At 45.0% G+C, this 144179-nt stretch overlaps 2 protein-coding genes and 1 long non-coding RNA gene across 5 annotated transcripts; 2 read left to right on the top strand and 1 right to left on the bottom strand.

Annotated features, from left to right (window-relative positions):
* Positions 1-37189: 37189 nt before the first annotated feature.
* EMP2 (epithelial membrane protein 2) lies at positions 37190-79064 on the top strand. The gene is made up of 5 exons (XM_061599249.1): positions 37190-37620; positions 67939-68053; positions 69026-69116; positions 71221-71367; positions 75356-79064. The coding sequence occupies exons 2-5, from the start codon at positions 67976-67978 to the stop codon at positions 75541-75543; spliced, it is 504 nt and encodes a 167-aa protein (XP_061455233.1). The 5' UTR covers positions 37190-37620; positions 67939-67975; the 3' UTR covers positions 75544-79064.
* On the bottom strand, positions 78679-108800 carry ATF7IP2 (activating transcription factor 7 interacting protein 2). Of its 3 annotated transcripts, none has more exons than XM_061599247.1 (11): positions 108452-108800; positions 104517-105190; positions 99358-99488; positions 95224-95355; positions 93052-93123; positions 88877-89016; positions 87738-87805; positions 86041-86105; positions 83742-83790; positions 83187-83290; positions 78679-80803 (listed from the first exon to the last, which is right to left on the bottom strand). In XM_061599247.1, the coding sequence occupies exons 2-11, from the start codon at positions 105178-105180 to the stop codon at positions 80402-80404; spliced, it is 1827 nt and encodes a 608-aa protein (XP_061455231.1). In that variant the 5' UTR covers positions 105181-105190; positions 108452-108800; the 3' UTR covers positions 78679-80401. The 3 variants fall into 3 exon arrangements, with proteins under 3 accessions (XP_061455231.1, XP_061455230.1, XP_061455232.1); XM_061599246.1 differs by lacking the exon at positions 108452-108800 and adding an exon at positions 108351-108445; XM_061599248.1 differs by lacking the exon at positions 108452-108800 and adding an exon at positions 108355-108445.
* A 26790-nt stretch (positions 108801-135590) lies between these two features.
* LOC133371862 (uncharacterized) lies at positions 135591-141334 on the top strand. Its single transcript, XR_009759411.1, has 3 exons — positions 135591-135967; positions 137842-137884; positions 140549-141334. It is a non-coding gene; the product is annotated as an uncharacterized LOC133371862 (long non-coding RNA).
* The last annotated feature ends 2845 nt before the right edge of the window (positions 141335-144179 follow it).

The following is a 144179-nucleotide window of genomic DNA, read 5'->3' as shown; positions in this document are numbered from 1 at the left end:
GCCCCAGCAGGAGTGTTGGATTGGCTCCAGCTGATGCATTTGCACTGCCCTGACCTTCCCGCCACCTTGCTCCCCCCCCTTCCTGGTAAGCAACAACAGTCCACCTGCTGGGAAGTTGGAGAAGCAGCTCTGCACCACCTGACAAGCTGTTTCTGCAACCCAGACGGTGTTGGCTGGAGCCTATTGAGAGTGGCAGGGCGGAAGGTAGGGAGCCCAACAGTAGGTGCAGCCAAAGCCAATGATAGGTGGAGACAGAGCCAATCACAGGCAGAGCCAACTGATTCTATTTTTGTCCCCCTCCCCCGCCTCCCTGCTGAATTCTACCAGGGCAAACCTGAGGCTAAGGAGGACCAAGCCAAAAAAAATGCCCTGGAGGGTTGGACCAGCCAATCAGCTGCTATGACCTCTGATCACTCAGAGTGGAACCTCCATGTTCGGAGGTAGTCTGCCTCTGGTGCACCAGTTTCAAGAGGACAAGCAACGGGAGGGCTATTGTCCTCCAGCTCTGCTCGTGAGCTTCCTGATTGGCCACTGCTGGAAGCGGCATCCATCGCTGGACTAGCTGGGTCTTTGATCTGATCCAGCAAGGCTCTCTCTGGGTTCTTAAGCTGAACAGCAAAGCTGACTTATAGCTATAGCCTATTCGGCAGCCTGTTCCGGGCTTCTTGTGTTATCTTGCTGATCAGAAACAAACTCTACCCACTCAAAGCAAACACAGTCAAGTGGAAGGCTAACTTGAGGCCAGCAAGAGAAAAATGTAACTAAGGCAAAACCAGGAAACATGGCTAGGGCCAGAGTTTTACTCCCTCTCCCCCCCCCCCAGCTGTTCTTCCAGTTTGGTGATGCACCATTTGGACTATACTAAAACCACCACAAACAATTTTATTTATTTATTTATTTATTTATTTATTTATTTATTTATTAAATTTCTATACCGCCCCATAGCCGAAGCTCTCTGGGCGGTGCACAACAGTCAAACATAAAAATACAATAGGTCACATATAAACAAATTAAAAACTTTTAAAAAACTTTAAAATTATAAAATACCCAGAAGAATCAAGACAGTTTTCAACACATACTAAAATGCTAAAATGCCTGGGAAAAGAGGAAAGTTTTAACCTGGCGCCGAAACGATAGTAATGTTGGCGCCAGGCGTACCTCATCAAGGAGATTGTTCCATAATTCGGGGGCCACTACTGAGAAGGCCCTTTTTCTTGTTGTCACCCTCCGAGCTTCCCTATGGGTAGGTACCCGGAGGAGGGTCTTCGATGTAGAGCGTAGTGTACGGGTGGGTTCATATCGGGGGAGGCGTTCCGCCAGGTATTGTGGTCCCGCGCCATATAAGGCTTTATAGGTTAAAACCAGCACTTTGAACCTGGCCCGGAAACATATAGGCAGCCAATGCAAGCGAGCCAGGATCGGTGTTATATGATCAGAACGCCTATTTTATTTTATTTAGGGAGAGCGTAGAACTAGCAGCTGTTTCAGTGGCCGTGTGTGATGTGCTTTTCATAACAGTCGGCAGAGCTGCCAACTGACCAGAAAACGCCCCTAATCTGGTATGCTCTTGTGCCTTTAACAGCGGCTTGAGGGGCATAATTGCATATTTATGTATTTCTTAAATGTATATCCCGCCCTTCCTCCCAAAAGAGCCCAGGATGGCAAACACACAACGGATAAAACAATCAAAATATCTGAAAAACATTCCCAGAACAGATGCTGACAGGGAAAGGGCTCCACTTAAAAGGCTAAAAAGACAGTGCCTGTCTAATATGTAAGGGGAGGGAATTCCAAAGGATAAGTGTCATAACACTAAAGGCCCAGTTCTTATATTGTGTGGAACGGACTTCCTAATAAGATTGTATCTGCAGGAGGCCCTCACCTGCATAGTGCAGTGATCAATTGGGTGTATAAGGGGTGAGATGAACTTTCAGATATCCTGATCCCAAATGGTATAGGGCAGCCTTTCCCAACTAGTGGGCCACCAGATGTTGTTGGACCACAACTCCCATCAGCCTCAGCCAGCATTGCCAATGGTCAGGAAAGATGGGAATTGTGGTCCAACAACATCTGGTGGCCCACTAGTTGGGAAAGGCTGGTATAGGGCTTCATACACCAGAACTAGCACCTTGAACTTAGCCAAGTAGCTAAAGTGAAAGATCCGGGACTTGTGCTGTTTAATTTTTTCATAAATGATAAAGAGTCAGGGATAGCAGTAAGGCTGGTAACTTTGAAGATGACCCCAAATTATTCAAGGTGGTGCAAACCCAAGTGAACTGGAGAGAGTTCCAAAACTCTGGATGAATGGGTATTGGATGATACACATTGGGGCAAAAAAAATTCCTAACTTCGCCTCTGCACTAAGGGACGGGGGATCTGTGGCCTTCTAGATGTTGCTGGCTTGCAACTCCCATCATCCCTGACCATCGACCATGCTTGCTGGGGCTGATGGGAAATGAAGTTCAACATCTGGAGGATCAACGGTTCGCTGTCCCAGCACTTATGAGATCTGAAGTTGCAGAGACTGACCAGGAAAGAAGTTATGGAGTTGTGGCAGACAGCTCAATTAAAATGTCAACCCAATGTGTGGCTGTTATTAAAAAAAAAAAAAGCTGGATCAGCCCAATGGCCTGCCTAATCCAGCGTTCTGCTCTCCCAGTGGCCAACCAGATCCCTACGGGAAGTCTGAAAGCAGGACCTGAGTGCAAGACCACTCTCCCCACTTACACTCCCCAGGAACTGGTATTCAGGGTCAGCGGAGGGAGAAGATAGTATAGGAATACCCCACATTAACGTACGCAATGGGTCCAGAGCGAGTACGTAAACAGAAAATGTACTTAAAGTGAAGCGCTACCTTTTTTCACTTGTCGATGCATGTACTGCACTGCAATCGTCATATACAGGCATAACTGCTGTAAATAACGCATTTATAACTGAAATAAACACAGTAGGCCTTATTCTAAGAAAAAGTTTGTCGTTAGAAACTGATCGAGTGGTGGCGTCATGCTGTTAAGTGTCCGTTCTTGCGAAGCGAGCGTACGTAAACAGGGGAATGGTGCTACTGTAAATACATCCGTACTTGCGAGTGTCTGTAAAGTGAAGGTCCGTATAGCGGGGTATTCCTGTAATCAGGATGCAGCTTCCTGCCCCCTGCTCCTGGCTAGGGGTGAGGTGAAAGAACAATAGCTACTCTGACCTTGCAGGTGGAGCTGGGAATACACAGAGGCCTAATTTTGCTCTCTTTGTTAATTCAGTGTTATTACGTTGGCGAGCCGAGCCCCCTTTAGAAATCTAAAGTTGCACGTGCTGATTTCTGTGTAAAATCCTTACTGCAGGGAGGGGCAGAAGGTAGATTGGGATCTACTGATAGGTAGGGTTACCATCATTTTGTCATTTCAAAAATAGTACATTTGGCTTCGATAAGTGAAAAGTAAGAGTATGCTGTTGCACCATCTCAAAAGGAGTACATGTACTCTTAAAAGAGTACGGTTGATAACCCTACTGATAGGTCCGGATGATTTTGGGTGGCTCCAGACTGTCGTTGTTTTGCAGAAGAGATTCAAGGGCTACCAGGAAACTTAGGTTTGCACAATTGCATAGCAAAAGGACATTGCCTAGTCTATTAATATGTGGAATCCAGCAATTGTTCCTTTAACCCCCTCCTCTACAGCCTATTTCGGGGTCTGAAACTGCTTTTTGATATACTTGTATGCTTTTATATTCTATGGCAGAAAGTAGCATCTTAAAGCTGTATTCTGTGTAAGAATGAGAGGCAGAACAGACTGTGAGATGCAGGCTCAGTGCTCTGCTTGGACAAGAGATGGATCATGCAGAAAATGTGAGTTGACTTTGAAGTAGACAAAAGGAAACAACCCCTGGTGCCTTATCAATGTATTATGACTACAGCAGTAAAGCTGTGGGAACAAGATAGTAAACAACTAGAGAATATTCTCTGAGATAACAGTGACACTTATTGGCCATTAAATGGCCTATGATAGTAATTTCTCTGCCAATAAAGGAAACACACAGGCACACAGAGATAGACAGGACAGGGAGACAGCAGACATCGAACATCAATGGTACAGACTTTGTGGAGGCCTAGAGAGGGAAGCTTAACTGATCCATAGGAGGCCCTCTTTCCTATAATATAGGGAAGGAGGTCTCTCTCATAGCTGAGACTGGCAAAGTATAATCTGCAATGAAGAACTTATTTCTAATACTGGTTATCTGTTAGCTCAGTAAAACTACATTAAGTAGTACAATTGGTGTCAAACTTTATTGCTTATCTGACCTCATTAAAAAATCCCCCCCTAAATACAAAGGGGGGGGGAAACAACAACTAAAGTGGATTAAAGCACTGTCTTGGCCACTGGCCATGCTTGCTGAGGCTGATGGGAGTTGTAATCCAGCAACATCTAGAGGGCCAAGGCCCCCACTAACACCCTAGTGCAACAAATCCACTTTTCAAAAAACATTAAAAGGCATAAACAAATGATTAACAGGAAGGTATATAAAAACACCACAGAAGCAAATCAGGATGAATGCTCATTGTCCGCCCTGCAAATATATCAGAACAAATGTTCAGTAAAGATGGGGCATCATCTAACCTCCCCACACGCACTGAGCAAAGAAATCGGAACAAATGCTGAACCAAAGACCAGACATCATCTAACCTTCACATAAGCATTGAGCAAGCAAATTGGAACAAATGCTCAATAAAGGCTGGACATTGTCTAAGCCCTGCATAAGCACTGAGCGAGAGATCAGGACAAACACTCAATAAATGGGTCAGCTGGAGGAGCCCTCCTACTATCCTCCCAATCCTGTTACAATATCATTTCCTGCTAATGCTTCCAGGTCACGCTACTGTTAAAGGCATCAACAACCAGCCGGGTCAGGGTTGCTCTTGTTTCTGAGCATTTGGCAATCCTGTCCACTCAGCTTGCCGTTTTTTAATTTTCCTAGCCTTGGTTCTGTGCCTTTGGTAGCAGTGCAACCTTACACCAAGCAGCTTCTTCCTGCAGGCTGCAAAGTGGTAAAAAAGAAGCAAAGCGTAGGATGAGTGGCATCCATTGCTATGTTTATTCACAGCAGCAGAAGCAGCACAGACAAAATCCAAAGTCTTAAATTGTTCTGACGGTTGTTAATCTGAGCGTGTTAAGATTTACCATTTATACAGTATTTATAAATAGGGTTGCCAACACGTTTCTTCCCCTCCCGCTCCACTTCCTGGCCAGATTCCCAGGCCTCTTAACAGCTGTGTGGGAAGTAAAAAAATTCAGCCCGCGAAAGTTTTCCTGGACATTCACCAGAGGAGCGGGGAGCACAACTTCTCCTGTTGAATTTCTATTTGTCACAGAGCTGTTAAAGGCCCACGCATAGAGGTTGCACTTTGCGTCGGCAATCTGATTTGGATACCCATTTGGACATATGGACTGCCTACATTAAGCTATACGTTTAAGTCAGTGGAACACTTTTATTGCGAATGTCAGCTGATGATGTCCCTCTTTTGTGAGGTACATTCGCAACAAAAAATTATAAAAATAAGGGTTGTAGTCAATGCTAATCTTACTCAGAAAAGACCCTCTAATGGGCCTTAGTTAGCCATGTCCATTAGTTTAAATGGGTCTACTCTGAGTATTTATTTTATTTCTAACATTTGTACCCCACCTTTCTTTCATCACAGAACCCAAGGCGGCATACATGTAGTCCGCAAGTGGTCTCTCATCCAGGCACCGACCAGATCTAGACCTCCTTAGCTTCAGCAAGTTGGTGGTCTCATGTGCCTTCAGACCACAATCTGCCAGCAACTCAGTTTATTTAACATGGCTGTACCACTTTTTGTGTGTGGCTTTCCTATACCAATAGCTGCCTATGGTACAATAAATGTAACATAGAAAGCTGCCTTCTAGTGGTCAGACCCTTGTCTATCTCAGCCTTTCCCAACCAGTGTGCCTCCAGATGTTGTTGGACCACAACTCCCATCAGCCTCAGCCAGCATTGCCAATGGTCAGGAAAGATGGGAGTTGTGGTCCAACAACATCTGGAGGCACACTGGTTGGGAAAGGCTGGTCTATCTAGTTATATCTAGGGCAGCCTTTCCCAACTAGTGGGCCACCAGATGTTGTTGGACCACAATTCCCATCTTTCCTGGCCATTGGCAATGCTGGCTGAGGCAGATGGGAGTTGTGGTCCAACAACATCTGGTGGCCCGCTAGTTGGGAAAGGCTGATCTAGGGAGAGAGGTTTGGTGAGCATGTCCTACTTGCTGATTACCCATTGGGGCATCTGGTTGACCACTGTGAGAACAGGATGCTGGACTAGGTGGGCCTTTAGCCTGACTCACAGGGTGATGATGATGTTGTTGTTGGTGATGATGATGTTATGATTTAGTAGAATACAACGCAAAAGTTAATAATGAGGGAGACTGATGCACCTCACTAGAATTCCACAAACGGTGAGCCACCACCAAGAAGGCCCTGTCATGGGTCACCTCCCCAACTGGGCAACCCTCAGTGGTAGCAACACCAACAGGACCTCCCTTGCTCATTGTGGGGCCTGAGATGGTTGATATTGGGAAAGGCACTTGGGTCCCAAACCGTTGGGACAGGCTTTAATGGCAGAAATTAAGTAGGTGAAGCTTGTGCCATCACCAGTCTATCTTCATGCAAGGAAAGGCTTCCCTCGCTAACATTTTGCCTGTCAAGCAGGGTGTTAAAGGCACATGAGCAAGGCCAGTAAAAAAAAATGGTGGCAAACTGAATTCTAGTGGTCATGTGGCTATAGTGAGGCCACTATATGCCAACCTTAGAGAGTGCAATAGGATCAGCGTGGATCCAACAAGAACCTGTCTTTTAATTTCTTGTTCTAGACCAGAACATTGTACCCTCCAGATATTGCTCCCATCAGCCTTAGCTAGCCTGACCAACAATATCTGGAGGCTACTGGATTGGCTACCGCTGTTCTAGACTCTTTAGCCCACAGTCACTCATAAAAAGAGGTTGCTCCTGGCCCATACTATTGTACTCAAAACCATGTGTGTCGTTTTCTTTACCATCCAAAACTGGCATTTTGGTATCTATTAAAGATGGGTAAAGGAGGTGAACGTCTACATTCAATGGAGGATTGGACATGCAGTTTCCACCAGGTGGCGCAATAGGATGCAAATGCTTTCTTCACTAAAGGAGAGAAACTTTTAACCAACTCTGTGGTGTTTAAGGGTTGATGCCTGCCCCTGCATGCACCGAACAAGGGGTTGCATCATCACTTGTTGAAAGACTCGAAAACATCTGTGAATTAGAGAAGGACAATAGCTCAGTGGTAGAGCATCTGTTTTGGATGCAGAAGGTCCCAGGTTCAATTTCCGGCACCTCCAGGTAGGGCTGGGAAAAACTCCCTGGGGAAAACCCTGGAGAGCCACTGCCAGTCAGTGTGGACAACACTGAGCTAGGTGGACCATCGGTCTGACTCATTACAAGGCACCTTTCTATGTTTCCTGATTTTACAGCAAGGAGTCACAATGGCTTATCAGATTTGTCATGGAGAGAAAAGTCAAGAAAGGGATTTAAGAAAAAAGACCTGTTGAGTCAGACCAAAGGCCAATGTAATCATAAGAATATAAGAGCCTGCTGGGTCAGGCCAAGGACCCATCTAGTCCAGCATCCTGTTCTGCCAGTGGCCAACCAGATGCCCATGGGAAGCCCACAAGCAGGATCTGAAGGCAACAGCACTCTCTCCCCCTGCAGTTTCCAGCAACTGGTACTCAGAAGCATACTGTCTCCAACAGTGGATGTAGAGCATAGCCATCATGGCTAGTACCCATTATCATCCACAAATTTGTCTAATTGTCTCTTAAAGCCCTCCAACTTGGCAGGTGTCATCTCATCTCATCTCATGCCAGCAAATTCTATAATTTAATTTTTCACTCCGTTGGTGAAGAAGGATGTCACTTTGCCTGACCTGAATCTACTACCCAGCCATGCTGTGGTTTTCTAAGTGGCATGAAGATAGTGATGGAAGTGCTGTTTGGCAGAGAGAAAGTGCGTCATATCAAGACCGAGTGTAAGTGGGGTTTGAAGGAGAAGTGGTAATGTGTACCTCCCCAAGTGTACCTCCCCAAGAACTTCTTGCTAGTCAGGAAAGAGCACCCTTCCCCAATCTGGTATCTCCAGATGTTGCTGGACTCCAGCTCCCAGCCAGCATGGCCAATGGTCATGTAGTCCAACAACATCTGGAGGGCCATAGCTTAGCTACTCCTGTTTGGGGGTTTGTACTTTTGTTTTTAGGAAAAACACAGCAAAGACAGGGAATCTCAACATGCGGAGAGGGCAGAGGTGCAATGTTCTTATGCACATCATGTCCCCCTTAAGTCTCTGACCATGTCCATATTGAGTGAGGAAGGTCAGCAGGGGACCTCTTCTCGTATTCAGCTCACACGATCAGGGAGCCTGTTTTATCTGGATCCCTGATTGCATGGAGGGTTCTACTCATCTTCAAAAGAACTTATGTAGAAGCCCCCTTCCTCATTCAACATGTGGATGTTTGGGGATTGAGTGCACAGGGTGATACCTCCCCCCCCCAACTAGGGATGGGTGAGAATTTTGATTCAGTTCGCATTTATTTATTTATTATTTGATATATATTTGAAGCCAAATTGATCAAATGTGCACTTTCTGAAACAATATGAGAACCGAAAGGCAGCCATCCTTCAAAATTCGCATTTATTAGAATTTTGGGTTGCAGTTCGCCAGCTAACCAATATTTACAAAAATGCATATATTAGGGGAAAGTGTGCACAAAAAAGAATATATGAATGAAAATAACATGCAAAAAGGCATTATGTGATGAGAAATGGCTTGCAAAAATGTGTACCTTTGTAAAAATGGCCTACAAAAAGGTGTTTACTTGGAGAAATCTGCACTAAAGTGGTGGAGAATTTTCATGAGGATTTTTTTTTTAAATCACAGTTTGCTGCAGAAATGTAGAGAGCTGAATTTAACATTAGAAAAGTGAGAAACTGACAGGACCGAAACTGACGGATCTTTCCATCCCTACCCGATGCAGGCAACTGCCTGAACATGCCTACAAGGTCTTAAAGAATTAAATTGGGTTAGCAGGTACCTTTTCATTGGCTGAAAACCTGTCACCAGGTCTTGAGATCTAAAATGGAAGATCTAAGTTTTAAAAAGAAGTAGCAACAGAAGGTTTCATTTTGGCTGCAGTCCTCAACACACTTAGTAGAGCATAAGGGGATTTATATCAGCGTCAACAATGCTGGTCATCTTTCATCTATACTTTGGATGGACCAATTTTACCAAGGCTTGTGCCCACAGTCCTGATCCAATGTTGCCTGCTCATGTACAAATAGGGATGGACAAATCTATCCATTTCAGTTTCTCATTCTTCCAGTCTTAAGTTCAGTTCTTCACAATTCAGCATTAGTTTGCAAATTCTTGATATAAAAGTTCTCATGAAAAATTCATCAGCGTTTTAGTGTGCATATCTCTGCATACACATATTTTTGCAAGCAAATTTCCCTAATATAACATGCACTTTTGCATGTTGTTTTCATTAATATATGCATTTTTATGCATGCTTATAAACAAGGCCGGCGGCAGGGGTTGGCCAGGTCGGGATCTGGCTGAGGGGCCCTGAGGGGCACCTCCTTAGGGTAGGAGGGTAGTGCTCCCATTCTGTAATCTATGGCAGGGCTGGCTCCTGACCCTACCATGGATCACGGAAAGGAAGCTCCCAGGCACCTTCCCCAATGCAGTCAGTGCAGGCTTCAATAAGCCTGCACGCATGCCCCACCTGCCTCTCCCATCCCTCTGAATGACGTGCGCTCTGTGCGTGCATGCCTGCCATGCCTGCATGCCTCAATCAAGATGGCAGTGGAGGCTTTCCTAAGGGGCTGATGCCTCCGCTGCCATCCTGGTTGATGGTAGGCATGTGTGTGCAGCTGATGGTAGGCAAGTTACTGCATTATTGCTGTCCAGAGGCACTCTTGTGCTATAGCACAACCCCACCCGGAACATCTGTGATATGAAAAGTCACAGGATTTCATCAGGAAGTTCTGAGACATGCACTGATTAGAAATGAAGCAATATGTCTGCCACGACGGTAGTGAAAAGTGGGATTGCGTATAACTGTCCTGATACCATCATGAACAGCACATATCTTGAATGCACAATAAAAAGGATATCTGGAGCTCTAATTTTTTGTTTAAAAAAGTACAATCGTTGATGCTTGTTGGGCTGTTGCAAAAAATTTACAGCGGGGACACCTTTTTTTTTAAAAAAAAGGTAGCAACCTTAAAAAATAAACATACAACAAATGGAAAGCTAATTATATACAACACAAACACAGCAAGCTGTGTTACTTTCTAAAAGCAGACTCCAAAACATTCCACTGAGCTTGGCCAATGGTTAACAAAGGGGACAGCTGCCTTGAAAAGATGAACAATCAAGAACTTGGGAGTTGCATTTGGGAGGAGGAAGATGACCTTGATTTATTTTTAAACCGCTTATTGGTAATTCAGACTTCCGCTGTTTTCAGGTGGGATCCAGTCACATCCCGGCAAATTCAAGTTGCACGATTAAAGGTGATTTGGAGCTCTTGCAAAACAATCCTGCTTCCCCCCTCCCAAAACAGGACTTTTTGTCAGGGGTGTAGTCGTCCTGTGTCTCAGGGGACCTTAGACCCCTTTCTTTCTTGGGAGCAGGGTCCCAGGAGGGTCCCTAGGTCTCCAGCATCCTACAAGCCAATTAGCATAAAAGGGGCGTGAGAAGAGTCTTCTAACATGCTTCCTTGTCCTTTCCTGCTGATTGGAGCCAATCAGAGTGAAAGGAGGTGAGTCAGCCACTGAGAAGACTCTTCTCAGTGGCTAACACTCTCCTCTTTCATGTTTATTGGCTCCTAGGGGCGTCTGTTGTTGTGGGAGCAGGCATTAACAATGATCTCATTCTCAACCCAGCAATAAGAAAAGGGGCGTGGTGTGGCTATCATGAAGGGACCCTGCACTTCTGAATTTGCCACTACATTCCTGCTCTTTGCGATAAAGACAGTGAAAGGCCTCAGAACGTGTGAAATACCATACAACACTGTATACCCTCCCTGCAATCAAATCAGAATGAAGGCTCAATAACCAGCTGCTGTTGTCTAAGGTTGCCTAAGGTTTGAAAATTGTAAAGTTGACTGAAAACCGCTCTATTACCTAATGCAACACATCCACTTAAAAAATGCCTTTTTGCGGTTAGGAAAATGGGGGGGGGGGATGAAATGCACTGAAAAATGTGGAATGAACAAACCGTTGATGGGTAGAAACTGCACAACTAAACCGGGATGAACACTCGTTGTATAGCCTCCCTGCAGACAGGGAGAACGAATGCTCAGTAAAGACCAGACCTGGTCTAACCTCTGCTTCAACTTTCTGCAACTGAATCAGGACTAATGTTCAATAAACAGATCATCTGGAAGTGCCGAGAATTAGACAACAGTAACCCAAGGCTGTCAGCAGCAGTGTGATCAGACGGGGTTCGGCTGCAATCCAATGCATGTCTACTCAGAATTAACCTCCGTTGGGTTCAATGGGACTTACTCCCAGGTGAGTGTGTGTATTGGATTGCAGTTAGCGACTAACCATCAAGTTGTCTGCTTGGAAAGGCAGGTTTAAATGGAATGAGGCATTTATTATTGAAGAAAATTTCAAGGATTCCTTGGCATTCTGACCAAAAGGATGGGTGGGGAGAGTCAGGTGGAGAGTGAGAAAAATCCTCTCCACCTGCATTTTGTTTTTTAAAAACAAACAAATTCAGTGGAATCATCGTTGGTGAACAGACAGGAGAGGCATGTCACGGCCAAGTTTTACGCTCGTCTTCACCTGGTTGGGCTGAAGAGTTTTGTTAATGCTTCTTGAAAAAAATTAAAAATGGAAACGACACCACCTTTCCCCCTCTATGCTAGGTAGGGCTCTCCCCACTTAGGATTCCCAACAACCAGCATTCAGAAACATACCGCTTCCAACAATGGAGGAACAACACAACCATTGCAGGTATGGTTGGCCACTGTGAGAAGAGAACCCCGGACTAGATGGACTTTTGGTGTGAACCAGCGGGACTCTTATGTTCAGTATTATCTACTCTGATTGGCAGAGCCTCTGCTGGGTCTCAGAGCTGGGTAGAAAATCTTTCCTACCACCTGTAGCACCGCTGCTACCAGATCTTTTAAACTGCAAATACCAGAGATTTAGGCTGTAAACACACTAGTTGCCAGATCAAAGGGTTTCCATGAGCCGCACCCGGAGGGGGAACAGGTTGATCTACCGATCAGTTGCAAAATCTCTTTGATGCTGATTTTTTTTTTTAAGCAAGCTGCTCCCACCAGGTTTTGCAGTAAAAAGGGGCAGGGTTTGACTTAGGGTTGCCAGGTTCAGGGCCTGAGACTGATCCTGTATCTTTAGGAGAAGAGAAAGTCAGCCAAGTGCAGGTGTTCTTGCAACCCTGTAATGGGAAAAACCACAAGGTGGAATTCCCCCTTCCCCCTGCACAACTTTTAAAGTTACAGAAGACCTCTTGGACGCTGGGCCTGGCAACCAATAGGTCTTCTGTATTTATTTATTTATTACATTTCTACCCCGCCGTTCTTTTCATCATAGAAACCCAAGGCGGCTTACATATGGTTCCCAGGCAGTCTCCCATCCAGGCACTGACCACAGCTGACCCTGCTTAGCTTCAGCAGGGAGCTGGCCTTAGGTGCCTTCAGACCATAGCCTGTATCTTTAAAAGTTGTGCAGGGGGAAGGGAGAATTCCACCTTGTGGTTTTTCCCATTATAGTGTTGCAAGAACACCTGCATTTGCCTGACTTTCTCTTCTCCTAACGATACAGGATCAGTCTCAGGCCCTGAGGCTGGCAACCCTAGTTTGACTAGTGTCGTGTGGCCCCATTTTCAGAAGAGAGAAGTGGAGACGCACTGGAACCGGCAGAACAGTGAGCTTTTTTCTACCCTTAATGCAGGACCTTCTTCATGTGCTGAACCACTGAGCTATGGTCTCTTCCCCAAATCAATTGTCTACCTACCATCCTTTTGCTTTTCTTTCAAAAATGTCCATTTTTTTGAGGGGTGAGGTGGGGATAAATAAATTAATGATCTACCGCTTCGAGAAATTAGGTGCAGATCACATTTAAAGGCCCGCTTATTCAATCTGCACTTTCCGAGACAATATGTGAACAGAAACACAGCCATCCTTTGAAACGTGCACACCTCTGCATTTTGCAATGTAGTTCTTCACGCGAAAGAATGTGTACACTAGGGGAAAGTGTGCGCAGAAATGCAAATATTAGTAACATACAAAAATGCATTCGATTGGGGGAAATACTTTTGAAAAAAGACAAATACATCAGGCAAAACTGTAAGCAAAAGGGTTTATATTAGGAGAAATTTGCGCTAAAAGCTGATGAATGTTCCTGAGGACTTAAAAAAACCGACGCAGAAATGTGGAGAACTGAAGCTGAGACTGGAAAAATGAGAGACCGGAAAAAGCCGAAATGGACCGGTTTGCTCATCGCTGGCTGCACTCGTCATAATGTATCTGACTTTGCTCTCTTCATTGTGGCTGCCATTGCAAAATTGTGGTTTTTCTGGTTATAGAAAACGTGGTGGGCGGAGGCAGTGCTTCTGAACATGAGGCTGTGTTTTGCAAGTCGGTGTGAGAAAGGACTGAGCAGCTCTGGAAAGATAGATACCTGTTGGGCAAGGCCTAGGGTGTGCGTGGGGGCTCCCCTCTGCTTTGAGCCTGCATACTTTCTGGAGAAAGCATCCTGCACCCCTGACCCATAGCCTGCCATGCCCACCTTTGAGCCAGGGGTGGGGGAGTGGGAAGTTGCCATCCTCCTGTATGGCCGGCCACACATTCTTTGCAAGTGGAGGGGCTGCAAGTGCCCTGAAAATAACCTGTTCTGACACTTGCTGAGCAGGTTTGGGCCTCGGGAAGAGATGGGGGGGTGTAATATAGCTTTATGGCTCTTTTGTACAACGCAGTGAGTCAGGCCAGGTAATCACAGGCTGACAAGTGCATTTCCAAGCCAGCTAAGGTAGTCTCTCTCTGTCTGTCTCTCTCTGAGCCATTGGAGATTAACTTTGCTTAAATTAACACTCGGCCGCATCCTGGAAGGTGTGGTTGCTATGTCCTGCGGTCAAATGGCTGTCTCAGGTTACAGACTGGTGATGATCTGTGAGGCTGACGATCAACAGTCCATGCAATCATCTGTCACAGCGTTCGGTGTCTTCCACGTGAAAATAAAAATGGCCACTGTCGTGCAAAAGCGGGAAATATTGGCATTTGTTTGCAACTACCTTTGTTCTTTCCCTCTGTGGACAGTCGGGTTGGGCCCAGTTCTGGGCAGGGTGTCACAGCCCAGTAGCAGAGCATATGCTTTGCGTGCACAAAGTGCCCAGTTCAATCCCTATCATTTCCAAGTGAGGCCGTAGGACCACCTCTGTCTGAGGCCCTGGACAGATGCCTCCCATCAGCGTGATCAGCTTTCTAGACATTGTGGGGCCACAACTTCCACCCGCCCCTGCCAACATGGCCAATGGTTAAGAATGATGGGAGTTGAGTCAAAAACTTCTAGAGGGCACCTTGTTGAAGTAGACAGTACTGGCTCAGACATGTCAATGGTGCTGCACAGTATAAGGCTCCCTTTTAAATTTCTATTTAAAAACCGGCCCTTTATGTAGAACCATGTGGACTGGAATCTTACTTTATTTTTAGGGGAACATAAGAGCTCTGCTGGATCAGACCAAAGCATCCTCCCACAGTTGTTCCTCAGCTTCTGGTATTCAGAGGCATGTTGCCTCTGATCCTGGAGGTAATATATAGCCATCATGATGGGTAGCTGCTCAGGGTTGTGGGTGGCTCAAAGGTAAAGCATTGTTATTAATTTGATTAATAACCCTAAGGTCCTGGGGCGGGTCACAAGAACCTAAAATAGAACATTACAGACAGTTTGAAACAAACTACAATCACAAAAATAGGGAAGGTCCTAAAATTATACATCTCAAGCGCCAAGGGCCAGGCCAAGAGTTTTCAGCATATGCGTGCGATGTGCGCCTCCCAGGTTTGATGACTCTATCCAGTGCCTTGAAAGCCTATAGAGTCGTGCAGCAAATGCAAATCCACAAAGGGGCCATAGCGCATTGGGAGAGGGTCTCCTTTGCATGCAGACGGTCCCAGGTTCAATCCCTTGCATCTCCAGGTTGGGAGAGAGACCCCTGCCTGAAAACCTGGAGAGCTGCTGCCGGTCAGTGTAGACAATGCTGAGCTAGATAGACCAGGGGTAAGATTTAGTATAAGGACGCTGCCTGTAGTTCCCCCTGCTCAGTGGTACAGCTCACGCATTGCAATCTTGTCTTAGTGTTCATGACGTGCTGGGGACGAGATGCTATGGGCTAGATGAAAAAACCCCTCCGCACCCAGATATTTGCTTTCTAGGAAGCTAAACCCTGAGACAGCCTTTCCCAACCTTTGGGTCCCCAGATGTGGTTGGACTACAACTCCCAACAGCCCCAGCCAGCATGGCCAACAGTCAGGAATAGGAATGGGATCCATTGGCTGGTGCGAGATCGAAAGCATTCCATCAGCCTAATAGGCTGGCAACAATTCGAGTTCGTTCTGTATCCGCTAGCCGCTGCTTTTACCGCTCGGTGGGTTGGTTTGCTCAGACAAAATATAAATATTAAGTTCTAGTTTTTGAAAGGAAATAGATATTTTGAAAGAATGTTGGACTCCAACTCCCACCATCCCTGACCACTGGCCATGCTTGTTAATGCTGATGGAAGTTGGAGTCCAATCATGGGAACGGAAGGATCTGTCAATTTCAGTTCCCTTGGTTTCTCATTTCCCCCCAATCTTCAATTCAATCCTCTACAGTTCGGCAACTTGATTAAAAAAAAATCCTGATGAAAATTCATCAACATTTTAGTGCTAATTTCTCCTAATATGTGCATTTTTGTATGCAGTTTCCCCCCAATATAATTTTTGGAGAACAATTTCCCCTAATGTAATGTACTTGTGTATGCCATTTTCACTAATGTATGTAATTCTTAGGCACACTTTACGTCAGTGTACGCATTTTTGTACACTGGAGAACAGCATTGCAAAATTCAGAGAAGTGCAAATTTCAAAGGATGGCTGTGTTTCAGTTCTGATATTGTTTTGGAAAGTGCAAATTTGATAGATTCGCCTTTGCATGCAAACTGAATCAAATTTCTCCTGCATACCCACCTGGATGACAATGTGTTGGCTGCCCTTGCCCTAATGAATGAAGGAATGCCTTGCCACTTGTACCAATTGCCACACTTTCTGTACCACCAAAAGACTTTCCCCCCTGCCATGAAGACAAAGAGCACATTGCACTCTCTTCCTTTCCTGCACCACTTGTTTCAGCCACACCAAAAACCTTTCTTTCCCCTTCTTTTCTTCTCAGATTAATCCTCCAGCCCCAGTCGAAACTTGTCTCTGCTGATCTTCTAGCTTAACCGTCTATTGATCATGTTTATTCGGTACTCATTTCCGCTAAGCAAGTGGAATGGATCCCAGGGCATGCAAAGGCCATTCATAAAACTTTGCTTGACAAAGCGGGCTGTCCGTAGTTAGGAATAGAGAAGAAATTGGATTCATTTGGCATTTAAACTTACCTAATTTAAACCTTCTGAAAAGTGTGAGCCAACACACAACCATCCTTTGAAGTTCACACTTGTCCAATTTTGCAAATTCCAGCCAAGGAATTGGGTACAAAAAAGCATGTAACAAGATAAAATGTGCATAAAAATTATTAGTGACAATAACATACAAAAGGGCATTATGTCAGGGGAAACTGTTTTGCAGAAAGGTGTATATGAGAAAAAGCTTGCATGAAAACGCTGTTGCAAACTGATGTGATAATGTGGCAAACCAAAATTAAGATTAAAAAAAATAAGAAACTGAAATTGGCAGATCCGCCTTTCCCTAAATGTAGTGACTGCAACAGCTGCATCCCATTTGGAAAATCAAGGACTGCATCCTTGTTCATGCCCTTGGACACCACAGGTCAACTGCTACAAGGCAGCCCACATAGGGCAGCCCTTGAAGGCCATTTGGAAGCTTTGGATGGTATAGAATTCCTCCTGACAGATGCTTATCTGGATGCTGGAACATCTGCTGGATGTTCGGACAGATCATTAGCCTCTCTAGCTAGGGATGGGGTTCGCTATCTGATTACATTTCCTTTTTCAGTTTGTCAAATGGGCTGCCAGTTACAATTCACCATAAATTGTGTTTTGCTAGCTGTCGTGATCCCCGGTTCTCCCTTAAAAATATATATTTTTTAAATTATGTAATTTTTTCTGTTATTGTTTATGCTGCTGTATAATCTATATAATGTATACAGCAGCAGCTAATTACAAAAATAATTACATAAATAATTATGTAATTCTCAGTGTGGATTTTTTTTTTAAATTCAGCATCGCTGACAGCTGCGAACACATGCAAAGAGTGGGAGCCTATTTGACGACGAGAAATGTGTAGATTATGCCAGAATTCGATACCAAATCTGATTTTGCAAATATTTTACACCATCCCTAGCCCTAGCCCAGTACTGCCTGCTCTAACTGGCAGCAGCTCTCTAGGGCAGGGGTAGCCAACATGGCGCCATCCAAGGTGACTACAACTCCTTGAGTATTGGCCATGATGGGAGTTGAGGTCTAACAACATATACGGAGAGCACCATGTTGCCTACCGTTGCCCTAGGGTCCCAGACAGAGAAAATCCTTTCTGAGCCCTGTAAGTTGACATCCTTTTAGCTGGAGATGCTGGGGACTGAACACGGGTCCTTCATCACTAAGCCATGAGCGCTATCATCCAAGGATGCCTTTTATCGGGGTAGCTAACACAGCGCCTTCCAGATATTGTTGGACTACAGCTCCCATTATGCCTCACCCTTGTTGGGGCTAATGGAGTCGCAGTCCAGCACTATCTGGAGGGCATCACTTTGGCTACTCCTGTCTTATATCAAGTCAGGCCATTGGTCCATCTGGTGCTGGCTCTGACTGGGAGCAGGGGTATTGCCAGGTACTTAAAAGCTCTGGGGCTCAGGTTTATTGTGCAAATTTGCATATGCTAACCTATACGTATAGGCACCTCTGGAAAAGTAAGATGGGGAGCAGCTGGAATCTCCCAGGCACTGTGCACTCAACCACCCGTTCGGCAACATAGCTTTTTTTTTTAAAGGGTGGAAATGGGCTGTGATGGCTAGGACCAGCACCCTCAAACTCTACCCTTGACAGCCTTAAGAAGAATCTTTTCAAGTCTTGCCGCCAAAGACACTTCCAGGGGCTACATGCCAGTGGTGGTCGGGGCCAGGGGCAGAAGTGGGCAGAGCAATGAATACAAATTTTACTACTTTTATATATATATATATGTATATATACATACATATATACAGTAGATACATTTCTAGACACACAGACCCATCTCTGTTCTCCAGCCAGGAAAGCAAGAGGCATGATCAGAGTTTAAGGACACGTTCCAGCCAGATCAAACCAACCAACCAAATGCACTCAAGGGGTGTGTGAAGCAGGGCCGGTAGGGGCGTGTGGCTTGGGGAAGAGTCCTGAGGGCCAGATAGGGAGGCTTGGAAGGCCACATTCGGCCCCTTGGTGGGAGGTTGCGACCTTCAGGCTTACAAGAAAGCTCTCGGTGCCTTGGGATGCCCCTGCCAAAAAGAGACCATTATCCAGCTGGTCCGGAGGACTCAGCAACTGGATGCTCCCCATCAAGCTGATGGAGTGCGTTTCAGGCACCTGGCTCTGCAGTGCGCTATCAAGCTCTCCCCAAGACATGCTTCAGCAGTGTTCCCTCTCCGCCCACCCTGAAGCTGGCAGAGGCCAGGAGCTCCCTTCCTGCTTGCTGTTTTGAGCAAACACCTACGTCGCCCGTGCAGCCTTTGGAAACGGCCGTTTGCATCTCAGAGCAGATCTGCCTAATTTACACTACTGGGACAGAGCCAAAGGTCCAGCTGAGCAGAGCATTGTGCTCCCCACAGTGGCCAACCAGATGCCTCCGGGAAGCCCATAGGCAGGTCAGGAAGGTCACAGCCCTCCCCTGCTATTGCCCTCCAGCCATCCAATGGAGTGAAATGTTGGAAGAGTCACTAGAGGAAGTACTGGTCCACAAAGTGCATAGTGAAACAACGGAATTTGCTCCCAGAAGAGGCAGTGATGGCCACCAATTTGGAGGGCTTCCAAAGAGGATTAGAAAAATTCATGGGGGGGGGAGAGATAAGGCTATCAGTGGCTACTAGCCACTATACCTATGTTCTACCTCCACTGTCAGAGACGGTATGGGCCATTTCCATTGTTAGCCCTCTTCAGAGTAGGCCCATTAGATTACTGCAATGCACTCTACATGGGGCTGCCTTTGAAGACGGTTCGGAAACTGCAGCTTGTGCAAAATGCAGCGGCCAGATTGGTAACAGGGACCAGACGGTCCGAACATATAAAACCGATTCTGGGCCGCTTGCATTGGCTGCCTGTATGTTTCCGAGCTTGATTCAAGGTGCTGGATTTAACCTATAAAGCCTTACACAGCTTGGGACCACAATACCACACCTCTCCAGATACGAACCTACCTGTACACTACACTCAACATCCAAGGCCCTCCTTCGGGTGCCTACTCGCAGGGAAGCTGGGAGGATGTCAACAAGGGAGAGGGCCTTCTCAGTAGTGGCCCCCAAATTATGATTATGGAATGATCTTCCTGACAAAGTGTGCCTGGCGCCAACACTGTTATTTGTTTGGTGCCAGGTCAAGACTTTCCTCTTCTCCCAGGCATTTTAGCATGTGTTTTAAATTGTTTACATTTTTAAATTGTGTTTTAAATTGTTTTTAAAAGATGTGTTTTTAAATTTGTATATTTGTTTTAATGTTTTTAGTTACTGTAAACCGCCCAGAGAGCTTCGGCTATAGGGCGGTATAGAAATACAATAAATAAATAAATTAAAGCGAATGGGTCTAAGGTAGTCATGTCCATTCATTTCAGCGTGTCTGCTCTCAGTAGGCCTAACATGGATACACCCTGTGCCTCTGGCAATCACAGGTTGAGGGAACGCTATTGCACACAGGGCCTGCTTGTGGGCTTCCCTTTGGATCAGCAGGTTAGTAAGGACAAAATGCGGGAATAGGCCTGATCCAGCAGGGCTCTTCTTAGACTCTTATGGCATTCAGAGATAGACTGCCTCTGAACATGGAGGATCAATCTGGACACCCTAACTAACAGCCCTCGATAGATGCTAGGTTTGAGTACCCTCCAGGAGTCCTTCCATCACCACCCCTGACTCCCCTCCCAAGCTTGTCAGGAGATGAAGGGGATGGGTGATGGCTGCGGGCAGGAGGAGGAACAGGCCGTGACAAAGAAAGCAGGACATCCCCAGCTGCCCAGTCCTTCCCTCAGCCCAGAGGCATTGATGGTGATGGAAGTGGTTAGGGATGCAGGAGAAATTCAGTTCAGTTCACGTCTCCGTGCAGATCTACCTAATGTACACTTCCTAAAACCATACATGAAGCGGAATCCAGCCATCCTTCACAATTTTGCACTTCTTTGAGTTTTGCAATGCGGTTCTCTAACCAAAAAGTTATATATGGGTAAAGTGTGCATGGATTAGTTAGAACAGGCAAAAATTGGTGATTGTTGCAACCATAAGAACCATTTTTTAAAAACAAAATGCAATAAAGTGGAGAAGGACAACTCCTTCGTTTAGAACAGGGGTAGCCAGCGTGGAAGCCTCCAGATGCGGTTGGACTACAACTCCCATCAGCCCCAACCAGCATAACCAATGGCAGGGTCAGGGACGATGGAAGTTGTAGTGCAGCAACATCTGGAGGGCACCACCTTTATTTATTTATCTATCTGCTTTCTTTCTTGATTGCTACATTGATATCCCACCTTTTCCTCCAAGGAGCTCAGGTTCTCCTCCCTCTCCATTTTATCCTCACAACAACCCTGTGAAGTAGGTTAGGCTGAGAGATTGTGACTAGCCCAAGGTCACTCAGTGAGCTTCATAGCCAAGTGGCGATTTGAACACTGGTCTCCCAGGTCCTAGTTCAGCACTCTAACCACTACATCACACTGGCTCTCACATTGACTATTATTGCTTGGAATAAGCTGTTACTGCTTTTTCTCCCCTCCCCTGAGGGCAAGATGGTCCTTCAGATACCCCTATAGTGGCAATTGGGGGAGGGAGGGGCCACAATGGAAGATAGATGAAATGAAGTACTAACTTTAGCTGCACCATATCTGAAAAATATAACTTGCATTCTAAAGAAAAGATAAAGAAATGCTCTTAATTGTTATTGTACATTGCTTAGAGGTTTTTATATTCAAGTGATATATTAATTTTGTTAAGTCAATCATAAGATATTGCTGGTTGGTTGCTTTTTTTTTTGCACAAACCATTACGGCTAAAATTTGAAATAATTCCAACTTTAAAAATGAATGGCACAGCTGCAGAGGAGATTCTGATCTGTTGAACTTACCGAAGCTGTTAGCAGAGTGCTTTGAACCACCATTGAAAAAGAAACTGGGAAAAGTGAGGCAGGCCCCCATTGTGCCACATAAACATATAAACCCAAGAGAAAAACAAAAGGAACCCCCACCCCACCCCAGAACATACACACCTGGAGAGCAAACTGGCTGAGGCCTTTGATTTCCAGCCAGGCAGACATTTGAATGCTTTCCACAGCAGCTGATCATGTTCCGGAGGCTGTTCTGCCTTGACTATGAACCTTTGCAAACAAAACCCATCGAGTTTTGATTGTCTGGATTTTTATTTGTTTGTAAGATGGGTCACATCCACACCCTACACCCTTATACCATTTTAAGAGCCAGTGTGGTGTAGTGGTTAGAGTATTGGACTATGACCTGGGAGACCAGGGTTCAAATCCCACACAGCCATGAAGCTCACTGGGTGACCTTGGGCCAGTCGCTGCCTCTCAGCCTCAGAGGACGGCAATGGGAAACCCCCTCGGAATACCGCTTACCATGAAAACCCTATTCACAGGGTCGCCATAAGTCAGAATCGACTTGAAGGCAGTCCATTTACATTTTTATACCACTGTAACAGCCTAAGCCTTTACCCAAAGAATCCTGGGAACTGTAGTTTGTTAAATGTGCTTGGGATTGTACCTCTGTGGCAAACAAACTGCAATTGCAGTGACAATTATGTTAACTAGCAGGCAGTGAGGTGAACAACATAGGAAGCTGACTTATACCGAATCAGGCCGTTGGTCCATCTAGCTCAGTATTACCTACACTAACTGGCAGCAGCTCTCCAGGGTTTCAGGCAGGGAGTCTTTCCCAGCTCTACCTGCAGATGGAAATGAGCCAGTGTGGTATAGTGGTTAAGGTGCTGGACTACGACCTGGGAGACCAGGGTTCGAATCCTCACATTTTTATTTATTTATTGGATTTATTAGTCACCCATCTGGCTAGTTATCCAGCCACTCTGGGCAACGTACAGCATAAAAACATACAAATGCATTAAAACATTAAAATCTCAAACAGTAGTAATGAAACCTACACTGGACTATGACTTGAGAGACCAGGGTTCGAATCCCCACATAGCCATGAAGCTCTCTGGGTGACCTTGGGCCAGTCACTGCCTCTCAGTCTCATGAAAACCCTATTCATAGGGTTGCCGTAAGTCAGAATCGACTTGAAGGCAGTACATACCTGGAGATGCTGGGGATTGAACCCAGGACCTTCTGTATGCAAAGCAGACGCTCTAGCACTGAGCTGTGGCACTCCCATCTTCCATCGGGCCTAACCACACCACTGCTGGGATCTAGAGAATCGCTGCCAGTCAGAGTGGACAGGACTGAGCCAGATGGTTGAGCGGCATGATTCAAGATAAGACAGCTACATGTGGGCAGTGAAAGTGAGAGCATATGCCTTGCATGCAGAAGGCTGCAGGTCCAGTCTCCAGCTCAAAGATCCTCAGATAATTGCAGAGTTAGCAAGGCTTTTCCTCTGCCTGTCAGGACCTGAGAAAGCGACTGACCACCAGCATAGCCATCTCCAAGCTAGGTGGGCCAGTTGAAGATAACTTCCTATATCATCGTGCAGAGGTCACCAACCTTTTTGGGTACAAGAAACTGTTATGGGCAATCCCCACCACAACTAAGTACACACTGCAACCTTATCTTTCAGCTGCAGTAGAATGCCTCTTTCAATCCCAATTTTTTGGGGGAGGAATGGAACCTAGGGGCTCCAAGAAAAGGCTCTGTGGGTACTAGGGTTGCCAGGTTCATGGCCTGAGACTGATCCTGTATCTTTAGGAGAAGAGAAAGTCAGCCAAGTGCAGGTGTTCTTGCAACCCTGTAATGGGAAAAAACACAAGGTGGAATTCTCCCTTCCCCCTACACAACTTGTAAAGATACAGAAGATCTCTTGGTTGCCAGGCCCAGCCTCCAAGAGGTCTTCTGTATCTTTAAAAGATGTGGAGAGGGAAGGGAGAATTCCACCTTGTGGTTTTTCCCATTACAGGGTTGCCAGAACACCTGTACTTGGCTGACTTTCTCTTCTCCTAAAGATACAGGATCAGTCTCAGGCCATGAACTTGGCAACCCTAGTGGGTACATGTGGGCCCACAGGCACCACATTGATAACCCCTACATAGCAAGAGTGGGGTTCACAGTTGTGTAGTTTATACCCCAACGTGCCTTGCGATGCAGACCACAGCCACCCTTCCCGATCCAAGGAGGAAATCCTCACACAAAAGGAACATCCATGTGCAAATCTCCCTCTCATTCAGGCTCTTCAAGAGTGGCCAAGTCCTAACCCACTCCTGTCCACAGTTTTGCAATTCTCATAAACTTCTGAGATGCCCCTCGGTAAAACCCAGCAAATAAATTGCCAGGGTTTAGACACGTTTACAGTTTGATGATGGCATCCAGTATGCAAAACCTTCTGGCAAACGTCTCTCAGAAACATCAAACTCACTGTCCTCTCCCTCTTCAAAGCCAGGTCTGAAAAAACAGATAGATGGCCTGGCTTCATAAAAGCCAGGAACACCAGAGCGAAACAACTTCAACTCTCTCCTTATTCATTTCGTCTGCTTTCCTGCCTAAATGGGAACGGGGAGAACTTGGCAGAGCTAAGTAGAGACAGAAATCGAGGCTCAATGTCATATTTCCTGCTTTTGGGACCAGCGCCTTTGCAGTGATGTGTGTGCATTGGGGGAAAGGAATACTGTGTATACAAAAGCTTCCCCTCCCCACCTCTTCCATTTGGCCAAGTGGGTGCAGGGACTCTTCTCTCCTGCGGACCACACCAAGCGCAGCTACATTTTCAAATGCTCTAGCAGGTAAGAGTTCGGGTGGGGGAGAAATTCAAGCCAGTCTGCATTTACAGGTGAAGCTACCTAATTTGAATTGCATACATCAGGGGAAAGTGTGCATAAAAAATGAGTATTAGTGAAAATAAACAAAAATGCATTATATCAGGAGAATTTGCTTGCAAAAATGTGTGTATTAGGAGAAATTCACACTAAAAGCGCTGCAGAATTTTCAAGGGGATTTAGAAAAAAATCACGGATTGCTGCAGAAATGTGGAGAACTAAATTTAAGATTGGAAAAATGAGAAGCTGAAATGGACAAATCTTTCCATCCCTACTGTAAAGGGGCAGAAACAGTATCCAGGGGTGTAAACCTCCGTGGCACAGAGTGGTAAGTGGCAATAATGCAGCCGAAGCTCTGCTCACAGCCGGAGTTCGATTCCAACGGAAGGAGGAAGTCGAATCTCCGGTAAAAGGGATCAAGGTCCACTCAGCCTTCCATCCATCCGTGGTTGGTAAAATGAGTACCCCGCTGGGGGGGTAAAGAGAGGCTGGGGAAGGAACTGGCAATCCCACCCCATAGATACGGTCTGCCTAGTAAACGTTGCAAGACGTCATCCTAAGAGTTGGAAACAGCTCGCACTACAAGTGCGGGGACACCTTTACCTTTAAACCGCTTGGGGAGAGACTTACCACCTTATATTGTGTAGAGCAGGCGCAGGGACCCTTTGGCCCTCCAGATGTTGCTGAGCCACTGGCCATGCTTGCTGGGGTTGATGGGAGTTGTAGTTCAGCAACATCTGGAGGGCCAAACATCCCCACACCTTGTGTAAGGTGTCACGCATGACATTGGTGCATGATGCAGGCTCCACAAGAAATGAAAAATGACAATGACATTTAAAACAATGACCAAGGATTTATTTCATTTCTTTTTTTTTTCTATTTAAAAGAGCCAGCAGAGAGTCGGACAGCAGTTACGTGCTTCTTGCTCCTGAAGAGTTCCAGAAGCAGCACGACCGGATTTGGTTTCCTTTGGAAAAGGAAGAACTGAAGGCTTTGGCTGTCTTATATCACCACTCCAATTTCCGATGTAAGGGCTGTGAGTGCCCTTCCTTATCTAGAAGAAAGAGCACCAGCCACACCCGAGTGGTGGTGGGGGAGCAGCCTTGAGGAAACCCCAGGGTTTGCAGAAATCGAGGGGGGGGAGAGATGGGGATGAGAAACCCCTAAAACTGCTCAATGAGATTGAGCATGGTCAGTGGGCACGGAACACTGACTGACTGTTGGGGGAGGGAACAGAAAACCAGGTGGGAAGAGGAATGGAATGGAGAATCCTGGAGGAGGGCATGGCTGGCTGAACCAACTGGAACAGCAAACAGGAGCACTCAGCATTGCAACATGTTTCGCCACAAGTCCCATTTGTTTGCTGTACTGACAAATATAGAAACAGCGTTAAGTGGAGGCAAACAGCAGAAGGTTCCTACAAGGCAGAAGATTGCTCGAAAAATGGGCTGTTTCAGCTAACTCCAGCTACAAACTAACAGCTCTTTCTCCCCACCAATTCTAGATCTTTTCAACATTCTGCATTTGGGGCGGCACTTCCTAACGATGCTCATTGTTTGGGGGAGGAGCTGGCCTCCACGATATAGCTCTCTCTGTCCATATGCCTTCAGGGAGCCCTAGATCACTACCTGAAAAGGGCTTGTGTCTCTATCCATCAGAACTCCCAGAACTGCTGTCTCTCTGTCCCCCTTCCTCAGCTAGAGGGGTGTCGCCTTCTCCAAGCCCAGGTGGGCATCTCATTCAAAACCTAGAGAGAGACATCCTGCTATCAGGGCACCATCACCTACCATTAGCTCTCATTGACAAAACTACATCGGCCAACCATCCTGAATCATTAAGCAGCAGCCCACCTACCAATATTATTTATATAATCGTAATCTGCCCTGAAACCTTATAGTGAAGGGCAAGTCAGAATCTAATAAATAATGACAGTAATATCAAAGGAATGGCATATCAGCAGCTGCAACACAACTTAAAAAAAACATGGCAACAGAGTTGCATTTTTTTAGTAGGCTTGGTGAAACCAGTGGCATGTGCACCAGCTGTCATTCACCACATCTTGCATCCCAAATAACAAAACCACCTAACCATGCCCAGCTACATTTGCTCAGATCTAGTCCCTCATCACTCTGGCCGCTCCCATTCTCCTTCTACTCTAGTTACTCGCCATTGTCAAACTTTAGATCAGGGCTGGCCCTGCTGTGAGGCACACCGAGCTTCTTGTCTCAGGCAGCCAGTTGGGAGGGGCAGCAAAATGAGAAGCTTCCTGCCCCTCTGCATTGCTGCTTCTGTGAAACCTGCTGGCCAGGCTCTCGGCCTGCCACGTTATTTGAGCCTTGCCATCAGCCTGGCACTCTGAGATCCAACCAGTATCCTTCTGGATCGCTGGAACCCCTGCAGCTGGCTGGGAGCTCCACTGTTACTTATTGAGCATTCCTTCCTATTTGTTTGCAGGGAAATTGGATGGCCACTGCGTAGCGATGGGATCCGCTTGTTGGCGCTGGATCAATTGCGTTCTGTTGAACTGGCAGTCTGTTCCATTCCGCATTTGTTTGTTTTCCACTATCTTCTGCTTTTACTATTTTGGGCAAGTCAATTTCATATTAGCAAAGCAAAGACACATACTGGTCAGTTTCATGTTAGTAAAAACCCAGTGTCAGGAAAGCTATGGAATGTCACAGCCTTCAGGATCAGTGTGCAAAGATAGTGAATATGTGAAATATCTCACCCATGTCTACCACTGCATACACACCACACATTTAAAGTGCATTAACTGTAGTTTCAGGGCACTAAGAATTGTAGTTCTGTGAGGGGTAAGGCACAGTTCCCAGGGTTCTTTTAAGGGTGTGTGTGCTTTAAATATATGGCATGTAAGCAGCCATTATTGCATCAATTTTTTAATTTTTTTATCAAAGCATGTGTTACCCCATACTTTCCAGTGCATGTTCCACTTCTTGCCTTATCACAAAAAGTTTTGGGGGGAGGCTGGTTTGTTGTGAAAGGCCTCCAGCCCACTTTAATTGAGCAACCTGGATTCCTTGGTATGGAACTGGATCCTGCCTGAAAAGCAACCACAGTCTGGAAGTGCCCCAGGACCCGCTTAGCTCGGTCATAGTCTCATGCGCCTTCAGACTATATCCTGGACTTCATCTCTCGTCGGCTTCAGACCGCACAGCCAGTGCTCAGGAGGATGCGAGGTGTGGTTCACCAACACCATCTAGAGGGCCTCAAGTTCACCACCCCTGGGAGAAAGGCACAGAGGAGACTCCAGCTGGGATGGCGACAGACATGCTCTAATCCCACCCCCTCCCTATACTGCAATTTATCGCAAAAGGGGCAAACGCTGGTACAATAACGGTAGCAAACGTCTAGTGAAGGAGCTGTGATCCAGTGCAGCTACTTGCGGGAACCTCTGAAAAATCAGAGACACACGTCTACAGAATGAGATCACGGGTCTGGCAATTGGCTTTGTCTGGTCCAGTAATAACATTTCCAGAGGTAGCTCTCTAGTTCGTCTTGGCAGTTTCCTGCTGTAGTCTTTGCTGGGGCTTAAAAGTCACTTGCAGCACCAGTACCGAAGGAGTATTTTAGGAACATAGGAATCTGCCTTATACAATCAGACCCTTGGTCCATCTAGCTCAGCGCTGCCTGCACTGACTGGCAGCAACTCTAAGGTTTCAGACTGGGGGGTCCCTCCAAGTCCGACCTGAAGATGCCGGCGATTGAAGCTGGGAGCTTCTCTGTGCAAAAGAAATGTTCTAACCACTAAGCTACAGTAACATCCCTTCTGTGGCATCTAAGAACATCGGAAGACCCCCGTTGGATTAGGAGCAGCTCACAGATCACCCTGTTTCCCATCATGGCAAAAAACACATCCCTTTTGGGAAGAAGAGCGTGAAGGCGGCGGCCGTCCCCTGCTGGTGGCCGTCCCCTGCTGGTGGCCGTCCCCTGCTGGTGGCCGTCCCCTGCTGGTGGCCGTCCCCTGCTGGTGGCCGTCCCCTGCTGGTATTACCAGGCACACTGCCTCTGAACATGGAGGTTCTAGTCAGCTGCCATGCCCTATAGCTGCTGCCACACCACCCTCCTTCATAAATGGGCATCTCATCCCACTTTAATGCCACCTAACCTTGCGGCTACCACCACAGCTTGTGGCAGCGGGTTTCCCCCCCCCCCGTGTCCTGTTTTGTTTTCCATTTCTTTGCATAACATCGACAAGAAAGTTTTAGGAAGCTACCTTCTACGAGATCAGACCATCTAGCTCAGTACTGTCAACCCTGACTGGCAGCAGCTCTCAAGGATTTCTGATGGGGTCTCACAGCCCTGCCTGGAGGAATATAAGACGCTGCCTTATAAGGGATCAGTCCACCAAGCTCAATTGCACACCGGGGTGTCTAATCTGCGGCTCTCTCAGTGTTGGTGGCTCCATCTCCCATCAGCCCCAGCCAACGTTGCCAGCGGTCAGGGATTATGAGCATTGTGGTATCTGGAGGACCACAGCTTCGACATACCTGGTCTATACTGTCGGACAACAGCAGAGTTTCAGGCATGGACATTCCTAGCCCTAACGGAAGATCCCGGGGATTAAACCTGGGACCTTCCACATGAAAAGCAGGCGCTTTGCCATTGATCTGCACTCCTTCGCCAACAACATAGGGAGCTGCTTTATGCCATGTGAAACACTTGGTCCACCTAGCTCAGTGTTGTTTACACTGACTGGCAGCAGCTCTCCAGAGTTTCATGCAGTGTTTCTCCCAGCCCTACCCGGAAAGCCTTCTTGCATGCAAAACTCATGCTCTACCAATGAGCGACAACCCTTTCCTTCTCTCCCTTTTAGAGAAAGGGCGAGAGTTCACCCTGGAGTCTTTTTGTCCTAGAGCCTTAAAGAACTTCTTTTTTGTATTTTTGAAGGGGGGATGAGACACATACAGTAGTTGCTCCAAACTCACGTCTTCTACACAGCTGTCTAGTAAAACAACAAAAACAGGACAACCAAGTGAGAGGAGATCATCCCGTCTGGTATTTTCCCTGACCACTGCAAATGGCAGCAGCCAATCAATTGGAGCACGGGTGGGGAAATGCCAAACTCTGTGCTGTCATATCCTGTCAACATGTCAAGGGTGAGAAGATGGACACCCTGTTAACACTGCTGTTCTCATACCAAAGCTCACTGCCCAAGCCTGCACCCTCCACTGTTACGCATCGCTAAAAGCTCTTGGCTTGACAGTCACGAACGTGGCATTCATTTATCTTTGGAATAGTTCACCCTTCACTGATTGGAAAGCTAAGGTGGCATTTCTCCTTTTACATACAGGTTATCAGAGAGAGGGCACAGGGAGAGAGAATGAAAGGACCTAGGAACTATTTATTGAGCATTCATCCCAAATTTGTTTGCACCAAGGTTACACAGAGGTTAGATTATTGCCCCCTCCAGAATGGTGGGTTGTTGTTGTTTTTTTGGCAGATGTCCATGGTATTCCCGATCTCTATGTATGGATGTGAAAGTTGGACAGTGAAAAAAGCAGGTAAGAGAAAAATCCACTCATTTGAAATGTGGTGTTGGAGGAGAGCTTTGCGCATACCATGGACCGTGAAAAAGACAAATATTTGGGTGTTAGAACAAATTAAACTAGAACTATCACTAGAAGCTAAAATGATGAAACTGAGGTTATCACACTTTGGACACATCATGAGAACACATGATTCACTAGAAAAGACAATAATGCTGGAAAAAACAGCAGGGAGTAGAAAAAGAGGAAGGCCAAACAAGAGATGGATTGGTTCCATAAAGGAAGCCACAGACCTGAACTTGCAAGATGTGAACAGGGTGGTCCATGACAGATGCTCTTGGAGGTCACTGATTCATAGGGTCGCCATAAGTCGTAATCAACTTGAAGGCACATAGCAACAACAAATCTGCAACAAGTCATTGACACAGTAATAGTGCATTAGTGGTGGATTTATACTGGACCATCCACACATCCTTCTGCTTTATCGGTTGTTCTGTGATGCCTCCCCAATATTAATTGCATTATTGCTGTCTGTAGGGGCACTTTTGCATTGCAGCACAACAAAAGCAGGGCAAACTTCCTGCATCCTGGAACATGTGTGGTATGAAAAAGTTACAGGATTTCCACAGGAAGCTAGGGGAGATGCAAAGACTGGACATAAAGCAGGGCATACACCCCGAGATGTTCGCAAGGACAAAAGTATTGAACGCATGTGGACAACCACCCCAATACCACCATGAGCACAAATCGTTGTGTGGCCCTACATCTAGTCTTTATGGGCCATTCATCCTGATTCACTTGCTGGGTGGTTTTAAGTCTCCTCATTCATCATTCATTCATCCCACATTTTTCAATGCATTTCCCCCAGTCATTTTCTAAACTGTGAAAAAAAAATCCAGTTATTAAAGATGGATTTATTGTGCCAGGGAGACAGAGCACCTTACTCTACTTTAATCGGGGAAACCTGACATTCCTGGTATTAGATCGACTCTCTTACACAAAATAGTGACAATCTGGAGGCACCCAAAATCGCCCAGATCTAGCAGTACATCCTAATCTACTTTATACTGAACACAGATCAAAATGCACCTCAGCATCTGTGCATGTTGTGTGGTGACTTTGTGTTCATGCGCACACGTGAGACAACAGAAGGCACGGGACTTGGAGAACCCAGGGGAGAATGACAACTGAAGCAAAATGTACCAGCAGAATTTCACCTGGGCATTCGCCAAACGCAAAAATGAGAACCAGTGATTTATCACAGACCTGCACAAAAAAGGGGAAAGGGTCTGTCAATAGTAAACAGGGACAGATGGAATTCTTATTGTTGCATTTATGAATGGCTTCCAATGAAGCATCACGAAGCAACGTCACATCACAATAAACACACATATAAACAATTGCATATATAAAAACAGCTTCAGCTCAAATACAAATCCACACTGGGATAAAAATCTCTACTTAGAAGGTTAGTTGAAAGAGGAAAGTCTTCAACAGATGTGGAACGTTAGCACAATTCTCCCAGCACAGATGGAATGCATGTATGAATCCTCCAGCACATGCTTCTTTTGACATCGCTAGGGTGACACTCCTTTATTTCACTGAAGGAAAACCTATTGCCCTCCAGATGTTGTTGGACTCCAAAGCCCATCCACCCCCATCAGCATTGCCAATAGTGAGGGATGATGGGAGTTACAGTCTAGTAACCTCTGAGGCCTAGGGATGTGCTAGAATTCTACCCAATTTGGATTTGATACTGAATTTTATATTAATTTGCTTATTCTGTATCATGGCAAACCAGATTTTTGTGTAGCGATTTCCGCAACTATTTTTGAAACTTAAAAACCAAACTTTATCCCAGTCTGCATCTGTGCTGGAATTGGTTTTTAAGATGCTTTTAAGTTGTTTTCTAGACTGCCAGTGTGGTGTATTGGTTAAGGTGTTGGACTAAGACCTGGGAGACCAGGGTTCGAATCCTCACACAGCCATGAAGCTCACTGGGGGACCTTGGGCCAGTCACTGCCTCTCGGCCTCAGAGGAAGCAGACAGACAGGTTTTTCCCCATCATGATGAGAGGCACTGCATCTTTACTGAAATGACAGCCAATATTTCTGAATGCGCTTCTATGCATATGAATTAGCATGTACAAACATTAAGGAAATCTGACATCTTGTTCAGGTGATGCATGTGTTCTCCTTGGGCAGTGCACACGTGAGGCCACCTAACGCTCTACATGGGTGTCACACTCCAGTGGGTGCCCTCAGGGACTAGAATCCCAGTTCCGGGAGGTATTCGCCTCTTAACTAAAGACTTACCACAGAGAGCAGAGTTGAAGGTGTAAAGCAGTCTAAACAAACCAAGGTCAAGCACAGGGAAGCAGCTCCACTCTGAGCCATGCTCTAGAGGCAAAGTCAGGCACCAGGCCAAGAGCAATACTACAGGCTGTCCAGGCAAGGCATATCTTAGCAAGCAGACTTGGGGACAAAGAAGCAAAGACCTCTGTTGTTACCAGCAAGGGAGACCTTATATAGTCTGCCCTCCTAGACCAAACCTGAACCGCAGCTGCTGGTAGCAAAGGAGTGCCCAAGATCACTTGCTCATGAGTAAACCCCCTTACTCACGAGGTGAACAATGACTTTGGGTCTGTAGATGCATGCCATGTCATCGCTCTTCTATCTGGGCGTTTTGGTGCCAGAATGCTCAAGAGCTGCTGTTGGGTCTACCTCACAGAGGGCCCATGGCATCCTTCCGCACACCAGCAAACTCAGGTTGAAATGGTTTGGGGGCTCTTGTTTGCTGGATACATTTCTATGTGGCTTAATCATTTGCATTTCTAAGCAGTGTCTATAAAAATAAGCCATGGGGGGGGGGAAATGGACTGCCTTCAAGTCGATCCTGACGGCGACCCTATGAATAGGGTGCTCATGGTAAGCGGTATTCAGACGGGGTTTACCATTGCCTTCCTCTGAGGCTGAGAGGCAGTGACTAACCCAAGGTCACCCAATGAGCTTCATGGCTGTGTGGAGATTCAAACCTTGGTCTCCCAGGTCGGAGTCCAACACCTTAACCACTACACCATACTGGCTCTCTAAAATAAGCCATACTGAAAATAAAATAAAAAGATCATAAATCCAAACTCTACTGTAAAATGTCTGCTGGAACAGGAAAGTCTTAGTCCTGTGCCTGAAGTTCAGCAAGGAGGGTACCTGCCTAATTTCAGTTGGGAGTTCCACAGGATTGAGCCCACCACACTGAATACATGGCTTCTAGTTGTTACCGAGAGCCAGTGTGGTGTAGTGGTTAGAGCAGCCTTTCCCAACCAGTGTGCCTCCAGATGTTGTTGGACCACAACTCCCATCAGCCTCAGCCAGCATTGCCATTGGTCAGGAAAGGCTGGGTTAGAGTGTTGGGCTACAACCTGGGAGACCAGGGTTTGAATCCCCACACAGCCATGAAGCTCACTGGGTGACCTTGGGCCAGTCACTGCCTCTCAGCCTCATGAAAACCCTATTCATAGGGTCGCCATAAGTCAGAATCGACTTGACGGCAGTACATTTACATTTTTATAGATGTTACCAGCCATACATCTGAGCCATGGGGGACCACCAACAGAGACTCAGTGAGATCGGGATGGAATATAAGGAATCAGGAGGTCCTGAAGATATCCTGGACCCAAATTGTGAAAGGTCTTGTAAATACAAGAGCCTTGAGCCTGGCGCGCTAACATATGGGCAGGCAGTGCAAGGTTTGAAACGCCAGAATTAAGAAAGTAAGCACATAAGAAGAGTCCTACTGGATCAGGCCAATGGCCTATTTAGTCCGGCATCCTGTTCTCACAGCGGCCAACCAGACACCTATAGGAAGCGCACAAGCAGGACCTGAGCGCAAGAGCACTCTCCCCTTCTGTGGTTTCCTGTGGTTTCCAACAGTCTAGCCACAGCACTGTGCACCCACTAGAGCTTCCAAGCCAGACCCAGGGGTAGCCTCACACAGAGCGCATTGCAGTACTTGAGTCTTGAGGTTACCAATGCATGAGTCACTGCAGCCGGGCTATCCCTGTCCAAGATATCCTTGTGCAACAAACCCAGTCACCCCCCTAACCCCCCCAACTCAGGCATTGATGAAGGTGATGAGGACATACATGAGAAAGTAAGAATGGGGGAGAAATTCGATTCAGTTTTCATTTAAAGCTGAATTTATCAAATCCGCACTTTCCAAAGCAATATGAGAACCAAAACACAGCCCTCCTTCGAAATTCACACTTCTCCGAATGTTGTGATGCAGTTCTCCAGCTAAGCAAAAGTGTTTGCAAAAATGCACATATTAGGGAGAAATGTGCATAAATATGAATATATTCGTGAAAACATGCCAAAACGCATTAGATGAGGAGAAATTGCTTGGAAAAAATGTGTACATTAGCCTAAACTGCACACAAAAATGTGTTTAGTAGGAGAAATTCTCATTTAAATGCCAGAGAACTTTCGTAAGGGTTTTTTTTAAAAAAAGCAAACGCCCAAATTGTTGCAGAAATGTGATGAATTGAATTTGAGATTGGAAAATGAAAACCTCAAAGAACGGAAACTCAGATCTATTCGAAAGGGTGGGATAACAATTGCTTGACGCAACTGTCGTGTAACCTCCCTCAAAGAAATCAGAATGAATGCTCAGCAAACAGGCAAAATCATATAATCTCCCTGCAAACTTTGGGCAAACAAATCAGGATAAATATCCAACACACAGCTTGTTTGGAAACACCTTTGGACCAGTCATCTTCTCTCAGCTTAGCCTATCTTACAGGGCTGTTGTGAGGGTAAACAAGAGAAGGTGGACGGGACATCTAAACAGCACTTGGATTCCTTACTGATTACGATGATGGCAGTGTGTTGTAGGGTTGCCAGGTTCCTGGCCTGAGACTGATCCTGTATCTTTAGGAGAAGAGAAAGTCAGCCAAGTGCAGGTGTTCTTGCAACACTGTAATGAGAAAAACCACAAGGTGGAATGCTCCCTTCCCCCTGCACAACTTTTAAAGATACAGAAGACCTCTTGGTTGCCAGGCCCAGCCTCCCAGAGGTCTTTTGTATCTTTAAAAGTTGTGCAGGCAGAAGGGAGAATTCCACCTTGTGGTTTTTCTCATTACACTGTTGCAAGAACACCTGCACTTGGCTGACTTTCTCTTCTCCTAAAGATACAGGATCAGTCTCAGGCCAAGAACCTGGCAACTGTAGTGTGTTGGGTTTTTACACTTCCAGAATAGCTCCCTTTGCAGGCTACCAGCTGATTGGTTTTCTGTCTCTCCCTCTGGTGTAGTGCATAGTTGAGAGCCAGAGAACATACCCCTTGAGACACAAACCTACCAGTGTTCTTCAGCAAACATGCCTCTGACAGAACACGGATGTCTCTCAAGATGCTATAATTCACTTAACTTCAGATCTGTCTATCCAACAAGTCAGCTGTTTGCAGCTAAGTTGGCTCGCTAAGTTGGCAAAATCAATTGTGGGTTCTTAACATTTGCTGCAAATCCCTTTTCTGCTGCTCTGTGCAGTAGTACTATTAGCTGGGATTCTTTGCACCCTCCAGATGTTGCTGAACTCCAACTCCCATCATCCTTGGCCATTGCCCATGCTTGCTGATGGGAGTTGTAGTTCAGCAGCGTCTGGAGGGCCAAAGGTCTCCGACACCTGTGTTACACCTACAACTTGCATTTGAGAGATTCTTGGCTGTAGTTTTTTAAAATTATTTCACAGACTGAATCCATGTCTAAGCAATCTCAGCTATGTTTTCAGCTTTTTGGGGGATGGGGTGGAGCAGCTGTGGGGGTGTGGGGGTGTGGGGGTGTGGGGTGTGTGAAGGAAGAAATCACATTTGCCCACAGAAATTCACATACTTTGATTTTAAAAATGTAGTTTGACACAAAAACCTTAAAAAATTCAGAAAATATATTTATGCAGTTGATGACAATTCCAAAAAAAAAAACACAAAGGGGGTTGAACTCAATGGTCTTATAGTCTCCTTCCAACTCTACTATTCTATGATTCTATGGCCACACTTTTCATTCACCTCTGCAAAAGGCAAAATAAGGGTTTTATCCAATGCTAGTACTGCTCAGAGTAGACCCACTGAAATTAACAGACCATATCCATTAATTTCAGTGGGTGTACTCAGAGCAGAACTAACTGGAGCAGCAATGTAGTGGCAAATTCAGAAGTGCAGGATCCCTTCCTGATAGTCACAGCTACACACCCCTACCCCTTTTTTCCCTTGTTTCTGCATTGAGAATGAGATCCTTGTTAATGCCTTCTCCCACAACAAAAGACGTCCCTAGGAGCCCATCTTCATGAAAGGGGAGAGAGTTAGCTACTGGAAAGAGTCTTCTCAGTGGCTGACTCACCTCCTGTCACTCTGATTGGCTCCAATCAGCAAGAAATGTCAAGGAAGCAAGTTAGAAGACACTTCCCAGCGGCTAACACACTCCCCTTTCATGCTGATTGGCTTGTAGGATGCAGGAGACAGAGGGACCCAGTTGGGACCCTGCTCCCAAAAAGTAAGGGGTCTAAGACCCAGGACAACTATACCCCTGAACTGGAGAAAAGAAATTTGTTTGTGGGGAGGAAGAGAAGGATCTGAATCTGCAATGGCCTCTGAGTGTGTGTGCGCCGGGGGGGGGGCAGGCAGGAACATCACAAGGGAACTGTCACCTCTTGTAAATTCTGACCACAACTTTATTGCCCTTTAGCCATCTGGCTTTATGAAAAAATTGCTCTCCTAGCTGCAATCCAGTACAGGTCTACTCAGAAGTAAGCCCCATTGCATTCAATGGGACTTACTCCCAGGTAAGTGTGCACTGGATTGCAGCCGTAGAAACCCTAAAAAAAGGAGTTTTAAATCTTCCTCCCCTTCTGGGAATACACCATACATTTAAAGCACCCCCCAAGAAACCTAGTTTACCCCCTCGAAGAGCTACAATTCCAAGCACCCTTAACAAATTACTGTTCCCAGGATTCTTGGTGAGGGGGGGTAGGAAATTGAGCCTTCAGTGTGTTTTAAATACATCTACAGCTGATCAGATTGACAGCAGTGAAATTCCCACTGCACTGAGGCCACGTTCTTAAGGCAAAGGCTTGTCTTCAACTTACTACTCAGAGTAGAGCCCCCCCCCAAATGATCCTCACTTAGTCCTGTCTATTAACTTCCACAGGCCTACCCGGCTTGGATTGAGTAGGCCCACAAGAAAAAAACCTGCCGGGGTGTTGGTGGGAATCTGCCAGCAAATCAGTTTATTTCAAGCGGCTGCAAGACAGTTTATTCCAGTGATGGGGCAACGCATGAGATAAAATAATCCCCCCGCCTCCGTTTCCCAGTTATGGGATCGTGACATAAAAATTTGCGAGTGTTTTTTTTCGGGGGGGGGGAATGACAGAATCGGATAAGATCTGCAAGTTTAGGGATTGGTTTTGAGTGTTTACATCCCTTCCTCTCGCTTCTCTCCACTTTTGCCTGCCCTGAGTGGAGAGAAAGAGGCACCTTTGAAACACCATCTCTCCCCCCCTTTCCACACCCAGCTTGGCTTCTGACATCACCCTGGCTCCAGGAGGAGGAGACAGACCTTCAAAACAAGCTGCAGTTTCCCCCCCGCCTTGGCTAGCCTCATCAAGCTGACTGCAGCCACCGTGGCCACCAGACCAACCGGTGAGTAGCCACAACTTGGGACTGCGGGGAGGGCTTGGTAGATGGGGGACTTTTTGTTTTTTAAAAAAATTATTAATCCTCCTTTGCTTTAAAAAAAAGGTTTTGAGAACCAGATGTGAGAAGCCTGCAGCAAAATGAAATTGGATCTCGGTGTAAGAGGGAGTTTGCTAACAGAGGGAGGGGAGGAGGAAAGGCAAAAATCAAGGGGGGAGGAAAGACGTTTGCAGTTTTGAACAACTTCAAAATCCTCCATCCCCCCCCAAAGTATTATGGGTTGCCTGCTTGTTACAGTTGCCTGTGGGGCTCCTTAAATCCTGCCCTTTCCTGGCTAATTTTTATATTGTTGTTTCAGATAAAAGGGAGAGCGAGGGAGGGAGGGGCAATCAATCTAAAACGTTCAAGTCTCCCCCCCCCATCTGAGAAAGAAGCAACAGGCTTGGATCTTAGTTCAGAAGTTTCAACACGTTTCTGGTCTTAATTGCTTTACAAATAGACGTTACCACTATCAAGATTTTCTTGCTCCGGGTTGTATCGAAGTAGATCTCTGGGTGCGTTTTAAAAAGTTGATTCTTGGCCTGTTTGCCTGAGATTGGGCTCCCCGCAAGCCGCCCCAGGGTAGGATGGGTGGGTGGCATTTCATTTTCAGCAAATGGATTGATTGCCATCTCCCCTCTAGTGGGGCAACATGGGATTACGGTTAAATTCAGCCAAGGTCTTTCGTCGGTTTTCCCTCTGTATGGGTGGGGGTTGTGAGTGATTTGTCTCCCACATGCATGCAACAGTTCCCTTCGTGGCCTGCCTGTGTTCATACCAATAGAGATCGGACCGATTCACGCCTTTGCAATTCCCATGTGAGGGTCACAGCGGAGAGGTGCAGCACAGGTGTGGCATGCAAAAGCGTCCCAGGTTCCGTGCCTGGCAGCTCCAGTTCAGAAAAGATCAAGGAACAGAAGGAGCTTCTACCGGATCTGACCATAGGTCCACCTAGCTTAGCATTGTCAACACTGACTGGCAGTAGCTGTCCCAGGGTTTCAGGCAGGAGTCTTTTCCCAGCCCTACTTGGAGGTGCTGGAGAACGGACCTGGGACCTCCTGTGTGCCAAGTGGATGCTCTACCACTGGCCACAGCCCTTCCCCCTAATGTAAGAAATTGCCTTTTATTGAGTCTGATGGTTGGTCCATCTGCCTCGGTATTGTCAACGTTGTGTGGCAGCTGCTGTCCAGGCAGGTGTCTCTCCAGAGCCCTACCTGGAAGTGCTGGGAATTGAACCTGTGACCTTCTGCATGCAAAGCAGATTCTCTGCCACTGAGCTACAGTAAAGTCCCTTCTGTGGTGTCTAAGACTATCAGAGGAGCCCTGCTTGATCAGGTGCACTTAACTGATTACCCTGTTCTCTGTAGTAGCAGAAAAACAGATCCCTTCTCCAGTTGTAATTATTATTATTATTATTATTATTAGTGATAGGAAACACCCCTCTCTGTCTGAGACCCTTGGGAGCTGCTGTCAGTGAGAGTAGAGAATGCTCGCCTAGATGGACAAATACCCTGTCCTGGTATCAAGTAGCCTCTCGTGTTCCTTAAATAATTCCCATGGAATGGTAATAGTTGTTGTTATGTGCCTTCAAGTCGATTATGATTTATGATGACCTTAGCGACCTTCAGATCTTCTAAATTCAGGTCTGTGGCTTCCTTTATGGAACCAATCCATCTCTTGTTTGGCCTTCCTCTTTTTCTACTCCCTTCTGTTTTCCCCAGCATTATTGTCTTTTCTAGAGAATCTCATCTTCTCATTATGCGTCCAAAGTATGATAACCTCAGTGTCATCATTTTAGCTTCTAGTGACAGTTCTGGTTTAATTTGTTCTAACGCCCTCATAGGGCTATTGCAAGAGTGAGGGGCCGTGCAATGGAAACTGCTATTTGTAATCATGACTGCATTGCAGAAATAATGGGTTGAGTGAGAGAGATGGCTAGTCACGTGTTTGACCAAAATAAATAAATAAATTGCTTGTTTAGGCGATGAGCTTTATGGGTTGGGCTAGGGGTGGATACATAAACAGTTTTCTTAAATTGGCTTCACGTGTTACAACACATGGCTGGGGGTAGAAAGCAACAGAGGCTCATGCCTTTGACACTTTGGTGTGCCGGTGTTGCTGGTGCAACTGGTTCTCATTGTGGAAGGACTGTAGCCTAGGAGCAGAGCATCTGGTTTCCATGCAGAAGGTCCCGGGTTCAGTCGGACAGCCGCTACCAGTCAGTGTAGACAATGCTGAGCTGCATGGACCAATCGTCTGACTCGGTGCAAGGCAGCTTCCTCTGTTCAGAAATCCTCATCTTCCCCACAAGAGCGTTTGCACCCCAGATACAGGGATGACATGATCCTACTCTTTTTGCTCATGTGAACTCTGTTACCCCCCTGTTCACTGGTAGATGTTGGGTGTTGGATGTTTGCTGTCACTCTTGTCTCTATTCGGTATCCCTTTTCAGTTTCCACGTGACTGCGTTGTCTGCCAGTTTGTTTTCGACTCTAATTTGAAGTGCTAGTTCTCGCTTATGGAGCCTTGCACAGCTTGGGATCCTAGAACCGAAAGGATTGTCTTTCCTCACATGAGCCTACACAGACCCTAAGATTTCCATCTAAGGCCTTCTCTACATGCGCCCTCCAAGAGATTTTAGTGGGGTGGCAACACGAGAACAGGCCTTTTCAGTAGAAGCCCCCGCCCCCCACTGTCTGTGGAACACTGTTGCTAGGGAGACTCACCTGGTACCAACATTAACATCTTTTGGGTGCCAAACAAATACATTGTTTAAAAAAGTTAATTCTAATTTTACATTTATATCTCACTTTTCCACCAAGGAGCTCAAGGTGGCGTACATGGTTCACCCCTCCTTATTTAAGCATCACAACAACCCTGTGAGGTAGGTTAGGCTGAGAGACAATGCCTGGCCTAAGGTCGCCCAGAGAGCGTCATAGCCAAGTGGGGATTTGAACCCCAGTCTCTTAGGTCACAGTCTGACACTCTAACCACTACACCACACTAGTTCTTCTCAGGCATTTGGGCAATTGATACTGTTATGGGTCTTGTGGCTGTTTGAGGTGTTCATCCATTGTGTGTCTGGACTCTGAGGTCGGGGGAGGCTAGGTTTGTTTAGTAACTGATTTCTGCAGACGAACGCTTAGTGTGTAGTATTGCTTTATAGGATATGATTGAAACAAATTCAGTTTTTACATATATTGAGGCTTCGTTGGTTATGGGAAGCAACAAATTTAATAATAATATGCACACAGAGTTATAAAGCAAAAAAAGAAACTCCACAAAGGGGCTATAGTTCGGTGTCAGAGCATCTGCTTTGCAATCAAAAGGTCCCAGGTCCAATCTGTAGTAGGGTTGGGTGAGAATTTCGATTCAGTTTGCATTTCGTGCGGAATTTATCAAATTTGCACTTTCCAAAACAATATGAGAACCGAAACACAGCCATCTTTCAAAATTCACACTTATTAGAATTTTGGGGTGCAGTTTGCCAACTAAACAATATTTATAAAAATGCATATATGAGTGAAAATAACATGCAAAAAGGCATGATGGGATGAGAAATGGCTTGCAAAATTGTATACCTTTGTCCAAACTGCATACAAAAATGTGTCCGTGTGGAGAAATTCACTCTAAAACGGTTGAGAATTTTCATGAGGATTTTTTTAAAAATGCAGATTGCTGCAGAAAACTGAATTTAACATTAGAAGAGTGAGAAACTGGGAGAACCGACATGGCCAGATCTTTCCATCCCTAGATCTCTAGCATCTCGAGGTGGGGCTGGGAAAGACTCCTGCTTAAAACCTTGGAGAAGCGCAGCCGGTCAACTGAGAGCCTGATGGGTTCGTGGCCTGATTCAGTTGAAGGCAGCTTGCTACGTTCCTAGGGGGGGAAGTGATAAAGACGTAAAGCAGGTTCCAGGTTGGTGGCTGGGGCTACAAGGCAAATCTCTGAGCTTCAGCCGGGTGAAGCAAAAGGCTTTGTCTTGTTTGTGTAGTACGGCAGAGCTGAGAAGCATTATTTAGGAAGGGCCGTTAGCCCTGTGCTAGAGGTGCCTGCTTTGCCCGCAGAAAGTGCAGTCCTCCGTGTCTCCAGGTAAGGGTGGGAACGTTCCCTGCCTGAACCCTTGGGAGCCCCTGCCAGTCAGTGTAGGCACTACTGAAGTAGAAGGATGAAGGGCCTGACTGTTGGTCGAAGTCAGCTTCCTATGACACAGGTCCTTGCCCCAAGGGGCTTGCAATCTAAACTCTGGGGAAGGATCCCACGTGCATTTTCAAGCCTTTGATGATTTCTCAGAGCTCTTTCCCTGCTTCAGCTGATGTGTGTTCCTTTCACACCCAAGCAAGCTTTTCCCACTTTGGGTGTCACGGAAAGCCAAAAAACAAATGAGAAACCAGCTTCCTTCAGTGGTGGCTGGTGCCCACTGGGACTGCGAGGGCAGGAGTCAGGGAGGCCAACAGCAGGTGGTGCTAGAGCCAATGAGAGGCAGAGCCAACTAGTTCTGGCTTTGCTCCACCCTTCTCTCTGCTGAGGTCTACAAGGGTGACACTAAGATAGAGAAGGAGGAAGCTAACAGCCAGGGCCACCATTTGGACTGGATGTAAGCAAGAAGGGAGGGAAGTGGAGGGTGTAGTCATCCAGGTTCTCGGGGTCTTAGACCCCTTTTTTGGGAGCAGGGTCCCTGTGTCTCCAGCATCCTACGAGCCAATCAACATGAAAGGGGAGCATGTTAGCCACTGAGAAGTGTCTTCTAACATGCTTCCTTGTCCTTTCCTGCTGATTGGAGCCCATCAGAGTGAAAGGAGGTGAGTCAGCCACGGAGAAGACTCTTTTCAGTAGCTAACACTCTCATGCTGATTGGGCTGCTAGGGACATTGTGGGAGAGGGCATTAACAAGGATCTCATTCTCAACCCAGTGGCAAAAAAAGGGGGGGCATGGCTGTGACTATCACAAAGGGACCCTGTGTTTCTGGATTTGGCACTACAGTACTCCTGGCTAAGGGCTTCCTCTGGCTGCTGAGAACAGAGGAAAGACAGGGAATGGGAGAACCAAGTTCTTACAAGGCACTTTTTTTTTTTCACAAGGCACAAGCGTGAGCAAGTTGCACACTATTCGAGCCAGTTAACACTGGGCGGCTGCCACAGTTTGCAGCAACCCTTTCTTCAGTAGTGTTAAGCAAATGTGACCTTTGAGGAAGGTGTTTATACAGGAGCGGGGAAGCCCTTTTCCGCCCAAGGGCTCCCTTCCCTTGTGTGGGAACCTTCTGGGAAGCCGCATGCCGTTGGTGGGCGGGGCCAGAGGCAAAAAGAGGTATGAGCAGTAGACACGCCTCTCACCTTTGAAAAGTAGGCTACACTGAAGCCATGCAAAACTTTGAGGCTTCTACTAGGGATGGAAGGGAATTTTGGTCCACTTTGCATTTACGGGCAAACTAACCTCATTTGCTCTTCCTGAAGCGATGTGCAAACCGAAACGCATCCATCCTTCCAAATTCACACTTCTGTGAATTTTGCAGTGCAGTTCGTCAACCAAGTAACGTGTAAAATGTGCAGAAAATGCATAGGCTGGTGACAGCAACATACAAAATGCATTCATCGGGATGGGCTAATTATATACTTAATGCCCGTTGCTATGTCCTACATTTGCTGCTATTTTGTCATTGTTGATTATTTGTATTTATTGTATTTACTGTATTATTGTATTTTATTGCATTTAATATGTACGCCGCCTAGAGTGGCTTCGGCCAGAAAGGCGGCCTAAAAATTAAATTATTATTATTATTATTATGCAGTTAGGGAAGATGTGTAGCTTAGGAGAAATTTGCTCTAAGATGCTGATGAATTTTCATAAGGACCTTTTGCCCCCCAATTAAAAAATTGGCCAACCGATGTGGAAATGCGAGGATCTCAAGACTGGAAAAATGAGAAACTCTCCCTCACTTGTGCACACACACATGCAGATTGCCCCATCTGCCATTCAGGCAAGCGAGAGGGATTGTTTTCACCGTTCAAGGACGCATCGCATCGAGGCAACAAAAGCATTCAAGGAGGGCTTGGAGGGTAGGCGTCATGGCCCAGGGAGAGGGCCAGATATGGTGGCATGGGGGGTTGCATTTGGCCCCTGCGCCTCAGGTCCCCTGCTTCAATGAAGACGGAGACAGAAGTGGCACCATAGTGGGTGTTCATCCAGGAAGAAGCTCCGTGAAACACAGGCCAGGACTGCAGGGGGCTCCTGAACTGGCTTGTTTTTCCCCCTATTGCTGCTGCTACAACATTTATATCTCACCTTTCCTCCCAGGTAGTGTACAAACATGGCACTCCCAGATTGTATTCTCGCAACAACCCCATGAGGTAGGTTAGGCTGAGAGATAATAACTGGCCCAAGGATGCCCAGCTAGCTTCAGGGCCAAGTGGGGATTTGAACCCTGGTCTTCTCCCAGGTCCCAGTCTGACACTCTAACCACTACACCGCACTGGTTCTATAACCATTATAACGGCAGCAAATTCATTGTCTGTCTGCCCTTATATAGCCAAAATAGCAGGCGCATTTGATTTGCACGCAAAAGGTCCCAAGTTCAAGCCCCAGTGGCATCTCTAGGGAAGGCTGAGAAAGACTCCTGTCTGAAACCCTAGAGAGCTGCTGCCAGTCAGTGTAGGCAGTACTGAGCTGGATGGACCAATAGTCTGACTCAGTAGAAGGCAGATTCCTATGTTCCTCAGAGGAAGGTTTCTGCAGGCTTGAAGAAAACCAGAGATTTATAGAACTACAAAAACAAAGAGTACTTTTACAAATAGTTGTTGGAACCCCAAAACAACCCAGTGAGGACTCGGTGTGCTCAGCGGGCATCACGGATGCTGACTGTTGAGGGGGCTGGAAAACTGGCAGCCGGGGGGAGGAATGGGATGAAGTATCGCTAACTGGAACCCTTAACTGGTCACATCCACGCCATACATTTAAAGCACACTTATGCTATTTTGTCCACCCCCAACAAGAATCCTGGGAATTGTAGTTTAAGGGTGCTGCAAATTGTAGTTCTGGAAGAGGTACAATTCCCAGGATTCTTTCAGGGCACCATGACTGTTAAACTGGCACAAATGCGCTTTAAGTATATAGTGTGGACGTGACTCCATGCTGCAATGTCTTTTTGCAGATTCCAGTTGTCTAGTATTGGTGTCAACATTGTCTGGTTGTGGGATAAATGTTTAATTCCTAGAGGCAGAGATGGCAAAGCTCGCATCATTCTGGAAACACCACCCTCTGCTATAAGGTATTTATTTATTATTTGATTTATTTCCCGCCCTTCCTCCCAGCAGGAGCCCAGGGCAGCAAACAGAAGCGCTAAAAACACATCAAAACAGCATAAAAACAGACCCTAAAATACACCAAAACAAAACAACGTTAAAAACATTTTTAATGTTATAAGCTGGAAACTCTCTCATGAGCTGGAAACAGTGTGGTATAAGTGCATCAAAAATGATCAGGGCCTAGAGTAACTCCTCTACAAGGAAAAGCTACTGGGTTGGGGGCCTTTTAGTTTGGGAAAAAAGGGCAAGCAAGGGGGAGGGGAGATGTGGTTGAGGTTTATAAAAGATAAAGAGAGACGTTTTTTCCACCATAACTTTAGAACTCGGGGTCTCCCTGATTGTCAGGAGCTTCAGGACAGACAACGGCGAATCCTTTTTCCACACAGCACGGAGTTAAGTTGTGAAAAATATTGCCTCAGGGCGCAGTGACAGGTGGCTTTATGCGAGGATTATCTAAAAGGACACATCACAAAAGGAAAATGGATTGGGAGGGAGGAGGAACAAGTTCTTCTCATGATCCACTGGGATGGAAAGAGTTCAAGGAGAGGGGAGTCAAACGGTGCTGGCATCTGCACTGTCAGACTGGCCCAGCACTGAGGGGAGTGGTTAGCTGATGCTTGACAAGATGGGCCTTCGGTCTGCTCCTGCCCCTGTTTTCTAAGGTGTCCCATGTAGTCTCTGTCATTACTCTTTGGGGAAGTTCCCTCTGCATGTGCTCGGGCTCAGGGTAGAGATGGATTAATCTGTCTATTGTGGTTCTCTCAGTTTCTCATTGCTCTAGCCTTAAATTTCCAAGCTTGCAGTCTGGAATCTTTTTTTTTTTTTTTTTAAACCCCATGATCATCAACATTTTACTGCAAAGTGGTCCTAATATACACATTCTTGCCTAATCAACACATTTACGCAAAGCAATTTCCTTGAACAATATATTTCTAGATCTTACTTTCACCGATATATGCATTTTTGTACACACTGGGAAATGTGGAGATGTGTGAATTTCAAAGGATGGTTGTTGGCTTCAGTTCACGTCTTGTTTTGGAAAGCACAAATTAGACAGGTTTCCCTTGAAAAGCGAACTAAATCAAATTTCTCCCCCATCCCTAGCTCAGGGTCACTTTAACCTGTTTGTTATTGTTGCGTAACATCACGTGCATGCCAGGACCAAGCCCTGGCACTGAAAACAGCTGCGGGGGCTTCACCTTGGCGGGCTCTGGCATGATCCATCTGTGCCCAACCCTGATTTCCTGAACCTGTCGTCTTGCAACTGTGTGAGTGAAGGGGCCAAGGGCTCGTAAGGCATGGGAAAGTTTAGCTAAGGCTGTCATCAGCCATGACTGATGCCACGGCTGGCTGAAAAGTGCACATTAGGTGGGCCCAAGGTTGCACGTTGCACGAAGGAGAGAGAATTCTACACAAGATCTTGACAGACAGCCACTCTCCCCCACTGAGTTATCTAGAGGATGGGCTGTCCTATTAACCTTGTGAAGAGGGAAGATCCTGTGTCAGCCTTCGAAATGGGGCAGAACCTTGAAGTGCCAAAGCGTTAAATGAGGAAAGATCTAGGCTTTGGGGAGTTGTGACAAAAACAGATCACAAAGGCAGGGATTGCGTCCTCAATAGGAATGGAAGGATATGTCCATTCTCTCCGTTTCCCATTATTCCAATCTTAAATTCAGTTCTCCACGTTTCTGCAGGAACTTGAGATTTATTCGTGTTTTTTTTTTAAATCCTAACGAATTCTTCAGTATTTCAGCACAAATTTCTGCTTACAAACACGTTTATGCGTGCAATTTTGACTTAATGCACTCCTCTGTGCAAGCAATTTCTCCTGACGGTAGGCATTTTTGTGTCATTTGTCACAATGCACGCTTTCCCCATTTTTGCAACCATGGTTTAGTTGGAGAACTGCATTGGAAATTTTGGAGGCGTGCAAATTTCCAAGGATGGCTGCTTTTCAGTTCCCAGATTTGTTTTGGAAAGTTAGAATTTGATAGATGTGATCTGAATTGAGTTCCTTTCCACTCCCAGTCCTCGGTACGCTGCTGTCGCTGAGGCCTCTCTGACCCTTTTCCTTTTAATTTTGCTTTGCAATCTGTTTGGCGTTCTCTGTAGGGGATCTTCCCAAAATCTGCCGCTCTCTTAACGTCTTTGTATACAGTTCTGTTCTGCAATGGTCTCTGGACTAAGCTGTAAATGTATTGATGGATAATGGGGAATGGAACAGTGCCACGTTTGTCAACCTGGTTCCATTCCAGCTGTTTGGGACTATATATTTGAGACCCTCATCAGGCCCCACCAGTGAGGGTAGTCCAGTATAGGTCACAGAATAATGAAGTTATAGACAGCTGACATTTAAACACGGAAGGAGAGTGCCACAGGCATTCTGTTTATAAGTCACTGGAAATGTGACAGGCTGTTAGGAACAACTTGGGAACACAGGAAGCCGCCTTATACTGAATCGGACCACTGGTCCATCTAGCGCAATATTTATGCTATCTAGCAGCAGCTCTCCAGGATTTCAGACAGGAGATATTCCCAGCCTTACCCGGAGATGAAGCTGGATCCTTCTGTAGATGTATTATTGATTGATACTCTGCCCTTCCTCCCATCAAGAGCCCAGGGTGGCAAACAAAAGCACTAGCACTTTAAAACATCATAAAAACAGACTTTAAAATATATTAAAACAAAGCATCTTTAAAAACATAAAAAAAAAAAAAGCTTTGGAAATGGACTGCCTTCTAGTCGATCCCAACATATATTGACCCTATGAACAGGGTTTTCATGGTAAGCGGTATTCAGATGGGGTTTCCCATTGCCTCCCTCTGAGGCTGAGAGGCAGTGACTGGCCCAAGGTCACCCAGTGAGCTTCATGGCTGTGTGGGGATTCGAACCCTGGTCTCCCGGGTCATAGTCGAACACCTTACCCACTACATGTTTAAAAAAAGGTTAAAAACATTTTTAAAAAGGTTTAAAAACATCTTTAAAAGCAATTCCAACACAGAAGCAGGCTGGGATAAGGTCTCTGCTTAAAAGGCTTGTTGAAAGAGGAAGGTCTTCAATAGGCGCCGCAAAGATAACCTGTCTAATATTTAAGGGGAGGGAATTCCACAGGGTAGGTGCCACCTACTGTACTACCATGGGCCTTTCCTGAAAAAAAAACCATTCCCACTTATCACTTTGGTGGTTGTGCATTTTGAGGGAAGCCAGCCGCCAGCCTCTTTTGAAAGCTCCTCTGAAGGGATTTTTGTTTTCTGCAAGGCAAGGGTCTTTCTCCCTCTAGCCACGGCTTAGTGCATTCCTTCCTTCACAGCACGGAGTGGAAAGGAAGAGGGAAAGTTGACGTTTGCTTTGGAACAAAGCGTTTGGGTTTCCCTTTCTGCACGCCAAACCGGGAAGCCGAATTGCCTTTGAACAAACAACTCACTGTTCAGGTACACAATAGGCAGGGTCAAAGAGTTTGCCCTGCACCACCCTAAATGGAACAGGGACCACTCATGGCCAGGAGCAGGGGAGGGAGAAGAGGGTGCAGGGCTGAGAGAGCAACAGTGGGTGCGTGTGTATGTCCATCTGCACTATCCATTTAAAGCACTCTTATACCACTTTAAGAGCCAGTGTGGTGTAGTGGTTAAGGTGCTGGACTATGACCTGGAAGACCAGGGTTCGAATCCCCACACTGCCCTGAAGCTCATTGGGTGACCTTGGGCCAGCCTCTGCCTCTGAGCCTCAGAGGAAGGCAATGGGAAACCCCCTCTGAATACCGCTTACCATTCATAGGGTCGGCATAAGTCAGGATCGACTTGAAGGCAGTCCATTTCCATTTCCATTTTTATACCACTTTAAACAGTCATGATTTCCCTGAAAGCATCCTAGGAGCTGTAGCGTGTGAAGGGTGCTGAGAGTTGTTAGGAGACCCCTGTTTCCCCTCACAGGGCTACAAGAGTGGTTTAGCAATCTATCCCTGTTCTCAGGTAACTCTGGGAACTGTAGCTCTGTGAGGGGAAACAGGGCTCTCCTAACAATGCTCAGCACCCTTCACAAACTATAATTCCCAGGATGCTTTGCAGAAAGCCAAGACAGTTCAAAGTGGTGCCATGGTGCTTTAAATGTATGGTGCAGATGAGGGATGTGTGTGTGTGTGTGTGTACTTGACATTCCAAGGTGAGAGATTCAGGGATAGATCACCCCATTGCCAATCCAGAAACAAAACACAGGCCCAGTTCCTCTCATTCAGATATCAACCTTAGACGCTCCAAGAATACGCTGTAGGTGTATTGAATTTGTGAATCATTTCCGGCAACAAAAAAGTCCTGAAGTGATTTCCAGCAATAAAATACAAGCACCATCTGTTATCATTTTGGCGCCTACTGAAGACCTTCCTCTTTCAACAGCGGCCTTGACGATGGGAGGGGAGACGCCTCAACCAGTTCTCTAGTCTCCTGCACTGACTGCAACTCTGAGTCCTCCTGCCCTGGGGGCGGAGCAGGAGACAGCGCTGGGGGCAAAGCAGAGTTGGGGTGTGGAGATGTGGAGGGGGGTTCGCTGTTAGACACTGTTTCATCTATTGCAGCCAGAGCCTCTGGGACAGGGCTGTCACTGGCCAGACTACTGTTGTCTTCTCCGGTTTCCACCCCTTCCCCTTGGTAGACTACTTGGCCCCAGCCCCGGATCCCGGTCCTCCCCCTTCCCACTTTGTGAGGCGTTCTGAACGGGGCTCATGACACCACCATCTTCCAAGGGGGATTAGACCATTTCACAGAGAAGGAATTGGAGTTCCATCTGTGATTTACTACGCTAGCCATGACGACTGTACAGGGGTAGCTTTGAGATGCTACTGGGCTCCCACCCCCATTAACCCCAGTCAGCATGGGTGAGAGGAGCTCTAATTATCATACTCATTTACTACCCACCTTTCAGCTGAGAGCCAGTGTGGTGTAGTGGTTAAGTTGCTGGACTATGACCTGGGAGACCAGGGTTCGAATCCCCACACAGCCCTGAAGCTCACTGAGTGACCTTGGGCCAGTCACTGCCTCTCAGCCTCAAAGGAAGGCAATGGGAAACCCCCTCTGAATACTGCTTACCATGAAAACCCTGTTCATAGGGTCGCCATAAGTCGGGATCAACTTGAAGGCAGTCCATTTCCATTTTCACCCAAAGGTCCCAAGTCAGGTTGCAACCATTTTAAAATCCAACATTAAAAGCAATTTCAAAGCAACCTGAAATCCCCAAATAGTGTGGGTCCTACAAATACATGTCTCAGGCATCAAAGGCCATGGTAAAGAGGTACATCTTCCGCATTCACCTACAACTGTACTCTGCAGTTGCCAGACGCACTTTGGTGGGGAGGGCATTCCACAACTTAGGGGCCACGACAAGGAATGCCCTCTCCCGGGCCACCACGCCCTGAACCTCTGAGGGTGGCGTCACTACCAGAAGGGCCCTTCTGCTGACCTCAACACCCGAGAGGGCCTCTAGGGGAGGAGGCGGTCTCTCAGATATTTGGGACCTAAGTCGTTTAAGGTTTTAAACGCTAGCGTGAGCTAGTCAATTCTTCCTTGAAACAAGCTGGCAACCCATGCAGTTGTTTTCAAACAGGAGTGTTTTTGCTCCCCAGAGTGAGACTCTGGATTGTCATGTTTGCGTGTATTTCATAGTGGCTCAGTACTACTCCGTGTGACAGACTGAACGATATGCAGTATGAGGCTACCTGGGTGAGAGACTGGGAGGGAGAGGTTATATTGCTGTTTGCATGACGCTATATTGCCCTAGATGGAGGTCGGTGAAAGAGCCGGCTGTAAACGATGCTTAACTGCTGCTATGTATTTTTGTAGACCAAACATTTGCTCCTTAATAACTGGTTGGCTGGGATTATTTATCTGTGTGGCTGGCGGGGAACGCGTGAAAGCCAGACTTGGATCTGGAGGATTGCTAAGGATGTATTTCTGTGTCAGAGATGGAGAGAAGTGAGAGTGCAGCTTCTATCTCAGTTATTTTTTTTAGTGACTGATGATGCCGTTTTGGAGAGTTTACTGAAGTTATATATTTGATTTTTACATGCAATGCCTTTATGTTTAATATTTTGTTTTCCTGTTAATTTTCCTGCTGTAAATGTCTATTTTATACTATGTCCTTCATCTGGAATGTTTTGTTTTGATATTTTGCAGTGTTTTATTTGATGCTTTAACTGGGGTTGTAAACCATTTAGAGATGTATATTATAGACCAGAAGGTTTTTTTTTTTTTTAAAAAACCCATCTGAAGGGCACCAGCTGGCCACTACTGATATAGATGCTCCAGGTCCACAGATAGACTCCCTCTATTGGGGATGCTTTAAGGTGGATTCCTGCATTGACCAAGGGGTTGGACTTGATAGCCTCGTAGGCCCCTTCCAACTCTACTATTCTATGAATGCCAGCTGTTGGCAAACAACAGTGGGAGAGGCACCGTTGGGAGATTTCCCAGAGGGATCCCACTGGGCACTGCTGGGAGCAGGATGCTGCACTAGATGGTCTCTGCTTTGGTCTGATCCAGTACAGCAGGTGTTGGGAAACTTTTGGCCCTCCAGATGTTGCTGAACTACAATTCCCATCAGCCCCAGCAAGCGTGGCCAATGGCCAGGGATAATGGGAGTTGGAGCAACATCAGGCGGGCCAAAGATTCCCCACCCCTGCAGGAGAGCTCTTTGTATGTTATTATGGGCTGGGGGAACTGGTTGTCTTCCAGACATTGGTGGACTCCCACTTCTGTCGACCCTGGCCGTTGGCCAGGCTGGCTGGAGTTGATGGGATTTGGTGTCCAATGACATCTGGAGGGCCATAGCCCTGGCCTAAGGTCTCAAAACATCCCAGGAAGACAATGGGCTTGGAAGGACCTCGTGTCAGTTGAAAGCTAGCAATATTTTGCATGCAAAGCGTCAACAAATGACAATGTGTGCAGGGAAGAGGAAGGGACTTTGTAGCATTTACCTTTTCCCCCAAACAGAGCTGCAAACTGACACAGAACCATTGGCAAAAAAAGGTCCCACCTGTCTGAGAAAGACTGATTCGTTGCTAGCCGTTTATGTCCAAGAAAAACCCAGCAACTGAATCAGCTTTGCGTTTGCGCGATACCTCTGATGTCCCCAGGACATGGAAATTACTTGTAGCGTACTCCATTGCTTGAATATTGAATCTTTCCCAAGCCTGAATGGCATCTACCCCACTAATAAATCCTATCCTGTACAATGTTAAGCATTTCTTTAGCAGATCTGGGTTCCTCTGGCCCCATCTAAGATATGGAACTATTTGGAATCAGAGCTGTTTGAACAGTTTTAAAAGAGGCCTGTCAAAACTGTCTTGAAATACTTTCACATCTCTTTCCAGTTCACATTCCTTATCTCATTTTTGTTCCTGTGCTGTTCTGAGCTGTAATTTCTGAGAGGAGGAGGGGGCCTCTGTTGGAATTAGGATACTGGACTGGATAGACCTTTGGTCTGATCCAAGAAGGCAATTGTTAGGTTAAGACTCCGGTGGTTCTCTAACTGCTAGAACTGGAGGGCTCTTGATAGAGCAGGGAATTGATTTTTATATACCAGCCAAAGGGTGGCGAGCCAAAGAGAGATTAGATCATGCTCTTGCAGAGTTTCCATTGCAGGCATCGGGAGAGATCTGGGGTGTCTCCACCCTGTCAGTATTTTCTGGAAGGGAAATACCAGGAAATTTAGGCTTGTGCAATAAAGCACTCTGCCTCCCCAGCGCTACAAATCCACTTTAAAAAAAGCTGACTTTTTGCAGGTAGGAAAGTGATGGGGAAATGTATTGAGGTGTGGGATGACTAAATGATGGAAAGACACATAAACACCTTGCGAGTAAATCAGGATGGATGCTTCATAAAGACAGGCTATAATCTTAATCTTTGCAGAAGCTTTGTCAAATTAAATCAAAATGAATGCTGAACAAGTGGGTCGCCTGGAAGAGCCCCCCGATTCTAATTCTCTCTGTACACTTAGAGAATCCTGGTGCAGACAGTGGTGAGAGGAACTGATGGGAGCTTAGCTCATGCTTGCCAAAGCTTGAAATCAAAATTTCTGCTGCTGTTAAGGGATGTATGAATCTGTCAGTTTCAGGTCAATTTAATGCAAATATCTCCTAATATACACATTTCTGTATGCAGCTCTGAGTAACATACACATTTTTGCAAGCAGCTTTCCCTAATGTAATGAACCTTTGCATGTTAATTTCACTAATGCATGCATTTTTACGGACAGTTCCCCCAAATATAAGCCTTACTGTACACAGCACTTGGGAAACCGCCTTGCAACATTTGGAGATGTACAAATTTCGAAGGATAATTGTGTTTTGGTTCATGCCTGGGTTTGAAAAGTGCAAGTTAGATAGTTTCTCCTTAAGATGTAAACAGAATCCAATTTCTCCCCAACTCACTGATTTATTTATTTATTATTTGATTTAAATCCCGCCCTTCCTCCCAGCAAGAGTTTTCTGGGACAGGGAAGAGGAGGCCCAGATGGAGCCCAGTATTTTTTGACAGCACCTAGCACAAAAGTAGTCTATTCTAAGTAGAGCTGCAACAATTTGGTTGATAACTACGCTTGATTAGTTAATAGATGATAAAACGTTTTCACCCATTTAAAAATGTTTCCCCAATTAATCAGTTTGCAGATTTTAATGTTTGTGAATTATTATTTTTTTAAATCCTCCCTACTGGAAGGAAGGACAGGATATAAATCTAATAAATAAACAAAATAAAAATGCATCTTCTTTTGTAAACTAACAACCCGGAGGTGGCAAGCATCTTAGAAAAAGGCATTCCCTTACCCTCCCTCTCATGCTCACGAGGGAATATTTCTTGCAAAAGGAAGTCTGCTTTGACCTGCATCTGCAGTGTCTGAAAACGAAGAAAGCCTTCCTCATTTTTCTTTGAAACCGTTGCGCTTTACCCCTATGTAATTATGTGCAGACTTAACTGAATCAGTGGATGAATTGAATAAAATTCTTAAGCTTCATTGGCATCCACTACAATCCTAAACAGGCTTACTCTAATTAAACCCCACCGAGCTCTGTGGGTCTTACTGCCCACTAAGTGTACTTAAGATTGCATTTTAGGATTTGTTTGAACAGGCAACAGCCCTCATGCCGAGAGTGCTCATGAGCTCACATCCTGCTTGCAGGCTTCCCATGGGGCAGAGGTGGGAACCTTTTGTCTGTCTGACCCGGAGAACTCTTCCCAGGCCACACCCTGAGTGTGGTTTTGCCTGGCTGGAACGTGCTCTTGAGCTACCATCAGGCCTCTTGCTTGCCTAGGTGGAGTCACATGGGTGTATTAAAACCTCTTGTTTGCAGAAGGGCCATGGCTCAGTGGCAAAGCGTCCGCTTTGCATGCAGAAGGTTCTAGGTTCAATCCCTGGCAGGTAGGGCTGGGAATGTCCCCTGTCTGAAAGCCTGGAGAGCAGCTGCCAGTCAGTGTAGACAATACTGAGCTAGATGGAGCAGTGGCGTGACTCAGTACAAGGCAGCTCCCTCTGTTCCTCTAACTTTTGCGTGGCTGGAATAAAGCCTGCTGCAGAAAGGTAAGAGTCATAGCTGTTGCTCCGCCCACTTTGCCTCTGGCACCACCCACTTTGGCCTCTGGCTCCACCCAGCACTGGCATGAGGTCTCTGGAAGGTTGTCTACAAGGGGGTATGCATCTGGCTGGCTACTGTGGGCAAAAAGACCACTGGACTAGGTAGGCCTTTGGTCTGATCCAGCAGGGCTCTGCCTGTGTTACTAGATATTGGCCCGAAAGAGAAACTCACAAATGCTCTTTTTTCTTTTCTTGAAACTGTGTCGAAGCAGAAAAATAAAAAATAAAATACACTCACTCCCTCGGTAGGCTGTTTTGTCTGATTATCTACACCCCACTCCTCCTGCATGGAGCTAAGGACATTATGCACGATTCCAATCTCATTTTATCCCTGCCCTGAGAGCCCCTCTAAGGAGCTCAGGGCAGTGTACACAGATCATCCCTCTTGAGCAATGACAGGAGAATGTTCTTGTGCCCCTGTCCTGTTTGTTGGCATCCCATGGAGATCTGGCTGGCCTCTGTAGGAGATTGGACTAGAGGGGGTCTTCTGATTTTAGTCTTAGGCTAAATAGAACCTCCATGGTCAGAGGCAGTCTATCTCCAGATACTAGCTGCTGGGAACAGACAACAGCAGGAGGGCTGTTATCCTCCAGCCCCGCATGTAGGCTTCTCAAAGGCATCTGTTTGGCCACTGTTGGGTGCAAGAAGCTGGAGTAGAAAGATCTGTTAGTCTGATCCAGCTGGCTCTTCTGATGTTCGAATGGTCACTCAGAAATCCGTAATCTGAGTAGAATAAGACTCAGATTCCTTTATTTGTTTCTGTTTATTAATTACACTTATATCCTGCCCTTCCTCCCTAAGGATCTCAGGGCAGCAAACATAACAAAACAATTGAACAGCAACAAAAATAAAATTCTAAAACACAGTGACAGTTTAAAAAAAAATACAAAAAAAGGCATTCGTAGACCAGATGTGGGGAACCTTTGGCCCTCTCTATGTTACTGAACTACAGCTCCCATCAGCCCCAGCAACCGTGGCCAATGGTTTAACAATATCAGAGTAAGGCAAGGTAGCAGAAATAGAGAGGAAATTGGGACACAGATAAATTACAACTTAGAATGCCGAGTTCTAGCTGGGAACACCCAAGATCGAACCTTCAGCTCCTGCCCCAACCCTGGCATGTCTCTCATTGGATCAGGTGTTTGGCCAGTTGTGCCTGGTGCCCATTGGGGCAGAAGGCGGGGAGACCAACAGTGGGTGGAGCCGGAGCCAACGACAGGCAGAGGCAGCCCTGATTGGCTGTAAGCAGGCAGGCAGGTGGGGCCTGGCTGACGGCAGAATGTGGTTGGCAAGGCAGTGTCCCAATCGCCCTCGTGGATCAGCCTCCACTGCATTTGGCTGATCTTCATCTTTGGGTGTGGATCTTCCCCCCATAATGAAAGTAAACAGCACATGCTCCCACATGCCTGGATTCAACGCTAAATCCTCTTGATTCGCTTAGCAGTTCACTGGGTTGTGCTGAGAGGCAGAGGAACTCAGCTCTCGTATTTCAAATGCCCATCGATCCAAAAACAAAATGCCCCCCAAAAGCGGGGAAGGATAAGCTACTAGAGGAGATGAAGAAAGAGCATTGCAAAGGCCCATGTATTCGCACCAGCCAATTGAATGCCCCCAATCTCTGGCCACACGGCTCGCCAGTCCTGGTCTGCAACCTTCATGAGTGCTTTCTGCCTGGCTGGAATGTGCCCTCGAACTCTTATTGTGTCTCTTGCTTGCCCGGATGCACGATGGGGGGGGGGGAGAGGGAGAGGGAGAAAGGGAGAGGGGGGGAGAGAGGGAGAGAGAGAGAATGAATGAATGAATATGTAGAAACCTGTGGCTTTTTCATAGCTGTGGCTTTTTCACATCTGTTGCTCCACCCACTTTTGCCTCCGGCCCCACCCACCACAGGCATGCGGCCCCTGGAAGGTTGCTGACGAGGGAATATGTCCCTTGGGCTGAAAAAATGTTCCATATCCCTGCTCTAGTCCATCATCCTGTTTCTGATTGTGGCCAGTCAGATGCTCCTGGGATGCCCAGAAGGAGGGCATCAGAGTGACCGCCCTTTCCTATCAGTTGTCCCTAGGATTTGGTTCTCACATATAGACTGCCTTTATGTATGGAAGCTCTGTCTAGGTATCATGGCTAATTGCCACTGATTGACCTATCCTCTGCAAGACAGATATTTTGCTTTGTGTTCAGCCATCCTTCCTGTTTTGCTCCTCAAAAACAAAAGATGACAGCCAACCTGGAGCTGCCAGTTTTGTTTTATTGGCTTTTTTAAAAATTCAAGGTTCACAGCCTGGTTGGGTTACACGCTCAAATGCCACAGCGCTAGCTTTGCAAGCTGCAACAGATGCTTCCCTGCCTTGCCAAAAGATACCGGACATTGAATCTAAAGGTGACTGCTGAAGCAAAAGTAAGATAAAACATGGAAGCCTAACGGAAAAGTTGAACAAAGTCTGGGTACTGTACTAGATTTCCTCAAAAGCTACTTTAAGCACTCCCAAGGTTTCATGAATGCTCAGCGAGACTTCTGCCTTTTTTCTTCAAGAACTCCCCCCTCGTGCCTAGAGCTGTGTGTACACTGCTGTTTTGTAGGAGTGTGTGAACGTTGCAATTTTTGCAATCTTTGTACCATAGGCCAGAGGTAGCCAATGGGGTGCCCTTCAGATGTTGTTTGATTACTGCTCCCAGCATCCTTTGCCTATGCTGGCCAGGGCTTATGACAGCTGGAGTCAGACAAGATCTGGAGTGCACCACATTGGCTACCCCGTCATAGACATAGGAACAGATTACTTTTCAGATCCTCCGTGGCGCAGAGTGGTAAGCGGCGGTAACGCAGCCGAAGCTCTGCTCACAGCCGGAGTTCGATTCCAATGGAAGGAGGAAGTCGAATATCCGGTAAAAGGGGTCGAGGTCCACTCAGCCTTCCATCCATCCATGGTCGGTAAAATGAGTACCCAGCATATGCTGGGGGTAAAGAAAGGCCGGGGACAGAACTGGCAATCCCACCTCATATATATGGTCTGCCTAGTAAACGTCGCCAGACGTCACCCTAAGAGTTGGAAACGACTTGCACTACAAGTGCAGGGACACCTTTACCTTTTTGTTTAAGGTCACACTGTCAGAAACATTGGAAGAGGGGCAAGAACAACTCCTGTTTTGTTCTTTTATGTTCCAGAAGGGAGATAGAGTTAGGGTCCTCCAGATGGCTAGGCTTGACTACCTTCACCTGTGATGCTCTGACTGACTTCCTTCCATCGCAGACTGATATGCTTAGGGAAGCTTATCTGCTGTTCCTCCTTCCGCCCATTCCTTCCCTTCTTTGACTGTCTGAGGAAAGAGGAGACACCCCTTTGTCTCTGCTTTCTCCCTCCTAAGCCATGAGGGCAACTCCCAAACCTGGGCGTTGCACCTCCAACTTAGAACTAGGTATGCCTTTCCTATTTACTATGTATTTCTATAAATAAAGCAGCTTTTCTTATTTTACTAAGTTTTAAGTCTCAGTGATCTCAATGTAGGGTAAAACGCCTGCTACTTAGGTAAATGCACACACTGGCACACACACATCTCAGACTGTTGCCGATCTCTGCTAATATCTATACAAATTCACATAACAAGAAAGAGGATGGTGGACTAGAGTAAGAATAGTGAACCTTTTCCTGTAAGGCAGAAGAGCAGTTTATTGCTGCAGCCAATCCCATTCTTTGATAGATTCGCTCTGTCAGTTTGTGCATCTCTGGAATGCCCAAAGACTGAATCAAGCATTCTTTAACCCCGCCTTCCCTAAGTTGGTGCCCTTTAGATGGGACTACAACTCCCATAGGCCCCAGCCAGCACGGCTGTTTTGTAGCCCAAATCATCTTGAGGGCACCAGGTTAGGGAGGGCTGCTTTAACCAAAGGAGACATTAGACCATTGACCATGCTTGCTAGGGCTGATGGGAATTGTAGCTCAGCAACATCTGGAGGGTCAAAAGTTCCCCACTCCTGCAATAGACCTTTCCAGGGAAGAGTCTACTCAATCTGGACAGCCAGCAACAAATTTGCTGTGAGAAGTTTGGGGAAAAAAAAAAGATGGACTGTTGAACCAAATCACACGAAATGACATTAAGTTCTGCTTGAAAGGTCCACACGTACACACACTTCTTGGATTGGGCAGGAGAAGTCATATTTTACATCCGTGGTGGGGAGAGGAAATAGATTTCAAGCTTGTGGGATCTACTTTGTTGTTTCCTAGAATTCCAAGGTCCATATGGGGTTGAAGAGGGTGTTGTGTTTACTGTTTTGTCTATACTATCTTAAAGTGAGTTTTGAATTACTCCAATTGTATATTTAAATGGTTTTATTATTGCACATAGTTTAATTGTATTTTAATGTAGATTTTTTTGTTTGCTTGTAATTATATGTACTTTTATATTTGGAAGCCGCCTTGAGTTCCAGTCCTTGGAAAAAGAGCAGGATAAAATTAAAGATTATTATTATTATTAATAATAATAACAACTGTGGGCACAACAGTGGCTTAGAAAGAGGGGCAGGCATACACTTTGAGCCCATCTGCACTGTTGTTATATGCCTTCAAGTCAATTACAACTTATGGCGACCTCCAAGAGCATCTGCCATGAACCACCCTGTTCAGATCTTGCAAGTTCAGGTCTGTGGCTTCCTTTATGGAATCCATCCATCCCTTGTTTGGCCTTCCTCTTTTTCTAATCCCTTCAGTTTTTCCCAGCATTATTGTCTTTTCTAGTGAATCATGTCTTCTCATGATGTGTCCAAAGTATGATAACCTCAGTTTCATCATTTTAGCTTCTAGTGATTGTTCTGGTTTAATTTGTTCTAATACCCAATTATTTGTCTTTTTTGCGGTCCATGGTATCTGCAGACTTCTCCAACACCACATTTCAAATGAGTTGATTTTTCTCTTACCTGCTTTTTTCACTGTCCAACCTTCACATCCATACATAGTGATTGGGAATACCATGGTCTGAATGATCCTGACTTTAGTGTTCAGTGATACATCTTTGCATTTGAGGACCTTTTCTAGTTCTCTCACAGCTGCCCTCCCCAGTCCTAGCCTTCTGATTTCTTGACTATTGTCTCCATTTTGGTTAATGACTGTGCTGAGGTATTGATAAGTTCAATGTCCTCATTGTCAACTTTAAAGCTACGTAAATCTTCTGTTGTCATTACTTTAGTCTTTTTGACATTGAGCTGTAGTCCTGCTTTCCTCTTTAACTTTCATCAGCATTCATTTCAAATCATTACTAGTTTCTGCTAATAGTATGTTATCGTCTGCATATCTTAAATTATTGATATTTCTCCCTCCAATTTTCACACCTCCTTCATCTTGGTCCAATCCCGCTTTCCGTATGATATGTTCTGCATACAGATTAAACAAATAGGGTGATAAAATACACCCCTCACACCCTTTCTGATGGGGAACCAATCGGTTTCTCCATATTCTGTCCTTACAGTAGCCTCTTGTCCAGAGTATAGGTTGTATAGAGTATCTGCACTATACAATTAAAATAGTAACCTACCACTTTAAAAAGTCATGGCTACCCCCAAGGAATCTTGGACACAATGAAGGATGCAGAGAATTGTTAGGAGATGTTGGATCCTTGCCCCTCTTGGCTAGTGAAAGCTGGCAGGGTTGGAACAGCCGGCTGGGCCAGGGAAGTGATAAATGCCTCCTTGAGAGATGGAGTGGTTCCTACTTGTTTGAAAGAGGCGGTAGTGAGACCACTCCTGAAGAAACCTTCCCTGGACCCAGATAATCTCAACAACTATAGGCCGGTAGCGAATGTTCCATTCCTGGGCAAGGTCTTGGAACGGGTGGTCGCCAACCAGCTCCAGGTGCTCTTGGATGAAATCGATTATCTAGATCCGTTTCAATCCGGTTTTAGGCCCGGTTTTGGCACTGAAACAGCCTTGGTCGCCCTGTATGATGACCTATGTCGGGAGAGGGACAGAGGGAGTGTTACTCTGTTGATTCTCCTTGATCTCTCAGCTGGTTTTGATACCATTGACCATGGTATCCTTCTGGAGAGACTCACGGAGTTGGGAGTTGGAGGTACTGCTTGGCAGTGGCTCCGCTTCTACCTGGTGGACCGGCTCCAGAGGGTGGGGCTTGGGGAGCATTGTTCGATACCCTGGACTCTCCATTGTGGAGTCCCGCAGGGATGGGTTCTTTCCCCCATGCTTTTTAACATCTACATGAAGTCGTTGGGTGCGGTCATCAGGAGCTTTGGAGTGCGTTGTCACCAGTATGCTGATGACACGCAACTCTATTTCTCCTTTTCATCTTCTTCAGGTGAGGCTGTTAATGTGCTGAACCGTTGCCTGGCCGCGATAATGGACTGGATGAGAGCTAATAAACTGAGGCTCAATCCTGACAAGACTGAGACGCTGTTGGTGAGTGCCTTCTCTGATCAGATGGTGGATGTTCAACCTGTTCTAGATGGAGTTACACTCCCCCTGAAGGAACAGGTTCGTAGCTTGGGGGTTCTTTTTGATCCATTCCTGTCTCTCGAGGCGCAGGTGGCCTCGGTGGCACGGAATGCGTTCTACCACCTTCGGATGGTAGCCCAGCTACGTCCCTATCTGGAAAGCGACGACCTCGCTTCAGTTGTGCATGCTCTGGTAACCTCGAGACTGGATTACTGCAATGCGCTCTACGTGGGGCTGCCTTTGAAGACAGTTCGGAAACTACAGCTAGTGCAAAACACAGCAGCTAGAATGTTGACGAGGACCAGACGGTCCACGCATATAACACCTGTTCTGGCTAGTTTGCACTGGCTACCTATTTGTTTCCGGGCCAAATTCAAAGTGCTAGTTTTGACTTATAAAGCCTTACACGGCGCAGGACCACAATACCTAGCGGAACGCCTCTCCCGGTATGAACCTACCTGTTCACTGCGTTCAACATCTAAGGCCCTCCTCCGAGCTCCGACTCACAGAGAAGCTCGGGAGGGTTGTAACAAGATCTAGGGCCTTTTCAGTGGTTGCCCCCGAATTATGGAACAGTTTTCCTGATGAGGTGCGCCTGGCGCCTACACTTTTATCTTTTCGGCGCCAGGTTAAAACCTTTTTATTCTCCCAGGCATTTTAATCTATCTTTTAGCTGTTAATGTACAGCAGGCTGTTTAACTGTTCAACATGTATGCTTTTACTGTTTTTCGCGATTTTATTGTATTTTATCTTATGTTGTGCACCACCCTGAGAGCCTTCGGGCTGTGGGCGGTATATAAATCGAATAAAATAAATAAATAAATAAAATAAATAAATGCCCTATTCCTGTCACCGAGCTACAGTTCCCAGAGTTCCCTGGGAAGAGGGACTGACTGTTAAACCACTCTGAAAACTGTACAGTAATACCTCAGTTAATAAAGTACATGTGTTCCTGGACATTACTACTTTGGTACCAGAAGTAGGAATAGAAATAAGGACAGGTTCTTACCCGACCAAAAAGAAGAGCAGTTCAACATATTTCAGCAGACTTTTTATTTAAAACTAACAATACGCATGTCTGAAATGAAGCAAACCTTGCACACAGACCACTTGAAGGCTTCTTCTAAAATGCATCCAGGGATGCCTGCCTTGCCCTTTTCCTTTTATCACGTAGCATCTTGCTCTAGCAATTGAAAGCTTTGAGCACAGTTCTCCTTTCCTTACTCTCAAGTGGGCAGGCAAGGAGGAGCCACCCCCCCGTGCTTGGTCTCTCTCTCTGTGCCACCCTCCCCTACACTCGAGCAGATGCATCTACAGTAAGCAGTGCTTCCAGGGCACCCGAAACACTCTTTACTACAGAGGTGCCTGCACCACCTAGCAAGGAGTGCCATTCCAGCCAGGTGTGAGAGAGTTGCTTGCAGCAGCCACGGTCCAGTAGACAAGGAGCCACATTGTGACTATGTCAGAGTATGTGCCCCCCGACCCTCTGCATCCAAAAAAGGCTTTGTTGATAGGAGCTTCTTTCCTGGAGGATATATTAACTGAGGTATTACAGTACAAAGGTAAGAGTCACATCCATTGCTCCACACACCTTTACCACTGGCCCTGCCCACCACTGTGATGTGGCCTCCATTGACTAGCAGCAGCTCTCCACAATCTTGGAGAGAGGCCATTCCCAACCCTACCTAGAGATGCCAGGGATTGAAACAGTGACCTTCTGTCTGCAAAACAGATGCTGTCCTATTGAGCTGACACAACCTTCCCTTTCTCCTCTCCTAATATTACAGGAAGTTCTATTTGGCACTTTGCCTGCTGTATGTCTGTGCATTTGTTTCCTTCTTCAAAGATATTTTAATGCTGGATTTCCATTTAAAAAAATGCACATGGCAGAGAGCAAAACTTACACAATAAAATGGTAAAATGCAAATAAAGAGCAAATGAACAGGCAGACAATTCAGACAGCATTTGCCTGGTGGCGCAGGTGCCTCTATAGTAAAGAGTGCTTTGGGTGCCCTGGAAGCACTGTTGACTGCAGACAATTCTGTTCGAGTGTAAGGGAGGTTGGCAGAGCGAGAGAAAACAGTGATGGTGGCTGCCTCTTGCCTGGCTGCTCGAGCATACAGAGAGGAGAACTGTGCTCACAGCTTTAGATCGCTGGAGCAAGATGCTACGTGATAAAAACACTGTTATCTTTTTGGTGCCAGGTCAAGACTTTCCTCTTCTCCCATGCATTTTAGCATGTGTTTTATATTGTTTTAAATTTTTAAATTGTGTTTTATTTTTTTTAAAAAAGATGTATCTTAAATTGTATTTGTTTTTAGTTACTGTAAACCGCCCAGAGAGCTTCGGCTATGGGGCGATATACAAGTATAATAAATGAATGAATGAATGAATGAATGGATGGAAAAGGGCAAGGCAGGCATCCCCGGATGCATTTTGGAATAAGCCTTCAAATGGACTGTGTGCAAGGCTTACCTGACCCGATTATTTCATTTCAGACATGCACATTGTTAGTTTTGAATAAAAAGCTTGCTGAAATATGTTGAACTCCTCTTTTGTGGCATAGGAACCTACCCCTGCTCTTTCCGTTATTCCTGGGCTCCTGCTGGGAGGAAGAGCGGGATATAAATCAAATAACGAATAAATAAAATAATAAATTCCTACCTCTGGTACTGAAGTTTCTGTTAAAGAAGTAATGTCCAAGAGCGCATGTGCTTCATTAGCTGAGTTCTTACTGTACATTCCAGCCGTGAAACATCTGGTTTCTACGCACATACCCATCCTCCACCCAGGCAAGCAAGAGGCCTCATCGCAATTCAAGGACGCATTCTCACCAAGCAAAATGTTTGATGAGGATGTGGAGTAGGGCTGAGGAGGGGCAGGGTCTGGGAAGCATTTGGAGGGCCAGACAGAGAGGCCCAGAGGGCCACATCCAATTTTCTGGCCTAGGACCGGGGAGACCAGGTTCAAATCCCCCACTCCCAGCCATGAAGCTCACTGAGTGGTTTTGGGCCAGTCACTGTCTCTGTGTCCTGCCCAAACCTGTTGGAATCAGACTTGGAACTGCTAGTGTATCTTTCTTCAATATGTTTAATGAAAAACGTCAGTTTAGAGCACTTTGTGGATCAGCTAACAGATTCTGCAGCTCTGCACAGCATAACTAGGCATGACAGCTCAAAGCTAAGACGCTGTTGCAGCAATTAACACATACCCCCTTACAATCCTTAAGTAGGTTCTGGCAGGCTCTTTCTGAGTTGAGTTGAGTTGAGTTTATTTACAGTCAAATTGACCCTTCATACATAAATATTACAAAGTAAAACAAATACAAATGACTTCCATTTGATTTAACAGCAAGGAGATATATATCAAATAAAATCAATATACAAAACAATCGGATTAAAATTAGTTATTGGACTTTTATTTTCCTACATTTAATAGCAGCAGCGCTAAATTTGGCGACAGCAAGTGTCACCTCAGGTACATAATCGCCTAGAAGATAGTCTATGTAAAAGGATTCAGGACTAGATGGAAGAGACGACAAAATAGGCATAATCAATTGAGATCTTAAATCATGATAAAATATACAACGAAAAAGAACATGTTCATTTGATTCAATTTCTCCATCAGCACAGGGGCAAAGTCTCTCACAGTATGAGATTTTATTATATCTACCAGACAATACAGCGGATGGCAATATATTTAATCTAATTAGAGTAAAAGCATTTTAGCACCCTTACTATTCAACATCTATATAAACCCCCTAGTGGCCAAACTTTCATCTATATCATCTCACCCTCCAATGCTAGCCTCTAACCCGAGAGCCTGCCTGTTATATGCAGATGATATACTGCTCCTTTCACAGACACCCATTGGTCTCAAAAGATTGATGGCAGCTCTGTCATCCTTCTGTCAAGAAGAAAAACTAGTAGTAAATCGGCAGAAGACCAAGGTTCTTTACTAAAAAAAGAACAAAACATATCTGGAGGATTGACAACTTGCCGACTGAGCAAGTAAAAACTATTAGATATCTCGGTATTGTACTTCAAGCATCAGGTTCCCATCAGATGCATATCTCCTCCTCCCTGTTAACTGCCAGACGTACAACAAAGGCCCTATTATCTTCTATACGAAAGGGGGCCAATTTATCTTTCCAGCCATAAAAGTATTTGCTGCGAAAATCCTCCCGCAACTCTTATATGGGGCTCAAACTAGTACATACACCAATTTTACTAAACTAGAAGCCATACAAAACTCCTTTTTAAGATCAATATTAGGAGTCCCTACTTGTGTTCCAAACTTTATATTGAGACTAGAATGTGGTCTCCAATCCATAGAGTCTTGCGTGTGGAAATTGAGATTACTATTATGGTTGAAATTAATTTTTAGGCCTATCGGGTTGGCTCCACATGTACTTATAAAGTTTGTTCCCCTTGGGAAAAAATGATTCATGACAAACTTTTAAGCCTAGGCTTTTCTTTGCCCTACATTCTCCAGTTGGGTTATGACTCTGTGCGATAATTAAACAACGGTTAAGAGATATTGACTTCCAGCATCATTTACTTCTTGTAAAGAAACAAAGACACAACCCGAAATTTTTCACCTTAATGTCCTACCTCATGAATTTGGAACTCCCCAACTATAGAAGGGCTTTTACTCTAATTAGATTAACTATATTGCCATCCGCTGTATTGTCTGGTAGATATAATAAAATCTCATACTGTGAGAGACTTTGCCCCTGTGCTGATGGAGAAATTGAATCAAATGAACATGTTCTTTTTCGTTGTATATTTTATCATGATTTAAGATCTCAATTGATTATGCCTATTTTGTCGTCTCTTCCATCTAGTCCTGAATCCTTTTACGTAGACTATCTTCTAGGCGATTATGTACCTGAGGTGACACTTGCTGTCGCCAAATTTAGCACTGCTGCTATTAAATGTAGGAAAATAAAAGTCCAATAACTAATTTTAATCTGATTGTTTTGTATATTGATTTTATTTGATATATATCTCCTTGCTGTTAAATCAAATGGAAGTCATTTGTATTTGTTTTACTTTGTAATATTTATGTATGAAGGGTCAATTTGACTGTAAATAAACTCAACTCAACTCAGGCTCTTTCTATTTGCGTGAGGAAGGTGTCACAGAATGGGAGGGTGTGCATGCAAGCACTCCTCCTAGTTGGAAATGTGGGGGCCAGCTGAGCATGCCGGTGCAGTCGTCTGTGTGTCTGGGATGGTGGTGGTGGCACCTCATCGAGATTCTTCTCCTCTAAAGGAGGTGCACACGGTGGCTGCAGCTGCGGTGAAGAGGGTGGAGTGGAGTGGAGGAGAAGGGGCTGGTTTATTTATTTATTTACTTATTTATTGCATTTGTATACCGCCCCATAGCCGAAGCTATCTGGGTGGTTTACAGCAATCAAAAACATTAAAACAAACATACAATTTAAAACACAATTTAAAAATTTAAAACAATATAAAAACAATTTAAAACACATGCTAAAATGCCTGGGAGAAGCGGAAAGTCTTGACCTGGCGCTGAAAAGATAACAGTGTTGGCGCCAGCCGCACCTCATCAGGGAGATCATTCCATAATTTGGGGGCTACCACTGAAAAGGCCCTCTTCCTTGTTGCCACCCTCCGAGCTTCCCTTGGAGTAGGCACCCGGAGGAGGGCCTTTGATCTTGAACGTAGTGTACAGGTGGGTTCGTATCGGGAGAGGCGTTCCATCAGGTATTGTGGTCCCACGCCGTGTAAGGCTTTATAGGTCAAACCCAGCACTTTGAATCGAGCTCAGAAACATACAGGCAGCCAATGCAAGCGGGCCAGAATCGGTTTTATATGTTCGGACCGTCTGGTCCCCATTACCAATCTGGCAGCTGCATTTTGCACAAGCTGCAGTTTCCGAACCGTCTTCAAAGGCAGCCCCACGTAGAGTGCATTGCAGTAATCTAATTTGGAGGTTACCAGAGCATGGACAACTGAAGCCAGGTTATCCCTGTCCAGATAGGGACATAGTTGGGCCACCAACCAAAGTTGGTAGAAGGCACTCCGTGCCACCGAGGCTACCTTAGCCTCAAGTGACAGAGATGGTTCTAGGAGAACTCCCAAGCTATGAACCTGCTCCTTCAGGGGACCCCATCCAGAACAGGTTGGACATCCACCATCTGGTCAGAAGAACCACCCACTAGCAGCATCTCAGTCTTGTCTGGATTGAGCCTCAGTTTATTAGCCCTCATCCAGTCCATTGTCACAGCCAGGCACCGGTTCAGCACATTGACAGCCTCACCTGAAGTAGATGAAAAGGAGAAATAGAGCTGCCGTGTCATCAGCATACTGATGGCAATACACTCCAAAGCTCCGGATGACCGCACCCGACGGTTTCATGTAGATGTTGAACAGCATGGGGGACAAAACTGACCCCTGCGGAACCCCATACTGGAGTGTCCAGGGTGCCTTCCTGATCAGCTAGCATTCCCTCTGTTGCAACTGGAGCTAAGGGGGAGGAGCTGTCACTATCAAAAGTGCCAAAGCCTTCTGCTTCAACACTTTCTTGTCCCATTCTGTCTCTTCTTCTTCATCACCAGTCCAGCAATGTTCTCCGGGGCTCATGACATCCCCCTCCCACTGGTGCAAGTCCTCCTCCCAATTCTGAGCTGTAGGCTTTTCTGTACAGCGCCCATGGAAATCCGGAGTGCATGATACTCAGCCAAATCTAACTCACAGGGTTCCCGAGAGGTACAAACTGGGAGGGGGGGGGGAACCCACGTGCACCACCTTGAGCTCCTTGGAGCAAAAGTGGGGTATCAATGTAATAATAAAGTCTGTGTGTGCCTTGCAAAATTAAGACTTGGTTGCAAAAGTTGTAGTAGTAATTGCGCCATTAGCATCCTTTCCTGTAACTCTGAGCCTCTTTTCCACCTTCTGTTTTGATCAGCATTCTCGTCTTCTGAAGCTGCCCTCCCTGCGCAAAGATGCTGATTCTCCTGGCGTTCATCATTGTCTTCCACATAACCTCAGCAGCTTTTTTGTTTATCTCCACGATTGACAGCGTAAGTTGCTCACCAACTTAAGTTACCATTTCGCATGTGTCTAATGTGGCCGTCTCTCATACTGAACCCTCGGGGGCAGGAAGAGCCATACTTTGGTGGCAGTGCATCTGCTTTGCACTGGGTCCAGAGTCAACCCCCAACCTGAAACCCAGGACAGGCAGTGCCAGCAAGTACAGAGCTAGATTCAGTGGCATTGAGTGGCTCTGTGTCAGTAGGGCAGTGGAATCTGCTCTGGGTTTTAGTCTGAACTGTGAAGGAGCTGTCCAAAGTGCTCAAGCAGTTTCTTGTAAGTTCGGACTAAAAACTGGAGCGGATTCAAGTGCCCCACTGACATGGAGCCAAGAGCTGCTACTGGCTAGTCGGACTAGGAGTCTGACTCACTATACGGAAGCTTCCTGTGTTCTTAAGATAGCAGCAACCTTGCCTTCTGAGGTGTATTTGATTGTTTGATTGTTAGATTTATAACCCTCCCTTCCTGCCGAAACAGCCCAGGGCGTCAAACCAATCGACAAAACAATTTTAACAACGAGAAAAGCATTCTGAAAAGAGTTTAAAATATTTTTAAAACGTCCCATACATTTAAAGCACCAAGAATTCTGGGAGCTGTAGTTTGTTAAAGGTGCTGGGAATTGTAGCTCGGTGAGGGGTAAACTACAGTTCCCAGGATTCCTTGGGGAAGTCATGTACCATAAATGTGTTTTGAGCTAATGGTGTGGCTGCGACCAGACTTTTTTTTTTTGTTACTCCCATTTAAATGGCCTTCTCTCCAGCCACCTCCCAGCAGGTGGGGTTTTGGAATAGGTAGTGGCCATCAGCCATCAGGGCTTCTCCAAAGAAGCATTTTTAACTGAACGACAACAAAACAAACCTAGACAAAAAAGGTGGTCTCCTTGCTTGAAGGGTGTATATTTCGAACTTCCTTCCCCTCCTCTTGAGCTGTACGTTTATGCACTTTTTCTTGTTCTCTTTTAGGCCTGGTGGGTTGGGAAGGACTTCTCCACAGACATTTGGTATCTATGGACCAATGGCACGAACCCTACAGCACTTAACGAGACCTTCTCGGGTAAATCACAAGCTGTATCTTCCTGCCTGTGGACGTGGGAGGCTGGGGGTGAAGCCCAGACTAGTCATTACTTAGTCTCTCTCCCGCCCTAACCATATCTCCCCAGTAGAGGGTATTTTTTTTTAAAAAAGTGTGACATCACATTAGCATTTTCCCATCCCCTGTATTCATCATTGGCTGGAAGATGTGATGACATCATAGCATGCAGAGGGAGGCTTCTTTCCTTTTTGAGGACCCACAACTAGGAATCCGCTCCCCTTAAATATTAGACAGGCACCATCTCTGTTATCTTTTTGGCACCTACTTCTCCTTTCAACAAGCCTTTTAAGTAGAGAACTTTTCCCAGTCTGCGTCTGTGCTGGAATTGCTATTTAAGATGTTGTTAAAGCTTTTTTAAAAAATGTTTTTAAATATATTTTGTTTTAATATGTTTTTAAGGATCTTTTGTTTTATATTTTTGAAGTCTGTTTTTATGATGTTTGTAGTACTTTTGTTTGCCGCCCTGAGCTCCTTCTGGGAGTAAGGGCGGGATATAAATCTAATAAATAAATAAATAACAAAATAGGGCAGTGTCTTCTCCACACCTGAGAGGGGGAGGGTAATTTGGGGGGCTATCACACACAGTTCTGTTCTCCAGCACCTCACCACCCCTGCCTGACACCTCGATCTCCAGGTGACCCCTCACTGCTGTCTTTTCAATTGCCCCCTGCTTTTAGAGGAATTTGGGGGTGAGCCGGTTCTAATGCTGCTGCCACCGCCTGCCCTGGTTGCATCTATAGTTAAGTTAGTTTTGCATAAGATCTCTGAAATATAAGAGAAGGAAGGGAGGGTCTGGTGCTGCCAGATTCCAAGAAGTTCCTCTCTACGGAAGCTGCATTTTGGGGGGGAAGGAAACAGATTCTGGAGAGTTGGCAAGAGGCTGACAGCTTCTTTGTTGTCGCTCTGCAGGGGAATTGGTGAGAGGAAGTTGCTGGCAGGATGTAGGTGGGTTTAAAGAAGGAAAAGTTAATGGGAGAACGTATTTTTTTAATATTAGAAAAAACAACTCAGAAATAAAATGTGGCAGGTCCTGTCAAGACGTTAGAAAACGAGCTTCATTTAGGGAAGCACCAAGATGGTGCAAGGAGCAAGCAGCTAAGTGGAAACAGCATCAAGAGGTGCTTTACAGATGCATTTTGATTTCTTGACTACAGCATCAAAGGGTAGCCACTGGGGCTGTCGCAGATCTAACACAACAATATTGATTGGTTGGATATTGATGATAAAAACCACAGGATCCTGTGGAGGCTAGTCCATGAGGGCAAATGGGGCACTGCCCCACCAAACTCATTCTGCCCCCAGACATCCCCCACCTGCCTACCTTCTTAAAACTGGTTCCGGGGGGTGGCACAGCCTATCAGCTTCCTTTTCCTTAGACTCATTTTTGGCCTCGTAGAGCTCGGTGAAAAGGACGAGCGACAAACCAAGAATTATTTGGCTTTGCCTGTCGTTGGCTCTCGCTGTGCCTGTCAATGGCTCTGAATCCATCTACTGTTGGGCGGCCTGCCTTCCGCCCTACCAGTCTCAATGAACACCAGCCACCTCTGCCTTTGACCATAGTTACGGAGGAGGTCTGGGTTCACATGTAATGCTGAGGTATAGTTAACGTTAACTAAGGTGTACAAACCAACTGCAAACCTTGGTTAACGAGTGACCTTTAACCATAGTTAATAAACCATAGTTAAGCTGCTTGGCTGGGCTCACATGTAAACATTAAGCCATGGGATAATAAGCCATGGTTTAGGGTTATGTGCCGGCCAGGCCACGGAGGGAGGAAGAGGGTGGACTGTAACCATGGTTCTAAACCATGCCAGAAGCCTCCATAAGTAGAGGGGGCTCCCCCATTTAGACATCCACCCTCCATGATGTAGATGGCAATGGGGATGGTCCTGGAGGTAGTGGAACAGAGCTTACAGTGCTCCTCCTCACACATGTGTAGGTTTTACACACAAGCAGCATGCTCAAATACAGCTGGTTTCATTTACTAGCCATCTAGCGTACAGCAATCACACCCAGGTATGGAATGTCTCTTAAATCCATCTTAAACAATACTCTATATTTACAGACTACCCCGCGATCCAGGCAGTTCAGGCCACGATGATCCTGTCCACCATCCTCTGCTGCGTGGCCTTTTTCGTGTTTATCCTTCAACTCTTCCGACTAAAGCAAGGGGAGCGATTTGTCTTAACATCCATCATCCAGCTCTTATCCTGTGAGTATCTCTGTTTTGGAATCTGCAGCACCCCATCTCATTCAGAAAGATGCTTCTTATAAGCTCATTTCAAAACAAAACCTTACAAAATTTATAGTCCTGATCTCAGAAACATAGTCCTGAACTCAGAGCTTGGTTAACAGCCCTCTAAATTTTTATGGCGATACACAAATCAGTCAGAGTGAATCGAGAGTTCAAAATGTAAAAAGAGGGAGGAAAAAAACCAGACCCCTTTTGGACTTTTTTCTGTCAAGAGTTCTCATAATCTGCTGAAATTAGTTAAATATCAACCATGTTCACAGAATACCTGTAATCCTTTAATGACCTTCCCCATACTATGACCTTCATCTTCTGCAGTTTAAAAATTTAAAAAATGCCTGGCTGATTTTTAATTAATTTAAGACATTTAACATTGAACTCAAATGATAATGTCGGGCATGCTCAGTAAGAACCAACTGAGTGTTCTAAAAGCCAGACTCACAGCTGCTGGGCTTGCCTATTTATTTATTTATTTTTAAAACTTATATACCGCCCGACTAGCAACAGCTCTCTGGGCGGTGAACATATTGGGACAGCCCCATGGTTGTCATGGAGTCCATGAAGTCCTGAGCCGCCCCAGACAAAGTAGCCTTGGCATGAATGTTGACATCCCCCAGTACAAATAGTCTATTCAGGGGGCCACACCCACATCAGACCTTTATTTCACCTTAGACAGTCATGGCTTCCCCCAAAGAATCCTGGGAGGTGTAGTTTGTGAAGGGTGCTGAGAGGAGACTCCTATTCCCCTGACAGAGCTCCAGTGGCCAGCGTGGTTTAACAGTCAGCTGCTCTGATTGAAGCTCTGTGTGGGGATCAGGGCCTCTCCTAGCAACTCTCAGCACCCTTCACTAACTACACTTCCCAGGATTCTTTGGGAGAAGCCATGACTGCCTAAAGGGAAATAAACGTCTGGTGTGGATGTGGGCAGGGACAGCTTTGGTTTAAATTTAGGTGGGAGGCTACATGTGCCTGCTGTAGAATAAAAAAATGGAGGAAACCCTGAAAAAGAATGATATTGTTCACAATGTTTTCCTTTTGGAGAGGAAAGAGGCTTCCCTTCTGCCCAGTGCCCACCCATCCAATCTCCTCCCATCCCCCACCCCTCCTTGCCCCTCCTCCAGGTCAGTTTCACCTATCCTAAGCATCATTGTACAGGAGTAAATCCCACCGAACTCAGAAAGCATGCAAATGCCCTCCCCTCCTCCTCCCTCCTATCCCCTCCCTCTTGCTCCTTCCCTTCCCCTTCCTTCACCCCATGCTTCTCCTTTCCCATCCCCTTCTAATCCCCTCCTTCTCCTGCTCCTCCCCCTCCCCCATGGTCAGTTTTACCTATCCTATGAGACCAGGGTTCGAATCCTCTCACAGCCATAAAGCTCACTGGGTGACCTTGGGCCAGTCACTGCCTCTCAGCCTTAGAGGAAGGTATTGGTAAACCACCTCTGCATACTGCTTACCATGAAAACCCTATTCATAGGGTCGCCATAATTCGGAATCAACTTTAAGGCAGTCCATTTCATTTTCAAGGATGATTGCACAGGAGTAAATCCCATTGAACTCAATAAGCATGCAAATGATCAAACCTGCCCTCCCCTTCTCCTCCCTCCTATCACCTCCCTTTTTGCCCCTTTCCTCTCCCTTTCTTCATCCCTTCCCCTCCCCTTCCAATTCCCTTCTCCTGCTCCCCTCTCCCCCCTTCCCTCTACTCTCCCCTCCTCCCCCATGGTCAGTTTTACATATCCTAGCCATGACTGCACAGGAGTAAATCCCACTGAACTCATAAGCATGCAACTGCTCAGACCTGCCTTTCTCCTCCTCCCCCTCTCCCTTCCTCCCCCTCCCCTCTTCCTTCATCCTCCTCCCTTGCCCACTCCAGCCCTCTTTCCCCCCTGGTCAGTTTTACATATGCTAAGCATGATTGCATGGGAGTAAATCCCATTGAACTCAATAAGCATGCAAATGATCAGACCTGCCTTTCACCTCTCCTTTCCTCCTCCCTTCTTCCTCCTTTCCTGCCCACTCCAGGCGTCCCTCCCAATGGTCAGTTTTACCTATCCTAAGCATAATTGCATGGGAGTAAATCCCACTGAACTCAATAAGCATGCAAATGACCAAACCTCCCCTCCTCCTCCACCTCATGCCTGCTCCCCTTCTCCCCTCCCCATCTCCTGTGGTCAGTTTCACCTATCCTATGCATGACTGCAGGGGAGTAAATCCCACTGAACTCAATAAGCATGCAAATGATCAATCCATTTTCAGCAAACCTGCACAGGATCCCATTTCTTACCTCCCGGATTAAAAAGCAGAGAAATTCACAAAAAATTGCAAAGTAAATCAAACTTATTTAAAGTGACTATCTGAAATCTGTGTTAATATTGTTGCTTCCTTCCTGCTAAGATCAGCACAGCACATCTTGTTTCTGTTATTTGGGAGGACTGCAGGTGTTGCCACCACTCACCATATGCCCAGAGGCACGTTACCAAATTCTTCCAAGCTACACAGGAAGTGGATTGGACTGTGAAAGACCAACCCAAATTGTGCTTGCATTTTTACAAATTTGTAGGGCAGTACAATATCTCAGAGAGGAGGTCAGGTCTCCTGCTCCCCTGGTGCATTCACTATAGCTGCCCAATTTCCCTACTTTTTAAACTTTGGTAGAAATATCTGTTGGCTATAGGTACGTTTTTAAACTGCAAGGTTTTTTGCCTATTAGTGAATAATACAATTATCTGTTTCGCTGTCCATTCAGGAATGTAGCAGATTTTTAAAAATACCTAACGGATACAATATACAACATAGCAGAGGCTCCTTTGAGTTAGGGGTGGGGAACCTGCAGCTCCCCAGAATGCTGCTGAACTGCAGCTCTCCTATTTCCTGACTATTGGCCACACTGGCTGAGACTGATGGGCTTTGAAATCCAACATCATCTGGAAGGTGCCAGGTTCCCCATCGCTGCTTAGTGAGATTTATGTTTGTTGTTTTAAGTTTATATTGACGTTTAAGATCTTTCAAAGTGTTTTAAGTGTAACTTAAAAGGCAAACCAAGATAGTTTCATCCCTGTCTGTCACGAGGGCCTTTTCCAGAGTGATGGTTTTTATTTTTTCAACTATTTATATGCCATTTCACACCATGGTCCGTAAGCGGTGTACAGGAAGGTTAGAAAGATACAAGATAAAATCAGTTAAAACTAACCATAAAATCAGTAAAAAAAATCTTCCTCAAAATGCTTGCTGAACCTCAGCTGGGAATTCCATAAAATTGGCCTCCCAGTGTGTGGCTCCTGGTGGATACGAGCCACGCATCTGAGCCATGGGGGACCACCAACAGTGACTCCCCCGACACATACCGGCAGCCAGTGCAAGCTTTTAAGCACCGGAGTTATGTGCTGCCAGTAGTCTGTCTCCACCAATGGTCTAGCAGCAGCATTTTGAACCAGCTGCAGCTTTCAGACCAGGACCACCTAGAGCACATTTGCAATAATTTACCTAGGGAGGCAGTGGGCTCTCCGACCCTGGAGGCGTTCAAGAGGCAGCTGGACAGCCCCGTCACGTATGCTTTAAGTTGGATCCCTGCATCGAGCAGGAGGTTGGATCCTCAATGGCCTGACAGGCCCCTTCCAACTCTGCTGTTGTGAAATGTGCAGTTTTGCTTTCACTTTATTTGTGGTTTTTGCTAACACTGTGAACCGCTTAGAGGCTTCTTTTGAAGCATGAAGCAGTATGCAAATTAATTAAATAAATATTATTGAGGGGAAATGTGGGGAACCTTTGGCCATCCAGATCTTGCTGAACGACAGCTCCTGTGATCCATGGCCATTGGGTCATCCTTGTTGGGGCTGATGGGAGGTGTCATTCAGCAACATCTGGAGAGCCAAAGGTTCCCAAATCTCTATCACCCAGTTGCCTGCAACAGGAGGACGCTACTTCAGTTTTCTTCTCCGCTTTCTCCCAGGTTTGTGCGTGATGATTGCAGCATCAATTTACACAGACCGCCATGAAGAGTTTCACAAGGGTCCATACTACGACTTTATCAAGGTCAACAGCGGCCAGTTTGGCTATTCCTACGTCTTGGCCTGGATTGCCTTTGCTTTCACTTTGCTCAGCGGCATCATGTACCTAATATTAAGGAAGCGTAAATAAAACTCTGGCAGCTGGTTTTAGGAAAAGGAAACGTTCTATCCTTTGGCAGTACTGGAAATCCAGTAACTATTTTGTATATAGTCAGAAGCGGTTTTGTAGTAAAGTTATGGTTTGTTTCTCCTCTCCCAATGCATCACCCCATCCCCCTTGGTGTGAAACTACAAGTATTATGGGAGAGGGAGAAAACTGCAGGTCAACTGGAACAGCTAAACTCCCCTAGTGTGAGTGGGCAACTTAAAGGCAGCTGTTGGTGCTCAGTAGCCATTGATAGAACCTATCCTCCACGATTTTGTCATTTCCTCTTGTTATACAGCTTTCAAAATAGGTAATATTACTAAGCATTAACAAAACAAGCAGGAGTTGTCTTATGGCTCTGTAAGACAAATGTGCATAGCTGGCAGAGTGCAGTAAGCATTGTTCTGTCGCTAGCACTACGCACTCAGATGGACGTCTGGAGTCTCCTTAGGAATATGAAGGAGGAGGTCTGCGAGATCCAGACTCCTCTTGGCCCCCAAATAATTATTTGGATCCAGGATATCATCCTGCAGCCAGTAGTTCCTTCAGTGATCCAAAGCCAGTGGAGGAGGGAACTCGGATGCAGTTCTTTCTAAAGTAGTGGCATGGTATGACAATTATGTGCTCGGTGCTGCTAGTTCTGGGCTGATCTTGAACTGCCTAGCAGGACAAAGGTACTGCGCCCATGTGGTTGCCAGGGGTTTAGCACATGGGTGTGCCCTGCTCTAAACATAATCAATTCAGGCTTGGAAGTAATTCCAGCTGGACGCAGCATCAGCTAGCACAGCGGAAGATTGTTCTCTGCTGCTCTAGGTGCACAGCAAAAACCCTTACAGCTTCTGTGAGCGTTACTTTCTGAGACTAAAACAATTGCTCCCGGACATCAAACTGTGCATTCAGAGTAAATCTGTTCACTGCCTTGACCAGCAGTCAACAAAGGCAGCATGTTGTCAAACCAAACACTTGGCTCATTTCTGCACTGGCCGTTCAGTCACGCCTTCATTGAAACATTTCCCTACATTTGGGAAGAATTTGAAAGAAAGGCTGTCTTTGAGGGCACCCAATCCCTCCACTGAAAAAGGGATTCTAGGTAGCTTTCCTCTGCCATGACCCCGAAGAGCTGTCGGTGTAGAAAGAAAAAAGAAATTAAACAACATGGCAGCCAAGTTGCAGGGGGCCACCAGAAATCATTTTGGGGACCCTATAGGGCCAGCAGTTTAGCCACCCCTGGTGAAGACAATAAGAGTTTTGGGTCAGCCAGTCTGAGTCATAAGGAGGCATTTATGTACTGGGTCCTGGTACAAAGTGATTTTGGCAGCACAGCTTTTCTGCTTTGTTGTCTGCTTAAATACATACAGCAGGCAACAAAAGGGTGATTTTTAAACCAGGAAATGCCCAAACAACACCAAACCTTATTGCCTCTTGAGTTGCATCATTCCAGAAGATCCACTTTGGCTTTCCCAGTTACCCAAATCCACATGCTTTCCCAAGCCCCCTCCCCCAAACCAACCATAATTTGGCCACCCATCCACCATATTTATTGGTGGCTATATATATATCTCCATCTTTCCAATATTGGCTTGTGTCAAAACAAGTTGCCTGGGTTTCACAGCCCCGGAAGCATGTGCCAAATCACCCAGCAGGTGACAAAACTCAGGTTGCTCTTAAAATGTGTCTTGGGACATCCTTAACAGCAGCAAAGATTACTTTACAGAGCATTCTTTTTAAAATTAGACAACCCCATCGACTACCCCAAAAGCTAACAGCTGTTTCCTTACTAATCCCAGTGGTTGCTACTAAGGCTGCAATCCTCTCTCTGTTGCTAGGGTATAAGCCCTATTAAACTCAATAGGGAGTTACTTCCAAATAAACATAACTTACAAGTCTTCCATCTGCATGGCTGTCACCTGATCAAGATCATTTCAGCTGATCATCAGCTGCCTTTTAAAACAACCATTCCATTAAGTTTAAACTAAATGCTCATGTAGCCCAATTCATATCTCAATACAGGGCCTTTTGAGATTTGGGAGGATGTGAAGGAATGCAACCAACCAACCAACCAACCCATTTTCAGTACATTTTCTTTTGCACCTTGATCCAGAAGAACCAAAAACTGTCACTTCCCTCTGCAGCCTTTCCATCTCCAAAACAATGTACCTGAAAAAAGTTACTTAAAACAGGTTAAAAAAAAAAGGTACCCCAGATTTGAATGTTAACATGAAAGGGGGAAGAAAATGTCTAGACCCTGCAAAATATCTGGCCAAATGTTTGAATTCATGCAAAGACCCAGCTCCTCCCAACTGTGTTCTGTATGGAAAACCTCCCTCTAGCTCATGGGCAGAGCTTGGAAAAGTTACTTTTTTGAACTCCCATCACCCCTATCCAGTGGCCATGCTGGCTGGGGCTGATGGGAATTGTAGTTTTTAAAAAGTAACTTTTCCAAGCTCTGCTCATGGGTGAGGAACTTCAGCCCCAGGGGCCGGCTGAACCCTTCCCCCTTGCTGTCTGTCCCTTGGGACTCTCCCCCAGGCCACACCCCTCACCGGCCCTGCTTTGCACCCTCCTTGAGGGCTTTTGCCTGGCTGGAACATGTTCCTGAACTGTAGTCATGTCTCGCTTGCCTGGATGGAAGATGAAGCGTTAGGATGTAGGCGGTGCTGGAGAAACTTCTGACTTATGCATGGCTAGATTATAGCCGCCTGTACAGAGAGGAGAATCAGAGCTGTTGCTCCATCCACTTTTGCCTCTGCACATGCCCATCACTGGCACATGGCCCCTGGAAGGTTGCCCGTGCTCTAACACAGTTCTTCAACCTTAGGCCCCCAGATGTTGCTGGAATACAACTCCCATCATCCTTGGCCGTTGGCTGGGGTTGTTGAGAGTGGTAGTCCAACAACATCTGGTGACCCAAGGTTGAAGAATGCTGCTCTAATGGTTGCTGACATCCCCGTTACTGACCAGTTTCTGCCCCCTCCCCTTGAACTCAAATTTACTGCTCCTTATTCTTGTCCTGTGCTCTGAAGTCCTCAGACATTTTGGGCCCAGGCACATGTACATTTTATACAAAAATCTGCACCACTGTCCATTCGCTACTCAAAAGAATGAACTTGTCTGGCCGGGTAAATTGTATAGACTGAAATTATATTTATGTAAAAAAGTATGTACATGTACATACACATATAGAATTATTTTCATATTTAGATTTCTGACCACATAAGACAATACCATCATTTTTTCCAAAAACAAAAAGACCACCTTTTTTTTTTCTTAAAATGTTACTGCCTTTGCAACTCGACTTGGAATTATAGGAACTTTTTTTTTTTTACATTTGCTCCTACTATTTTTCAAGATTTTTTATTTTTAAAATACAGAAATTAAGAAACCAAAAATGTTTGGCAGAGGACAGTAATTTTCAGGATTGCTAGCTTAACTCTATCCACTGTGCCTCAAGTGTTTTGTATTTTATATACCCACTGTGTATATGGAAATAAAAGTTACAAACAGTATTGTTGCCGATACCATATTTCAGTTTGACAGCATCTGGCTAAATACTCAAGAACAAATTCAAACTATTTCAAGAGCACTAAACACAGTGATAGAGAAAAAGGTAGAGCTGTGCGTGATTGTATGCTTGGGTGATGCAAACTCCTGCCGGGCTCAATCCAGGGTCCTGAGAATAACAGCTTGCTTTCCTTTCTTTAAGCAAGCCTCTAGCCCTCAAGAGCCAGGCAAGCTTGAGAGCAGCATCTATTTGGATCTTAGGAGCTGGAAGGTGTGCATGTGTGTGTCTGAGGAGTTAGTATCTCTCAAGACTAGTAAGAGCAGAATTACTTGATTTATTCTTTTGCATTCCATGGCATTTTGGGGCCTGAGGCAAAGGACAGGATAATTCCTCCGCCCCCCCCCTTTCCACGTACAGAAGCTGACACGATTGGCAGTTGACTCTTGCTTCCAACATCCTTGGGTGCACCTGACCCTGAGGGTGGGGGAAGACTAGCTTAGGGGGTGCAGGGCAAGTTCCAAGGCACATGCCCACCTGCTGCCCGAGGGAGCTGCCTCGCTCTGCCTAATGGTAGGGCCGGCGCTACAGCAAAGTATTTTTAGCAGAAGCTCATGTGCTTAAGAGCTACTGATTCTGGTGCAGACACAGGAGAGTTAACAGCCATTGTGACCAACCAATTTCAGTCAAGTCTTCATGCACACTGATGTTCGTATGCAGCAAACTGGTTCTTTCAGAAGGAAAAAAACCTACCAGACCATACTTCCCATTTCAAACAGCCCTGTTACGTTGACAAGCTACCAGATTGGGAACGGGAGCTGTGCCTGTGGAATCCAACAGGAATGAGCATCTTGCAAGGGCTTTAAGGACATCATGAAGTTAAATCAACTTTAATTCAAGCCTTTTTTTGAAAGTGAAAAAAAAATCTGTTAAGTCTCCATGAAAAGGCACTTTTAAAAAATTCAACATTATCCCTTCAGTGTTAGGAGGAGGAATGTTTAAACGTTTTGAGTGTAAAGAAACTGTATGTAAAGCAGGCAGTGGGTGGAAACCTGTGGCCCCAGCTGAACTACAAATCCCAGCAGCCCCAGACAGTACTGTGAATGAGCAGAGATGATGGAAACTGTAGTTCAACAACACTTGAAGGGCCTTGGTCCCTCCCTCCCTTCCTGCTCTGTAGCATAAAGATACCCCTTGAGGAAAGGAAAGAACTCAATGGGGAGAACTGGAAGTCTTGAGACACAGAATTTTACAAGTGGAATTGTGGAAAACGTGCCAACAGAGAGAAGGGGGGCACATGAACAAGTGTGGGGGCACATGAACAAGTGTGCAGCTCCACAGGAACTAAAGCACAGAAACGGACTGAATCTCACAGAAGGGTCCATAGCGCCCATAGATGTCCTTCGACTGAATGGCGAAGTAACATTTGGAGCAACCCGGGACCTGGGATACAGAGCAAGCCATGGGGAGAGACATAAACTTAATTGTGCCTGTCTCCATCCAGTTAGAGAGTGCACCCTTATTTGCATACTCGAGGCAGATGAACAAGCAGAAGCTTTCTATAGGGGCACACCTTGGGTCCACTTTGCTGATGTTCCAGTGGAGAGCAAAGCCTTTGGGATTTTGAACCTGAGTCACGGCGAGTTCGAGCTTCTGCGGAGGTAGAGTGTGTCTGAATTTGTCTGGGTGCTCCAGCTGCAAAGCGATGCTTGGTAGTGGAGGGAGATGAGGAAACAGCTTGGAGACCTGTGGAAGGCCGGAGCTTCAGTTAACAAGAGGACTACAGACAGCCAGAATGCGCTACATCTCCACACTATCATTTACATTTCTAATCAATGGGGCCTGCTCCCAGAGAGAGGGAGTTGGTGGCCATCACTATCAATGTGATGTTCTAACAGTAGGGCCACATTCATACGGCGGGTTACGTTCCAGACCCCAGCCTAAAAGCGAAACCTGCCGAAAAGCGGAACTCCATCAATAAAATGGCGCCAGATGCCCCAAAAACGCTGTAAAAGCGGAACAAGCGCCGTGTGAGTGGGGCCTTACTCTAGTTGAAAACTGCCGTATTAGCGGAATGCTGAAAAGCGGGCCCCTACTGTATAGCACTTAAGAACGTTTCAAGGGCTTTTAAAAATAACATAGCAACAATCATGTATATATCAGCTTCCACACCTCATCCACAAAAACCTGAAATTGCAAAGTTGTTTTGGACCATGTTAGCCTCCTGACCTCTTTGAATTTATAAACTAAAGTTAAACTAATGAACTTGGTGTTTAATATGTTTCTTTCCCTTCCTGGTAAGGGGGGGCAGGGAGAGAGATACCCCAACAACGGTGATATGGGGCAGAAAGTTTTCCAGTGCTTTATATTTTCCATTTCTTAGGTTCATCAGTAACAATGAAAGGAGGCCAGTTCAAATAAATATCAGGCACGCTTGACAGTTTCACCAAGTTTTCGGCTTTGTTTACTAAACACAAGTAAAACAAATGTGCCAAATTAGATCATTTTCTACAGTGCATTTTCAGATGCAAATTACTTTCCAGGTTAATTTCCCAATGCAAAATCTTCTAGAAAACTACGATCACTGCCCACCTGGTCAAGATGTTTATGCCTAGTTCAGTGGTCCTGCCTCCCCAAATATACCTTTCTTCTTAACACAAAACTATGAAGAGACAACAATAAAAGTGATACCCTTCCCTCCACGCAGAAAGCCTGATTGACAAGCTTGACACATAAGTCTCCCCTGACTGGAGTGTTTCTGCTTTGGGAGCCCCAGCGACAGGTAAAGCCGGGCTGGGGAACCTGTGGCCCTCCAGCTGTTCTTGGAGTACACCTCCCACCATCCCCAACCACTGGATGCGTTGGTTGGGGCTGATGGGAGTCAGAGTCCAACAACTTCTGGAGGGCTGCAGGTTCTCCTGGTCTGAGCTAAAGGAAGGCCGTGTGCTCTATCCTAAGGGCTTAAACAGAATGCTGAGACTCTGGTATTACAAGACAGCCCTCTAGCGGCTAAGAGGATGAAGCTCATCCTTTGGCTTTTTAATTTTATTATTTTATTTATTATGGAATTTTGTGGAATGCTTCGTTGGAATCGACTGGAAGGCAGTCCATTTCCATGAATGACTGTGCGTTGAAATCAGATACTGTATTAGACTACACTGTGACCCCCCCCCCAAAATAGCATAGTTTAATTCAAGTCAAGTGGCATCCGTCCATTACACGATTAGAAATGTTGGAAAGAGCCTAATTCCAAGCTGGACTATTTGCCCAGCTAGCCTAGCAACATCTACTCTGACTGGGTGTGGCTCTGCAGGGTCTCAGGCTGAGAAAAAGGGCGCTGTGATCTGCAGGCAGGGCCCTCCTGACTCTGCTGGAGTTTGGCTGCTCGGGGTGCAGAAGGGGGTTGTTTTTGTGGGGCTGCCTTTTTCATAGGATGAGCTTCCAACGGAGATCAGGCAAGCACCCATGGTGGGATGCTTTTCCAAACAGAAAAATATCTCCCAGTTTACCCTGGCATTCCCTGACTATTGATATTGAAAGTGGTTTGGTTCTGGCTGCTGTAATTATACTTTAATATTATTTGGCTGCTTTTAAAGGTTTACTTGCTGATTTTAGCAATTGTTGTGAACTCTTGGGAGATTCTATAAACTAAAAAGTGGCATGTTATTTAAATAAAAAAACAAAATAAGCAAACTTAAGATGTTCTTTCCCAGCATCTGTTAGTCAATCCTCTTAATTGGGAGATGCCAAGGACTGAACATGGGACCTTTTGCATGTGAAGCAAATGATCTACTACTGAGCTACGGCCCTTCCCCATTCTGTGCACACCTACCTGGGAGTAAGAACTACTGAATTCAACGGGCCTTCCTTCTGACTAAGCAGGCTTAGGATTGTGAAACTCCTCTTTACATGCTCCGTTACATACTGCCTTTCTCTCTGATTGGAACTCATACCCAGGGTACCCAGGTGGTCTTCCATCCAGGCACTGACCAGACTTCTGAGCTGCTTAAACTTCAGAAAAGTGGCGCTGCTTTTGAGTGCCTTCAGGCTATGGGCTGGGACATGCAGGCAACCCCAGAACCCCTAGATGAACGAGTTCGTGCCATTTAAAATAAAGAAATAAGGCAACCTGATTTGTTGACTGCAGCACAGGCTGGGGAGGACTGGATGCCAGGCTTTCTAGTCCCGAGTTTCTTCTCCTTGCAATTCCTTTTTCCTCTTCTTTCCCAACTCCTGCAAGAAACGCACCATTTTAAACATCCCTGACAACCAATCACACACAGCAGCCAAAAGCACACAGCTGCCTTGGACTGCAACATCTGGAGGACACCATGTTGAGGAAGGCTGATGTATAGCATATGGGACAAAATTAGCTGCATGCTCAAGGACACAATTAGCAGTAAACTAACAGCACCAGTCACATGTCACTACAGCAACAGTTTTAACTCATCAGGAAGCTGCATCACATTTATAACAATTATGCATTGGAATATTATGCTGCTGCTCAGTAGGATTTTGCTGAAAGGCTTTAATTTTTCTGTGTTTGCTCCTGTATTGTACACTGCTCTGGGCAACATATGTGGAAAAGGCATTCATGCATTTTAAAAACAAGCTAAAAAAAATAATCAGTAAATTAACCTGGGTATTTGCTCGCGCACTTGCATGCAGCACACACTTTTCTCACCTTTATGACCATCACTTCCTTCATCAGTTAGATCAATCAGTAATAGATCCTGCAATTAAGAGAGAATTTAAGCAATTTAAAACAGGTACTAATAAAAATGTCTGCTGTCAAGATTTGGGATATGGACGTGTTCCTCCCTTCAGTAGTTTCTCAGGATTTTTCCTTGTGTTTGGGGGACCTCAGAACCTCCAGGCCTCTCTGTCTGGCTCTAATGACCAGACCATATGCAGTCTTTGTCCAGGCTTGCTCTCTCCCCCTGCCCCCCCCGTTGCTTTTGCCAGGCTGGAATATGTCCCTGAACTGCAATAACACTTCTTCCTTGTCTGCATGGAACGATCTGCCCCTTGAAATACGCCTGGTGCCAACGTTAATATCTTTTCGGCCCCAGGTTAAAATGTTCCTCTTCTCCCAGGCATTTTAATATCATTTTAATCAATTAATCTTTCTACATTATAACATCTTGTATTTACACGTCATACTTATAGCATTTTAGTATATTAATATTCTATTGTTGTATTTTTTGGAGTGTTTTAATTTTTTTATATGTGGTTTTAAATTGTATATTGATGTTTTATTTTGTTGTGAACCGCCCAGAGAGCTTTGGCTATGGGGCGGTATAGAAATCTAATAAATAATAATAATAATAATTGGGGGGTGGGGGTGTAGAAACTGCTAAATTCTGTATGACTGGACAGTAGCCTATTGTATCGGCATGCAGACTCCTGAAGGTTCCTCACAAGGGAATGTGGCCCTCAGAGTGAAAAAGGTGTCCCACCCCAATCTATAACTCGAGAAGAGATGAAGTTGAATGACGCTTTGGCAAGTCCTAAAAAAAAGTGTTGCCAGACTGTGAATTCCAATTTATTTCTTACGGATCAAGACAACTTTCCTTTCTTTTTCATACATTATTGTGTATGTAGTGTGTGAAGAACTCTTTTGTCCATCCTAAATCTTTTGAGTAGAGACCTTATCCCAGTCTGCATCTGTATTGGAATTGCTTTTAAAGATTTCACAGCTTTTTTTTTTTTTTAAAGATGTTTTTAAAGATGTTTTGTTTTAATATGTTTTTAAATATTTTCATTTATTTCATTTTTTAAAATAGTATTTAAAATACAATTTAGGAGGAAGGGTGGGATAGAAATGTAATAACTAAATAATCAATAAATAAGGGTTTCCAGCACACCTTCTACAGAATATTCCTAAAACACATCAAATGATAAGTTCATCAAATGATAAATATAATAAAATAAGCAAACAAGCCGTTAATATTCTAGATTTAAGCTTCTATCACAGTGGATTAACATTCCTATGGCAAAGTCCTCCTGGTGTAGTGGCTATGGGATTAATTTCAATTCACTCAGCCATGTTTTTCATGGTATACAGAGGATAAAGCTAGCATAGACGGGCAGGTAAGTACTACCAATGAAACCAGGTAGCCTGTGTGGAATTTCCCTTACAGAGCAAGGTTGGGGGTGGGGAGGGTCCCGTGGGAATCAGAAGAGGACTGAGGAGGCACAGTGTGAATTTGCACAGAAGGCATACACAATGTCCTAGAAATCCACATATTGAATATAATATGGTAGCCATGAGAAGCAAATCTCTGCACATCTCATAGTGGCTTTTTGCACTCTGCTACCTGTGCAAGGCAAGCAGGCAAAATGTAAATATTCACACAGCTTGGCTTTCTCAGTATCTCATTCCTTCAAGAAGCCTCAGTTGGCAGTTTCTGGAAAGAGGAAGAGATTTCCCTTTGTTCTCATCCTGGAGGAGGAAATGAGCACTTGCCTACCAGGGACAAGGCCCACTGCAGTGCCTCCCTGTTACACCTATAACACCATTTGGAGGAATCATTGATTGAAGGGGAGTTCATAAGCTTTCTTTGCTTTTGCTGTTTATCGTCTGCGTATATATCCTACATGTATAATCAATAAATCTTTTATTATTCCTTCACACAAGTGGACTTGTTCATCTTGGTATCTCAGAATCTGTTCTGATTGGGCTTTGAGTGGATCAGGCCAAGCGAGCACAAGTCTCATCTCTTATGGGGTGCCCGAAATCAGTGCAGCTGATCTTCCGGCAAGTTCCAAAGAGTGACAGCCGCAGAGGATGCGGACGATGCATCTCGCAGCAAAGAACATCTATTTAATTGCACACTCGAAACACACTTTGCAGCCAATCGTAATTTGGACTCTCTTCGATTACAGAATGAAGAACAGGAAGTAAAGCTTAGGTTGCACCACAGCAGAAAAACCTAACAAGAAATGTGGGGCAGAGGAGTGGGGAGTTGTTTCAAACCAACCTTCGAGTTGTGTAGCGTTGCAGCTGTAGTGCCTGCGTTTACAGAAGCTTCTTTCTGCTGAACATCTAAGGGGATTTGGCAGAAGTGTAACTTTAGAACACATAAATTCATTTGATAACCGACAAATGGCTTTCCTTTACAGATTTAGAAGAAAAGCAGACAGCTAGTGAAGACATACGACAGATAGCAATAGCAGCCAGCATTGGCACAGGGACTACCCAAACTCCTGGTTTTTCTAAACAGGTATCATACAGACAAGTATTTAACTATGATCTTCTCAGAAAAGGTAATAATAACATTTAAACTGGCAGTCATCCTTAGCAGCTCAGAAGTGAAATAGCCTCTTTTTCAAAAATCTATGGTATTCTATAAATAATCCTCTCATATTGAATATCACATCAGTTAACTCACCAGAGGTCTTAAGGTAGCTTATCATAACCCACAAAAGATGTGCAGCAAGGCTGATAGAAAACATGTGACCCACCCCTAAACTATATCCTTTCCACAATTCTTATTAATCCACAGAACAGCCCAGTGAGGTACATTACACTGATTGGACTGACGAAGCAATGAGTTAGAGAGAGGGAGAGTAGACTGATTCAGATACAATGCCGGTGCTATGTGAATAAGCCCTCTGCTCAGATGCTCCCTCCTCTACTCACACCTTCTAATTTCCTCTCCCTTCTAACTTGGCATTTGTGTTTTCATCGGAATTGGACGGCAGGACTGCAAAGTCAGGCAGGCTGCAGCTTGACCATAGCTATAGTTTACTGCTAAATTGGATGCGAGATGGGAAATCAGAGGGAGGGTTCACGCGTACAGGGCTCATTCACATATTGCCAAATGATGGTTTCATGTTATGCCCAAACCAGCCTAGTGATTTTGCCCAGGGCTACCTACCAACTGTGAAGGGAGAGCTGAGCTTTGAGTCAAAGCGTTTGGTTGCCTACTCAACCGCTTCGATCTATGGAACTTGCACTCTTATAAACTTCACATGATGTTTGCTTCGCATTTGTGAGTCACACTGAAAGCTGTGATGGCACCTATGCTTTGGATCTCCCTGCCTATTAAAATTAGGCAGGCACCCTTGTTTACTGTTTCCAACTCCTGCTAAAACATTTGTTTTGGCTAGCCTATCAGGACACACAGTATAGTTATACATACACTTGTCTGTAATGTTGCTGATTTTATTTGTATACTATTGATAATTGTTATATATTGTTTTTATGTGCACCACTTAGGGATTTTTTCCAATTAGAAGAATAAAAATTTCACTAAATAAATAAAATAAAGGACTCATGCTCTTCAGTTTGGCTGATTTTAATGGCAATGAAGTGTGCCTAACTATTGTCTGGATTGCACCCTTAAATCTCCCTATTATTCCGTCTCTTGAATCACACCTATTGTCTTTTGTATATCATGTGCAAATACAACACAGAACCTAATCATCAGCTGCTAGCTTTGCAACAGAGAAAGATTTAAGTCTGCACTGTGTCCCTTTAATGAAGACATCGGAGTACACTTGTTACCAGTTTGCTCACCCAGCACATTTAGGTATCCTCCAGTTATGCACTTGTTTTATAAAAGAGAAAAAAAGAGAGAAGAACAGCTATAAGAAAAATAGGTAGGTTTCACTTAACACATTCTGATGAAATGTGTCTCAAAAATAGGGGAATGCAAATGTCAGTTCTCTGTACCTGCAGAATCCACAGCTTCCACATCTGCATTTTTGTTCACTTCAGCAAGGCATATAACGTCATCAGAGCTGATTAAGGGGGGAAAAGCATACGTAATAGATTGGGTAGAAACACAAAACATCCATTTAAGATAACAACATCTGATTTATAAGACACCTACTTTCCCAATTGGTCATTTTACTCTTAGATGAAAAATTACTTCTCATCAGTATAATGTATCAAGTCACAAAAACCTAGGGATGTGAAACTTGAATATTGAGAAGGAAGTCGTTAGAGAGATGTCAGAGAGTCAGTCGATACGGCTAATTCATTCAAAGTGGCAACTGTTTGTTGACAACGGGTTATACCCAATGTTAGCCCTACTCAGAGAAAACTTATAGAAGTGAATGGGCATGGCTCTCCTAGGGCCTGTATTTTCAGTGGGTTTACTCAGTGCAGGATTTCGCTGGATGCAATCCAGTTCTTATGAGAAATATATTTTAAGTGACAACTGCTGAACAACTTTGAAAAAAAGAGTTCTGTTGGATCAGATCAAAGGCCTTGCTAGCGCAGCATCCAGATGCCCAAAGCGACTAGCTACATGTCCCGGTGAGAAGTCCGTAAACAGGACATGGGTGCAATAACCTTCTCCTACTGGCCATTGGGATTCAAGAGCATGGTGCCTCTGATCCTGGAAGCAGTATACAGCCATTATGAAAAGTAGCCATTGAAAGCTTTATCCTCCCTGATGCTCTCTTGAGTGTTCCCACACATTATCTTGCAATCCTTTTAACAGCCATGTAAGGCAGGTCAGTGATCCCTATACTTCAGTTGGGGGGAGAGGCTGCTGAGAGGGAGGCCATTTCATGAATTCACAAGAGGCAAAATTCAAAACTGGGTTCCCAATTCCATAGCTCGGTCTCTTTGCCTACAATGGTCCTCAGTAGCATAGAACGAAAAACAAACGTTAATTAGGACTGCATCTCTCATCACAATTCCCCCCCCACACACACAGAGACCTTCACTTGTACAAAGTTGCATCCATGTTAATAAATATAAAAAACAGTAACATAAGCTTGCTTTTCATGGACTGATACATGCACTACCCAAGCATGCAGTCACTAAACAAGGTCACCTGTCCTGCTGATGAGAACACTTACCTCTCTGCGATTTTTGAAAGAGTTTCTTTAGGACTGGATGGCATCTCTTTCAATGGTGCTGACATGCCATTTGTATTGCCAGGAAGAGAGGTGGTGCCATTTAATGTTTTATTCTGGGAATGTGCTCGTGGAAGGGATCCCTGGGGAGAAATAAAAAATTAATTCATACACTGTGTCACTCCACCGTCCAATATGAATCATCAGGCTCTTCCAGGTTGGAGGAGGGCTCCTCCTCACCACTATTAAGGCCTACGCAATTGATGGGTTCTCCAACAGGTTGATTAAACCATATTCCACTTCTCCTTGAGCAAGCATCTCTGTGTATTGCTGTGAATGAGTTTCTGCTAAGGTTCACCTGAAATCTATTCTCTTGTAACTTCAACCCATTTGATCTTGTCCTATCATCTGGGACAGGAAAGAATAAGGCCACATCTGCATTATACATTTAAAGCAGTACCATACCAATTTAACAGTCATGGCTTCCCCAAAAGAATCCCGGGGACTGTTTGTTCAGGGTGCTGAGAATTTATAGGAGACCCCCTTTCCCTTCTCAGAACTACAATTCCCAGACTTCCCTGGGAAGAGGAATGGACTGTTAAACCACTCTGGGAATTGAAGCTCTGTGAGGGGAAGAGGGGCCTCCAAACTCAAAGCACCCTTAACATACTACTGTCCCTACAATTTTTTGGGGGGGAAGCCATGACTGTTAGTGGCATGATACTGCTTTTAATGTATGGCCAAAGTCTTTGCCCTCTTTTATGTGACGCCTGTTCAGGTCTTTAAAGAGTCTTGCTCTCAATGTTCTCCAAGCTAAAACATACTCATTTCCTTCCACCTTGCCCCACTGAATTTGGCTTCCATGCCCCTGATTATCTTCGTTACTTTACTCTAAACCCCTTCCAGTTTCTCCAACTCCTTTTTAAAGTATAGTGCTGAGAATGGTTCCCAGGGTCTGACTCGCATGGAATAACGTGGAACTATGACATCTTGCGAATAGTGCATGAATTTCAGGTATGCCTATCCAAATCCATAGTATTGCTCTGTTTGTCAATTGTATTGCTTTGATCGCTTGGAAATATTTAATTCATCAGCTTAGCATAAAAGTCATAGGTATCTGGAACATGATATTCAGGGATGTTTTTCAGTAAGTAAGAAAAAGGGCTTTTTTTAATGCTAGAGCAGCTTTGAGTTTAGCACTGGAACCTCTTAGGGCAGAGAGATGAGCTTAAGACAGGAAAAGTACATCTATTTCTCAACTTCAGGTGGTGGCTGCTAACTCAAAAGCAAGCGATGCAAGAATGTCAGAATGGTGGCAGGGCTGATGTTCAGTGATGTTTTGCTGGGTATGGACCAATCATGGAATTATATTGTACTGTGTTACCTTATATGGCTTAGCTGATTTATTTATTGTATATATTACTTGCTTTTCTCGCAAAAGTGATTGAAAGAGACTTGCAATAAAACAAAACACAATCAATACATTAAAACCACATAATAACAACTACAATCAATGAAAAACCCCACCCTAAAAATACATCAGAAAATAAAGGACAGGGCTATAGGTCCCGCCCCACTAAAAGATGCCACCAGTAGCTAAGCCCCCACACATTAAGGGCCAAAAGCATGGGTAAAGAAGAAAGTATTTGTCTGGCCCCTAAAAATAGATAAAGATGGGACAAGGCATGCCTCTCTGGGAAGAGCATTCCACAAGTGAGGGGCCACTACTGAAAAGGCCCGTCAGAGAATCATGGGAGGGAAATATTCAGGTGATAAAAGCAGCAAGGGGTTATGACAGGGAGTCTCCTCGTTGGATGCCAATCAGAGACAGAGGTCCCATCCAGGAATATACATGTGTGTATTAACCTGCCATGTCATTTTCTGTAACAGGTATACCATTTAAAAATAAAGATAGTTTTATTTATTTATTATTTGATTTATATCCCACCCTTCCTCCCGGCAGGAGCCCAGGGTGGCAAATGTTAATTTCACTGCTCTGTTGACGGGAATTCTTTAAGGCATATTGGCCTCACTTTCCCTCATGATCTAGAATCTCACCCTGTGAAGAGTAGTTCAGAAGGACAGTCACTTACAGGATAGTGGTAATTAATTTGTAATTAACTTGATAATCATTTGACCTGTAGCAAAAAGAGGCAGTGCTCCAAAATGTATCCTTCACTTGGTAACTATGACTCCAAAGTCGCATTAGCCTTTTTAGCAACTGCATCACATTACCAACCCATGTTCACACAACTATGCCGGGGGGGGGGGAGCTAGATCATACTCCCACACCTTGCAAGATGCCTGTGCCTGCCCCGAGCCTTTCACATCTATAACACTGTATGGAAAGTTGGAGTATGATGTGAATGCTGTTAGAGGCATGTAAGCTTACTAGGGAGTCTCTGCCGCCCTGCTCATTCTGCTTGCCAATCCCCCCACTCACCAAACCCCCACCCAGCTCGCCAATCCCCCGCCACCAACCCACCCCCGGGCAACCCCACTCCCTTTGCCTGTTCCTCTGTTCCTGCTGCCCCATGCCACCCCAGACAAACAGTGCCACTGCACACCTGCCGCCTCCGTTGCTATGTAGGCTGCCCACCCACCCAGCTGCTGCTGCATACCCCGCTGCGTGTAGGCCCCCCACTTGCTCACCAAGCTGTCACCACTGCCGCCTTTCCTGCTTGCCATGGTTGTGGGTAGTGCGAGTCATGTGCAGGTGTGTGTGGGGGTAGCATTCACACTGCAATTTGCAGCAGCACCTCTCTTTGGCGCTGCAAACTGCAAACATAAATAATAATAATAATAATACATCTGTATGTATACAGATAACCAACAGCTTTGGCTGCAGCTAAATGCATTATATTCTGTATATTTTTTAAAGATATTTTAAGATGTTTTATATATGTTTTTAGTGTTTTGTGATTTTGCCATCCTGGGCTCCTTCTGGGAGGAAGGACGTAAATATAATAGATAAATAAACAAATGCATCGCTCTCATTTAGATCTCAAGATTCTTAGCCATCATTCCAACAGCCAGTGAGAACAGGGACTCAATATGACGCACAGAGCTTACTAGGCATCTCTGTGGTTAAGTACGAGGCCACCCGTGGTCAGCCATCAAAACAAACAACGCAAAAGCATCTCGCTTTTGCAGAGTATCAGATCTTCCTGACTCTGCAAGGTACCCCAAAACAAGTGACATGGGCATATGTAGACAGAGACCATATCCTCTTCAATAAAACTTTGCCTATCCCCAGGTTTAGAGAAATTGATTGGGAGAAATCAGTCAGAATAAAGGCAGACGTCACAGTCAGGGATTCAGCATCACTTAAGTGCCCATCCTGGAGGTAAATCGAAAGCACGCGAGCTCACATCTTTGCTATAGCCTTTATTTTCTGTAATAGGCATATAGTCTTTTTTCTCTCTCATAAAGCTCTATCATCATCATCTGCCACACTGACTGCTTCCCTAGAAGGTAAGTATAACTTAGAAACCTTAATATCTGGGCCTGTCTGGAGTTGAAGGGGCCCCTCTTGACAGGAGTTTAATTAATAAATTCAGCCTCTCAAACACCCCATTTGGGAGTGAAGCCCTAACAATAATAATAATAATAATTTTTATCCTGCCCTTCCTCCAAAGAGGAGCCCAGGGTGGCAAACAACAAGTGATAAAGCACTGAAAACAAACCATCTTTAAAACAATTACAATACAGATGCAGACTGGAATACAGTATCTACTTAAAAGGCTTGTTGAAGGAGGAAGGTTGTCAGTGTACAGGATCCAGTGCACAAAATGCCTGATTCACATAATCTTTTTCCCTTCCTGATTTTTACATGAGGCAGGAGGGGTCCTATGAGATCCCCTTCTGCATGTATGGTGGGCTAAGGGATAGCAGAATGCAAACAACTGGTGAAGCGTTCAACAGTCTCATCTCCTGCTACCATTTAAGAACACCACAATAAATCAGACCCATTAAAAAAGGAAGATGCCCAATTAGTCATAATCAAACACATGTGTTATTACAACACATACATATTCTTGTGCTACATGGGCCACCATGAGCTGTTGCACTGCTTTCTGAGTTCATGGGAGTTAGGACACTAGGCAAAAGGTTTAGTTGCTTCTGTCTTCAACGGAGTGTTGTAGTATATTACATCGTTGTAGCATGTTAAGCCTTACTTTTTTGGATAATTCCGTCTTCTGAAATGATATCACGGCATTAATGCGTCTGTCAAGCCTAGAGATTTTCTTCTGCAAGGAAAGAGAAAGAACCAGTTTGCGTCAGGCTGCAGAAGGGCTTCAGAACAACAGAAGCGACATTCACAGTTGCATCTAAGCAATGCTAAATAACTGGAGCCAAAAATTTGGCTGTAAGTTCAAGTCACTATGTGCAGATTAGTTGCTTACCCACTGTCTCTTTGCCTCCTTTGTTCTTTACCTGTTAATTTTAACCATATTGATGTATTAACAGTTGGAGGCTTTTGAACATGCACAGTCCCACAACCTTACCTGCAGGGGAAAGACCTGGCCCATGTAGTTCTGCCCATTCTTTGAATTGACCAGAACGGGTCAGGTTCAAGAATGAAAGAATACAGATTTTATTAAAAAACGCACACATCTGCATCAGGCAATTGTAAAAGAAGAAATATGCTTACAAGTGACACAAGTTGCATCCACTGGCAGCAGTGGCTCCTTCCCCAGGAGAAACAAAGGAGAGGTTCCCAATGATACAACATAAACTACAAAACAAAATTGCTGGAACCAATAATAAAGGATGTGTGTACAAGCCACAATTTATAAATGCAAAACACTCAAACCATTCATAAGTACAAACACTGCAAAACACTGTTACATGTGAAACACATGTGAGAACAAAACACTGAATAAATACAAAACAGGTAAATGACAAGTGAAACTGGAGAAGTATATCAGTAACAAGCTCTCCAAGACTGCCAACTCACACTTTCTCAAACATTGGAGGATATAAGTACAGGGAATATATCAAATGGCAGTTATCAATCCCTCAATACTTCAGTTTCATTTTAATGCAGAGGAACTTCTGCTATATTTCCTGGTGGATTAAATCAAATCAATGCAGATAGTTGCAGTAGTTAATTCCTCCAGTTGCTATAATCCATCGGTCAAAGTAACACCTGGCCCAGTCAGGATGAATGTTTGAAAGCTTTTTTTGCATTTACACATTGTTTTGTTCACATTTAACAGTGTTTTGCATTTTTTGTACTTATGAACGGTTTGAGTGTTTTGCATTTATAAACTGTGGCTTGCACACACATTCCTCCCCCAGGATCCCAGACATCCGACACAACCTTCAGGCATCCAGGTTACCAGAAGTGACCCACCCAACTCCTTTCATTCCCTTATACAGTTTTACCCTGATGCCAGATTTGGGCAAGGTATTAATCTTGTCCACTGACTGGGTACAAAGCCATCTTTTTCCTGCCTATTCCCATTTGATTGCTTCAGAACTTGTGCAGAATACTTTTGTCTTCTCTCTAGTTACTGCTTCCCCCTTTCCCACTGTCTGTGTTGGAATCTCTTACTCCTGCAACTCACCATACTACCCGTGCTCTTGTGCCAACCGCAACCCTGCCATCTCTTTCTCTCATACATTTTACACCAACCCCTAAGCAGTTTGTGCTATCCAGTTTGCCCTACCAAAAAAAAAAAAAAAGTTTCCTTTAATACCTTGCACTTCCCTTCCCCCTATCTTTGGCCCCATTTGCGCTACACAGAAGTATCATACGACTTTAAAGAGTCATGGCTTCCCCCAAAGAATCCTGGGAAGTGTAGTTTGTAAATGGTGCCGAGAGTTGTCAGGAGACTCCTATTTCCGTCACAGACCTGTAATCCCCAGAGTGGTTTAAGAATTGATTCCTCTTCTCAGGAAACTCTCAGAACTATAGCTCTGTAAGGAGAATAGGGGTCTCCTGACAACTCTATAACTCTTTATACCCTATTTACACTCCTCAGATTTCTATGACATCACAGCAGCCCATCTCCTTTTCGCACGCACGCACGCACACGCGCGCGCGCACCCACCCACGAGAGGGGGAGGACGTGACAAGCAGAAGCTGCTCCTCCTCTTCCTTGCTCCTGCCACTGCTTGGTTGGAGAAGGCAGGGGAACAGGCGACAGCAAGGAGAAGCAGAGTAAGGGGGTGTGGGCCTTGGCAGATGCCCAATAATACTGACGTCTGATGCCAGCCTTGCATAGATATGACAGGCTCCAGTAAAAAAACTTGCTTACCTATATGTACACTTATGGCCTATAAGTTTAATGTGTTAAACCATGAACAACAGACAAAGCTTTTTAAATGGAACATTGCCTTACTACAATTTTAATCGCTATTCCTTCATGCTTCCGTAGGCACTGCGTGCGATCAATTCTTTCACTTAGATGTTGGAGACTGTGATCCAAGGTTTGCATCGAATTGTCCAGCTGACTTTGAATGAAACACTTGACCTACAGCGAGGGGAACGACACACACATGCACGCAAACTTTAAATTGAGATTTTTTTTAAGGGAGATATTCCACTTAGCAAGCAGAAAGTTTAAAAGCCCTCACTTGAAGCAGTTCCCCTAAAATGTGAAGCACAGTGCCTTCTGCACTGCAGTCACAACTGACTTTTTTTGGCTTTTCATTTTTCATATTCATTCCGTATCCTTCACACTTGATCCTCACTGTTGCACTGGTAAGCACAACACAACACTACTGTGCAATGGAAGAGCCGTAGCTCATTGATAGAGCATCTGCTTTGCATGCAGAAAGTCCCAGGTTCAAGCCCTGGCATCTCCAGGTACAGCTGGAAGAGACTGTTGCCTGGAACCCTGGAGAGCTGCTGCCAGTCAGTGTAGACAACACTGAGCAAGATGGACCAGGGGTCTGACCCAGTAGAAGGCAGCTTCCTCTGGTCTATATCTTCTGTTGCTCACCCTGAAACAAACCTTCATGGGCATGCAGCATGGAGCAGGACAAGATCCAAAGAACAATGCAATGAAATTCCATGTACCCCTAGTGCTTAAAAATCAACTTACCTCCCCGTGCCACATGGAAAAACTTTTAAAAAAAGAATGATGTGCATATCCAGTGGTCAGACCGCCCAAAGCCATGTGCAAGAGTCCTTGCAGGTGCCTCAAGTAGATCTTTGGATTTGGTCTAAGGATTTCCATGTAAGCATAGACACCCTCCCCTCTGACTTCTGTTGCAGCTCCACACATGTAAAGGGGCAATTAGATGCGGCTGTACCCTCCACTGAAATAAAAGTGGGAAGTGCTTGTCTGGGATGAGGGGGGGGGAGAAAGAAGTGGAGGCATTCTCATATATGAGCCATTGCCAACTACAGTGACTAGTTTGACACCTCCCCATGTATTTCGGTGGGAAAGGACTATGGCTTAAGTATAGAGCATCTGCTTTACATGCAGAAGGTCCCAGGTTCCACCCCCAAGTTAGGGGACATTAGAAGATTGACAACTGGTGAAACCGTTCAATATCAGCTCCCTACAATCCTGCTAATATGGTCTATGCTGTTTTATACCCTCACCTGCTAAACTATGTAGGCCAGACTAGCACAGCCTTAAGAAGTCATATCAAAGGACAGAACAGCAAAATTCATGGAACCCCATTAACTACACAATTTGTAGAATGTGAGAATAGTGAGAAAAGAAAGCTATGGTCTGAAGTCACATCAAGCCACCTCCCAGGGTCAGGCCTGGTCAGTACCTGGATGGGAGACCACCTGGGAACCATATGTAAGGCACCTTGGGTTTCCATCATGAAAAGAAAGGTGGGGTATAAATGTAATAAATAAATAAAATAAATAGAATGTAAACATAGTCTGGATGAGCTTAGACATTTTGCTATAGAACAGATTCATTGGTCTCTGTTTAAATGAAAAGCTCCACATTTAGTATTAAGTGGACCCAAGTCATGTTGGATTTTCACTTTAACTCTGCAAGTCCTAATGGTCTCAACAATAAGTGTGATTTGTCTTCACACTCGTAACATCTGTTTGTAATTAGTAATGATTTATCACATGAGAAAGTATTCTCACAGCCATTATAAATCACGTTTTTTGGAAGGTGAGTGAGTTTATTCTGTTTTGCTCCGGGAAGAATGTATGAATGATATTTGAGTGAAATATCCCATTTTCATCTTGGGTAAGCGTGATAATTAGTTACATGCTTTTTGTATAATAATGCTAGATATACAATAGCAAATTGTGCTTCCAGCTACCAACGAAAAAGCAGCTGCACAGATAAAAGAACTTGTCAGCCAGCAAAGCACAGGAAGAACTTGGATTCATCTCTGTACGAGTGGGGTGTTATCACTCTTTCCAAGGACATTTGATGAAACAGGCAGGTTTGAAAAAAGACTAAGCTGTCGAAACAGAGTTTTCAACCGGTGTTTCATCTTCCAATTAATGTATCAAGTTTTTTGTTTCATTGTATTATTTGAGTTAGTTTCTGTTATACATGAACTCTGAGTACAATACAGTACCCTCTTTATGTTTTGAGTCTTGCTATTATCTACTTTTTAAAACCGTGGCCAGCTGCTGCTACTCAATACAGACCAAGGGTTCCTAAACTGGCCCACCAGGTTCGTTAAGGTGGTCTGCGGCATGCCTGGGGATGTGTGGTTGAAGATGGGAGGTGACACATCCATCGCGTTAAATATTCATATTGATTTTTAATTGGAGTTTGATTGCTTCTCTTATTATATTTTACCTATTCCATTTTTAATTCTATAGAACACAGTAACGTATAAGAAATAAAAGAAGCAAATAAAAATTCAATTAAAAAATAATACAGCATCTAGCACAGTGCGTTACAATGGCTACAACAGGCAGAAAAACCATTAAGTGGTCCGCCAAGCCCCTGAGCAATTTTCAAGCTGTCAATGGGGGAAAAGCTTGGGAACCACTGATACAGACAATACAGAGGCAGGCGGGCCATGGGTCTGACAGAATAAAGCAGCTTCTTACGTTCCTAAATCCGGCAGCAGTCTGAATTCTCTCTCTCCCATAACCCCAGATGAGTTTAACGACGGTTCTGTTAGGGTCACAAACATATAGCCAACCCTTTCTACGCTAGTCACAGCTTCCAGAAAGGCAGCTATATTAGTTGGCTATTTCCAGAGGGGCAGGCAGGTTAGGGAGCAGTCCAAAGCCGTTCCACTGGGATGAGCAGAGTTTGGAATAGGGGGATCTCCAGCTGAGGCTGGGCTCAGCTGGGACTATTCTGGTTGAAGTCCATCATCCTGGCTCAGCCGGAGATACGCCTGCATAAGTCTACCATCCTGGCTCAGCCAAGGCTGGGGTAAGTCCCAAAAAAGGGGCATTCTGGGACAGTGGCAAGGGCAGTGCAGCATGGGGGGGACGGACGGACGGACGGACCTGCCCTTAATCCAAACTCTGTTCAGCTCAGTCACATGACCAGTGGATGTTACACAGACAAAAAGGGTGCTAAAAGTCACCCTCTACTTTAAAGGCTTGTTTTCCATCTGCCAGGCTCAAGCTCGCTCAGGTGGCAATAGCCCTGTTCATGAATGGAGTTTGAAATAAGGGCAAATTACACTGGCATAATTTATCCTGGCATAAGTTATGGTGGCTTGTTATAGTTTGGATTGTTCTGCCCATCCGTTATAGCAAATGCTACCTCAAGTCTTGCAGCATCTTAAAGACTTACACACCATACATTTAAAGCACAGTCATGTGTTTTAAATGTATGGTGTATACGTAGTTGTAAGAAATGTATTACATCGTTAGCTTTTGTCGACTAGAGGCATCTGATGAGTGGACTCTAGTCCATAAAAGCTCATGACATAAAAAGATTTGTTAGCCTTTTAAGGTGCTGTAAGACTCAAAGTGGCGTTTGCATTCTACACTGGCCTATCTGGCCTACAAAAATATTTGGTAGCCCCTGGATCAGACATCAAAAGAAAGTTTTAATTGTACAGTTTTATTTAAAAAACAAAACACCTTAATCAATTGTTATTCATTGTGAGCCTTTAGAACAGAGTGGGCTAGAAACTGTCGGAGTTGGCTGCATCCATGACTGGAACTGAGCTGGCAACCCTGATCCACGGTTTAGTTTGGTGAGAGATTCCTGCCCCGATTAATGGAGCAATATCACTGCAACGTGCAGCATTCCCTTTAGACTTTTCCAGCCCCAGGAGGGCTTGAAGTAAGCTATCAAGACAATAAATAGTGACACAAGGCTGAAATGAACTCAAAACCATCAAGACATTTCAGGGTCTGCTTTTTAAAATCAGCCCAAGAGCACATGATGAATGACCAGAACATCACAAGCCCACTCATTAGAACAGCTTCCCATTCTCAGCTCCGCTTTAATTCCATTTCGCTGTGGCCACCCAGAGCAACTCCACCAGCAACAACAAGCTGATCAACAGCACGACGACAATGGCATACTTAAAAGCAAGCTTTTGTATCGGACAACACAACTTACCTTCCCTAATCCAGATGGTTTTATATCTGAGGCTGTGCTGCAACGCTCTCTAGCTTCATCACATATTTTGGTGTGTTTGGAAAGGACATCTCCATCAGTTTCTGAAGATCTCCTTTTCTTCTGAGTGGCATCTTTCAGAAAAGACAAAAGGCATTCAACCAAGGAATTTGGAAAACATTTACTATTATTATTATTATTATTATTATTTATTAAATTTATATACCGCCCGACTAGCAATAGCTCTCTGGGCGGTGAACATATCATCATCACCACAGCATTAGTATCTCATCATCATCTACATTTATATCCCACCTTTCCTCCAAGGAGCTCAAGATAATAATAATAACAATAATAATAATAATAATAAACTTTAATTTATAGGCCGCCTATCTGGCCAATGGCCACTCTAGGCAGCGTACAATAAAGCACGATAAAATACATGGTAAAATATGATACAATAAAAACAATATAACCAGTACAGCACAATGCAAAATTACAATATTTAGTAGAGTTGTCAGTAATACAATTCTGAAGCTAGTTCACCTTAGAAGTCTCAAGTTCATAAAGGCCTGATGGAAAAGCCAAGTCTTCAGGCCCCGGCAAAATATATATAAGGAAGGGGCATGTTGAAGATCTATTGGGAGGGAGTTCCAAATCGTGGGGGCCGCCACAGAGAAGGCCCTCTCTCGAGTCCTCACCAACCCAATCACTTTAGTTGACGGGACTGAGAGGAGGCCCTGAGCGGCAGATCTTGTAGGGCGGCACAATTTATGACGTTGGAGGCGCTCCATCAGGTATACTGGGCCGAAACCGTACAGGGATTTATAGGTTAATACCAACACCTTGAATTGAGCCCGGAAAATAACTGGAAGCCAGTGTAGATTGTACAGCACTGGGGTAATATGATCATAACGGCGGGTGTTTGTAAGTAGACGAGTCGCCGTATTTTGTACCAGCTGTAATTTCCGGACTGTTTTCAAGGGCAACCCCACGTAGAGCGCATTGCAGTAGTCTAAACGAGAGGTGACCAGAGCGTGTACTACGAGTGGGAGCTGGTGGACAGGAAGGTAGGGTTGCAGTCTTCGTATGAGACGCAATTGACCCCAATTGTGTACATGGTTCTCTGTTCCCCCCATTTTATCCTCACAACAACCCTGCAAGATAGGTTACACAGACCAGCAGCGACTGGCCCAAAGCCACCTAGCGAGCCTTGTGGCAGACTGGAGATTTGAAACCTGATCTTCCAGGTCTTAGTCTAACATTCTAGCCACTACACCAGACTGGCTCTCATCACACCAGCAAGGTACTGCAATACATTTTTGTGAAGCTGGATCAGTACTTCAATAAATTTTTCTTCCCAGCTTTTGAGAAAGCTGCAAACGATTTTTGCAGCAATCAAAAAAGAAAAACACAAAAGCAAAAACCTACCTGCCTCCCCACTCCCACCCCTCAAAGCTTTGGAGGCAGAGTTATAATAAGACTTGTCCAAACTTTATAGAAGGCTGCAATTTTCTAGTTTCTGCCAAAATGCACATGGCGTGAAATATTATTATTATTGTTATTATTGAATGGGTCACTTGGAGACCTTCAGGTAACAAATGACTAACAAGCCTAATAAATAATATTAAAATATCTCCTTAACAAGAGATAGCTGACCCCCAGTTTACGGACTTTTCTGCCCCCCCCCCCGCCATCCCACTGACTTTTGATAGCAATGGCAAATACAGTATAACAGTCATGGGGCTGGTGGACTCCAGTGTCGTTATAGGGATGCGACTTGTTCTTCCCCAGTCAAACATTTGAGTGGAGAAGGGATGATCATGCCTGCTCTTTGGCTGATCTGCATAGACAGGCTGAGGAAGGTGTGTGTGTGTGCATGAAAGAGAGGGGGATCATGCAGCCTCAAGGGCCTTTTGTCCATGGGCAAATGTGGCCCTCGGACCAAAGAAGATGTGTGCCTCAGCCGTGGGCTTCCACATCTTAGGGGTGCCAAGGAAATGATAGGTCAGATCCAGGTTTGCTTACAAGGAGAAGCTTATTGAGAAACTTACAGCACACAGGCATACCCAATAGGCAGATCAGACTGCAAGGTCCTGCACAAACCATTGACCAGGTTGAACTCCTAACTGGGCCACAAGAGTGATTTATATAGTGTACTTCTTTACAGGCACAGCAGTGATATCAGATAAGTGATTAATTGCTACAGAGCATTATGCCATAGCTTTCTCAGCATAGTAAGTCATTGCACTAATTGGTACTGCTGATAAGCGGAGTACTCTGGCATCCTAGAGCTAGTCCTTCTGGCAGAGCATCAGACTGCTCCTTGGAATGTAAGGTTGTTAGCCCCGTACCAGGTGGGCTATGACCTAACTCCCAGGGCTGTGGAGTCGGAGTCGTGAGCAATTTTGGGTGGAGGAGTCGGTAGAAATGTACCGACTCCGACTTCCAAATAAATTTTGATTGACAAGAAGCAATTCTGGGTGGAGTCGGAGTCGGACAGTATAAAAATAGAGGAGTCGGAGTCGGACAGTAGAAAAACAGAGGAGCTGGAGTCGGAGTCGAAGGTTTGGTGTACCAACTCCACCGCCCTGCTAACTCATTACATTGACTGTTCTTTGACCTATCTTCCAAGCTGCCAGAGAGATGCTAAGTGCTAAAGGATGCCAAGGCTCTGGAGGAGATAGTACAGGCCTCCATGCCTAAAGGCCAGGGCTGTGGAGTTGGTATGCCAAACCTTCGACTCCGACCCCTCTATTTTTATACTGTCCAACTCTGACTCCTTCATAAATGGCAAATGTATATTAACTATTGTTGTGGGAGCCCAACTGGGCTAACACCTGCGGAGTTCAATGCTGGGAGGCCCTAACCTAGCCTTTCCCAACTAGTGGGCCACCAGATGTTGTTGAACCACAACTTCCATCAGCCTCAGCCAGCATTGCCAATGGTCAGGAAAGATGGGAATTGTGGTCCAACAACATCTGGTGGCCCACTAGTTGGGAAACGCTGCCCTACCCAAGCTCTTAAGACAAAAAATTGATACTTTGAATAGAAACCTTTTATCTGCAAGCAATTGCCTGGGAGGTTACGCAGAAATAGAATCTCAGTGCAAGCCCCCCCTCATTATCCACACATCATCCTTATATACTGTTTTCAAGGTTACTTTTACACAATCATCACATGATTATACATAAGCATATGTCACTCAATACAATAACTTGGCATTAATATTCCTTATTTGGCATAAACACAACATTTCCTAAAGATATGCATGTCAAGATAACTCCTCTCTTCCTTTCTCATGAAAATAATCCCTCCAACCTCCTCCTTATTTCCTTTATACCTCCCTTGACAATATGTGGCCTCTTAGCAAGCATTTGGCACATTAATATAACTCTTGCTCCACTTCCTTTCACTGCCTTATAAGCACAGTTTCAGCAATATGCAGAATATTAAGGCCTAGCCATTTTGGAGAGCTCAGAGAAGCCTGAACCAACCATTTCCACCACATATTACCTAATAACAAATTTACTGTAGTAAAATGGTAGCACAAGCCATTTCATCACCACCAATCATCAGGCTAGATGGATAGAACATAAAATATATTTATTTGATTAAAATTTCTGAACAAGAAAACTTTCCTAAATTCCTATGAAAAATTTTATTTTGAAGCCGGAGTCAGAACATTTCTACCGACTCCACCCAAAATTGCTTCTGACTCCGACTCCACAGCCCTGCTAAAGGCAGCTATACATTTGCCTACAGGCCTACAAAAAGATAGCCACTCCTGCCTTATACCCTTCCCCAGGACAATAGCCAATGCTTTTACAACTGGGGATCTGAACTTGGGTCTTCCCAGGCCCAGTATAGGCCTCTAACCAGTATGCCACATTGGATTCTCAACTATCTACATTCCTGTTGCTTCTCCCTCTAAAATATTATTACTATTTACTAAAATTATTTATTATTATTTATTCATCGTTCTGTACAAAGACAGTGTCTGGAAGCGACGACAACAATATATAAGGGAGAATTTTTCAGATACAAATAGTAAGTAAAATATATTCTTTTAGAAAACCATAGGATTTATAATATTTTAATAGTGTTAAAATCCAGCTAAAATCCTCTCCTTGATCCTGATATCTCTGTCTGTTATGCAGATGTATCCATGGTAACTGGAATGCATGGTGTGCTAGGTACAGCCTGGCTCAAGAAGGTAAGAGGAACAGAACACTGGTACAGGACATCTCTGTTGCTCTCCAAGGCCTGAGAAGGATTAGCATGGGAATGTTTTAGCTCATAGTAAAAAATGTGCTGGTATGAAACTTGCTGAAATTACCAGATTGGCTAGAAAATAATGTATAGTGTAACCTCTATGTAATGCTTATGTGTAGCCCCCTGATTGGGATATGCTAATGTCTTTGTCCTGGAATGTATAAAAGGCCCAGATGAGCTGTGCCATGTTGCAGAGCTCCACCAAACATCAAGGGAGACTAACTGTGTGCACGTAACCAATAAAGGCCTATCTGCTGCAAGCCTGTGTCTTCAATTTCCTCAAGGAGCCCCGGTCCAGCGGATCCCAAAATTCTCCATCAAATACACATAACAATTTAAAACCAGAGACATTTAAAAACCATACATAATACGCAAGATGCACATCTAGCAACACATTAATCAGGACAAGCCCAACCCATCCCACTAAAAGATGAGCACCACCACAGGAGGCTTAACTCTCAAATGCCTAAGAAAACAAAAAGGTCTTTGGCTCCTAAAGACAAGGATGGTGCCAGGCACGTCTCTCTAGGGAGAACATTCCACGGGGAGGAGGGGGAACCACTGAAAAGACTTGTTCTCATGTGACCACCCTCCACACCTCCCTCAGGCAGAGCACACAGATAACGGCCTCTGATGAAGACTACAGGGTCTGGACTGGCCCTTATCTCATCTGGATTTGAAAGAGGCTGCTGCATGTTTGCTAGGGCTCCAATCATATTCCTTCTGTAGCACCCAAGGCCCCTGGAGAAGGCCCCCCCAAACCTCTGGGGTAGTTTAGAGGGGGGTGCAAAAGAAGCTGTGGTGGAAAGTGGAGGAGGGTTGGGCTCTTTAGTCCCAAACCCTTGCAGTCCCTTAAACATCCTTTTTAAAAGATCATATACAATTACCTGGCAATACTGAAGCACTAACATTCTTCTTAGGCAGCTGGGAGTTATCGTTTTCTGATTCCAATACTGGTACAGTTCGTTTAACAAGCATTTTGTCCTTTATTTTGGCTACTTTATGTAACACAGGGATTTCACTCCTAGGAGAAGTAACTGAAAACTGCTTTTCCAACGGACCTGAAGGCTGGACAGCTGGCTCCGAGTTCAAGTGTACTTCCACCGGCTTAAACAATGAGGAACTGGATTCTTTTTCAAAGTAACAGTACAAAATATCCTGTAAAGCTCCAGCATTCAGGAACTGTTTCACATCAGAGTTTGTAGGGCAAGCACTGTAGGCAAGACCGTGGGATTCTTCCTGACTACCATTATAAATACTGATTTCGGAATTAACAACTACATTAGTTATGGGCTCTTTTAACGTCGGAGAGGGCAACAGAGTTTGTTTTGATTCAGGCTTGAGGTTAAGATCTTTCAGAGAGTTCACATATAAGGAGCTTGTTTCAGCCCTTTTAAAATGAACATGATTATCCGCACTGGAGCCACCATTTGCCATCTTCTCTGCTCCTTGGATGTTCTTTTTGCTCAACGTTGCCACTCGCTTTTGGCTGCTTGGAGTCATTGTTTTTCTGGCACGCATGGGCTTTGTGATGTCCATGTTTGGATTCATTTCTTCCACCCTAAAACACACAAAAAATCACCTTACAGCAGCTGAGAAGCTACCTTGGCCTATTGTGACTTCCTCTGCCATCACCCACCTGCCTCTCCAGGCAGCCTCCCTCACTTGCCCTGCCCCCTCCCTTCACCACAGCACAGGCAGCAACCAGCTTCAGCATCAGTCAAACCACTAAAAAAGAGAAGGGTACAGAAAAATTGCCTCTGAAGGTGAGAATGTTGGATGGGAGAAGACATCCTTAGATCATAAGAACAGTCCTGCTGGATCAGGCCAAATGCCCATCTATTCCAGCATCCTTTTCTTCCAGTGGCCAGCCAAGTGCCTCTGGGAAGCCTGCAAGCAGAATCTGAGTGCAAGAGCATTCTCCCCTCTTAAACTTTCCAGTAACTGGTATTCAGAGACATAACAGTGATAGTAGAATTTAGCCATCGTGGCTAGTAGGTATTGACAGCATTATCCATTAATTAGTCTAATCCCCTTTAAAGTTGCCCAACCCAGTGACTCTCACATCTTGTGGAAGCACAACTAAGCACTGTGGGAAGTAATACTTCTGTTTGTGTGTCCTGAAATCTCCCACTGTGCAACTTCATTGGATAACCTCATTTGGTTCTAGCGTTATGAGAAAGCAATCTTCTCTACAACATTATTTTATGCACCTCTGTCATTTTCTCTTTTTCTGCCTCCCACCCACCAAACTAAAAATAAACATTGCAGCATATCTTCATAGGAAAGTTGCTCCATTCCTCTGATCATTTTGGTTGCCCCCAGGGCTGTGGAGTCAGTATGCCAAACCTTTGACTCCGACTCCTCTATTTTTCTACTGTCCGACTCCAACTCCACCCAAAATTGCTTCCAACTCCACAGCCCTGGAAAGCGCTGTAAATGTCTTTTTAAATTGGAAGCTCTCATAGGAGCATTTTTATCGCTGCCTGAATATGCGCTGATCTTGGCATCACAGCATTTGTCTTCATCTGGGTCCTATGTCATATACTGAAATACAAAATGTTTTCCATCTTGAGTTATGGTGAAATGCTCAACTACAGCTGACTTCATGGGAAGCTTCTTTGACATTTTGAATTTATATTTTTAAAAAATTGTCAATCAAAATTTATTTTGAAGCCGGAGTCGGTATATTTCTACCAACTCCGACTCCACCCAAAATTGCTTCCGACTCCGACTCCACAGCCCTGGTTGCCCCTTTCTACACCTTTTCCAGTTCTATAATATACTTTTTGAGATGTGGCAATCAGAATTTTACACAGTATTACAAGTGCGGCCACACCACAGTTTTCTACAAAGGCATTACTTACACATACAGGCATTTTCTTTTCAGTCACTTTCTAAATGACCGCTAGTATGATATTTGCCTTTTTCATAGCTGTTGCACACTGGGTTGATATTTTGACTGAGCCATCTGCAACAACCCCAAAATAACCTTTTCCCAGTTAATCAGTACCTGTTCAGAGTTTTTAGGAGACACCTGTTCCCCTAGCAGAGCTATAATTCCAAGAGTGGTTTAATAATCAATCCTTCTTCCCTTCTTCTGTGAGGGGAACGGGGGTCTCCCCTCACTCTCAGCACTCTTAACAAACTACAGTTCTCAGGATTTTTTTGCTGGAAACCACGAACTGTTTAAAGTGGTATAAGAGTGTGTTAAAATATATAGCTCAGATGGTGCCCTTCAATGATCACCCCCAATTCTAGAACAGGGATAGAGAGCCTTTGACCCTCCGGATGTTGCTGAACTACAACTCTCATCAGCCCCAGCAAGCATGGCCAATGGCCAGGGATAATAGGAGTTGTAGTTCAGCAACATCTGGTAGTCCAAAGGTTGCCTACACTTGTTCTAGATCAGCCTTTCCTGGCCTTTGGGTCCCAAGATGTTTCTGGACTAAAACTCCAATTGGCCCCAGCCAGCATGGCCAATGCTCAGGGACGATGGGAACTGTACTACATACAGCAACAACTGCAGACCCAAAGGTTGGGAAAGGCCATTCTAGATAATTTATGAACAAGTTAAAAAGTGCAATATAGCTCCTTGGGGGCCAAACTCTCACCCCAATGCACATCATGAAGCAATGCTTACGAAGAGCTTCGAATCCAACATAACACAGTTCTTAAAAAGCCAGAGAAGCGTGGTTAGAATGTCGGACTATATTTTTATCTGTCATCTTGCCTAAGAACATAAAGAGTCCCCCTGGATCAGACCAAAGGTGTTTCAGGGGTAGCCAAAATGGTACTCCCTATAGGGCAGCCAGTGTGGCATAGTGGTCAGAGTGTTGGACTATGACCTGGGAGACCAGGGTTCAAATCCCCACACAGCCATGAAGCTCACTGGGTGACCTTGGGCCAGTCACTGCCTCTCAGCCTCAGAGGGAGGCAATGGGAAACCCCCTCTGAATACCGCTTACCATGAAAACCCTATTCATAGGGTCTCCATAAGTCAGAATCAACTTGAAGGCAGTTCATCATCATCATCCCCTCACAGAGCTACAATTCCCCAGAGTGGCTTAACAATCAATGCCTACCAAGATGCAGTTAGTTCTGAGGCCTACCAAGATGCAGTTAGTTTCACAAAAAAGATATGTCAAAGGGGGGGGCAGTTAAAAGTAAACATTTTGTCATCCATCTTTGCTTTGGAATCTAAGGCCCTTCTGCCCTATATATTTAAAGGGGTATCATACAACTTTAAAGAGGCATGACTTCCCCCAAAGAATCCTGGGAAGTTTAGTTTGTGGAGGGTACTGAGTCATTAGGAGTGTGGTATAGTGGTTAGAGTGCTGGACTACGACCTGGGAGGCCAGGGTTCGAATCCCCACACAGCCATAAAGCTCACTGGGTGACCTTGGGCCAGTCACTGCCTCTCAGCCTCAGAGGGAGGCAATGGGAAACCACCTCTGAATACCGCTTACCATGAAAACCCGGGATCGACAAGTCGGGATCGACTTGAAGGCGGTCCATTTCATTTTTTTCTCAGTCGTTCACATGGCATCCAATGGGATCCAAGTACAACTCCCCCCCCCCCGGATTCAAACTAACCCTCACCCACGTGTGAATTAGCATATATTAATCTAGCACATATACTTGAGACGAATGAGGAACGAAAGGCATTCCCATATATTAAAATAATATAAGCATATCAACATTTTGACACGTTTACATACATACTGGGTATCTTTTCCCTCAGTATTACTTCAAAGGTCTTCTCTGTCTCTAGAAATGGAGGTAAATATCACTCCTGCACCCCCCTCCACCGCCGACTCACCAGGCCGTCTGCGCAGGCGCGCCAAGCGAACGCTCGCTCCTCTCTATCGCGCGCTAGTCGTTGGAGACCCGTGGAACGTTCACGCCGCCAACGTTCCAAGGAGGGGAGGGGTGGGGGGGTGATAGAAGGAGGCACCAGAAAGCAGCTATAGCTGCAGCCGGTGGAGAACTGCGCAGGCGCAGAATCTTTCCTCGAAAGAGAAGAGACCCAAACAAGCCTTCCGTGAGGGACCACCGAGAGGAAGTGGCCGCTCGTCACTCAGAGAGTGAGAGCTTTCCTCCTCTTCCGGTTATTGGGCGACGTCCGCGAGCGCTGGTCCAATCAGCAGCTAACGGACACATACTCTCTCCCCCCCCTCACCAAAAAGTGGTGGTCTTTTCGCCGGGGTTTGTTTGCCTCGCGAGGAAAAGTCCGCTCGGCCAATCAGGAGTAGCGATAGCCTGTCTTGCCCTGCCCTCCCTCCATCAAAGCACGTGCTTTTCTCGAGCCCCGTTAACCAATCAGGAGCGTGCCATCATTTTGTCTCTCCTTAGGCAAGGCTTTTGTTGTTATAGACGATTACGACTTATGGTGCCCCTAAGATTTAGTGACCTCCAAGAGCATCTGTCGTGAACTGCCCTGTTCAGATCTTGTAAGTTCAGGTCTGTGGCATCCTTTATGGAATCAATCCATCTCTTGTTTGGCCTTCCTCTTTTTCTACTCCATTCTGTTTTTGCCAGCATTACTGTCTTTTCCAGTGAATGCTGTCTTCTCGTGATGTGTCCAAAGTATGATAACCTCAGTTTCATCATTTTAGCTTCTAATGATGGTTCTGGTTTAATTTGTTCTGACACCCAATTATTTGCCTTTTTCACAGTCCAAAGCTCTCCTCCAACACCACATTTCAAATGAATTGATTTTTCTCTTATCTGCTTTTTTCACTATCCAACTTTCACATCCATATATAGAGATCGGGAATACCATGGTCTGAATGATCCTGACTATAGTGTTCAGTGATCCATCTTTGCATTTGAGGACCTTTTCTAGTTCTCTCATAGCTGCCCTCCCCAGTCCTAGTTTTCTTCTGATTTCTTGACTATGGTCTCCATTTTGGTTAATGACTGTGGCGAGGTATTGATAATCCTTGACAAGTTCAATGTCCTCGTTGTCAACTTTAAAGTTACATAAATCTTCTCTTGTCATTACTTTAGTCTTTTTGACGCTCAGCTGTAGTCCTGCTTTTGTGCTTTCCTCTTTAACTTTCATCAGCATTCGTTTCAGATCATTGCTGGTTTGATAAAAGATAGACAATATTTTCTTGCGGGGGACGCGGCCGTATCAACAAACTATCGAGGAATTTGAGTCTCGGATGGAAATATAATGGACACTCTAACAGGTAGTGGAAGAGATTTCAATCATGCCTGCTCCACAAATACATAAACGCTGGATCGGCCTGATAAGACCGCAGATGGCATTGTCTGAAATCTTAGGGCAGTAAATGCTTGCCTAAGATTTGATGAAATAGGGTAGGTCAAATAATTTTCTCTCTGGTGGTCCGTTTTTATTGCTCCATACCACCTTGAGAATCTGGAGTTTCTGATGGCCAAGCGATCAATCCAGTTACTACGTTGAAAAATTGCTTCCTTCAACTTGACTCAGTCTGAAACAATTGGGTTCGGAGTTGTTATATGATAGAGGTGGTATAGGTTCGATATTCTGGCACTCCAGTAATTGTCCCTTAGAGTCATATCATAGCATAATTTAGTAGGGGCATTTTTTATAGATTCCCAAAAATTTAATTGAGTGTAATGAGCACGAGCGGTGAGTTGAGGAAAGCCAAGCTCCGCTCGAAGAAATGCCGCCGGAGTGCCCGGAGGAAGGCGCAAAAGTTTCCTTAGGAAACTATTTTGGATTGCCTCAAGGCTGGGCATGATGGAATTTTCCCATCCCCAAACCGGGGCCCCATAGAGGATCTGTGCAAGGACCTTGTTTACAAAATATTATAGGGCGGGGAGGACAAGATTGCCACCAGCTGTTCTATAAAAACTCAGGATTGCACCACATGATCTTAAGGCTGTAAGTTTAATTCGATTTATATGTTTTTTCCAGGAAAGATTGTCCTGGAAATAGACGCCCAAGTGGCACGGAATGCATTTTACCATCTTCGCTTAGTAGCCCAACTACGCCCCTATCTGGACAGTGACGATCTCGCCTCAGTTGTTCACACTCTGGTAACCTCTAGACTGGACTACTGTAATGCGCTCTACGTAGGGCTGCCCTTGAAGACCGTTCGGAAACTTCAGCTAGTGCAAAATGCGGCAGCCAGGTTGTTAACGAGGACCCGCTGGTCTGCGCATATAACACCTGTCCTGGCCCGCCTGCACTGGCTGCCTATTTGTTTCCGAGCCAGATTCAAGGTGCTGGTTTTGACCTATAAAGCCTTACACGGTGTGGGACCACAATACCTTGTGGAACGCCTCTCCCGCTATGAACCTACCCATTCACTTTGTTCAATATCCAAGGCCCTCCTCCGGGTACCAACTCATCAGGATGCCCGGAGGATTGTTATTAGATCTAGGGCCTTTTCTGTAGTGGCCCCCGAACTGTGGAACAGCCTACCTGTGGAGATACGCCTGGCGCCTTCGGTACTTTCTTTTAGGCGCCAGGTTAAGACCTGGCTATACTCCCAGGCATTTTAATGTTCAATGTGTTTCATTTAATTTTTTTCCCCGTTTAACTTGTTGCTGATTTTATTGTAATTTTATTGTAATATTGTATTTTAATCTTGTTTTGTTCACCGCCCAGAGAGCTATTCGCTATGGGCGGTTTAAAAATGAAATAAATAAATAAATAAATAAATTAAAGGCACGGCATTGCTCAATTGGCTGGCCGTCTAGGGACCAGGAGAGATTCCGGGGCCTCTTGCCAAACACCAAGATTTTAGTTTTAGAGTGGTTGATTGTGAGGTTTTCTTTTGCGCAGTATGCGCTGCATTTTTTAAGCAATCTCCTCAGCCCAATTTGTGTAATGGATAATAGTACCATGTCGTCAGCATAAGGAAGTATCGACACTTTCCTATTTCCAAGGGCGGGGGGGGGGAGGGAATTCAGGGCCCATTAATTCAGAGGATATTTCGTTGAGATAGAAGTTAAAGAGAAAAGGGGCCAATAAACAGCCCTGCTTTACTCCCTTATTAATGGCTATGCGTTCTGTAAGAGAGCCTGTAAAGCCCACCCTAACTCTTGCAGTGTTGTCAGAATGTAATTCTCTAATAAGAAAGAGAAGGCGCTTATCTATGTTGGTTTTGGCTAATTTGGCCCAGAGCCTTGCTCTGTCTATAGAATCAAATGCCACTGCCAGATCCACAAAGGTGGCATATAGGTGTTTCGTGGGGCCGACAATACTCATCCTTGCAATATGGTATAACGTTAAGCAGTGATCCATAGTGCTCTGGCCTTTACGAAACCCTGCTTAAGCCGGGGAAATAACCTGATTAGTGGTTTCCCACTCTTCAACTTTGGTTAACAGGTATTTAGAGTATAATTTGACCCCTGTATCAAGAAGGCTAATGGGGCGATAGTTGTTTGGTTTGCGCTTCTCCCCTTTCTTATAGATGGGGATGACAATGCTTTGCTTCCATCCCTCCGGGAAGATGCCAGTATTATTAACTTGTGTAAATAATTTGGCTAATATGGGTGCCCACCAATCCGGAAGATTTTTAAAGAGTTCCGGGGGGAGCATATCCTGTCCGGGGGCTTTGCCCAATTTCAGTGTAGACATGAGTGATTTTATTTGCGAAGCCAGGACTGGAGGCCAGTGTGGGAGGGGGTGGTCCAAATGGGGAGGGGCCGCGGTGGCTTCAGTGGGGGCCAAATATAGCTTGCTGAAGTGAGCGTGTCAGTGTGCATAGGACTGTGACCTAATACTTTCAACCTTGTTCTAAGTTTATAACCTGGCTTTCTAAAAAGGAGAAGTTCACCTTAGTTGGATCACAGACAATAAGAAAACAAGATCAAAGACAGAATTTAAACAACACTTTACTTTTGATTGCTGTGTTTTAAAACTAATTACATCAGGCACTCAGGAAATATTTATTTATTTGCATGTTTAGATTCTGTGCTTTCATAAGAACATATCGTGGCAGAATGCACCTTATAAAATAAAATCGGTAAAAACAACCATAAAAATATAGTTGGGAAAAAATCAAGTAATTTATTTATTTACATATTTAGAACTTCACCCCTCTAAATAAGGGGTAAATGCTTGCTGGAATTTCAAAAAAAGCTTTTACTTGTCTTTGAGCAAAGGTAAAGGTCCTTGAAGAGGCAACTTCAGACACAAATTCATGAAAGGCATCATAGTTTATGATCTATGCCTTGTAAATTTGCCATTAATATCCATCTCAGTTAATCACCTCTGTCTTTCCTCCAAATGTTGCCGCCGATGGACTGTTTTAAAAATGTATTAAAAGCTGACCTTGGATCATATCTTTCAATGCAAAAACAGGCTGGTGGGTTATGGTGATTTTATAAAAGGGAGCCAGACAGTGCAATCCTATGCATGTCTGCTCAGAAGTCAGCCTTGTGGAGTCCAGTGGGTCTTAGTTTGTGTACACATTCCTGTTTACTCTGCAGCTGGTGTGCTTCCACTGCTGGTTTGGGAAGCACTATGTGTACAATGTTATCTATCCTGTTGTTTTATATCTATACTGTGTTTTGATGCATTCCCCCCCTAACTAGCCTTGATATGAATTAAGAAAAAGAACAACCTAGCTGTGTTTTAAGCTGGTAATGTGTATACAGCCTCACTTTCAGGAATAAGTGTGCAGCGAATTGCAGCCTTATGAATGCTGCTGGAGCATAATAGCTTCGAGAATTGTTACTTTCTGATATTTCATATGTATGGAATTAGGGAAAGCCTGGAACCCCATAATATGTTCTTTGACGAGACCTCTGAATACAAGGATACTTGATGAAACACCAGCTTGGGAAAAGGTCATAGAAAGGCACTGAATCAGGATGATGAACTAATCAAGAAGCCTGCAAGAAGGTGAAAAGACAGTTGGAAACAGCTGATAGTTGAGGTAGAATATTTGATAGATGTTAAGGGGCAAACATGTTATGAAGGTGTAGGTTCCAGCCAACATGTTTATCTAGAAAAAAATTGATGGACATATATCTCAAGGATTGGAAACTTCTCTTTGACTTTTTGTGGAAGAATAAAATGATATGATGTTAATGAGATTTGATACCAACTAAGATAACCGCTGGAGGAAGGTGATTTTATAATCTATTAAGAGACAGGCTTGTTATATATTATAGACTTATAGCTGAACTACGACAAATCGGAAGTCAATATTTTTTTTCTTTTTTTATTGTATTAGTTATTGATTTGTGTTTTTTCTTTTTGTATTGTTTTGGTTTTGAAAATTTGAATAAAAATTAATTGGAAAAAAAAAACAAAAAGAGGAAAAAAACAAGTGGTGTTAGTGATGTAATGACACAGATGGAGTGATCATGAGACCTTACAAACAAGATGGCCAAGATAAGGTAGATGCATCCAAGGAACACCCAAGTGAACCACTGGGGTGGAGTAGGTGTAATGACCAACAGTAGTAATGGAGACAGAAGAGAAGAACATCACACCCAGGAGAGAGGGGCTACATCATGACTACAATATGCTCTTGGCTTGATAAGATTCTTTACCTGTTTATCCAGACTGATCATCTGGATAAAAAGTTAAAGCTATCTGTGGTAAACTAACTGTTTTATCTTCATCAGGTTAACAGTTTGCAGGTATAAAGGGTAAGTGTGATTGTGGAATATTGCTTATTAGAACTGGATTCATTATAAGGTTTAAATAAAGCATCGGGCGCCATCTCATGTGTGTATTGTCTATTGACTGTATCAAAATAGGGCGCTGGGTGGAACTGGTAGCTGACACTGATTTTATGCCTTCCATGTTAAATTTTACCCTTGTAGTCCCCTTTAGTACCACTCCCTCTATATATGTATATATGTGTGTGTATATATGTGTGTATATATATAAATATTATATTTTAATTTATTTTAATGTTTTTGTGATTTTATTGTTTACAATTTTGTTATGTATGTGTTTGATTTTATTTTTGTAAGCCGCCCTGAGTGCCCTATTATAGGGTAGAAGGGTGGGATAGAAATATTTTAAATAAATAAATAAAAGAGCCTATTTATAGGTCAGTTAGGTACCCTTACCTATATAAAATAATACCTCAGTTGGCAAGGGTAACAGAATGACGAAAATGTAGTCTTAACCCCAAATTCTCTAGGTAGCCTTAGGTAAACTATTATCTCTTCTCCATTTGCAGTGTGGGGATAAAAATACTGTTCAACCTTTCAGGGCTGTTGTGATGGCCAACTTGGATGGCTTTAAAAGAGGATTAGACAGATTCATGGAGGATATGGTTATTAGCCACAATGGCTGCATCCGCTGTTGGAGGTAATATAGCTCTGAATACTAGGGCCCCTACTGACCAGTAGTGGGGGGGGGCTGCATTGCTCACTTGGTTTCCCAATGCTTCAGGTTGCTGCTTGCACACCAAGAGGGGGAGGGGCAAGACGTGGTGTGGTGCGCAGCGGCAGGAGACTTGGACTGGCTCCACTGCCCCATGCACTGAGTTTCCTACACTTCCTTTTGCTGAGTGGCAGGAGAGCAAAGCCACTACTACTCAGGGGTCTCTTTTATTGTTCGTTTGTGATGATTTGTACTCATGATGCTATTGGGTTGCTTATATGTGATCAATACTGTTTGCACCTGCAGTAGCTTCAGGGTGGACACACGCCTTACTGCAGACATCCTGTAACTTTTCATAGCTCGAATGCTCTGGTTGTGTGGGTTTTTTTGTCCCACTTGTGTTGCGTTTGTCATGGAAAAGAGCCACACTCTGTTTGTGTCCAAGGCAGAAGAAGTTTATTCAAACTACAGCTGCAGGAGAGAGCTACGAAAGATCTTTGTCTCCTTGTGGAACTAAGGAACTTAATATACTCCAAGGAAAGGGGAAGAACTTTCTTGTCAACTCTTAAGTATTGCTAAGGAGTATTGTCAGCTGGTTATTCAAGTGGGAAATCGCAAGGCCAGCAGTTAATAAGAAACTTCAAGGACATTCTTTTAGTAAACAATTCTTATCAGTGCTTTCCCATACTCTGACCGTTCCTGTCCTTATTTGACATACAGAACCAATCTGGCAGATACCCAGAATCCTTTTCTTCCACACTTTATCGTGCAAGAGTGCCCTTCTAGATGGCAATAATGTGGTAGAAAGCATTGCAGAATAACTAATAAAGTGGAGTAATGTGTGGACCAGTACAACTGCTAATCCCTATTATTACATCAGTGATGTATTCCAGAATACACCTGCAAAAAAACCCACCAATCTGGAGGGAGCACCTCAGCTACTGGGAATCACAAGTGGGGAGAATGCTGTTGTGTTCACGTCCCCCTTGTAGTCTTCTCTTGCAGGGATCTGGTTGGCCACTGTGAGAACATGATACTGGACTAGCTGGGCCTTTGGCCTGGTTGAACAGGGCTCATCGTATGTTCTTCTTAGAGTAATAGTGCATGCAAAGTGCTTTAAACTGAGAAAGAGCCTTCAAAACGCTTGCAGCGATGCTAATGCTCTTTTTATGCAAAACAGAAAGTGCTCTGTTGCTATGCATGGTTAGTCTCTGTGAAGTTAGCCAGCTTAACCTCGCTTAAAGGATGCCATTGCATGCGCTAATTTTGTCTCTTGTCCCCCTGCCCTCCAAATTACCGCTTAATGTTCTGTACTGCATTTATAACATCTTTCTCTGCTTAAGCTCAAACAAACAGGGATCCAACCAGCCATAAATGATGTGTTTCTTTGGCTTTCCTGCCTTATAAGCAGGGGAATTAACTGGTTGGTAGAATAAGAAGCTGTTCTACAAAGTAGCACCGCTTTTCAATGTGTGGAGGGTTGGGATTTTATCTGCTCATTCCATCCCCCCCCCCAATTCTAGAGAATGGAATGGAAAAAAGGACTCTTCCTTTTTTTAATGCATTTATGCCAAACTGCCCTCGATTGCATTGCTTGGAGGATGTTTTTAAAAGGACTTTCAAATTTTCAGGCTGCTTTTTTTCTTTCATGTAGATGTAAGAGTTTAATGGCCATAAAGTTTCTACATGCATTTAAATATACAGATACTAACCATAAAATGGTTATTGTGCTGTTTGTCTAGGCATAGTCTAAGAATAGAGATATAAGACATAGATCAGGGGTGGAGAAGAGTATTGCCAATGGACAATGGCTCTTCAGAGGCAATGACCACGCAAATGGAGTGAAAGCTAAAGGTTTTATTTAATACCTAAGAAAACTTTAAAAAGAGAGATTATTATAAATCTTACATCCCTGCTGCTGCCTGGGATCCCTAGGAAACCACAGTGGACGAATCCCTGTAGCTAGAGCTGACATGGAACACTGTCCCAGGACCTCTGGTCTAAACTCTGAGTTCCAGTATTGGAGAGATTTGCAGGGCATTATATACTATTAGACTCCGATTAATCACACCTGCTATTTGGGTTATACATCAGTGGTGTTAGCAAAGTTTATACATTTGCAAGGTCAAGATAGCACATACTCTATAGTGAGCAGCCAAGATAGATAACTAAATGGCTGTCGGTACCAGCTGGCCACTGTGGGATTATACTAGGCTTATCTCTTGAGAGATAAATGATCAACATTTCCATGCTCTGCTCAGCGATGCCATCTCCACACACTGCTACTATTTTACAGAATAATATAAAAGAAAAAAAGAACCTGTTACAGGACTTTGGCCGTGAGGGATCTCTAGGCATGAAAGGAGCAAGTGTGGTTCACCAATAACTAACTCTTTGGCATACACCCCTCTTCCAATAAATCCTCATACAGGAAATTCAGGCCCTGAGGCCAATTGTGGCCCTCCAGGCCTCTCTGTCTGGTCCTCGTGACTCTTGCTAGGCCACTACCCTTCTCACCAGGCCACACCTCTCACTTGCCCTGCTCTGCACCCTCCGCAAGTGCTTTTGTCTGGCTAGAATGTATCCTTGGACCATGATTATTTGTCTTCCTTGCTTGGATGAGCAGGGCTGGCTCCAAAGGGTGGCCAGGTGGGGCTACGCACGTGCATCCCTGCCATCAGCCAAGATGGCGGCAGAGGCTTCAGTCCTTTAGGGAAACCTTGGCCGCCATCTTGGTTAATGGTAGCCCAGCGTGCGCAACGGCAAAACAGCCAAGAAAGGTAGGGAATCGTGGGGGCTCTGAAGCTCCCACTCTGCGATCCACGGCAGCAATCCTGCCTTGAATTGCAGAAGGGGAGTGCCAGGGCCCGGGGCAGGGTGGTGCCCAAGGGCCCCGGCATACCTGGGGCCGGCCCTGTGGATGAGGGATGGGTGTGTCTGTATATATAGAAAACCTGACTTTTGCATAGCTGGAATGTAACCTACTGTGTAAAGATAAATGTCATATTTGTGGCTCTGGATCTGACTCCACTCACCACTGGCATGTGGCCCTTGGAAGGTTGGTCATTCAGGAATGTGGCCCTTGGGCAGAAAAAGGTTCCCCAGTCAAAGCATCGATCACAGTATATAATGGCTTACCATAAGATAGCATACTGTGGCAACGATAGTTTAAAATTAGCATCTGTACAGTGGCTGAAAAATAATAAAACAGAAACTTTAAATAAAAAGGGGAATTTAGAAGGAAATGAGGAAAATGAGGCAAAGATGTATTGCAATTGAAGGGACTACTGTGAGGTTACTTGAAATTAGAGGTGGGGACAATTGATGTTGGATTGAGGAATGGTTAGAGGGAACTGGGTAGGAATAAAGCTGGCATCGCAACTAATCAATGGACAGAGTTTGGCAATTGGGCAATGCATATCTTGGGCAATACACCGGTGTTGTGTAGTGATTAGAATCATGGAATCATAGAATAGTAGAGTTGGAAGGGGCCTATAAGGCCATCAAGTCCAACCCCCTGCAGAATGCAGGAATCCAAATCAAAGCATTCCAAATCAAAGCAGAATGTTGGACTAGGACCTGGGAGACTGGGGTTCAAATCTCCATTCAGCCTCACTGCTTCTCAACCTAATCTACTTCACAGGATTGTTGTGGGGATTAAATTAGGAGGGGTAGAACCATGTACGCCAGTTTGACCTCCTTGGAGGAAAAGTGGGATATAAATGCAATAATAAATAAATAAATAAAATATAAGGGAATGAAAGAAGATGGTGGAAATACTTCTATTTGAGAGGTAACCCTGGACATCTGGAGAAGGGGACCACCACTGCTAGCAGTTGCAACTCTGTTGGCAACACAGATGGGCTTTTTCACTGGTGGCACCATTGTTGTAGAATCCCCTCCCTCCCTGCTGAAGTACAAGAGGCCCTCTCTGTATTGGCTTTCTGCCGGCTGTTGTAGACCCATCTGTTTAAGCAAGCATTCCCCTGAACTTCTACTTCCTGATCTAATTGTTTTCATTGCTCGTTTAAGTGTTTTAATTGTTACTTTAAAAAAAAACTGGCTTGTTTTACTGTATATTTTAATTAAGGAAATTTTTAATGCTTTAACTATGGAAGTTTTTAATGTTTTGATGATTGTTTTATTTTTTATTTTAATTACATATGGATTTTATCACTGATCCTGTGCTTGTACACCGCTTAGAAGCCATTCTGGCATGCGAGCAGTATTCAAATAAATCAATAATAAGTGACAAGAATAAATAATCCTCTATATTTGTTTTATTCATAACCTGACTGGGCCGTTCACTTCAAAGGGTGGATGGTTTGCTATGGACCAGGTTCTCCGCCACAGGCAAGGCTTGTACGACTCTCAGCAGCCGGGCTTGCTTGTGTTTGGAAGTCTCCACGGTGGAGAGCGCCGAGTCGGGCTGGATGCAGAGGCAGGCGGGAGCCAGAGACTGGCGGGTCGGGTGTTGCGGCCTGACCTTGGAAGACGCCGTTGCTGTGATAATCTTTCGGCTTCTGAGGAGTGGGAGGTGTCCCTGTGGCGGCTGTCGTTTTGCCATGCGGCCTCTGTTTGTTTTGCCTGTTATCAGTCATATTTACACCCTGGCTCCTCTGCCTTGGCTTCCTTGAGAACTGCTCTGTTGGTTTTGATTTCGAGGGGCCTGTTGTCCCGCCCCTCTGTTTCTTGGAGTTGCTGGATGTTAAGATCAGGGGAGGATATTGCTTTACATCTTGCAAATGAACTATTACCACACTGGTTCTATGCTTACACCAGGAACCTCCATCGGTAGTTACACCTCTGGACTATACAGGAGAGAAGCCTTGTTATTATTGGAATATGTTGCTTTTACGTTATTGTTAGTTTTTATTGTTAGTCTCTTAATGTTTTGATGTTTACATGTTCTGCTTTGTACGTGGCTTAGAGTGGCTGACAGTTCAGCCAGATAAGCGACGAATAAGTCTAATAAATAAATAATACACACAGACATATGGCTAAAATTCAGTTCTGGAAGTGGTTGGCTATGTAGAGAACCTGCCAAGAGTCACCCCCTGCTAAAGGGCTAGCTGCTGATCCCTGGAACCCCCTGGCCCTATTCTTTCCCCTCTGCCACCTCACTGTTGCTGATTGTTCACCGGCCCTCTACAGGACACCCAGGAGATAGAGCAGCTTCCTTCACTTGCCTTGCCCCCTCAGTGTGGCGGTCAGTGTGGACAGGGCCCTGAAGGAGAGGGCAAATGAATTAGCAGTGGTGACTGGGCCAAGGTGGGGGCACCCATCCAGGAAGGCCCACCCCCACTGAAATATCTTCTCCAAGGGCTTCCTGAAATCTAGAGCTGACACTGACATGCATGTCTTTTTACAGGTGGGTCACTTTGAGGACAGGGTGATTGTCCAGAGTACCCTCCTGTCTAGGGTTGCCATATTGCCAGGCTAGCCAAGTTTTATCTAGATTCAGGCCATGCCACCTGGTGCCCCTTTGCATGGTTAACTGGCCTGAATTCCCAATTTTCATCCCCCCCCCATAAATCTAGTCCAGGTGTAGCACCTCTGGCCCGGGGGCCAAATGTAGCCCTCCAGTTGTGAGAAGTGTATATAATGTGTTGCTTTTTCAGAATATTCTAAGGATAAATAAAATATGTGATTTTATTGTTAAGAATAAGTGCTTAATAAATTGATAGACTGCTTGTAACACATATTCTAAAGAGACTAGAGTTAACATAAGTAGAGAAAAGGGGCTTTTTCTTAGAATAGGACATCTGTCTGAAGTTCAAATAAAAGCAGCCAGAACAGACAGTTTGTGGTCAAGTTCCACTTCAAAATAGAAAGGGGATTTACACTTGACTAATTCAGCTGATGTTTTTAGTCCTTCATTGCTTTGCTTGATGTAAAGGGAGTTTTTATGCTTAGTTAATGAGGAGGGGAGGGGAGCAATATACCATATATGGGAAATAATAAATAAGGGTATAAGGTAGCCTAAAACTGAGGAGTGGGAGATGTAAACAGGGGAGGAGTTTCATGTGACAGGGACAGGCGGCTCTGATAGACTGTAAGCCTTGGAGTACTCTGTCCAATGAGGAAACAAGGGAGGGACCCACTGCGTCGGGCTAGAGGATAAAAGATTTGTACCAATGTCATTTGGGTGTGTCCGCCTTCTGGTAGACACCCGCTCTTGCAAGAACGAAATAAAGCTTTGAAACTGCTTCACAATTGTCTCTGTCGTGGGTCTTCCACAGGGGACCATTTTGGGGTCTCATAGGGGGTTTTTCCCTTAAGGAAAACCATGTTTCTTACACAGTCATCTCTGTCAGGCACTCAGGAGCCCCTCCTGTTAGAAACAAAGGTTCTTTAAGAGAGACCCACAACAGAGGCACTTGTGAAGCAGTATCAAAGCTTTATTATACGTTCTTGCAAGAGCGGGTGTCCACAAAGTAGGCACACCCAAGTGACATTGGTACAGTTCTTTTATCCTATAGCCCGTCGCTTCGTTCCCTCCCCTGTTTCCTCATTGGTCGAGTACTTCAGGGTTTACAGCCTATCCATGCCGCCTATTCATGTCACAGGAAGTCCTGCCTCTGTTTACATCTCCCACTACTCATATTTTAGCTCCCTCATACTCATATTTATTATTACCCATATTTGGTATATCTCCCTCCCCTTTAGTATGTTCTTCTTCGTTGTTGGCAGACAGAGTGGAACCTAACCACAACTGTCTCTGTCGCACTTGTTTCCTGACATCTGTCTATTTTAGCTTGTTTTCCTTGCTTCACTAACTACATTTCACCCCTTCCAAACAACAGCCATCATTTACACAAAGTCACACATCTACACAATTTGAGCACCCTGCAAAAGCAACACACTTTATACTTATCACACTCCAGGAAACCCCCTACTTATCAGGCCATGACTCACATTCTTTGAGTGCATTTGCCTGGCTGGAACGTGTCTGTGATAATGCCTCTTGTTTTCCTGGATCTAGGACGGAAAGGTGTACTTGTCCAGAAACCTGACATTTGTGTAGCTAGAGCATAAAAACATAATAACAACCTTGCTGGATCAAGTCAGTAACGTGTGCATGTGTGTGTGTACCAGGATGTCATATCCAATATGTAGGTAAAACCACAACTTACCTACGCACACGCTACAGAAACCACAAATTGGCAATCTTAACAAAAAAAGTGGAGCAACCAGTTGCAAAGCATTTTAACATTGAGGGTCACAGCCTGTTGGACTTTTCCATTACAGCGATAGAGATGCCAGCAGATCCAGCAGCATTGACCAAAAGGGAGAACTTTTGGATTTACTCTCTGGACACATTGGCACCACATGGCCTGGACCTGGAGGACAGAACCACCACCACTTAGCTTCTGCAAATGATGCCCCCCTGAGCATTCCATCCTCAAAGCTCTATAACTGCCACCTTGGTAACAGCATTTGTATGTTAGCAGCTGATGAAGGCTGAAGCCGGAACATTTTGTTAATACAATAAAATCCTCTGTTTGGTTAATCACAATTATGTTCATATATATATATAAACATATATATATATATATATATATATATATATATATAAACATATATGAACGTAATTGTAATTAACCAAACAGAGGTTTTTATTATATTAACATATATATATATATATATATATGTTGCTGCAGTAACTGGTCTGTTAAGGCTGGTAGTTGAAAGAAGAAAGAAACACAAGGTTTATTACTACAAAGAGGTAAAGTCATAGATCCTGAAGTAGCCATGTGGCTTCCGCTCATGGAGCCATTACTAACTGAGAACAAAGACAGGAAGAGAAGAGAGGAAGGGGAGGAGCAAAGCCTGCAAAAATAACACTTTGGAGGAGAAATTGGTAGAGGGAATAATACATAGACAGAAAGGCCGTTGCCCTCCACAGATTTGTAACATGCACTGGTGCTTTACTCCCAACGGAGCATAGCCATCTTGGCTAGTAGCCATCGATAGCCTTATCTTTCTTGATCCTACTGTAATGGAGCCTATTGTATGAAAGTCAAGAGTCACCTTGGTTATTCCGCTCACTGTTTGCCTCTGATCATGCCCACCACTGGCATGTGGCCCCTAGAAGATTGCCCTTGGGGAAATGTGGCCCTAAAGTTGGAAAGGGTTCCCCACCCCTGTACTATTTCTTGTTGAGCCAGAGATAGGAAGCAAAATGTGCAAGTACTATGCTGGCCAATTGTTTTGTGAGAAATGAGCTTGTGCCAACCCTATAGTCTATTTTAGAGTGACACATTCCTTGTCTAGAGGAGGACCTTTCTAGTTCTTTTTAAAGCCCACCCCTCTTTTTTTGGTCTTAGCTGGCGAAGAAGTGATTGTTGCCAACAGAAGTCCATTGAGAAACCTTGTAAAGGTGATTTACAAATGTGCCATAAAAACAGCTAAAAATGGTTTCTAAAACAGTAGTTTAAAACAACTAAAAATTGGTCCTCATTTTGTATTGTTTTTAACCCTAAGGCAGAAACGTTTTCACCCAGCTGGAAAAGCTTGTCAAAACAAAACAAAAAAGCCTTCCATTCTTTTCAGAATGTACAGAGAGTGGGCGCCTGTCATTATGATGTTAGTTTAGCAGGTTCATCCAAACGACGGCAGCGACAACTTTTTGCAACTGAGGACTTATTTCATGCAAAAAAAATGATCCCTCCCCCATCAAGTTTTCTTTTTAAAAAGATCTTGTCAATTCAAAGAAGGTCCACCATCATATCCATATGTAGAGGGCGCAGGCTGAGAGGCTCAGAGGGCACAGGTTCTGTCAGGTCTACAAAGTATTCCTGTGTTGCTAGACTCCTATTGCAGTGCATCAGACTAAAGTGGCACTGGCAATATTATACCACTTTAAACGGTCATGGCACTCTCCCACCCCGATCCTGGCATCTGTAGTTTTGCAAAGGGTGCTGAGAATTGTTAAGAGACCCCTATTCCCTTCACAGAGCTACGATTCAAAGAGTGCTTTAACAATCAATCCCCCACTTCAGGGACTGATGGGGGCTGAAGCCCAAAACCTCTGGAGGGCACCAGATTGGCAAGGGCTAGCTTAAATGGATAGCAACACTGAAAGAGATCTGGCTTTGTGCAGCCCCCACGGAAAGCAGAGAAGCTGCTTGTCACGGTGTCGAGCCCCAGCCCTCTTGCGAGGGCCTGGAGGGGAAGTTTCAGGCTTCTCAGCTGTCCGAGGGCAAGGACGGCCCAGGAGTTGTTGAGACTCCGCAAGACCTTGAGCGAGGGAGTAAGGAGGATTTCAGGCCAGTTCCCATGGACGGCGCTGTCCCAGCCGGGGAGAGCACGCCACTCCCAGACATTTTATTTATTTATTTATTTATTTATTTATTTATTATTAAATTTGTTAGTCGCCCATCTGGCTGGTTGTCCAGCCACTCTGGGCGACGTACAACAGTATATAAAACAATTTAAATTTAAAAACAGTAAAAAACTAGCCCATCTCAAACACCCGCCTAAAAAGCCAAGTCTTCAGGGTCCTGCGGAAGCTCATTAAAAAGCCTCCCAAAAAACAAACATTTCTGTATTTGTGGAAATAAGGTGATTGAGGACCTTGCCCATTATATACTTTATTGTCCTCTTTATAACAGCCCTTGACAGAAATTTTTAGCCCCTTTTATCAAGCCTAGGATGGGCCTACGCCCAGAAACTATAATCACGGATCTTTTGGCAGGTAATCATAAAGCTGTCACCTTTGCGATTACCGACTTTGCCATGGCAGCGAAGCATATTAGAGCCCAACTTGTCAAAGCAAATTGCACAAAATCTCTAACTTTTAGGGCTAGGCTATGATTGTTTAAAATGTCGTTTTATTGAAATGTTTTTCCTTGTGTTTTTAAATTGAAATGTAATGGCCAATGGCTAGAAACATTAAAGACTTATTACTACTACTCCTTATAGACGGGGCATGGCGTATATCACCTGGGAGAGAGTTCCAGAGGGTGGGGGCCACTATTGAGAAGGCCCTCTCTCGAGTCCTCACCAGCCTAGCTGTTTTGACTGGTGGGATCCAGAGAAGGCCCTCTGAGGTCGATCTTGTTGAGCGGCATCCCTGTCGATGCTGGAGGCGCTCCTTCAGATAGGCTGGGCCACAATCGTATAGGGCTTTAAAGGTTAAGACCAATGTGGCAATCAGGCCTCTTAATGTGTGCAAAAATATGAAACATATGCTTCCATGCTTTCTCAGCAGTTGAGATATTCTTTCCCACATAGCTTGCAGAATAGAAGGTCAAGGATAGAGGAACTCGGGATAAGAACAAGGAAGTGAGCCATGGGAAACAGATGTAAAGGGCACTAGGTGAAGATAGGAAAGCCCCGGATGAAACATTTATTCTGATTAGCAATGCACTTTGATGCTTTGATGATTATGTATGTGACGTATAACGGCCTATAAATGTGATGGTTGTCTGTTTAATAGGGAGAGAGCCTCCTTTATGGTCACCTCTCCCTTTGCAAAGGAATAAAGGCAAGCTCTTGCAATCTAAAGGTCTCGTCTCTAATTCCTGATCGGCATATCTGGGAATTGGGGGCCACAACAGGCAGGCCAACACTTAAGGGTCTTGCCCTTTTGTAACACCAACACCTTGAATTGGGTTCGGTACACAACCGGTAACCAATGCAACTCCTTCAACACAGGAGTGATGTGATCTCTACGGCGGCTGCCTGCAATCAGACGCGCCGCTGCATTCTGTACCAGCTGTAATTTCCGAACCGTTTTCAAGGGTAACCCCACGTAGAGCGCATTACAGTAGTCTAGGCGAGTGGTGATCAGGGCATGTACCACCAGTGGGAGCAGATGATTGGGAAGGTAGGGGCGTAGCCTCCGTATCAGATGGAGTTGATACAGAGCTGCTCGGCTCACAGCTGAAACTTGAGCCTCCATAGACAGCTGGGAGTCAAGAATGACTCCCAGGCTATGGACCTGGTCTTTCAAGGGCAATCGTACCCCTTTAAGCACCAGGTCTATATCTCCCAGCCTTCCCTTGTCGCCCACAAACAGCACCTCGGTTTTGTCAGGATTCAGCTTCAACTTATTCCTTCCCATCCAGCCACTCACCGACTCCAGACACTTGGACAGGGTTTCCACAGCCAACCTTGGTGAAGATTTAAATGAGAGACAGAGCTGCGTGTCATCCGCATACTGATGACATTGCAGCCCAAATCTCCTGATGATTGCTCCCAGCGGCTTTATATAGATGTTAAAGAGCTTTGGAGAAAGGATAGAACCCTGTGGCACCCCACAAGTGAGGGGCCAGGGATCTGAAACCTCTTCCTCCAATGCTACTCTTTGGTATCTCCCAGAGAGGAAGGAATGGAACCACTGCAATACAGTGCCCCCAATACCTAACCTCTGCAGGAGATCCAAGAGGATAGCGTGGTTGACGGTATCAAAAGCCACTGAGAGATCGAGGAGGACAAGGAAGGTGCCTTCGCCTCTATCCCACGCCCTTCTCATATCATCTACCAAGGCGACCAAGGCTGTTTCAGTCCCATGTCCCGGTCTGAAGCCCGACTGAAATGGATCCAGATAATCTGCTTCTTCCAAGTGTGCTTGCAACTGTTTAGCCACCACCCGCTCAACTGCCTTGCCTAAGAATGGCACATTTGAGACTGGGCGGAAGTTGTTCAGATCTTGAGGGTTCAAGGAGGACTTTTTTAAAATTGGTTTTATTATCGTTTCCTTGAGCACTGATGGCATTATTCCCTCTTCAAGCGATGCATTTATCATCAGCTTGATCCTCTCTCCCAGTCTATCTTTGCAGCTCATAATGAGCCACGAAGGGCAAGGATCAAGTAAGCAGGTGGTCGGCCTTAGAGTTGAAAGCACCTTTGCCACTTCATCAGAAGGAAGAAGCTGGAACCGATCCCACGCCACCGAAGCAACACTGTTCACCTCTGGCTCACTCTCTGTATCCACAGTGTACGGAATCTCGCTTTTAATACGATTGATTTTATCCGCAAAGTGTTTAGCAAACTCGTCACAGGAGACCTTATCATGTTTCATTGATTCCGGAGCAACTGGACCGACCAGGCTCCGGACCACTTGGAATAGTCTCCTGGGACAGCACTCTGCAGATGCAATAGAGGCAGCATAAAAATCCTTTTTTGTTGCCCTTATTGCCACATGATAGGCTGCAGCAGCAGCTCTAACCAGTGTTCGATCATCCTCAGAGCGAGACTTCCGCCACCGGCGCTCTAGCCGTCTCACCTCCCGCTTCAGAATACGTAACCGTGGGGTAAACCACGGCGCCGTCTGAGTTCTATTCAGGGGGAGAGGGCGTTTTGGAGCCACTCGGTTTAATGCCCCGGTGATTGCGGCATTCCAGCCCTCCACCAGGGCTTCAGCCGAGTGGCCGTGTGCTTGCTCCAATGTATCCCCAAGCGCATTCAGGAATCCATCAGGTTCCATCAACCGCCTGGGGCAGACCATCTTAATGGGTCCTCCAACCCCACAGAGGGTTTGCGGCAGTGAAAGGTCCATCCTCACCAGGTAGTGATCTGACCATGACAAGGGGGTGATGGATGTATCCCCAATTTTCAGACCACTCCCCTCCTCTCCCGAGACAAACACAAGGTCGAGTGCATGACCGGCTACATAGGTGGGACCCATTGTAATAAGGTGCAGCTCCCAGGAAGCCATGGTTTCCAAGAAGTCCCGAGGTGCTCCAGTGAGACTGGCCTCCGAATGCACGTTGAAGTCCCCCAATACCAAAAGGTTTGTGGACTGCACCCGTACATCCGAGACCACCCCCAGCACCTTGGCCAGGGATTCCGTTGTGCAGTGGGGTGGACGGTACACTAGTAGAATCCCTAGACTGCCCTTTGGTCTCAACCTCCAGTACATGCAATCTGCCACCTTGGTCTCATAGAGTGGGGGTCTGGTGAGAACCAAGGACCTTCGATAAATAACCGCCACTCCCCCTCCCCGACTCCCGACCTTCGGCTGCTGTGCATACGAAAACCCAGCTAGGCACATGGCAGCCAGAATAGGAGCAGAAGCTGCATCCAGCCAGGTTTCCGTAATAAATGCCAGGTCTGCGCCCTCATCTAATATCATATCATGAATGATGGATTTTTTTGGGCAACAGACCAGGCATTACACAGCAGCACTCGAAGGTCGGAGTATGGAGTCAAGCATCCCCCAGCCATCTGTTGGTTCTGGGCAGGTCTGGAACAAGGGACAGATATTACGCATCTCTTTCTGGTTCCTCTTACCTGACATGACCTGCCCCTAGCTCCCCACCAGCGTCTGCTGCTCAGCCTCGATATACATTGGCCCCCCACCCCTTCCCCCCACCCCCCTGTGAGCAGCACATGCCCTGATATCAGCCTTCGCCTCCGTTAAACCGACTTCCCAAAGAGTGGCGGGGTTGAATAGCAGCACCGCAAAGTTCTTTTAAAAAGCCTCCAGCTAAAGGGAGGTGACGCTGCTCCGCACAGAGTAAGCCCACTGGGATTAAAGCCAGTTCCACGGGTGGTTGTAGTGTAAATCCGCCGCTGATCTCCTCCTCCTCCTCCTCTTTCAACTTGACGAGGACCCGGTGGCGGCAACGGCGGAGTTCTCCCTCGTTGGCTGGTTAAGGTGGACGAAGGGGCCGGCAGCCGTATGGTGGGCGCTGTAGACTAGTTGGGGTTTCATGGTCAGGAGGAGGATGGCGAAACGGAGGCAGCAGAACAACCGCTCGTCTCCTCCTCCTTCTCCGGCTTGGAAGAGCCCAATGGGACGGCAGCGGCGGCGTGGGTTTTCCAGACGTCTCAGCCTCATTAGCTGGCTGGGCTGGATGGAGGAGCCGGTGGCCGTAATGGGCGGTGCAGGTTAGTTGGACTCTGCGACAGGGGAGAGAGGTAATGGAGGCGTAAAGCCACAGTCCAAAAGGAAAAACGCAGCCACAGCTCCTATAGCTCTGCATCAGCCCCGTATCCCGCTCCCCACTGATGAAACTCAACTCAGCCACAGCCCAAGAGAACGAGTCCGCTTGGTTACCCTCCACCACTCCGCAAACCTCTCTCCGCTCCCTCCAATGTTCTCTCCAACGCCGTCTCGGTCACCTAGGTTTCGTTGGTGCCTCTCGTCAGATGAAACGCCGACGTTGGTGCCGACGAGACTGCAGTAAACCCTACAAGTAAGAGTGTTCTCCTCTCCATACGGATTCCAAAAAAGATGTTAAGAGCAGTTGCGGAGCTCTAAACTGCGGAGCTCCAAATACAGCGTCCTCCTCCTATGCCGCCATTACTTCCATGTCAGAGGAGCAGCTAGACGATGAGCCGGAGTGGGCGTTAACTCCCACTTTACCCAGTGGCTCGCGGGATGAGTCCAACACTTCGCTGCCACCTGACCTCGAATCTCTGGCTAAGGAGCAGGTTCCTTCGGACGAGGTGTTGGAAGCACGCCCCCCTTCACCCCGCTCTCGATGCAGGGAGAAACGGGCAGGCCAAAGGCAAGAATTGCACAGGAGCCAGAGAGTACGCTCCAAGACCCTGCCTATTTAAGCCTGCCGCTTCCGGGTTGGAGCTGCTGAGTCAACTTTCTTGCAACGTTGCAGAGCATGCCTAGAGGGCAGTTAGGGAATTTTAGCTTAGGGGTTTCTACGAAGCGCACTGCTTTAGATGTATTCATTACTTTAATAAAACACAATTTAATTGCACCCACGTCTCTGTCTCGTGGATCCCACTCAGAACAGGACAGAAGGTGACTTTTTGCAGATGCCACTGCAGAGTGACCTTGGCACCTGTTGATAGTGTGATAAGAGGCTGGGGAACAGCTGTGGCATAGCAGATGTTGAATCCTGAAGGGCCTTGGAGGGGATGCCATGGGCTTATGAAGCAGTGGAAAAGCAAATGGAGGAGGTCCTGGTGGCTCTTTCCCTTAGGGAGAATTTGGGCACACGCTGGGGGTCCAGTTTGAAACTGACATGATTCAGATTAGTACACTCCCAGAGAACATGCAGCCATCCCCCGCAGAAGGCGCCTGGGCCTACCCCACTCCCCAGCCACAGGCTCTGCGTCAGGAGATCCATCCTGGACTTATCAACGCAAATCCCGGAAAAGGCCTTCCATGCCAGATGCTTGTACTGCATCCAACCCCCTACCTACCTAAAATGTATTATTTTATCTTTGTGCTTACTGTATGTAACCTTGCACTCTGGAACTGCTACGTGTGACATTCTGACACACCTTACACAACCATGTCCTTTGAATACGCCGGATACACCAGCAAGCACAGCAGAGAACGCCTTCGAGGACCCCCTTGCCTCGGCGAAGAACTACTAAGGACCCATGGCTGGAGGCTACAATCATCAGAAGATGACTGGCCTGGCCCACTGGCCCCACACAAGGCGAGACTGGCTTTGCCCCCATCTCCGTTCCTGACACTCTTGAAATTCATTCATTGGACTCTGACCTTGACCTGCCACCTTCTGATGCTAAGATCCAATGCCAGTGGGTAACTTTCAAATGCTTTGGGATGCTTCAAAGTAAGATGGGCTGTTGAGAATTTTAGATGGGAGATGCCGGATAGGGCCTATTGATATGTGGCTTGGTTTTATACTCATTCAACTTTCTTCATTAGTTGCGCTGTCAATTCCCCTATGCCATTGGTTCCCAACCTGGGGGCCGGGACCCCCAGGGGGTCCGCAAAGTAATCCAGAGGGGGCCGTGAACAGTAAAGAAATGAGTTATTTATTAATTTTTTAAAAAAGTCTTCACTCCTTCTACACTGTCTGCTTTCCGCTGCTGCTGCAGATGACACCTCCCCCTTGCTCCAAACGAGAGGGGAGGCCTTTTGCTGAAGCGCCAGAGCATCTTTCAGACGCACTAAGGGCAGGCATCTGCCTATAAAATACATGGCAGATGCCAAAGGAGGCTGAGGGTGGAGCTACCAGGAAGAAGAGGGGATTACTATCACTGATTCCCATCTCCTTGCACTGCCGCAACTGGCAACGCCCTTGCTTAGAATGAGAGGAGAGGGGTTTTTGTGAAGCAAAAAGAAGCAAGCCTGAAAAGAAAGGCTGCTTTCCCCCTTCCTTCCTGGCAGCCAGCCTGCCTCCCTGGGGGGAGGGGGTCACAAAAACTTTTCAGCTTATAAAGGGGGTCCTGTGCTCATAAAGGTTGGGAACCACTGCCCTACGCCACTGGTGATTCTTTAATCCGTGGTGTGCTGTCTTGATTAATTATCGTTGTAGGCACATTGTTTTGCTACCTTGTACTGGCTGAGTGAGTTTTCCTATATTTATTTATGTACTCATTTAACTCCACATTATAATTGTATGGATCATTGTGTTTCAGTTGGCCTGGCTCCCAACCAGAGAAGCGGACTTAGGGCTCAAAGACTGGGTTTTGCATAGAGTTTTGTTAGCTCAGGAATGTAGTATCAAAACATGCTAGGCACAAACCAGTGTGGAGGAATTCACTCAGAGGCAATTTGAACTGAAGCAGATTGCGAGTTTATTCAAAGCATACAGGCCTGGAGAGTCAAGCAGAAAACTGACTTTTTCTAGAAAATGGCACAGGTCTTTAAAGTCTTCAAGGAACAGAAACTTCAGGAGATGAAACTCTCACATTTGGAGCATGTGTAATACACAGGAAATTCCTTTAGTCTGTCTACATCCTGATTATCTATAAATTGCTAGGACGTTTGCTAGGGAGTACTTGCTAACTAGTGGTGTAACACTAGTCTCGTAAATGAGACACTTCAGGGGCTTACAAGATACTTCAAAGACATGCTTGCTTAGCCTACTGTTCTATCAGTTGTTTTTCCACACTCTGCAGTTTTTATCCTCTCCAGACATTCACAGGCAGAACCAATTCTTTCAGATACTCAGAATCCTCTACATCCTGGTTTCTTACTTCCTCACCAGCAAGTGCAACTAGGCTGTAGAAGCAATGGAAAGTTGTCTCAAAAAAGCTCTCGCCCCAAGACACTGAATAAAAGAGGCACTCTACTTGCATGAGCTAAATCTAGCACTTTCCAGTCTTTGAAGCAAGGCGGAGGCTTTTCTTGGGAAAAGAGGATAATTTCTCAAGTTGTATCTGTCTCTTCTCCCTTCTGTGTGATATTGGGGAAACTGTCAGCTCTGACTCTGTGAGAGATTCCCCTCTTTATCTGTCTGGAATTGTCCAGCAGAGTCATTAAGTCCTGGCTGCTGATTGAATAAGTCTGGGCTACATGCCAGCAATCAGGCCCCACACCAGTGGGTGGCTAGGTTGGGCACTGGCCGAGGGCTCCTGCTGCTAGGACTGGTCGGGTGTAGCTCCTGCTCCGCAATATATGTTAGCATTGGGTCATGGAATGTGAGCAGGGCCGGTACCAGAGGTTGGCCAGATCAGGCCCTGGTCGAGGGACCCTGGAGCCAAAGGGTCCCCTGAACAGACCCTCCTTAGGGTGGGTGGGTAGTGCTCTCTTCTGTGATCAGCAGTGTTGGCTCCTGAATCTGCTGCAGATCACAGAGAGGGAGCTCCCAGGCACTCCCCTTACTAACGCACAGGCCCGTGATGCTCGCCTGCATGCCCCACCTATCTTTCCCTTGAAGTAAATGCTGACTGCACTGTGGGTGCATGCCTCTCATCAACCAAGATGGTGGCAGGGGCACCAGCCCCTTAGGGAAGCCTCAGCCACCATCTTGGTTGATGGCAGGCATGCGTGCACAGCGAGGTCAGCATTCACTTCAAGGGAAAGATAGGTGGAGTGTGCAGGTGGGTGCTGGGGATCGGGGCAGGCTGGTGCCCAAGGGCCTCGGCATGCCTGGCGCCAGCCCTGGACATGAGCTGTGTGTCCCAATGCTGATGTTGATCAAGGAGTGGCAGCCACCCTCCCAGGTACCCCCCTGCTGCCGGTGCAGACTGGGCATGCAATTTTCTATGTCAACGCATCAACGCACTTGTGCGCACATGCTTGCCATCACCCAAGATGGCAGCAGGGGCATCAACACCCACCATCTTGGGTGATGGCAGGTGTGCACACACTGTGTGCTAATCCGTGACGTGGCTGTGCCTATTTAAGCCCCTGGTGGTGGCAGTGGTAGTGGCAATGATTAGGAGGGCCCCTGCAGTCTGGTGCCCAAGGGTCCACTGCAGGCTGGTGCCAGCCCTGCCAGTGATGATAGTAGACTACATTCCTCACTCTCCACTGCGGGCGAGCCCCCCCCCTGCAATTTTTAAATGCTGTCTTCACTTATATATTCTTTCCCCTAATAGATGCATTTTTGTAAACATTGTTTGATTGGAGAACTGCATTGTGAAGGATGGCTATGTTTTGGTTCTTGGATTGTTTTGCAAAGTACTAATTTGATAGATTCAGCTGTAAATGCAAACTGAATCAAATTCCTCCATCCCTAAGGAGAACTCAGAGGGAAAGAGCTAACCTGGGCAAGACCTCTGTATCCCTGGAGAAACCCTTTCACCAGCGCTTGGATGCATCTGTCACTCTGCCTGCTTGGGTGAGCCCACCTAGCTGGCAGAACACCCATCCTTTATAAACATTCTTCCAAAGCGTGTGTGTGTGTGTGTGTGTGTGTAGGAAAGCTCTCTAACTTTGATTTCTGAATAGTATTGAATAAATATGGCATTTTGCTCCCTCCCCCATAAAGCTACATCCACACCATCCATTTAAAATATTATGAAACCACTTTTAACAGTCATGGCTTGCAGGGGATTGTAGTTTGATAAGGGTGCTGAGCATCATTAGGAGACTTCTATTACCCTCACAGAACTACTGTCCCTAAGGGGGTGGAACAATCAATCCCTCTTCCCTGGGAACTCTGGGTATTGTTAAAGTGGTATAATTCTGCTTTAAATGTAAGGTTTAGATGTGACCTAAGACCCTTGCTAAATTATTTCAAGTGTGGCGTAGTAGTTAGAGTGTTGGACTATGAGCTGGGAGACCAGGGTTCGAATCCCCACACAGCCATGAAGCTCGATGGGTGACCTCAGCCTCAGAGGAAGGCAATGGTAAACAGTCTGAATACACTTGCCATGAAAACCCTATTCATAGGATCACCATAAGTCAGGATCGACTTATTTCATTTTTTTCATAGATTAACCATATACCTAACATAAGGAAGTAGTGTTTCTGTAGTTTTAACACATTGTTTTACTTCTCTCCTTTAGTTATCTGCTCTGCTTTTGTATTATTGTGCTGTTGGGATAAATCAGGGTAAGGCCTTAGTTGCATTTGAGTCTTAGCTACATTTACACACAGAGCCACACACCCAACCATAGTTGCAAAGCACCATGGGTCTTACTATCCAAAAGGCACTCTTCGAGTTTCGTTTTCTTGCTGTGGGAACGAACGGGAGACGGTGCCAGCCTGGCTGCAATTCCGTTCCGGACAAGATAATCACTCAACTGTCCTTGACTGTTTTATTTTCCTGTACTCTGTGTATTCTCAACTCCCTTCATGCCATGCTGTTATCCCTCTGTAATAAATGGCTACAGTTTTCTGTAATGTGTCAACATCCCCCTCAGAAGTGTGCAATAGAATATTCCTAGAAGATAGTTCTCAGGGCCATATATATCTTTTTGTATATGTGTCTTTCGTTTATGGTGCCTCAAAGTGTTACTTCATCCTAACATACCATTCCTTATCTCAGGATGAGATGGACATCCACAATCAACTTAATTGGCGATATTTCCCCGGGGCAAAGACTGGTTGGGTTGGTGCGCCTCGTTGTAACTCAACACCAAGCTATTTGGGCCCATTTCTCTCTAATTAAAAGGCAGGAGAAAGCAGCCTCTGTTTGACCCAGGTTGATAAGCTGACATTGCCTAGAGTTAAAAACATGCAGGGGTGGAGAGGGGGAGGTTTTGAAGTTGCACTCCAACAAAGTGCAAAGGCTAGTGCAACATTAAATCAGTCCTCCTCCAGCACTGCTAATCTGTTTTTGAAAAGGCAAACACATATAACCCTTTCTTTCTTTCTTTCTTTCTTTCTTTCCCTTTCTTTGACCAACTGGCTTAGCAGGAAACACAGCAACTACTGTTAATTCAGGAATCATTTTATGGGTGATATAAAAAAAGCTGCTGTGATTATTATTATTATTATTATTATTATTAAATAATAATAATAATAAAATTAAAAGAAGAAATAAAATTAAAAGAAACACTTGTTAAGGGTGTAAGCTCCTTGAATACAGCAGGACTTCTGAGTAAAGACACAGAGGATTTCAAGGATTACCAAGTCTGTCAATTTTAGCTTCTCATTTTTCCAATTTTAAATTCAGTTCTCAGCATTTCCACATCAGTTTGTGATTTTTTTAAAAAAAATCCTCATGAAAATTCCTCCTAATTCCTCCTAATATACACAATTTTGTATGCAATGTTGCAAATTTCTTCTAATATACACAATTTTGTATGCAATGTTGCCTAATACCGTTTTGAAAAGCATTTCCCCCTTAAGTAATGCATTTCTGTATGTTAATTTCACAAATATATGCATACTTGACCCTAATATGTGCATTTTTATGTACACGTTAGTTGGAGAATTGCACTGCAAAATTTGGAGAAGTGTGAATTTTGAAGGATGGCTGTGTTTTGGTTCACCTGTTGTTTTGGAAATTGTGAATTAGGCAGTGTGGGGTGGACTGAATGAACAGCATACGTTGGCAAACCACGCTGCTGTTCTCAGTACACTATCTCTCAAGACATTGCGATCTGACCAGTGGAAAAACAGGATGTGGTTAACTTTATGGCTGTAAACGATACTGACATCTGTAGTGGTTAAATAACTGCCTGCATATTGCCACGTAGATAATGCTGTTGTACTATGTATGTACGTGATGTTATACAATAGTTAAAGGTCATAGGCTGTTTATGGAGAGAAAATAATCCACGCCTCCAAGCGGAGGTAAAATAAAAGCGGAGACGAGAATTACGAGGGGGGCTCCGAAATTGAACTCTGGTCTCACCGTGTCTCACTGTGTCGTGATATCTACATCTGGTGACCTCGACGTGATTCAGAACAAACACCCTCGTACCCACTGGCAGGATCAGCCAACGGTGCACCTCAGCGTACAGCTCCCATTCGTGAGTATGGGGGGGGAATTGTCAGCTCAGCAGAAGGTTCATGCACAAGAGCTACAAAAAATTTTAAAACAGGATACCTCAGCTTTTATAAGTCGTTCTCACATTGAATCATTGTTAAAAACAATTCAATGTCAATGTCCATGGTATCCAGAGCAAGGATCACTACGTCAGTCAGATTGGATAAAGATAGGGAGAAAATTACATGAAGAACCAAGAGCACCTATTCACCATCTCTTATTATGGCAAAAGTGTGCTGAGGCCATTAGTCATTTAGGGATAAAAGAGACATCGCTGTTTGCCAATTCTGACCAGAAAACTCCTCTTTATCCCCAACTTTCTTTACCTACACCTGAAAAGGATATTGAGAAATTTGTAAATGCTCCTCCATATAGCCCTCCAGTTCAACAAGAACAGGTTACTGGGAAGGTTAAAGCAGCCATAGCTCAGGCTGCAGCCTCAGGATTATTATCTATGGAAGAAATGGGAGACTGGGAGGGTACAATTTCAGCTTTTCCCGTTACATATCAGCCAGATCCTAATAATGCTAATAATCGCATAGCAACTTGGACAGCTCTTCCGTTTTCTGTTATTAGAGAAATAAATAAGGCAGTAAGAGAATATGGGATTACGGCTAATTATGTACAAGGGATGTTGGAAGGAGTAGCTACTGGATATAACATGATCCCTCAAGATTGGAAGGATCTCTTTAGGATGATTTTGACTCCTTCGCAATATGTAGTTTGGGACCAAGAATTTAGACATGCTGCTATAGCAGCTGGGGATGCTAATATCATTCCCGAGCAAATTTATGGGTCAGGTAATTTTGCTACCATAGCACAACAAGGGGTATTGCCTGAAGCCGCATTTCATCGAACTGCTGAGTGTATACAGAAAGCATTTAAAAAGGTGCCTGCTGGGAAAGAACCCTTACGTTCTTTTACGAATGTACGGCAGCAAGCAACAGAGCCCTATTTTCAGTTTGTTGACCGTTTGAAAGAGGCTCTGACACGGCAGGTTGATAACCCTCAGGCACAAGGGGAATTATTGTTAAAATTAGCTTACGAGAATTCTAACACAGACTGTAAAAAGATTTTGAAAAACATTATTCATAGACCGCAATATGAATTGGGAGACATGATTCAAGCTTGTGCAGAGGTAGGTACACATGTTCATGCCATGACATTGTTAGCTGGGGCATTAAGACAGGGTAACAAACCTACAGGCAATTGTTTTAATTGTCAAAAGCCTGGTCATTTCAGAAGGGAATGTCGGGCTCCTGGCGGAGGAGCATTTAAAGGTGGGGGCACTGTTACAAACCGGCCAAAGAAAATCTGTCCGAAATGTAAAAAGGGTTATCATTGGGCTAATCAGTGTCGTTCAGCTCCCACTACCAATACCAACGTGTCTTCCCGTCCTATTGAGGGAAACTGAACTTGGGGCAGGCTTCCAGCCCCGAATCTCAAGGAAGTGTACCCACCCCTGCTACTCAAGGAAGCGCTGGAATTGATTTAATACATGCAGAGTCAAAAGATGTTCCTTTGCCTGGAGCAGTTCTTTTAATGCCTACCACACTCACTGGCCCTTTACCAGAAGGCACCGTAGGCCTTGTACTACCGCGATCCTCTGCTTCCAAGAATAATATAATGGTGGTACCTGGTGTTATTGATTCTGATTATCAGGGAATTATTTATATTCAGTATTGGAGTCACCTTCCCCTTCAGTTGAAGAAGGGAGATTCTTTTGCGCAACTATTGTTATTGCCATATCGTCTTTTCACATCGAACACTTCCTCCCAAAAACGTACTGGTGGATTCGGATCTACAAGGACGAAATCGCCGAGTGTGAGTATTTCAGGTAATCCTTTCCATCCACAGGTAGCTGCAGTACTGGCAGAAGTGACCAGGGAGAAACCGGTTCGTAAGTATTGTTTAAACAATGTTATTTTTGAAGGTATTATAGATTCTGGGGCAGATGTCACAGTAATTGCTGAACATAACTGGCCATCCTCTTGGCCAGTAGAAGTGGCCCCTTCTGTGTGGGGAGTGGGCGGAGCTCAGGATTCAAAACGGAGTAAGGATTGGATACAAGTTGTTGCTCTTGATGGTGATCGTATAGCCCACATTCGCCCTTGTATTTTGGACATTTCAGTAAATCTGTGGGGAAGGGATTTACTGGAGCAATTCCAGACCACCATTGTTATTAATGATTAGCCAACAAAAGGCAGCTCTTCCTTTACAATGGAAGACAGACATACCCATTTGGGTAGAACAATGGCCCTTACCCAAAGAAAAATTAGAAGCTCTGCACCAACTGGTAAAGGAGCAACTGGAAGCTGATCATATAGCAGAAAGTAATAGCCCTTATAACACCCCAGTGTTTGTGATTAAAAAGAAATCTGGAAAGTGGAGGCTCTTACATGATTTACGAGAAATAAATAAATTAATTGTGCCCATGGGTCCGCTACAATGTGGGACGCCCAATCCAAATTTAATTCCATATGACTATTCCTTAGCTATTATAGACCTGAAAGATTGCTTTTTCACAATACCGTTACAAGCGCAAGACGCACCGAAATTTGCGTTTACTGTTCCCGTATATAATAACTCTGGCCCTGCGCAACGATATCAATGGAAAGTGCTACCTCAGGGCATGTTAAATAGTCCAACCCTATGTCAACAGTTTGTAGACATGGCCCTGCGACCCTTTCGGGCTCAATACCCTACATTATTGGTCTACCATTATATGGATGACATCTTGGTGGCTGGGAGAACCCTCCCATCTATGTGGCAACAACACCTTACTGATCATTTGTCACAGTCAGGGTTGCAGATTGCCCCTGAAAAGGTACAACTCAAAGAACCATTTCTGTATTTAGGACATAAATTAATGCAATCCTACTCCACTCCTGTATTGCCCTGTCTTACTTTGTCAATGAAGCCAACTTATGTAGAACTACAACAATTCTTGGGTTCTATTAATTGGATTCGACCATATTGTAAACTTACCACTCAAGACATGGGGCCTTTATTTGAATGTTTAAAACAAGGACGTCAACCTGCAGATATTATTACTTTAACGAAACAGGCAAGGCAATCCCTAGAATTAGTTTCTACAACGTTAAAAGCTATTTGGGTGGATCGACAAATATTGAATAAACCACTGATTTTATTTGTTTTATTTGATGGAAGCCAACTTTTTGCTGCACTCACTCAGGAGTCAGGCTCCAATGCTACACATATAATAGAGTGGCTTTACTTAGCCCATACACCAAAGTCATCTATCACAACTTTGCCAATGCAAGCAGCAGAAATAATCCAAAAAGCACGATTACGATCAAGGCAATTATTAGGTATCGATCCGGTTGAAATTTCGTTGCCTCTTAAACTTTACACATGGGAAAATGCTGTTGCGCTTTCTGATGACCTTCAATGGGCTTTAGTCTCTTATTTGGGCACAATTTCATGTCGTTCCTCATCAGATCCACGGCTTCAAATTACACAAAAAATTCCTATCCAGTTTCAATCTGTAATCAGTTTACAACCCTTACCTGCGGTCACGGTCTATACTGATGGCAGTCCAACTAGAGGGGTTGTTGCATGGCACGAGCAGGGGGTTTGGAAGACAATTTTCACCTTACCCCAAACTTCCGCTCAGAGATCTGAGTTGGCCGCTGTTAGTATGGCGCTGTTGACTTTTGCAGATCAGGAGGTTAACATTATTACCGATAGTCTTTATGTTAAGAATGTTGTACTTGCATTACCCGGTAGTTATGTCTCTCCCATGCTGGACACTAATCTACTTGCTCTTATGCTTACACTTCAAAAACTCATACATACTCGGTCTTGTCGATTTGCTATATTTCATATTCGCAGTCATCAACCTTTCCCAGGATTGTTAACAGAAGGTAATCAATATGCTGATCAGGCTCTTCGTGCCCTCCTTTGCACACCCATAGAAAGTCATGCCCTTCATCATCAAAATGCTAAAGCACTCCAGAAGCAATTCCATCTTACTGCCCAGGAAGCCTCTGCCATTATTCAACAATGTCCCCAATGCACACAGTTAACTCTATCCCCAGAACCAGGAGTGAACCCACGAGGTCTCATAGTTAACCAGTTGTGGCAAATGGATGTTACACATTTTCCTACTTTCTCCCCATGGAAGTATTTGCATGTTACAGTAGATACATATTCCGGATACATATGGGTAACTCCTCAGAAAGGGGAAAAAACTAAGAATGTTATTAATCATGTCATTCGTTCTATTGCCATCATGGGCCAACCTCAGACGATAAAAACTGATAATGGTCCTGCATATGTTTCACAGCAATTTGCACAGTTTTGCACTAAGTGGTCCATTACACATTTGTTTGGTATTCCTTATAATTCTACAGGTCAAGCTGTCGTCGAACGTACCAATCGTACCCTTAAAGAGCATTTGCTTAAACAAAAACAAAAAGGAGGAGTACCACTGGGATTGGCCACCAAAGAGGAGTGGCTGGCACAAGTGTTGTTTACCATTAATCATTTAAATTTGTCTCAATCTCCCAATACTCATTTTTCCTTTTCTACTCGAGCGCAGCGGCATTTTCAGCAGTCGGAGTCTCTACCTGCCCCGCGGGTGCAGTTTCGGCAACTACCAAATCCAGAGTGGAAAGGCCCAGTTCCGCTTATAACGTGGGGTCGAGGTTACGCGGCTGTGTCTACGCCTGACGGTCCTGTGTGGGTACCTGCTAGGTGTATCCGGCCCTGGAAAGACGATGTCCTGGCACGATAATCTTAAGAATCCCATCCCTAATTTTTCTCTGCAACTTCAGGATACTGGGATGTCTTCCAGGAAGCGTGGTCGGAATGTTCCGCAACCTCCCGTGACTTGGGGCCAAATAAAGAACTTAGCAACACAAGCAGAAAAAGCAATGGAACAAGCCGGGGTGGACAAGACAACTGAGAATACCATTCTTGCTTTAATTGCGTCTTTAAATACAAATTCTATTTTTGTACTTTGCATTTGTTGGATTTTAGGAAGCGCCGGGGCTGACAGGTTGGGGCAGGAGTTGGGGATGCGGTTTCAACACAATATCTGGGTTCAGTTAGCAAGAATGACAAATGTGAGTGACTTTTGCATGACTGAACATGTACAGGAAATGGGTATGTTGGGAACATGTTTAATACCCGTATGCAAAGCACCTGGGGATATTGGGAACATTACAGGACTTGGGCGGTTCATGAATACTTCAGAGATTAAATATCATACTGTTTCGAATTGGGGAACTCCAACCTTCCAGCTGCCTGTTAATGCTTTTCAATTATTTACATCACATGTTGCAAATTCCATTAATAATACGTGTGCTCGGATGGTTAATTGTAGTCGACATAAGGTGCAGAAGGGATGTCTAAAGGTTGGGAGACCCACATGGAATTGTACACAGCACATTAACATATCCAGTATGTACGGACACATTCCTTTACCAGGTGGATGGTTTTGGACATGTGGAGAAACCACTTTTAATTATGTTCCCGCTAATATTTCTGATACCATCTGTTGCCTGAGTCGACTGGTTCCCATTTTCCTTCATAAAAGGGAGTTGCTAGCCCAACGTAGGAAAAGAGAAGCTGTTGCCATGCCGGCTGATTGTAATGACAAGGTGGAATTGCTTAATAAAGCAGAAAGTGTATCACTAGCCATCTCCCTTGTTGGACTTCCTGCATTGGCAGTAAGTAACAGCAATCAATTACATAAATTAGCCTGTAATTATGTTAAGATGATAAATGCCACCTCTCGAGCCATTGCTTTGTTAAATGAAGAGCAGGGTATATTAAGACAAGCTATCTTGGATAATCGTGCAGCTATAGATTACCTGCTATTACAACATCAGTTGGGGTGCGAAACTATAAAGAATATGTGCTGTTTTAATTTAACTGACAACAGTTTTGAAATCAGAACACAGGTAAAAAACTTGAAGGATCTAGCTAATAACATTTTGCAGGACGCCCCTACAACTTGGTGGCAGTGGCTTTGGAGTTGGCTGCCCACTGGATGGCTAAGTCAGATTCTTAGATATGCTATTCTTTTACTCATTTTAAGTATAGGCTTATGCTGTTTTTTACAATACCTTTTCCAGACGTGTACACCTGTTGCTCCGCGACCATTACGTAGTAATTACTTTTTGCTAAAAAATAAAAAAGGGGGAGATGTGGGGTGGACTGAATGAACAGCATACGTTGGCAAACCACGCTGCTGTTCTCAGTACACTATCTCTCAAGACATTGCGATCTGACCAGTGGAAAAACAGGATGTGGTTAACTTTATGGCTGTAAACGATACTGACATCTGTAGTGGTTAAATAACTGCCTGCATATTGCCACGTAGATAATGCTGTTGTACTATGTATGTACGTGATGTTATACAATAGTTAAAGGTCATAGGCTGTTTATGGAGAGAAAATAATCCACGCCTCCAAGCGGAGGTAAAATAAAAGCGGAGACGAGAATTACGAGGGGGGCTCCGAAATTGAACTCTGGTCTCACCGTGTCTCACTGTGTCGTGATATCTACAGGCAGGTTCGCCTTCAAATGAGAACTGAATCAAATTGTCCCTGGTCCTTGCTTACAAATAAATGTAACCTGTTACCAAAATGAAAATATAATCAATACAAAATACGTTAGTAAACCATTTAAAGAAATACACAGACTAAGATGATTAGAATGTTGATACAGTGTGGAGCTGTCTTTTCTGGCCCAGATGAAGGGCATTCTCTCTCCCTGCAGCTCCAGGTTTTTTTTTAAGCTGAAGGCAAATAACAGGATGTGGGTTTTACATTATTATAAGTAGATAGAAATGGCCTTGAGATATATCCCACACAGAAATTCCTGCATGCAAGTCCACTGAGAACTTGCCATAGACTGAACCCTTAATCTTTCTGCCAGTCTTTAGACCTTAATGAATCCCCCAACCAGATCATGCCACTCAGGTCTCTTTATGACAGCAGAAGTCTATTTCATACACAACTTTTGGTAGTCTCAACAGTTCATCACTTCTTCTTTTCGATTCATCGCAATGACTGTTTCTTGTAGGGCATCAGATCTTTGAGTCATTAACTCACTTCCACCGGCAAGTGTATCTGACAGCTTTTATAAAACTTGTGGCAGTGTTAAGTGAAAGTGGCCAGCTGCCTTTTTAACTAGGAGTGGCACGTGCGGTGGTGGGGAATGGTTTCTATTTCAAAAATCTTTAAAATACAGCTTTTCGTTTTAAGCATCTGGAATCTGTACTGGAAAGAGGAGCACATCATTCAGTTCAGAGACCAGGAACCTTTTTCAGCCAGGGGCCACATCCCTGCACCGGCAACCTTCTAGGGGCCACATGCCAGTGGGGCTGGAGCCAGAGGCAAACATCTTCCACATTTATTTATTTATATCTATGTATATTTCTAAAAGAACGTTGTAACTTCAGATCATAAATGCTACAGTGTGAATATTTACAATGTTAACACCTAAACACCATTTAAAAAAAAAATGAAAATACAGATAATCATTAAGGTGACTGGGTAATCAAAAATTAAACAGCTGCCAAGGCCTTTCATCATGAAAAGGTCTTCAAGAGACTCCTGAAAGTCAAAAGCAAGGGTGCCTGTTGAATCTCTCCTGGAAGAGTGCTCTGCAGGATGGGACCAGCAACACTAAATACCCAACTTTTGGTTGAAGTTAGTTGGGCCTCTGTAACATGGAGGACAGCTAAAAGTGCTCCTCCAGATGATATCGGTGATTGAGGTGGGAAAGAAGGACTCATGTGATCGTTACGGTATCCTAGACCCAAGTTGTTCAGCATTACAACCAAGGGTCATCCGGGGTCTTGGAGGGTCTTAGACCCCTTACTTTTTTGGGAACAGGGTCCCAGCTGGATCCCTGTGTCTCCAGCATCCCTAGAAGCTAATCAGCCTGAAATGGGAGTCTGTTGGCCACCAAGAAGAGTCTTCTAACATGCTTCTTTGTCTTTTCCTACTGATTGGAGCCAGTTAAAGTATAAGGAGGTGAGTCAGCCACTGAGAAGACTCTTCTCAGTAGCTAACACTCTCCCCTTTCATGCTGATGGGCTCCTGGGGACGTCTGTTGTTGTGGGAGAAAGCATTAACAAGGATCTCATTCTCAGCCCAGCAACAAAACGGGGGAGGGTTGTGTTGCTGTGATTGTCAGGAAGGGATCCTGCACTTCTA

The sequence above is a fragment of the Rhineura floridana genome, chromosome 17 (genome assembly GCF_030035675.1).
Source record: "Rhineura floridana isolate rRhiFlo1 chromosome 17, rRhiFlo1.hap2, whole genome shotgun sequence".
NCBI lineage: Eukaryota > Metazoa > Chordata > Lepidosauria > Squamata > Rhineuridae > Rhineura > Rhineura floridana.
This window is presented reverse-complemented; position numbering and strand designations above follow the sequence as displayed.

What these genes read in the sequence shown, in the direction of transcription:
- EMP2 (XM_061599249.1), top strand. Translation starts at nt 67,976, where the DNA reads ATGCTGATTCTCCTGGCGTTCATCATTGTCTTCCACATAACCTCAGCA. An exon ending in TTATCTCCACGATTGACAGC is followed by an intron (nt 68,054 to 69,025) that starts GTAAGTTGCTCA and finishes GTTCTCTTTTAG; the next exon opens with GCCTGGTGGGTTGGGAAGGA. An exon ending in CATCATCCAGCTCTTATCCT is followed by an intron (nt 71,368 to 75,355) that starts GTGAGTATCTCT and finishes GCTTTCTCCCAG; the next exon opens with GTTTGTGCGTGATGATTGCA.
- ATF7IP2 (XM_061599246.1), bottom strand. An exon ending in GAATAGCGATTAAAATTGTA is followed by an intron (nt 93,124 to 95,223) that starts GTAAGGCAATGT and finishes CTTTCCTTGCAG; the next exon opens with AAGAAAATCTCTAGGCTTGA. An exon ending in TGCTGCAGTCAACAAATCAG is followed by an intron (nt 80,804 to 83,186) that starts GTTGCCTTATTT and finishes GGCCTTCCACAG; the next exon opens with GTCTCCAAGCTGTTTCCTCA.